The sequence below is a fragment of the Quercus lobata genome, chromosome 5, assembly GCF_001633185.2.
Source record: "Quercus lobata isolate SW786 chromosome 5, ValleyOak3.0 Primary Assembly, whole genome shotgun sequence".
Taxonomy (NCBI): Eukaryota; Viridiplantae; Streptophyta; class Magnoliopsida; order Fagales; family Fagaceae; genus Quercus; species Quercus lobata.
In genome coordinates this window covers 15,813,798-15,957,976 of record NC_044908.1, presented here as the reverse complement: position 1 = coordinate 15,957,976, position 144,179 = coordinate 15,813,798, and the positions used below count along the sequence as shown (strand labels likewise).

Here is a 144,179-nt window from a genome sequence, read left to right as displayed (position 1 = left end):
TGGCACGTTGAGACCCCATATCCCCTTCCACAGTGGCTTGAGCATCAAAGGATCAGACTGACCCGGTTGTTGATTCTGAAATTCCGTCTGCAGAAACTTATAACCCGACTTGACTGTGTATGCTCCATTAGCACTGTGAGGCCAAATTAGTTCATCCGATTGCTCAGTGAGGCAAAGGGGAATGCTTTTCACCAATGTTGCCTCAAATTCCAGCAAGGTTTCATCAATTAACTCAGTCTTCCAGCATCTTCGTTCTTCATCAATCAAGCTTTGGACTTTTGCTTCAGCCAAAACATCTATCCGTGGAGATAAAACTAGTGCTGAATGTTTTTGTGGCAGCCACCTATCCCCCCAAATATGAGCTGACTTCCCATCTCCAATTCTCCAAATAGCCCCATGTTTAATCACATCTCTCCCTTTAATAATGCTCTTCCATGCATAGGATGCCGAGCTTGGACAAGTGGCCTCCATGACTGAACAATTTGGGAAAAACCTCGCTTTAAAAATCCGATAAAACAGTGAGGATTTATCATGTAGAAGTCTCCAAGTTTGTTTAGCGAGCAAAGCATCATTAAAACGGGACAAGTCCTTGAATCCCATCCCTCCTTGCTCCTTTGGCTTACATAACTCTTCCCACCTTACCCAATGCACCTTTCGACTATCTCCTCGCTGCCCCCAAAAAAATTTCCGAATAAGAGCTTCAATGTCATGGCACAGAGTAACCAGTAGTTTGAAACATGACATAGTGTAGGTAGGTAAAGCTTGAGCCACTGCTTTAATTAAAATTTCTCTCCCCGCTTGTGATAAGAGCTTGCCTTCCCACCCTTGGAGCCTTTTCCAAACTCTTTGCTTAATGTTAGCAAAGCTATCCTTCTTTTTTCGCCCTATGAAACTTGGCAATCCCAAATACTTCTCATATCGCTTGACCACGGGTACTCCAAGGGCTACTTGAATTGAAGCTTGCATTTGATGGGAAGTGGACCTGCTAAAAAATAGAGTAGTTTTATCTCTATTTATTTGTTGCCCCGATGCTTGCTCATAAGTGGCTAGGATCTCCAAAAGCTTCGCACACTCATTAATTTTTGCCCTGCAAAAAATAAGGCTGTCATCTGCAAAAAGAAGGTGTGTTGGCTTCGGTGCACTTCTACAAATAGAAACACCCCTTATATCTCTAGTCTCCTCTACTTTTCTCAACAAACCATGAAACCCTTCTGTGCATAACAAGAATAAGTAAGGAGACAAAGGATCTCCTAGGCGCAGCCCCTGTGAAGGTGTGATGTGACCATGTGGCTCTCCATTAATTAAAACGGAATAAGTAGCCCTTGAAATACATTGCATCATCAAATTTACCCAAGTGTCTCCAAAACCCATCTTCTTCATCAATTTCTCCATATACAGCCACTCCACCCTATCATACGCCTTGCTCATGTCCAGTTTAAGTGTCATATACCCCATCTCCCCCGAACTATGGTTCCTCATATAATGGAGGGTTTCGAAAGCCACCATAATATTGTCAAAAATCAATCTATCCTTCACAAAAGCACTTTGTTGTTCCGACACTAGGTTGGGAAGAATTTTCTTCAACCTGTTTGCCAAAACTTTTGAAAAAATTTTGTACAAAACGTTGCTGAGACTTATAGGGCGATATTGTGAAATATATTCAGGACTATGAACTTTAGGGATTAAAGTTATGAAAGAATGACATAAAGATGGAGGGAGATTACCCAAATTAAGGAGATACAGAATATCATCAACCACATCATTACCCACCAAAGACCAATAATGTTGGTAGAAAATGGGTGGCATTCCATCCGGTCCAGGTGATTTCAGGGGAGCCATCTGCTTAAGAGCTGTCTCTACTTCTTCTTTTTGGAACTCTGCCATCAAATCATTGTTCATATCATTTGTTACCACCCGGGGTATTTGAGCCAAAATCTCATCAAAATTCTCCGGGTTTTGGGAAGTGAAAAGAGCCTAGTAAAACTCCAACACAATCTCCTCCATTCGGCTAGGATTAGTGCACCATTGGCCTTCATTATCATACAGCCCCTTGATGTAGTTTTTCCTTCTTCGTTGTGAGGCTTTGCTATGAAAAAACCTCGTATTCCTGTCCCCATCTTTTAACCATTGCACCTTAGCCCGTTGCCCCCACATCTGTGCCTCTTTATCTAGGAGTACATTTATTTCTTACTCTAATTTCTTCATCAGTAACACCGAACCCCCACTGCAAGCTACTCTCTCGGCCTGAGCTAGTTTTTTCCTCTTTTGTTCCAACTCCCGTCTCACATTCCGGAAACAAGTCTTACTCCATTTGGTTAGGCTTTTCCCGCATTTATCCACTTTTTTTAATCACTCTCTCTCCCCTGTGACTGTCTCCTCCCTGCTGCCATACCGCCTCAATTGTTGCCCCACACCCCGGTTCACTCATCCACATCTGCTCAAAACGAAAAGGCCTTTGTTGCTTACAGTCCATTCCATCCGGATTGATTAACAAGGGCTTATGATCTGAAGTGGTAACATCAAGATGATGAACTTGTGTATCTGGAAACAAAGAAAACCACTCATTGTTAGCCACTGCCCTATCTAATCTCTCCCATACTGTGAAATTTTCATAATGCTTATGTCATGTGAACTTTGATCCCACAAACCCAAGGTCCATAAAACCACACTCATCCAATACATCTCTAAAAGCTTGCATCTGACTATGAGGCCGAGTCCTACCACCCAATTTTTCAGATTGCTTTGTAACTTCATTAAAATCTCCCGCACATAGCCAAGGTGCATGACTTCGTGTTTTCAGATTTCTCAAACGTGCCCAAGCTTCATGTCTGAGTTGTGTATCCGGTTCTCCATAAAAACCTGTGAATCTCCACTCCCCTTCCTTATTTTTGCAAATTGTGACATCGATATAGTTCTTTGAAAAAGTCTCTATATTTAAATCAACCTCCTCCTTCCAGTACATCACTAAACCTCCTGATTTATTTCTCCTAGGTGCAATAAATCTATGCTTAAACTTCAAATGATCTTGAATGAAAATTAGCCTAGCTTCATCCATCCATGTCTCAGCTAAAAACACAACGGAGGGATCTTTTGCCCACACTATTTCTGCAAGATGATTTTCTGTACGTTGGTTCCCAAGCCCCCGACAGTTCCAACATAAAAGACTCATTGGTTTTGGCAAGGCTGGGAACCAGCCTCCACCAATCTCTCTTTGTCACCTTTACCAACCCGAGAAACAATTTTCTTTTTTTTTTGTAACTCCGGCTGACCCCCAGTAGGATGAGCACTCCGCTTTGAACCCACTGCATCTTCCATGATAACATCTGTGCCTGTGGTATACCTCAGCTGACATTTCCATGTAGCTATATTCCCTGTGTTAAGTTGTGAAGTATCGGATAGAGCAGATAATGTTGCACGGTTACTGCATGATAGTGTTGCATGTGCTTGAGTGGCCTTCATGTAAATTTCATTAATTGTCATCGATTCCAAAATATTTTCCTTACCCGTTGGAGAGTTTGATTTGGACTGAAATTCAGTTGTCGTGTCAAATTTGCTCAATTCCCGATTAATCTCCTCTAATTTCTCTTCAAACAACTCAGCAGATAGGCTCCCTTTAATCTGATCCGTATTACCAGCATTGACTTCAATATCCACGTGGGAGTTTGTATGGAAAGGCATGGATTCTACCGGATTTGTCTCCTGAAAATCAGGAGATTTATTTCCTTCCTGATTTGGCGTCTCCTTCTCTTTACCGGACCTGATAATTTCCGACACCGGACCCCCTCGCCGAATCATCACCCTTGGTTTTTCATGCTGCTTTGCTGTAGTCGGTGTACTTGAACTTGTAGCCGTTTGCTTGTAGAAACCCGAAACAGAGACGGAGCTTCTTTTTGATCGCACAAATGGTAAAGCTCTGATCCATGCACCATATTGTTGGGCTTCAGATGGTAACGTGCCACCACTCTCAATCCACACCTCGCAATCCCGGTCATCGTGTGTGAGATTGCCGCACCAGTAGCACAAGTTTGACAGCCTCTCATATTTAAAAGAAACCCAGATTTCCTTCCCATTTTCCAAAGAAACCACACGACCCCTGCATAAAGGTTTTGAAATATCCACCTTGACTCTTACTCGAACAAAACCATCTCCCATACTGTCACATTCCTCCGTGTTTCTGTCTACCACACCAGCAGCGCCACAGATCTTTTCTGCCACAGCCCTTGTTCGAAACCGAACTGGTAGTTCGTGTACCTGTATCCAGAAAGTCACCGTATTAAAATCAATCTCTGATACCTCAACCTCTTTGTCGTACCTATGCAGAACCATAAGGTGCTTATCAAAGCTCCATGGTTCTGTATTAAGAACTTGTCCAGATCAGTTTTGTTATCGAAAGTAGAGAGCACCACGTGGTCACTCTCCTTTGTCACCCTAAACCCGTTTTTCATCCTCCATATGGGTGTAAAAGTTTTGGCAATAGCCTCCACATTCAAAGCCCTCTTAGTGAGAAACTTTGCTGCAAGTACGAACTCTAGTATTGCTTCTTCCTCTGTGATACTAACTTTCGAAACCTCCACGTCCGAGAGAGTAAGACAACTACAAGACTTAGCTAACTCCTCCATCAATCTGAAAAAGCTAGAAACAGCCGATAGCGAATACAGAACTTAAGAATAGAGCACAGAAAAAAAGGTGTTTCCCCACCCCCGAAAGAAAGGAAAAAACCACTAAACCTTGAAGGTAAACCTGTTACCTCAAGGTACAAAGACGCCTTCCAAGGAAGGGACGGCTATTCTACGACCTAGGAGAAGATGGAGAGAACCACCTTTCGCTAGCGAAGAGAAACTCCTTAATGTTTTCTCTTCAGTTACAGGATGCTTTCTCTTCTCAAAAAAAAAAAAAAAAAAAAAAGTTAATTACAGGATTCTTTCTTTTTATTAAACCTTTATAATTATCACCTTAAAATGATCTATGGAATTGTATAAGTAAATCCAGTGAAAACTTCAAATTCCCAAACAAGCTTATAAATTTTGCTGTAAATCTAGAGGGAGAGAGAGAGAGAGAGAGAGAAAAAAAAAAAAAAAAACTCCGCGGCTTTATCTTCAGGCCTTGTCTTAAAATAGAAAATTCTTTGATTATAAAATTCCGAGTGTCTTTTAATAATAATTTGAATCCTAATTTTGAAATCGAAACCTTGTAAATTAGAAAAGTTCCATTAGACTAGTTGCTGTCGAACTCTAGGCCCTCACGTCCTCAGCAATCTCATTTATAACATATCTTGAAACTAGTATGAATCAAAGTTAAACTCCAAGAAGTCTAAGTCAATCACACCTATGCCCTTTGATTCAAGAATGGTTATTCTTAAGCCCCATTTTAAATTCTGATCCCATCCATGTTTAATTCATGCTTTGGTTTGATACTTAAGTCAAAAGTGAGGTCTTACCTCAAGGGGGGAAAAATTGACTCATGTCACTTTGGCTTACTTTGCTTGGTTCCAATGCCTTTTCTATAAAGTTATGAATTTGTTCTGTATTGTGAGGTCAATCTCGTTTATCACATAGTTATGTATTGTCTATATCGTAGGGTATGTTCATGTCAAGAAGTGTTAAAAGTATATAGTTAAATTATTAAAATAAATATACTATTTCTTAACAATTTAATCTTTTGAGAGAATTAATAATTTAACAAGGAGAAGCCGAAATACATGCTTTTCAGAGGGATTTTTATAAGGCAGCATTGAAAATCATTAAATCAACCCAGACTCCAATTCTCTTCTGTTCTGCTTAAAATTTGCCATTACCCAGAATTAAATCAAAGAGGAAAGTTTTCTACGCCATAAATTTGGCATAACTGAACCAAACTGTTGACAGAATCTACAAGTACTAACAATTTGTGAGAAGTTGATACAAGTTACCATGTTTGAAGAAAATAACCCAAACAACCTAAGAAAAAAATAATAATAATAATAACCCCCCCCCCCCCCCCCCCCCAAAAAAAAAAAGCCCAAAAAAAAAGTCCCAAAGACCAAAGCTATATGGGAAAGGCCCAAACATCCCAAAAAACTAGTTGAAAGCCCAAAACATCCCAAAATAAAAAAACAGCCTAAAACAACTTAGGAGTAAAAAAAAGTCCCAAAGCCCAAGCCCGTTTGGTAACGTTATTTGTATTTTTTGAAAATACATGTGGGTGAAAAAGTATATGAAAATATGTGTAATATTGTTTAAAAACTAAAAAATATTGCTCAAATAACCATACCAAACAGCCCCCAAAACATCCCCAAAAAGGGGTACGTTAGTCTTAACCTTTTCACTATGTATCAATTTAGTATCTAATCTTTTAGTATTGTGTCAAAATAGTCTGGTAGATGAAAAATGTTTACGTGACTAACAGTTGAAACAGAATTTTATTTTCATACCACATGGACTAGCACATCAGCATAACCTTTAAAAAAAATTAATAAGTAACCTCCTTGCAAAAACACATGAGGCTAAATTTGGGATCAAAATTCAAAATCCTAACACTGTCACACGATTTGGGATCACTGCTGGGCTGCACAAATTGTATGAACACCATAGGGATTCAGTGTGGTATACTGGATTTGTGGTTGTTGATGAGGTTTTTAATTAGAGATTATTGCCTTCATGTGTTTAGTTTATGCTTTTGGGAGTGAATAACCATTTTGAATTTGTGATATTAATCTTTTTCTTTTTCTTTTTTTTTTTGTCGTGGTTGATTGATTTATTTTGTGATTCTTGTCGAAATTTGTTTCTTGTGGAACTGTTTTGAAATTTGTTTGTTTTGGAACTGTTTGGGAGTATTAATTAATTTGTGTGGATCTATCTAATGAGGTTTCTAATTTCAGATGTTGTAGCTGTGTCCTGGTAGTTAATTGCTTTGGTAAAATTCAAGAAATCACACTGTTTATTTATACAAAGAGATTGGTAATTTTTGGATAATGGTTCCGCTGATAAGAAATCCCAAATTGTGGGACTGTGTTAAGGGATTTTGATCCAAACCCGTAAAGTTACTTACTTTTATCCCCCCCCCCTTCTTTTTTTTCTTTTTTTTTAAGGTTATGCTGACATGATAGTCTATGTATCATGAAAATAATATTTGAGATAATTACACTCCACTTTTTTGAGATTTAGGATAATGACACTGCACCTTAAATTTGAAAAGAAAAAACATTTTCCTTTCTTGACATCCATCCAATTGACCAACCTTCATTAAATTAATAGTATTAAAAATATTATGTGCTAACTTGCCCTTTGTTTACGAGTAGATTTCAAAAATTATCCTCCATTTTAGAATTAAAATTTATTGTTTTAAATTTTTAATTAAAGTGTATTTAAAAATATTAAGTATGAATTTTACTTTTTTTTCTTTTCTTTTTTCAATGGGTTATAGAGAGATTTGTCATTGCAAGTGTTTTGGTACTTAATAAATTTTACATTTTTATTCTAAATTTATCATTTTTTTTAATTAACCATCGTTAAACTTTTGTTAGTAGATTTTTATAGAAATTTAGAATTTTTGGCTACTAATATAAAGAAAAGGGGAAAGTGTTAATTTGTTTAAACCTCAAGGGTTATGAGTGTTTTTTCTCTTCACATTTAATGTGAAGTGTCATTCCCCCAAATCTTAATGGACGAAAGTATAATTATCTCACAATATTTTATTTTGACTATTAGTCATATTATCATTTTCTATGAATCACTTAACAACACGGATCATTTTGACACAATAATAAAATATTAGAGACTAAATTAACATATTTGAAAAGTCAAAAACCAAATTGCAAAATAGTGTAAAAATAATGCACCAAATACGTAATTTACCACCCAAAAAAAATCCCCAAAACAAGTTGGAAGTGAAAAAAATGAAAATAAACCCAAGGACCTGATAACCAAATAAAGTTATAGACTTTACAGGCAGGTCAACTCAAATTTTCAGTTTATCAAAAAAAAAAAAATCGAATTTTCAGGCAAGTTCGGACTCCTCATTAGCCAACCCGATTTTATCAGGTCCGGTGGGCTTTGAACCCAACCCGACCCGTTCTTAGTCTAAATTACATAAAGTGAGAACTGTGGAGTGTTCATGGATAAGGTTCATATTGCTATATTGGGTTTTGGTTCTGTTGGGCTTTTTCTTTAATTTTCCTTTTAGGTGTGGGCTTTTATTATTGTTCACTTTATCCATATTTTTCAGCCATGCTCCAAGAGAGTCGCTCAGGTTCCTATTTCACTAAACTAGCCACCTAATTGTGTTTTAATTGAGTTGAATTGTTTTTCTTTCCCTATTGCTATTTACCCTCACAACCCAAAACCCATTTCAACCTTAATTACTTCCCCCAACCCAAATCAAGAAAGTTTCTCCAAACCAGAACCCAAAAATCAACAAAAAAATCTCTCAATTTCCCTCCAAAATGGAAGGCTTGACTTTGACTCCATCACCACCCTAGACCGATGTCAACAACAATGGTACATGCAGGGGCGACTCAACCATTAGAACATTTAGGCAATGATCTAAGACCCTCAAATTGAAGAAGGTGTTCTATAGAGTATATTTAATTTATTTTTCTTAGAGTATTGCACAAAAATAATAATAAAAGGAAGACCTCTCACTTTTTTTCTTTTTTAAATCCTCTCTTGGCTAATAGAATATCTTGTCTATCTATCCTATGATGTAAAGATCTTAATTAAGGCCTAAGAATTTAATAAATAAAAATTATTTTTAAAATATTATACTCTTTTCGAATGTTCAACACTTTACCAATATGTTTTACTATGTTGGCAGTAGTTTAAGAGTGTAAAAAATTGTAATGCTCCAAAAAATTTACTCTTCCCTTCTCTTTCTATCAAAATTAAAATTAGAATTAATATTTTTCGAGACAAATTAATTACTCAAAATCTATTATTCTATAACTAAAGTCTAACATTGCCAAGAGAGGTGGTGATAATTTAAAAAATTGTATTTATTATGATACTAATTATTTCGATATTTTAGAATTAAAAGTTTTAAAATACGCTTTATAAATATATGAAAATAACTCAATTAATGTATTAAATTATATAAATTTCTAATTCATATTTCACTTATAAAATATTAAGTAACAATACATTTTATATTTGCACCTGGCACAAAAATTTGTTAAGGCTTTAGGGTGTCGTGTAGCAACAAGTTTTAAGTTGTCGTGTAGCAACAGGCTTTAGAGGTGCCGTGTAGCAATGGGCTTTAGAAGAGAGTTTTCTTGGGCCTTATGAGTTTTGTCCAAAAGGTAAATGATTTTAGGCTTTTTTGTGGTGATAGTATAATTTTATGGCCCAATTTTGGTAGCAACGTGATAAGTGTTTTTTGTGGAAGACCCAAATTGGATATAATGGATAATATTTGTGAGAGAACCCAAAGTAATTTATGGGGCTTATATAGGTAATATTTGTGGGAGTCCAATAACATGGAGAATATTTGGGTAATATGTGGGAAATATTTATTTGGGCTCAAAATAGTTTATGGGCTTGTGTAGGTATTTTTTAGTGAGTGGGCTAATGAAATTAAGGCCCGAAAATTTGTACCTCAACAACTAAAATGAAAAAAAAAAAAAAAAAAAAAGTAGTACTAAAAAAGAATAAACGTTTTAGAAAACAAGTAGTGTTTGAAAACAATTTCATTAGCTTTTCCCAATCCAAACTCTTGAACAATTTTATTAGCATTTGTAAAAACGTTAGTATTAATAAGGGTTTTTTTTTACCGTTGGATCTACTTAAATCCAATGGCTTAAAAAATGTGTAACTCTTTAGAGTTACACCAGGTATAACTTGAACCCATCTCATCTTCTATGTATAAATATGTAAGCAGTTCCAAAGTCTCTCACTTCTCTCTGTCGCCAACCCTAAACAGAAAAGAGATAATTCAAGAGTAGTTTATGGTGTCATGGATCCTTGTACTTGTATGGATTCGGAGGAAGAATTTGCTTCCATAGATTCTCATTTTATGAATAATCGCAGCAGCCCAAGCACCATGGACGACCTTCCGGATTGGGTATTGATGGAAATTTTGGTTTTACTGCCATTATGCACGGTTGTGTTGACTTGCAAGTGGGTATCAAAGCGCTGGTTTACTCTTATCTCTTCTCCTTATTTTGCTCGCCGCTTTGTTGCACAGCACTCACAGCAGCCACAGCCCTTTACCTTGCTCTACCAGTACGGTGATATCGACAATGTCGAGCGACGTCTTCCCATAACACCGGCAAATTCTGAGTCTGAATGTGAATTGAAACCTGTCGCTGCTTATCTACGCGATCGTCACAGGGGTTGGATTCGAGCTTCGTGTAATGACTTGCTGTTATGGATCGAAAGTAGTAAGTGGGTGGTGGAGCAGCAGCAGCCTGGTGATTGGAAAAACGTAGTCGTTTACACTGTCATCAATCCAATAACTAGGCAATGGCTCAAGCTCCCTCCACGTCCACTTCCTCTTCCTCAACCTTTATTGCCGCTACGGGCTGGGATCATCAGCGGCTATGACGACAGTAATGATACACAAATCAGTTCTAGTTTCAGGGTGGTGCTCATTCTTAGCACACGCACCAACTTAAGCCAATTCATCATTCACGTTTTCTCGTCTGACACCGGTGAATGGGGCGATTCCGTGGTTTTGTGTCCACCCAACCTGGGTGAATTTCGATGGTCTCTAACTTCTATTCACACTGTACCCTGTAAAGGTTTGCTTTTTTGGCCCATTGGTGGTGGCCGTCTTCTCGGGTTCGACCCGTTCCACATCAACAACAGCAACAGCAGCACATGTTGTGTGATTGAGCAGCCTGTAGAATTTGAGCCATTCCATGAAATCAATTGCCTTGGACTGTGTCACGGCTGCCTGAGGACATGTCAGGTCTCAGGTAATGCGCATACCGGTTTACGCGTTTGGGAGCTCAAGGACTTTGATAATGAAAATAATGGAAGCGGAGCAGGAGGTAAATGGTGTTTGAAGCACGAGCTGTGTTTCAGCCAAATGGTTTCAGAAAAATCTCCTTCGCTCACAGAATATATAAACGACCGGATTTGGATTATCCCTCTTGATATCTCGGTGCTAGCTTTTCATCCCAATGATGGGGATATCATGTATTTGTTGATTCAATCGGAGGTTGTCATATGCAACTTGCAGAGTAGAACCCTCGAAGTCTTTTGTGATATTAATCACAGCGAACACGGTTTTTTTACTACCCCCAATACCTTAACCTTTGTGCTACCATCTTGGCCAACTCCCATTCCTTCTTCTCCCTTAGAGAAACAGAATGTCATTTGCCGCCTACCCCAATAGTTATTAATATTCTGCTGCTTTTAGGTTTCTGTATTATGGTTTCGATTTGCCTCTCTTATATAGATAATGTTGTTATTGAAATTTTTTCTAGTTCCGGTTACTTTTTGGTTATGTTTATTTATCAAAATCATTCTTTGATGTATCTGCCAATTATCTTAGTCACTTACAATTTTCATCCACCTCCCTAGATCACTAATAAACAATTCATCTACCTACCTTAACTTCAATCTTAAATACAAAGACATAGCCAAAATGTCTCATAAGAAAATGCATACAATAAGAAGGCTTAAAGCCAGTAATATCCTCCAAATTACTTTACATAAGAATAATATGATTCAATTTTTTTTAAAATAAAAATAAAACCATTGAAATACTTTCCTAGTCCATTAGAATAATAAAACTATTGAAGTTGCTACTCTTGAATGTCTAAAACAATTATCCCTACATGTTTATACAATTAGTAGAAACTATGCCAAGACTTATTATTTAAGATTATATTAATTCTTTATCCAAACTTGATAAAATTTAACTCAACAACTATAGCCTTTCACATAAAAATTTGATCTACAATCTCGAAGATCATGAACCTAATCTAACAATAAAAGCAAACAAAAACTTAAGATTTAGTACATTTGTAATTTATTAATAATTTATAACATCTTAGAGAAGCAAAAACAGTTTAGTTTGATTTAGATTTCTATGTAGGTCATTGGTATTTGTTTTTATAATTCCTTGCAAAACAAAGCCAAGAAAATCAAAACTATTCTAAGTCTGAACTAAAAGCAATCAAATATCATAGAGAGCTCAAGTCTAGAAAGACAAATTTACAACTCACTTGACAAAGTAACCCTTCACCCAAAGTTTAGAACAATTACTTCTCAGCACAAGAGCAATCAACTAATCAAACAAACCCAAAAATTACTCATTCATCAAAGAACATAAACTACAAAGCAATGCAACTATAAGTTCATAAATTCCATCTTATTTTTTGCCAAGAATAAGATTCATTTGATAGTGCCAATCATTGCATTCCAGACATTCAAATAGAGAGAGAGAGAGAGAGAGAGAGAGAGAGAGATTTTCATTTACCAATCAAATAAATTAAAACTTTCATTTTAGGTCAAACAAAAAAGAACATTATCTCCAGAATACACTTGTACAAAATTGTGCACCAATTTAACAATGACGTTGTTCCCTAAACCTGCATTTGTTTATTCACTGAGACAATCTCTTGCTGTCAAACAATTGTTGGCACCAGAAGCCCTTTTACCAGAATATATTTAAACCATTATGGCATGAAAAATAGCCAGCAGCCATTTTACCAAAACTATATCAAAACCACTATGAAATGTAAACTACCCAGCATTATAGAAAATACGAAAATTTGAAGAAGAAAAATTGATTACTTTCGTGAAACTTGGCAAGATTATGCTCAAAACTTCCAACATACAATGTAAAGTTGCAGGTTAACCACCATAACCACATCCAATGACTAGGTTCAAGCAGTGTACCACAAGATGTGTAAACCACACTACCAGTGTGACCATGTGTGAAATATTTGGACCAAGTGAACCTTGTATCACAAAAGTACTTCTAGAACCTCTCTAGCACCCTTCACCCTGCTACACAAGCTACTTTAAAAACCTTCCCTTGGGTCCTTTTAGAAATGACCAGAACTATAAACTTTTTCTTTTTTCTTTTTTTGAGGGAAACCAGCACTACAAATAATAAATAAACTTGATTCATTACTGGAATGAAAAATGTTATGATATGGAAATGAAGCATTTTCCAAACCTTTAGCTCCAAACCTACTTCTATTTTTCATTGAAATAAAGCGTTGTCCGAAGCTCTAAAATCCCATATATTTACTATCAGAATGAAATGAGGATTGAATTTAAAAATGTTTTGATATAGAAAGTTACAATCTGAGTGACTAATATCAAAATTATTTGACTCAGCCAAAAGTTTTATGATTCAGTGACTTCAAATGTCCAATTAGTCTCACAACAACAGGAAACCGAAGTAATTCAAGTACGATGGGTTTAAAAAGAAACTACCAATTAGTAGTTAAATTAAGATTAGAATTTAGTAAAAATATATCCATTCAACTCTATACTAAATCAATCTTGTAACAAACTTACCAAAATGTGTTGCAAGTAAATCAATGCTGTTGCGATTAAGCAGGATCTATATTTTCAACTTTCCACATACAATATCAATTCCATAAAGTTCAGGCTTTGACATTCATGACCTTCCTTTCTAAATACAATGTTTTGTTCATTTCATAATAATAAATAAAGAGATGGTGAAACTACACGTACATTGCAATGAAAACTAATAGCAGATCTGGTAAATCACTGATCTGACTTGTACAATCAATGGTTTGAAGCTAGTATAATCCATAGTAATTAAGCGTACTGTACACATTATCTGATAGTGATATTGTTCACCCGCTTCATATATTATCTGATAGTGATATTGTTCACCCGCTTCATATGGCCTACTGGAAGATATCCGCAAGGTGGTCAGTAGTTTTCGTTGAGTCTGACAATCTTCTTGGGATATCTTGGGCATGTGAACGTGCAAGCAGTGGTTAAGATCTGTACCACTGGTTACACGCTCCCACCTCATATGGCTGCATCCATGAATGTTCTAGGAACTGCATCCAAAGTTACAAAGCACATACCATCAGAAAATTATAGCGACATGCATGTACATATATGATATATCATATCCCATCACTAATATGAAACCATTTGTGTGTATAAAGATATGTGTTTGTGATAAGAAGAAAGAGATTGCTTACTTTGAAGGTGGGTCATACTGTGAAAATCTGGTAATTCGCTGATTCGCTGTGAGCACAAACTTTTCTGTTCGTGCTGCTGTTTGATTCTCTTCTTTTTTGAGAATATGAGAATTTCTCTATTCTCCTCCATACCTACAGATATCTATATTGCTCACTCTCTCTTTGATCACATTCACAAGGGTTTCTATGAGAATTGAGAAGTGAAGAAGACTGAGGCATGGTGAGGCTATTTATGGCGTGTTTGGTTTGTAACGTATAAGCTATGTAACGTATACTTCTCATACTTCGAGAACGTACGCTAATTTCTAGGCCAACCAACCACCAATTGTACTTATCTTTTTGAGGGTTCTTTTTTTTTTTTTTTGACAAAATCATTTTGAGGTTTCGATAGTACGATAGTACAAGAGAAAATTTTGAACCCTCTTGAGACCAATAGTATACTAATCTTACCCCTTTAAAAAATAAAAATTATTTTACCTTTTTTTTTTGAAAATTTTTTAAGAATACATTTTCTAACCTTTAAATGTGCTGGATACTTGAAATAATCATAACATGTAGTAAATCTGAATCAAGCATTTTTTACATATGTTACTACAATTAAAATTTTAAATGATACATGAACATTGTTCTTTTTTTTTTTTTTTTGGTAAGATGTAAATTTTACGTTTTTAGTATTAAGTTGGCAAATTGTGAGCAAACTTGTGTCACTTGTGCCTTGAAGTTGACTTGAAGTCCAAGACATGTACCTATGACTACACAAGAGGCTTCATAATTTTTGGAATCTCTACATAGTATATGGATCGAGATCTTCACACGTAGCTTACTAAATTCGATCCGTTGAGATAATAATGCCGTTATAATCTTGAAACAACCTAATCATTTGACATAACTTTTTGGGGTGGGTTTTGTGGATTCCAAGTTAAGGTATAAAAAAATACTTAGAGGATGTGATTTTAGACTTTGGAAAATGTGTATTGCACACCTAAGGTGAGGGTTAACCAAGTTCGCACAAAAACATCACCTAGTAATCATGGAATTATGCAAGATTTTATGATCAAGTTGAAACTGTTTTAATGAGTAAACAAAGAAGTTTCAAGAGGATTTCTAGGAGTGAGTTGGCGTTCACATTCGAACAAAGTCCATTGAAGAGGAGTCCTTGGTTTTGGAGTGTGTGGTCACGTCAATAAGTCTACCTGATTTAATAAGGAAAATTATTGAATGCTTTGGAAGTACTATAAATGCGTACTCTCCCCTTTCACATAAATTGTGTGTTTCATTATAAATTTAATTAGTGAGACCCACAATTATGTGAGAGGAAAAAGTACGCATTTATAGTACTTCAAGAGTACTTAATAATTACCCAGTTAACAATGTATTTAGCATTAAATATGTTGTAATCTTCCATTATTTTATAATAGATTTGTTTCCTTTTTTTTGTTTTTTGTTTTTTTTTTTTTGAGAATCTAATAGATTTGTTTCCTTGAGGTTGGTGGATAAATTTTTGGAGAATTTTTCTTATCTAAAATTTTCTTTGTCACCGTATCATATGCTTCATTTAATTTCCATTTTTTTTTAATATAATAGATTGATTCTCTCCTTGTTTGAGAATTCGAGAATTTCTCTATTCTCCTCCATTGGAGTTTACCTAAAGATTTCTATAGGACTATTGTATTTCTCACTCACTTTTTGATCACAAAGAGTTTCTATGAGAATTGAGATGTGAAGAAGACTAAATCATGGTGAGGCGACTTATAGTGTGGTAGGTTTGTAACGTATACTTTCTTTTTTTTGGCTGAATGGTTTGTAACGTATACTTTTTTTTTTTGGCTGAATGGTTTGTAACGTATACTTTTTTTTTGGCTGAATGCATGGTTTGTAACGTATACTTCGAGAACGTACGATAATTTCTAGGCCAACCCAATGGTTCTTATCTTTTTGAGAATTCGGTAGTACAAGATTTGAACCCTCTTGGGAGTTGGGACCAATAGTATTTTTAAAATATTTTTTTTAAAATTTTGTTACAATTTTTTTAAAATTATAAACAATTATCTGACTTTTTTTCTTCTCAAATAAAATATAGGATAAATCACTAAATTTCAAAATACACCCCTAAAGTTTGAGAGTGTTCGGATTTTACACCTTGAAATTTTATAATTTAGATTTTCCCTCCTGAAATTTGGAGGTATTAGGATTTTACATCATGACACTTTTAGAATTTGGATTTTACCTTCTAAAGTTTAGGAATGTTTGAATTTTTCTCCCTAAAGTTTGGGGTGTTTGGATTTTATACTCTGAAGTTTTAGAATTTGGGGGTGCAAAATCCAAATTCTGAAACGTTAGAATGTAAAATCTAAATACTCCCATATTTCAGGGAGTAAAATCGAAACACCCCTAAACTTACCAAAGTTGATAAAAGAAAAAATGATCTTGCATATATAGGTAAAGGAAAAAATACTTTTATGTTACTGATCTTACATTTTCAAAAAAATGTTACTGATCTTACCAACTCTTTTCCCCCCCAATTATCTTACCTTTTAGAGAAAATGAGTCATGTCACTCGTGACATAAGCAAAACATGTGTTACAAATGCATCAATCCTAAATCCATATGCTTGATGCATTTGCAACGCATGTTTTGCTTAAATCTAAAAGGTAAGATAATTGGGGGAAAAGAACTTAGTAAGATCAATACCATTGTCTTGGCCTTGGCCTCATGGTTATCAAGCATATGTATTTCAAACATATCCTAAATCTTTCTCCAAAAAAAAGAAAAAAAGAAAATACATATCCTAAATCAAATTTATGATACTGTGAACCCTACAAAGATTTTTTTTTTGGGTGAGCAACAAAGTTGGTTTAGCGGTTTAAGTTTCTAATTAAGGCCTCCTCATATTCATAAGATCATGAGTATCTCTAACCAAGATTTTGGGACGACTAAGTATTTAGTATTCGAAAAACTCTAGATACTTTTGTAACTAAGAATTTTTTAACACTTCTCTAAGATGGTTAAGATTTCATTTCTTGAATCTAATAATGTATATGTTAGGTTTAGCATTGGCAAATGCATAACAACGTGTTTTGAGTTGTAAGTATCAAATATCAAGTACAAGATCAATGTCCAAGAAGCTGCTCAATAAAAGGAAGATTTTGTAATCTAGACTTGCTCTCAATTGAGTGTCAATTGATCAAGAATGGGGAAATTAGTTTTTTTTTCCTAATATGTTTTATTCTCAGCTAACTGATGATATCGATTATTGTAACCCTAATTAGAGAACATATTTAAAGACCCATTAAGTACGACTTTCAAGAGGTTGTAGAGACAAAAAAAAAAAAAAAAAAAAAAAAAAAAAAAAAAAAAAAAAAAAATTATATACAAAGAGAGAACTCGAACCTCCAACTATCAACGCTTGAGTACATAAGCAAATAGAGAAGATATTCTCATGTGTTGTTGTTGCCATATTGTAGATCAAGGTTGAAGCCGCAGAGTCATCCCAAGGTAATTGTGGAAATCAAATCGTCAAGAAATTCTTGAAGACTCGGGCATAAATTCATATTTGAAAAGTTCAAGAGGCTTGGAATAATTTGATGGGACAAGACCGTTTACAATAGATTACAATTAGTGATAAGGGTCTATTTCAATCTTACACTTCGACTTTAATAGTGAATTTTTCTTGGGGTGAGGGTTAACTCTCGTAGTGGTTTTTCTCGTGGATGTATCCATACATTTTCCGCTTCATCAATATATGGTTATTTTCTTGCTTTATTATTTATTTGGTGACATATTTAAACCATGCAAATTAACTAGTAATCAAAATTAATGGCATAATTGGTTAATTTAATCAAGTAGAGTTAATTCCCCTAAAATCAACCTATTGGGTCTAATTTTATTTCAATATAGCGTGTCATATCATTGAACATTTTATATGATGCGTAAATATCTTTTTTTTTTTTTTGTCAAAATGATGCGTAAATATCTTATTTTGCAAAAGGTAAACTTTCAATTTTCTGATTGCAACTCCCAAGGTAGGTGCAAAAGTCATTTTAAACCTTCTCTCACAAACTTTGTGAACTTTTTTCTAGAATATAAAAGCTTAATTCAAATTGGTTGAAAATTACTATTGAAATAGAATCGATCCTTGAATAAAACTTTGGTACAATTTACTTAGGTGTCATACATTAAGTTTCAGAATTAAATTAAAACATATAACTACATTGAAAAATATTATATTGTTTATAATTTGGGTCCTGTTAACAGATGTCTTAGGGGCAATTGTTAATAAACTATTTAAAGAAAGCTTTGACACAATTTTCATGAGAAATATATAAAAAGCCATCGAAAAAATTATTGATTTTTTATTTTCCTATAAAAATTTCTTCAAATAATTCTTAAACCAATGTCCTTCGAGCATCCATTAACATTTTCCATAAAATTAATGCAACCATGTGTTTGTCTTTAATTGGAAAACTTAATATGCAACACATAAAGATCTGTACTTAAAATTTCGTCTTGAAACATGTATAAAAAAGGTTCATCGATTTAATGTGTCATTGAATGAGTATGTTAATGTACTTTTAATGAGATTGATTGATTTAATGTGTCATTGAATGAGATTGATTTAATGTATCATTGAATGAGTATATTAATGTGCCTTTAATGAGATTGATTGATTTAATGTATCATTGAATGAGATTCATTGATTCAATTATTCTCATTTAATGTACCTTTAATGTGTCATTATTCTCATTAAAGATACATTAATTATTCTCATTCAATGACACATTAAATCAATGATATATTATAAATTTTGGGGATGTTTGGATTTTACTCCCTAAAGTTTGTGAATGAGATTGATTTAATGTATCATTGAATGAGTATATTAATGTGTCTTTAATGAGATTGATTGATTTAATGTATCATTGAATGAGATTCATTGATTTAATTATTCTCATTTACTGTACTTTTAATGTGTCATTATTCTGATTAAAGATACATTAATTATTCTCATTCAATGACACATTAAATCAATAATATATTATAAATTTTGGGAGTGTTTGGATTTTACTCCCTAAAGTTTGTGAGTGTTCTAATTTTATACTTTAAAGTTTCAGAATTTGGGGATAAAATCCAAATACCTCCAAACTTTAGGAGATAAAATCTAAATTCTGAAATGTCATGGTATAAAATCCATTTAAATATATATCTTACCTCTTAGATGCATGATTCATGTGCTGTTAGACATATGATTAAAAAAAAAAGCAAAAATAATTACAGTACGTTTTATACATATATCATGTAATTTAAGATTTTAAATGATACTAAATTTAAAACAATATGTAATCTTTGTATTTTGTAAAAGGTAAATGTTAGGTTCATAATATTAGGTTGGCAAACTTGTACCTTGTAAGTTTATTTGACGTGCAAGACATGTGCCCATGATTGCACAAGAGTTTACAAGTTATGAAATCTTGAGACGTAGTAGATCGATTGAGATCTAGACACGTAATTTGCTATAGTTGATCCATCAAGAATCATGCAGTCAAATCCTAATTTAGTCTTCAAAACTTCTAATGTTTCTCAAATTCCGAGTTAATGTATAAAAAGAGACCGAGAGGATGTGATTTGATAATTTTGAGAGTTGTGTATTGCACACTAAAGGTGTGGTTTAACCAATTTCTCACAAAAGCATGATCAAGGTTTAAAATTATTCAAGATTTGATGATTTAAAAAAGTCATTTCACAAGTCTAGGATTAAAAAGTCATATTACTTTTCCTTTTTTCTTTTTTTGTAATATGACTTTTTTAATCCTAGACTTTTGAAATGACTTTTTTTAATCATCAAATCTTGAATAATCTTAAAATCTTGATCATGCTTTTGTGAGACTTGACATAACACAAAGTTAAAGTTGAATTGAACTTTCAAGCACAAAATTGTTATTTTTTGCATAAAATTTGGAAACTTTATTCTATAAATATCAATGCTTAATTCTCATTGCTGAAAAATACTCATAAAGTAGTATTGAGCATAAAATAAAATTTAGGTACAATTCCGATGTGCCATACATTAAATGTTTAGAAGACTTAAACTAAAGCACTACTTCATTACAAAGAAGTTCCTAAGTTTATACGCAAAGATTATTTTTCTGAATTCACTGTGTGAATTAATTAATTAATATGACAACACAATAAAACATAATTTGGTTATGTCTTCCAATTTCCTTCTACTATTTGAACAAGTTCCTCACTCTCAATCTGTTCAACCTGTCATCTAGTCTCCTTCCATTTCAAGATAAAAGCTTCAAATTCATAACTTTGACCTGACCTTCCCACTATTTTCCCCCCTTCTTTTAAAGCTCCTTACATCATATAGTTTAAACAAACAAAAAAGTAGGGATATTGTAAAGGAAAACTGTTAAAGAAATGTGAAATTTTTTTTTCTTTTTTTTTTTTTTAAGAAGAAGAATCCACTCTAATTAGTGTAATCGTGACTAAAATATACAGAGAAATAAAAAATTTAAGTCGGGATTCATGATGTACGAGGTGAATTGAAAGATTTGAAAGTGGATTTGAATTTTGGATGCAATATTTGAATTTCCAGTGTATGGTAGTATGTAATTAACTACTTTGTTTAAACAATGTAATTGACCACTTTGTTTAAAGTAATTGAGTTGTTGACATCACTGTAAAAACGTCAATCTGTCTCTTTGATTCCAGTACCCAATGGCCATTCTTAAATTTATCAGGCCATTATTAGTAGAATAGTACAATAGAACTATTCCGGGCTAATCACTTAGCCTCTATTCTGTTTTAAGAACTAGTGCACAATCCTCATGACTTACTTGTTTTCGATTATAAATTTAACAAATATTTGTACATATGAAGATGAAAAATACATTTAAGATGGTTGGATTCTGGATTTGATTTTGACATATACTATTCATATTCAGCAATTAATCTCCATGAACAAGTTTGGAGCAAAACTTAGGTACAGTACTTAACTATTGTTCCTTAGGTTCTCCTCTTAAGATTCAGTTATCTAATTTTTTCCTAATAGGATGAAAATGTATTTTTAGTTAAGTACAGTCATATGGCTAAATTTTAAAAGGGAAACCTAAGAAACGACACTTAAGTTTTGCCCATAAATTTGTGCTAAGTTATGGTTTTTCACATAATATTTATGTTGGCTTTATTCCATGACAAAAAGTATTGTAATTGGATTAATTTATTTTTTTGTATTTTGTGGGATTTAATTGTAATAGGTTTAATCTTAAGTGGTGAAGATTTGCTCAAGAAATTGATCTCGCGACTTGGCTTGTGAGTGGTGCGAAAGCTCACATGAGGAGCACATGTCAGAAGCTGAAGAGTCAGTGTGTTTCGCGACTCATCTCGCAACTTGGCTAAATCACAAGATGACCCATGAAATGCACTGGTTAAGTGTGGCTCTTATACCCTTCACTCATACTATATATACCATCATTACCCACAAAATTGTAAAGAGACTATTCCTACAAAGGTTTCTACAATGCTCATCTTGTTAGAGAGAGCTACACATCCTCAAGAGAGAAATCATTGTAGTTTCTGCTCCTCCCCTATCACATTGTTATATCTTGAGAGGAGATTTGTATCCAAACACAACCCACACATATTCAAAGTGTAACGAATTTTGGAGCTTGGGAAGTATTGAGTATTTGCCAAAATAAGCCGATGGAGCTTGGCGAATGCAATCGGGCAGTATTGCGGGATCTTGGAAGCTAGTGAAGACAAGACTTTAAGAAGTCCGTTGGTAGCTGGAACTTGGAGGGCTCAAGTACTTTGAGTAGATTAGATTTGGAAAGTCTTTTTGTTATCCTTGTACTCCAACTTATTCGTTAGTAGATTGGGCTCAAGCCACTTGAAAAGTACATGCCAAAAGTTGAAGAGTCAGTGTGTTTTGCAAATCATCTCGCCACTTAGCCAACTTGCAAGATGATCTGCAAAATGCAATGTTTAAGTATGGCTCTTATACTCTTCACTCATACTATATATACCACCATTACCTACAAAATTGTAAAAAAGGCTATTCAGAAGAAAACCTACAACGGTTTCTACAATACCTATCTTCTTAGAGAAAACTACACATTCTCAAGAGAGAAATCATTGTAGTATCTTCTCCTCCCCCGTCCCATTGTTATATCTTGAGAGGAGTTTTGTACCCAAACACAACCCATACATATTCAGAATGTAGAGAGTTTTGGAGCTTGGGAAGCATTGGGTATTTGCCAAAATAAGCTAGTGAGGCTTGGCAAATGCAATCGGGCAGTATTGCGGGATCCTAGAACCTAGTGAAGATAAACTCCAAGAAGTCCGTTGGTAGCTGGGGCTTGGAGGGTCTTTTTGGTATCCTTGTACTCCAACTTATTCACTAATGGATCATTTCAGCTTAAAGTGCTGAGAAGAGGTTTTTCGTCGAGTTCTTCAGTTTCCTCTTTGATAACACATCGTCGTGTTATCTTGGGTTTGCTATTCTTTTACCCACTGCCCTTTCCATTTTAGCATTGCACTTATTTGTTCATCCATGCAATTGTTGAATGCTTAGATTAATTAATTTGCTAATCATGTATATTCCGCATTAAGTGTGTTAAGCATAAAATTAATCAAGTCATAATTAAGAATTGGAGGTCTAAACAAGCTATAATGTTCTCCACAATTTTAGCTTTCAGTTTGGTATTGGCATATACACGCCTTTTAAGTAAGCCTTCAAGTTTGAGGTGTGTTGTGCGCACCATGTAAAAGTTAACTCTATAAGAGCATTCTCATCAAGAATGCTAAATGTTATTTTTTAACATCAAATTTTTAAAAAGCACACTCCATCAAGAATGCTAAACGCTATTAATTTTGACATCTTGCTACAGTGCGCTCTCAAAAATGAAAGCACACTTTAGCAAGATGTTATAATTTTTTAATATTTTCTCTTTCCTTTGATCTCTCATTCTCTCTACCTTCTCTCTCTCTCTCTCTCTCTCTCTCTCTCTCTCTCTCTCTCTCTCTCATCAAGCTCTGCTCCAAATCAACACCGGTGTGGACATCGGCATGCAGATCCTGCTCTCCGTCTCCCTCTTTCTCACATCAAGCTTCTTCTTCTTCTTTCTGCTCCAAATCAACACCGGTGTGGAGATTGGCATGCAGATCCCGCTCTTGGGTTGACTCCGTTCGAAGATTTTTCCTCCGTGTGTTGATCGTCGCTGTGGGTTTGGGTTTGGGTTTGGGTTGAATGTTGGTTTTGTCCTTCTATTTCCTCTTGCCCTCTAGTACTGATTTAAATTCCAATGGTCTTGCATATAACTGGTGTTTTTGTTTGGTGTTTTTGTTTTTGTTTTTCTGATTGGTGGATGCTATTGTGGTTTTGGGCTTGCAATTTTGGTGGTTGTGGTTGTGGGTGATGGTGATGGTGATGGTGGTAGTGGTTGTGGGTGTGGCCGGTGGTGACTAGTGGCAGTGGGTATGGGTGTGATTTGCTAGGTTGAGATGGTCTGTGTGAGTTTGTTGGGTTCAAAGAGACCGGAAGAGAGAGAAAGAAATATATATTGAAGAATAAAGAAATAATAAAAAAAGAATATTTAAATTAAGTGGTAAAAAATATAGACTTTTTGATGTTAGGTGTATTGTAAAATAAGTTGTTAAAATTAATAAAATGACTTTTTAAAATGCTAAATACTAAAATTTTTACAATATTTAATGAGAATGCTCTAAGTAACTGTGAGGCAATTTTCCTTACCAGCTCATAATCATGTCCTAAGGAATGCTGTCTAGCAAGTAGCAAGTTGGTGAATGCTTGTATATTTTATTATCCGGCTAAAACCTCTGTTTAGTTTCTATTTCTGGTTCCAAGTATAGCATGTTGCATCAAATGCATATTTGCATCCTTTCAAACTAGAGTAGTTGCTGGAGAGGTGAGAGTTGAGACCTCAAGTTGTGAAAGAATTGGAGGGACAACATCAACGTCATTATCACATGTTCCTATTACCAACATCATTTTTATTAGTATCAATGAAAAGGATAAGAAACCCTTTAAATTGTGAAAAGTATCGTAAAAAAACCAATATCTTGTTAACCAAATATAAAAATTACTCAGAGTCCAATTGTCTTCTTTTCATAGATGGGGAAAGTGGCCGGGTCACGTTGCTCCTAAGCCTTCCTCAACAACCGAGTTAAGTTTGACAAAAACAAAAAAAAAAAAAAGGGGGGGGGGGGGGGGGTAGATTAAGTAGAAAGTGAAACATGGTTTAAAAATATAAGGTCAAGAGTAGACGTAAAAACTTTTACGTATAGAATTTTTAGCAAAAGTTACTGCATAAATTATTTCACTGGTTATCCGTTTCCTCTCAAAATAATAATAATAAAGCAGGCCACACTATAATAATTTTTAAATTGAACAACTACTGAGGAAAGGAATATCAACAAAATAAGGCAGTATGTTTGTTTCTCAACCAAAAAAACAAAACAAAACTTTAAGCCTGGAGCTAAGCCATGTACCACTTCACTCTTTTTCAAGAACGTGGAAAGTGGGCTAGGCTTGAAGACTAAATTCTTCGATAAAGGTACTGAGTAAAAGAAAAAAAAAAGATTATAAATGGATAGATAGTTTTTTTTTTTTTTTTTTCCAACTTACTGCGTGTCAATTATATTATTTTATATAACTATATTTATTTGTGCACTCAATTTCATGTCTTATTAAAATCGTATCAACTTAATCAGGAATCATTCTGTCTTTGTCCAACACACAACCATTGAACATATGAAGGGCACAACTAACATATCCACAACTATCCAAAACCCATGATTAGTCTAAAAACTTCTGACAAAGTCATAATATTTAAAAAATGATTATGATCAGCACATTTAACAAAATATAATTTAATTAAAAAAATAATGATTAATTCATAATTTTCTAATAGCTTAAACTTTTGAGATAATTAGTAATTTAACACAAAATATACTCTAATGATTCTAAAAATAAATAAATAAAGTATACTCTAGATTACTAGTGCTCATAAACTATTGTTTCTCAAGGCAAGAGAAAATCTGTTAGACCAAGATAGTGATAGAATTTACATTAAAAAAAAAAAAAATTTTATTTGATTGTCTGTAATACTTATTTAGAAAATTCAAATTATAAAACAATCTTGTGTCTGTATTTCATTTGATTGTCTAATTACAAGCCTCTCTCTCTCTCTCAAAAAATAATGGCTAAGGTTCAATGTCATAATTTTGGGAGAAATATTAATAAAATAATAATAATAATAATGTGTAAAATAGAAAAAATAGGTTCTTATGCTAAAATAAACGAAAAATTTTAGTCGAATTGATGCTAATGGTTATGCTTGCAAAACAATGAAGAAAACGTTTTTACATTCTAAAGATTTCTTGTTGTACAAATGCTTTGAGGCAAAATACTTCTGGAATTATTACTTCCTTGAAGCTACGGATTGACCAGGGAGCTCATTTTTTTGGAGAGGTATTTTAGCTGCCAAGCCACTACTTCTAATAAGGGGCACCTGTTGGAGAGTGGGATATTGTCAAGAAATTACAGTAACAAAGGATAAAATGTTCGCTGTATTTTACAGCCAAGCCCTCTTATATATTGAAGATGATGTTAGACTTTGTGACTTGATTGATCTGAATACTAGCAATGTTTATAACACACACCTTGTTACATGTTTATAACTCACGATTTCAATTCAAAAAATGTGTGTATATCGTTATCCAAACTAAAAAACAGTCATAGGTTGATAACGGCCTTTTTTATCTTAACACTTATTGTCCATTAATTAGTTTTTTTTTTTTTTCATTGACTAAAAATTCAGTCACAGATGTATTATGAATAGGTAATTATTATTCATGTGCATTAGGCAAGACGATAGTATAAATTGTTTTGATTTCTTCCTATTAATTGTTTCTTCATTATCTTATTGTCTCTTAATTAGTTTATTTTGTTTTCATGACTAAATATTCAGTTACAGGATGCTTTCTCTTCTCAAAAAAAAAAAAAAAAAGTTAATTACAGGATGCTTTCTTTTTATTAAACCTTTATAATTATCACCTTAAAATGATCTATGGAATTGTATAAGTAAATCCAGTGAAAACTTCAAATTCCCAAACAAGCTTATAAATTTTGCTGTAAATCTAGAGGGGGAGAGAGAACAAAAAAAAAAAACTCCGGCTTTATCTTCAGGCCTTGTCTTAAAATAGAAAATTCTTTGATTATAAAATTCCGAGTGTCTTTTAATAATAATTTGAATCCTAATTTTGAAATCGAAACCTTGTAAATTAGAAAAGTTCCATTAGACTAGTTGCTGTCGAACTCTAGGCCCAGCTTTCACGTCCTCAGCAATCTCATTTATAACATATCTTGAAACTAGTATGAATCAAAGTTAAACTCCAAGAAGTCTAAGTCAATCACACCTATGCCCTTTGATTCAAGAATGGTTATTCTTAAGCCCCATTTTAAATTCTGATCCCATCCATGTTTAATTCATGCTTTGGTTTGATACTTAAGTCAAAAGTGAGGTCTTACCTCAAGGGGGGAAAAATTGACTCATGTCACTTTGGCTTACTTTGCTTGGTTCCAATGCCTTTTCTATAAAGTTATGAATGTGTTCTGTATTGTGAGGTCAATCTCGTTTATCACATAGTTATGTATTGTCTATATTGTAGGGTATGTTCATGTCAAGAAGTGTTAGAAGTATATAGTTAAATTATTAAAATAAATATACTATTTCTTAACAATTTAATCTTTTGAGAGAATTAATAATTTAACAAGGAGAAGCCAAAGTACATGCTTTTCAGAGGGATTTTTATAAAGCAGCATTGAAAATCATTAAATCAACCCAGACCCCAATTCTCTTCTGTTCTGCTTAAAATTTGCCATTACCCAGAATTAAATCAAAGAGGAAAGTTTTTTACGCCATAAATTTGGCATAACTGAACCAAACTGTTGACAGAATCTACAAGTACTAACAGTTTGTGAGAAGTTGATACAAGTTACCATGTTTGAAGAGAATAACCCAAACAACCTAAGAAAAAAATAATAATAATAAACCCCCCCCCCCCCCCCCCCCCAAAAAAAAAAAGCCCAAAAAAAAAGTCCCAAAGACCAAAGCTATATGGGAAAGGCTCAAACATCCCAAAAAACTAGCTGAAAGCCCAAAACATCCCAAAATAAAAAAACAGCCTAAAACAACTTAGGAGTAAAAAAAAAGTCCCAAAGCCCAAGTCCGTTTGGTAACGTTATTTGTATTTTTTGAAAATACGTGTGGGTGAAAAAGTGTATGAAAATACGTATAATATTGTTTAAAAACTAAAAAATATTGCTCAAATAACCATACCAAACAGCCCCCAAAACATCCCAAAAAAAGGGTACGTTAGTCTTAACATTTTCACCATGTATCAATTTAGTATCTAATCTTTTAGTATTGTGTCAAAATAGTCTGGTAGATGAAAAATGTTTACGTGACTAACAGTTGAAATAGAATTTTATTTTCATACCACATGGACTAGCACATCAGCATAACCTTTAAAAAAAATTAATAAGTAACCTCCTTGCAAAAACACATGAGGCTCAATTTGGGATCAAAATTCAAAATCCTAACACAGTCACACGATTTGGGATCACTGCTGGGCTGCACAAATTGTATGAACACCATAGGGACTCAGTGTGGTATACTGGATTTGTGGTTGTTGATGAGGTTTTTAATTAGAGATTATTGCCTTCATGTGTTTAGTTTATGATTTTGGGAGTGAATAACCATTTTGAATTTGTGATATTAATCTTTTTTTTTTTTTTTGTCGTGGTTGATTGATTTATTTTGTGATTCTTGTCGAAATTTGTTTCTTGTGGAACTGTTTTGAAATTTGTTTGTTTTGGAACTGTTTGGGAGTATTAATTAATTTGTGTGGATCTATCTAATGAGGTTTCTAATTTCAGATGTTGTAGCTGTGTCCTGGTAGTTAATTGCTTTGGTAAAATTCAAGAAATCACTCTGTTTATTTATACAAAGAGATTGGTAATTTTTGGATAATGGTTCCGCTGATAAGAAATCCCAAATTGTGGGACTGTGTTAAGGGATTTTGATCAAAACCCGTAAAGTTACTTACTTTTATCCCCCCATCTTTTTTTTCTTTTTTTTTAAGGTTATGCTGACATGATAGTCTATGTATCATGAAAATAATATTTGAGATAATTACACTCCACTTTTTTGAGATTTAGGATAATGACACTGCACCTTAAATTTGAAAAGAAAAAACATTTTCCTTTCTTGACATCCATCCAATTGACCAACCTTCGTTAAATTAATAGTATTAAAAATATTATGTGCTAACTTGCCCTTTGTTTACGAGCAGATTTCAAAAATTATCCTCCATTTTAGAATTAAAATTTATTAATTAAAATTTTTAATTAAAGTGTATTTAAAAATATTAAGTATGAATTTTGCTTTTTTTTTCTTTTCTTTTTTCAATGGGTTATAGAGAGATTTGTCATTGCAAGTGTTTTGGTACTTAATAAATTTTACATTTTTATTCTAAATTTATCATTTTTTTTTAATTAACCATCGTTAAACTTTTGTTAGTAGATTTTTATAGAAATTTAGAATTTTTGGCTACTAATATAAAGAAAAGGGGAAAGTGTTAATTTGTTTAAACCTCAAGGGTTATGAGTGTTTTTTCTCTTCACATTTAATGTGAAGTGTCATTCCCCCAAACCTTAAAGGACGGAAGTGTAATTATCTCACAATATTTTATTTTGACTATTAGTCATATTATCATTTTCTATGCATCACTTAACAGCACGGACCATTTTGACACAATAATAAAATATTAGAGACTAAATTAACATATTTGAAAAGTCAAAAACCAAATTGCAAAATAGTGTAAAAATAATGCACCAAATACGTAATTTACCACCCAAAAAAAATCCCCAAAACAAGTTGGAAGTGAAAAAATGAAAATAAACACAAGGACCTGATAACCAAATAAAGTAATAGACTTTACAGGCAGGTCAACTCAAATTTTCAGTTTATCAAAAAAAAAAAAAAAATCGAATTTTCAGGCAAGTTCGGACTCCTCATCAGCCAACCCGATTTTATCAGGTCCGGTGGGCTTTGAACCCAACCCGACCCGTTCTCAGTCTAAATTACATAAAGTGAGAACTGTGGGGTGTTCATGGATAAGGTTCATATTGCTATATTGGGTTTTGGTTCTATTGGGCTTTTTCTTTAATTTTCCTTTTAGGTGTGGGCTTTTATTATTGTTCACTTTATCCATATTTTTCAGCCATGCTCCAAGAGAGTCGCTCAGGTTCCTATTTCACTAAACTAGCCACCTAATTGTGTTTTAATTGAGTTGAATTGTTTTTCTTTCCCTATTGCTATTTACCCTCACAACCCAAAACCCATTTCAACCTTAATTACTTCCCCCAACCCAAATCAAGAAAGTTTCTCCAAACCAGAACCCAAAAATCAACAAAAAAATCTCTCAATTTCCCTCCAAAATGGAAGGCTTGACTTTGACTCCATCACCACCCTAGACTGATGTCAACAACAATGGTACATGCAGGGGCGACTCAACCATTAGAACATTTTGGCAATGACCTAAGACCCTCAAATTGAAGAAGGTGTTCTATAGAGTATATTTAATTTATTTTTCTTAGAGTATTGCACAAAAATAATAATAAAAGGAAGACCTCTCACTTTTTTTCTTTTTTAAATCCTCTCTTGGCTAATAGAATATCTTGTCTATCTATCCTATGATGTAAAGATTTTAATTAAGGCCTAAGAATTTAAAAAATAAAAATTATTTTTAAAATATTATACTCTTTTCAAATGTTCAACACTTTACCAATATGTTTTACTATGTTGGCAGTAGTTTATGAGTGTAAAAAATTGTAATGCTCCAAAAAATTTACTCTTCCCTTCTCTTTCTATCAAAATTAAAATTAGAATTAATATTTTTCAAGACAAATTAATTACTGAAAATCTATTGTTCTATAACTAAAGTCTAACATTGCCAAGAGAGGTGGTGATAATTTAAAAAATTGTATTTATTATGATACTAATTATTTCGATATTTTAGAATTAAAAGTTTTAAAATACACTTTATAAATATATGAAAATAACTCAATTAATGTATGAAATTATATAAATTTCTAATTCATATTTCACTTATAAAATATTAAGTAACAATACATTTTATATTTGCACCTGGCACAAAAATTTATTGAGGCTTTAGGGTGTCGTGTAGCAACAAGTTTTAAGTTGCTGTGTAGCAACGGGCTACACCTGGCACAAAAATTTGTTGAGGCTTTAGGGTGTCGTGCAGCAACAAGTTTTAAGTTGCCGTGTAGCAACGGGTTTTAGAGGTGCCGTGTAACAATGGGCTTTAGAAGAGAGTTTTGTTGGGCCTTATGAGTTTTGTCCAAAAGGTAAATGATTTTAGGCTTTTTTGTGGTGATAGTATAATTTTGTGGCCCAATTTTGGTAGCAACGTGATAAGTGTTTTTTGTGGAAGACCCAAATTGGATATAATGGATAATATTTGTGAGAGGACCCAAAGTAATTTATGGGGCTTATAAAGGTAATATTTGTGGGAGTCCAATAACATGGAGAATATTTGGGTAATATGTGGAAAATATTTATTTGGGCTCAAAATAATTTATGGGCTTGTGTGGGTATTTTTTAGTGAGTGGGCTAATGAAATTAAGGCCCGAAAATTTGTACCTCAACAACTAAAATGAGGAAGAAAAAAAAAAAACAAAACAAAACAAAACAAAACAAAACAGAATTTCATTAGTTAACAAATATCAGGAAAAAAAAAAAAAGTAGTACTAAAAAAGAATAAACATTTTAGAAAACAAGTAGTGTTTGAAAACAAATTCATTAGCTTTTCCCAATCCAAACTCTTGAACAATTTTATTAGCATTTGTAAGAATGTTAGCATTAATAAGGGTTTTTTTTTTTACCGTTGGATCTACTTAAATCCAATGGCTTAAAAAATGTGTAACTCTTTAGAGGTGGTGTAACTTGAACCCATCTTATCTTCTATATATAAATATTTAAGCAGTTCCAAAGTCTCTCACTTCTCTCTGTCGCCAACCCTAAACAGAAAAGAGATAATTCAAGAGTAGTTTATGGTGTCATGGATCCTTGTACTTGTATGGATTCGGAAGAAGAATTTGCTTCCATAGATTCTCATTTTATGAATAATCGCAACAGCCCAAGCACCATGGACGACCTTCCGGATTGGGTATTGATGGAAATTTTGGTTTTACTGCCATTATGCACGGTTGTGTTGACTTGCAAGTGGGTATCAAAGCGCTGGTTTACTCTTATCTCTTCTCCTTATTTTGCTCGCCGCTTTGTTGCACAGCACTCACAGCAGCCACAGCCCTTTACCTTGCTCTACCAGTACGGTGATATCGACGATGTCGAGCGACGTCTTCCCATAACACCGGCAAATTCTGAGTCTGAATGTGAATTGAAACCTGTCGCTGCTTATCTACGCGATCGTCACAGGGGTTGGATTCGAGCTTCGTGTAATGACTTGCTGTTATGGATCGAAAGTAGTAAGTGGGTGGTGGAGCAGCAGCAGCCTGGTGATTTGAAAAACGTAGTCGTTTACACTGTCATCAATCCAATAACTAGGCAATGTCTCAAGCTCCCTCCACGTCCACTTCCTCTTCCTCAACCTATATTGCCGCTACGGGCTGGGATCATCAGCGGCTATGACGACAGTAATGATACACAAATCAGTTCTAGTTTCAGGGTGGTGCTCATTCTTAGCACACGCACCAACTTAAGCCAATTTAACATTCACGTTTTCTCGTCTGACACCGGTGAATGGGGCGACTCCGTGGTTTTGTGTCCACCCAACCTGGGTGAATTTCGATGGTCTCTAACTTCTATTCACACTGTACCCTATAAAGGTTTGCTTTTTTGGCCAATTAGTGGTGGCCGTCTTCTCGGGTTCGACCCGTTCAACATCAACAACAGCAACAGCAGCACATGTGTGATTGAGCAGCCTGTAGAATTTGAGCCATTCCATGAAATCGATTGCCTTGGACTGTGTCACGGCTGCCTGAGGACATGTCAGGTCTCAGGTAATGCGCATACCGGTTTACGCGTTTGGGAGCTCAAGGACTTTGATAATGAAAATAATGGAAGCGGAGCAGGAGGTAAATGGTGTTTGAAGCACGAGCTGTGTTTCAGCCAAATGGTTTCAGAAAAATCTCCTTCGCTCACAGAATATATAAACGACCGGATTTGGATTATCCCTCTTGATATCTCGGTGCTAGCTTTTCATCCCAATGATGGGGATATCATGTATTTGTTGATTCAATCGAAGGTTGTCATATGCAACTTGCAGAGTAGAACCCTCGAAGTCTTTTGTGATATTAATCACAGCGAACACGGTTTTTTTACTATCCCCAATACCTTAACCTTTGTGCTACCATCTTGGCCAACTCCCATTCCTTCTTCTCCCTTAGAGAAACAGAATGTCATTTGCCGCCTACCCCAATAGTTATTAATATTCTGCTGCTTTTAGGTTTCTGTATTATGGTTTCGATTTGCCTCTCTCTTATATAGACAATGTTGTTATTGAAATTTTTTCTGATTCCGGTTACTTTTTGGTTATGTTTATTTATCTAAATCGTCCTTTGATGTATCTGCCAATTATCTTAGTCACTTACAATTTTCATCCACCTCCCTAGATCACTAATAAACAATTCATCTACCTACCATAACTTCAATCTTAAATACAAAGACATAGCCAAAATGTCTCATAAGAAAATGCATACAATAAGAAGACTTAAAGCCAGTAATATCCTCCAAATTACTTTACATAAGAATAATATGATTCAATTTTTTTTAAAATAAAAATAAAACCATGGAATATACTTTCCTAGTCCATTAGAATAATAAAACTATTGAAGCTGTTACTCTTGAATGTCTAAAACAATTATCCCTACATGTTTATACAATTTTATACAATTAGTAGAAACTATGCCAAGACTAATTATTTAAGATTATATTAATTCTTTATCCAACCTTGATAAAATTTAACTCAACAACTATAGCCTTTCACATAAAAATTTGATCTACAATCTCGAAGATCATGAACCTAATCTAACAATAAAAGCAAACAAAAACTTAAGATGTACTACATTTGTAATTTATTAATAATTTATAACATCTTAGAGAAGCAAAAACAGTTTAGTTTGATTTAGATTTCTATGTAGGTCATTGGTATTTGTTTTTATAATTCCTTGCAAAACAAAGCCAAGAAAATCAAAACTATTCTAAGTCTGAACTAAAAGCAATCAAATATCATAGAGAGCTCAAGTCTAGAAAGACAAATTTACAACTCACTTGACAAAGTAACCCTTCACCCAAAGTTCAGAACAATTACTTCTCAGCACAAGAGCAATCAACTAATCAAACAAACCCAAAAATTACTCATTCATCAAAGAACATAAACTACAAAGCAATGCAACTATAAGTTCATTGATGCAACTTTGATACCTATAGATTTACAACTTTTGTTATGTTAGAGAAAGAACGAAGAATCAAACATATATACAAAATTGTAGTCAACGAAGTTTGACTCCATAACATCCAAATTTTAATCAAATAGCACTATAAAGAATTGAATACAAAACAGTATCTTAAGCAACATCAGTAGCAGAAGCAAATTTGGAGTCCTATTTGGAGTTGATAAATATTGGAGGACCTGGTTTGGACCAACAGAAGTTTGGTTGAGTTGAGTTGTGAGCTAGAAAGCATGGGTGCGGGTGCAGTGCGGCGAGACAGTAATTTTTGAAAAAGTAGGATACGGGTGCGGCGAGATATGTTTCTTTATTAATTATTAAATATATTTTTATTTATGTTTTCTATATATTGCTAAGCATTTTTTTATATAATGGTAAACATATAGTAATTTAAGAGTAAAAAATTGTCGATTGTAGCGTCACCTCCCAACTAATGGCACAACCAGATAATGTGAAGACATAACCTGTCAAAAATCTCTTCTTTTCCAAATCACCAGTAAAATTAGAATTCACAAATCCAACAATGCTACTACTCTATGTAGAAGCCCTATAATATACCAAGTCAATATTTGCAGTACCTTTCAAATATTGAAGAGACACAATTTCTTCACCCAAAGCAACAATCCACAAGGCCTCAACCTCAAGCTCCACTTGCTCACCAACACCATGGTCTCTAACAGTCCCAATACTCTCTTTTGACTGGTCAACAATAGCAGACTTATCAAATTGCACATCTCCACTGATAATTAACCATGGGGATCTTGAATCCATACACCACAACCTATATCCTTTTATCCCCAATGCATAGCCTAGGAATATGCACCTATTTGCCTACCACTCAAGTTTATCATCATTCGCATGAGCATAAATAGGACAACCAAATACTCTCAAAATAGAGTAATCAGTAAGAGTACCAAATTATACCTCAAAAGGAGTCTTAAATTCAATGATAGTTGATGGAGACCTATTTACCAAATAGCAGGCCATATTTATTGCTTCAGCCTAAAAGTCCTTAGACAAACCAAATTTTGAGAGCATACAACGAGTCCTCTCCAAAAGAGTTTTGTTTATACATTCTGCAACCCCAATCTATTGTGGTTTTCTTCCAATAGTGCAATGTCTCACTATACCTTCATTCTTGCAGAACTCATCAAATTCACCTAAGCAATAATCCAAACCATTAGCTATCTAGAGACGCTTAATCCTTTTACAAGTCTGCTTCTTAATAAGCGTCTTATATTGCTTCAAGGTGACAAAAACATCACTCTTGTATGTCAGAAAATACACCAAAAATTCTACATTGAACTTGACTCTACACTGCTTACCAAAGACGCAATGTTCACAAAAGTCCAGCTTCTCAATTTTTAGGCCATTGAACAAATCTTGTTTGCTTAATATTGACATGCCAACCTTATTCATATGCCCTAATTGCATATGCCACAAACAATTATTGTTTGAATTTGGATCTGCTGATGAAGATATTGTTGTGGCACCAACAATTGTGCTTCCCTGTAGCATATAGAGATCGTTCACCAATTTTCCCTTGATGAAAACTAAACCACCCTTACTAATTCTCAAAACTCCACCTTCACTGATGTATTTGTACCCTTGAGAATCGAATATACCCAAAGGTAGAAGAATTTTCCTCAAATCTGGCACGTGACAAAAATTAGACAAAGTCCTAACAACACCATCATACATCTTAATTCTCACAGTTCCTATCCCCAAGACCTTACAGATCATATTATTTCCCATCAGAACTTCACCACCACTAATTAACTGAAAGGTAGTAAACCAATCTCTTCTAGGAGTCATATGATAGGAGCAAGCCGAATCAAGGACCCAAGCGTCACCGGAGCAACTAGTAGATACTGATAGAACTATGTCATCACCCACAGAATTAACCCCCGCAACACTAGCTACATTACTAGCATTTCAAGTACCATCGTTCTCCTTTTTCTCTTTGAGTAGCGTGCACTCATTTTTCCAATGTCCTTCCTTTTTACAATAGTGACACTTACCAGATTTGGATTTTGATCTAGATTTTTCTCTATTACTACTAGACCCATTTTCATTGGATCTACTCCTAGCAACAAGATCACCAGCATAATTATCGCCCCAATTTTCAGAAACCTTCTTCTTCAATTCCTTAGAATTCATGCATCTTTGACATCATTGATTGAGATAGAATCTCTTCTAGAACCATACAACATGGTGTTGACAAAGTGCTCAAAAGAAGGAGGCAATGAACATCACAAAATTAGAGCATGATCCTCATCTTCTACTTTGCATTCAATATTTTCAAATCAAGATCAATTTTATTAAATTCATCAAGATGGTCAGAAACAAGTGTACCTTCTTTCATCCGAATGGTGTATAGCCGCTACTTCATGTACAAGCGATTTGTAAGAGACTTAGTCATGTACCGACTCTCCAACTTAAGCCTCAATCCTGCAGCTATTTCTTCGTCTACAATCTCTCTTAGAACCTCATCTCCAAGAGACAACAAAATTGCACTATGTGCCCGTTCGATCTTCTTTTTCCTCATCTGATAGCGTTGTTGGCAAAGCATTCTTGCCCTTTAGTGCTTTCCACAATCCTTGCTACACTAATAAAGCACGCATCTTGACACGCCATAAACTGAAATCGTTCTTCCTGTTAAATTTTTCGATCTCAAATCTTGCTGTCAACAAAGCCTTTGTCGCCATACCAAAAAACCCAGTGAACCAATAAGAACACAACCAAATAGATCTAATGATACCAAAACAAAGAACCCAAGGCTCTGATACCAGTTTGTTGTAAAAGTAGAAGCTTTAATACCAATTTGTTGAGAATAACAGAAGCGTAAATATCTATTTGTTGTGTATGTATCCAAATAACAGTGGGTTTATGCAAAATAGAAATAGAAAGACAAAAGAAACAATCACATGGGAACACAAAGATTTACGTGGTTCGGCTTTTGGCTTACATCCACGAGCAGCGTCGAAGAGAAAGTTTCACTAACAAAAGAAAGAGATTAAAAATGCGGTACCAAAACACTCTCACAAAACCCAAACCCCAAATCATAGTTTTTAAACCTGAACCGGACTCGAAAAACCGTTTGAACCGTAGGCCAGTTCATGGAATAGAACTTATTTGGAAAAATTAAAGGAAAACGCGCTTACCAAGATCTGAACCTGAGCTTTCTCAGATTGTAAGCACCAAGACTAAAGCCTAGAATGAACCAAGTGCTCTTCTTGGGAGCTAATATGCAGTATTATTAAATTTATATTAAATTTACATGATTTATAGTTTCTAAACTTCTATGTCATCGATCTTTCTCAACATATTAAATATTACTATTTTTTTTTTCATTGCTAAATTAACTTTTTATTTAAGAATAATACCTATGCAATTTATGAATTTATTTTAAAAGTCGTTTTTAGTTAATTGAAATGACTTCTCTTAAAGGATTATTATAAAATTTCTTTTTATGCTTATTGTGTTGTACTATTTTTTATTAACCTTATGTTAGCCTTATAATATCATGAAAATTTCATTGAAATTTTGTTTCAGTTTTTAAGATATTTTTAGTAAATTTTGCTAATATTTACAAATTTAATATATTTATTTATATTTAAATAATTATTAAATTAATTATGACGTCATCATGGTTCGACTCCGGTTCAATCTTGGTTCGACCTTAAAAATCTTGAAGGTCTCCTTTTTACAGTTCAATGAACGGTCTAGGTAGCACGTGACTAGAAAAACCTGAAAATCTCTGGAACAAAGTCACGCCTTACAACTCTATACGATTACAGAGAATAGAGAAACCTATTCTAATATTGCGGCACTGATACACACAATTGCCGTATAACATATATATTTATATTGGGCAAAGTCGGCAAGGATACTAGATAGAGATCAATACCAAAGTTACTTGGGTTTGTACGTAGATAATATTACACAGTCCTAGTAGGACTTGTAATCTCAAGTGAGCTTCCAAAAGTGTGTCCAACACTAATGCGAGATAATCCCATGTGGTGCGCTTACATGCATGCACCATAATTCAAGCCACCAATCATAACACTTCATCTGTCTATGTTTTGGCAATGAACACAATAGAGAGATTTTTTGCCCCCACTAATTCTGCAAACTTGTTTTCCCAAGCTCACAACAATTTCAAACTAATAGTTTGCTAAATGGTTTAATTCTTGTGATTTTTGCTAGGTGGAGATGGGGCTTAAATTTGGCATATCAATTTTAACAAAATTCTAACTTTTAAATCTTGTTTTCTTTTTTTTAAACGGTGAAAGTAATGAAATGGGTAACGACTGTATAATACTAGAGCAAACCTTGGGTAGGTAAAATAACACTTTCAAACTATGAGTAGCTAATATGAAATTTGGGCCTAATTTCAGGTGGGGTAATTTATAATTATCCCCTTTTAAAAATTTATTTGTTACATTGTTACATTATTAGTTTATAAACAATTTATAGTAAAATTGCTAGTAATTTTAGTATTCTCTTTCAAAAAAAATTTTAGTTGGAAGCCATGACCTGTCTAATTCTCATGAAGAGGCAAAGGGTGGATGACCCATTTTACCTTCTTCCTAGTAATAATCACTATTGTTGACCAGACTCTATAATGCACATAAGATGTTAAGAACTGCTTTGATAACTAGATGGAAACAAGACATAGCCGAAAAAAGAAAATAAGGGAAAGAGTGAGAGATAAATTAAGCATGGTCAGCATGGCTCAGACTCTCGGAGATTATAGCTATTTGGGCCCTGCTGCCCAAAATGCAGCCTTGTTAGAGTTTCTTATAAGATACTGAAAGGGACATGGCGAGGCACATAGAAATCATAGATGACACTGATCATTAATAGCTCGTGTGGTGGGTGTGGCTTAAGTGTTACTACTAGCTTCTCAAACCATCTCATAAATTTATAAATTTATGAGATGGTTTGAGAAAGTTATATAGTCTTGTGGTGATGCTTAAGTTCATGCTTCTATATGCTCTTAATTTCTTAATTAATGCAGCACATCATTTTAGTTCTATAATTTTGCTTTTGTTAATTTCAATATTTTAAGTTTCAGATTTATTCAATTAAGGCCTCTTCGTCAACTTTTGTTAAAAATTTTTGAAAAAAATAATTCCAAAAAATACTTTTCAATCATTAATTAAATTTTTTTTAATTAAAAAAATTGAAGAAAAATTTAAAGAATTGGAAAATTAACCACAACATATAACAAAAGTTGATGGAAAAGCCTTAATTGAATAAACTTGAAAGTTAGAGGATTAAAATAAAAGCAAAATTAGAAGATTGAAATGAATTTTGGTGAAACATAGAAGAAGTGTTTTGCATTTTAGCCTAAAGTTTTTATTGAAGTATTCAGTATTTTTTCTTTTTCTTTTTCAAAAAGCCAACTTGATGTTATTGTTCGCAATTAATGTTCATTTATAACTTTGTAATGAAGAGGATAACATTATTTTTTATTTTTTTATTTTTTTGCTGAATAAGAGGATAACATTAGTACGTAGTTAATTTGACACGTGAAGGTTCAAAAGTTGTCCAGCCTTGTCCTATCTCCAAGAGTTATAAGTGGCAAATTAAAATGTTCATTTCAAGTCATGATCTTCATTTTGTTATAATTTCTTCATGAATTATTTTGCCTCAATGACGTTCAACTCTACAGAGTAAAGACAATAAGAGACAACTTTTGAGCCTTGAACGGTAATGGAAATGTCCATGGAATCCTTTATAACTCAAATTTGCCACACACCAAAAAAAAAAAAAAATGGAAAAGAAAATAGCTCTAAAATTTAAACTAGAGGTAAAAAAATACAAAAAGTTGGATTTCATATTAAACTAAAGAGAAAAAGATACAAAAAAAAAAAAGTTATGGATTTCATATTAAACTTACATATTACAAATAAAAAGAATTATTTTCTCATGTCCAAGTCAAGAAAAACAAAAAAAAAACCCACCCAATTCTTCGTAGTAAACTATTTTAAAATTCAAGTCCACCTCACAAGTCACAAAAAGCCACTTCAACCAACAACGAAACCCGATCGAGCTCATCACAAGCTAAGCCAAATCTACTATACAAAGGCTACGTGAAATTCCCAAAATACATAGTAGTAACCAGTAATGCCCAACTAAATGCAATTCAAAGCTTTCGACTTAAATTTAAAATAAAATAAAATAAAAAAAGACCTTTTAATTAATTTTCCAAAATCGCAATTGGTTAGCTATTGTCATTGAAACTTATTAATGCGTAAAAGTAAAACGTTATTCTCCAATATCATTCGAAAACCTAAATGAAACTAGTAGTTAAGACTTAAGACTTTTAAAGACCATAATTACATGTTATTTAATTTAGTGAAGCTGTCATCTACGATGGCATGCGGTGTCAGTGAAGGCCGAAACAACATCACTAACAACCAAATCGTACCTTTTGTATACCCAATGAAACCCTCTCTCTCTCTCTCTCTCTCTCTCATAAAATTTAGGTAGCAGTTAGTTTAATAACTTTTTTTTTTCTGTGTTTGTATTTTGTAAAGAAAGGTTTATTGGACATTCCCATTGTTTTAGTTTAAAAAGTTTTAGAATACAATTTTACAATATTTTACACATATTACCATATTTGTTTCACGATAAAATATTGGCAAACTGTAAAATATTTTCAATCAAACAACAAAGGCTATGCAAAATCTTGTAAAATGTTTTTACACTTAAAAAATGGGTAAAACATTTTACATTTTTCTATAATGACCCTTTCTAACAAGTCCACTAATTGAATCGAAGTTTTACAACCTAAATAATCATATTCTTAGTAAAACTTACTATTGTTCCCCAACCTAACTCCAAAATCCACTGACTTTTTTAGGTATGAAGATGTTACACGTGAACCTAATGATCACATCCATAAGTTCAAGTATCCACTTGAAGATTCTGCTCCAGCACTTGTAATCCGAAATTGGCAGCATCTTCAAACACTCTAAATCTAGATGTACGTCAAGTGTGATCATTAGTAGTGGACATAGAGAGTAAGTGGTACAACAACCTTGAGATGTACTCTCCACCTATTTTCTAAAGCTCCTCAAAAATCTTAGGCACGTCCTTCAGGGTTTTCTTTTATATCACAGGTTTAGTAAAAAATGAAACCCTAGTGACAAAATGGGATGAATGGGGTTGAATCAACAAATCCAATCAATTGTAGTTCGGTCAATCCAACTTAAGCTTGATTTATAGAAAAACAGCATGTTTGGTTGATGGAACAATTTTTGAAAGCTATCGGAACGCGAAATCTTGAAAACTGAGTTGCAGCACCTAGGCAAGCAATCTTGACCATTCAAGAAGGTTCTAAAACCACACATAAATTTTGTTTTGCTCACGGTTTGCCAACTTAATGACTAGACTCAATAATATATGTAGCACACCTAAATATATAGTCTATCGATATTTGTTAGAATATCAAAGTTTATTTACTAAATTAGCAAAAGGAAAAATTAAGGGGTTCTATTTGTTGTAGTGACAAACTTTACGTATTAAATTAGCCAAAATAAAAAATTTAGGGGTATAAGTGCAACTACTCCAAAGTTGGTATCAGGTGGCCCTAACAAATATGTGATATTTTCTTTCAAACGTGATATTCTTAAGCTATATATATATATATATATATATTAGAAAGAAATATATTTTATCAATAACTAAAAACTACTTTAGGGGGAAAGAAGAAAAAGTTTTAATTGAAGAGGCAAACAAATTATTGTTTCCTTCCAAATAAATATAAAAAATGATAATAGGATCTTAAATTTTATTTTTTTATAATAATTCATTCTCCTTCATAAAAATTTTTCTATAAAGAGTAAAGTATCTTCATAAAAATTTGTCTATAAAGAGTAAAGTATGAAGAGAATCACATAATAATGTTTATAGTATAGTTTTACATTATTACAACTAACTTGTAACTCCATGCATATGCATGGATACACTTAAAGATATACAATATGATGCATAATATAATTCCTATATATATAATTTAAATACTATTGATAGTCATTTTTATATTTTGTTATCTCTTTAAAAAAATTTGTAAGGATATTATTAGGTATAAAATGTAAATTATCCATGTTTTTTTTTTTTTTAATTATTGTGAAGCACTTTTTTTTTACGATTCATTTATTCTAGATTCTTTGGTTTCTGTACTTAATAACTCACTTGAATGAATATTTATAATATGGTACCACGTTTGATTCTAAAATTAAGAAATAAAACTCTTTAAGAATAAATAATTTAGGACACATGGCGCAAAATTGGAACTTTAATTTAGAATTCTAATTTGAGTTTCTCTTAGCTTCAACTATTATTATTATTATTATTATTATAACATTTTATGAGTCTATATTAATCAAAATAATATGAATTTACATAAAATGCACTTGATAATTATCTAAATGCTCAAAATCATTCCATTCATAAATAGATTTTTTACATTGAAAAAATGGATTATTCATGTGATAAAACCCTAATAGATAAATAAAAAATAAAAAAGTTAAATGAATATCTTACATTAATTAAAGATCAATTATATTCGGATGAATAGCTTTTAATGATTCAAATCAATTTAAATACTATAATTAATATATATTTATATATATATATATAGCTCCTATAAAAAAAACAAATAAAAAAAATAAAAATAAAAACTCCTCAGCAAATAAAAATCCTGTGTACGTAAAACTTACACAAAACTTATATGGGCACCACCGCATACCCTTGGTGCGATGGTCACTCCACAAGTATAAGTGCTTGTGAGGTGTGGGGGGCAAGGGCCGGGGTTTTAAATCTCCAGGAATGAGCTTCACACACATATACACTTAGATTAGGCTAGAGTAAAAATTCTATCTTGCATCAAAAAAAAACTTATATGGGTAGTTATTTCGAGTTTGGCTTGAAGCATTCAATAACATTTATGCGTCCCAATTTCAGTTTAAACCTTTGTAAAAATGAGGCCTCTTTCCATAACTATAGCTTCCACAGAAGAGGGGGGAAAAAAGGCCTCTATCGTCTTACACATAGTAGCCACTATTTCCCCCTTTGAATTCCTAATAATGATACATTATTTCAGTTCTAACCAACTAAATTGAATGCCATATATCTACTAAAGTTCATTTTGGGTCTTGTGTGGTAGGTTCAGACTTACAATTAATTGCTCTCTCTTCTTTGCAGGTCTAAGGCAGAATTAATTCAAGACATTGTGAAAGTGATATTAAATAATCTAAGTTATACATTCTCAGTCGATACCAAGGGACTAGTAGGAATAAATTCCCAAGTTGAGAAATTGAAGTCATTATTAGCTATAACGTCAGACAATGTTCGCATTATAGGAATTTGGGGGATAGGAGGAATGGGTAAAACAACTCTTGCTAGAGTTGTTTATAGAATGGTTTCCAATCAGTTTGAAGCTTGTAGTTTTATTGCTAACATCAGGGAAGTTTCTAAAATACATGGTTTACATCAAGTACAACAAACACTTTTGAATGAATTATTAATGCACAAAGATATCAAGGTACAAGATGTTGATAATGGAGCTCTCATGATCAAGACTAGGTTACGTCACAAAAAGATTCTTCTTGTTCTTGATGATGTAAATGATTTAGACCAACTAAACAAATTAGTTGGGGAGCATGATTGGTTTGGCCTAGGTAGTAGAATTATAATTACAACAAGAGATGAGGATTTGCTAAAACATAAAGTAGATGAAAAATATGAGGTTGAACGATTGGATTATAATGATGCTTTTCATCTTTTTAATGTGCAAGCTTTTAGAAAAGAACATCCTAATGAAGATTTTCTAGAGTTGTCCCAAGCCTATGTAGATTATGCTAATGGCCTTCCTTTAGCCATTGATATTTTGGGTTCCTTTTTGTTAGGGAGAAGTAAAAATGATTGGAAAAGTGAATTAAATAGGCTTCAAGCATTTCCTAAAAGAAAAAATCTCAATATACTTCAAATAAGTTTTTATGGACTATCAGAAACAGAGAAAGAAATTTTCTTGTATATTGCATGTTTCTTTAATCACGAGGATCAAGATACCATCATAGAAATATTAGATTATCTTGAGCTTTATCCTAAAATTGGATAAAGTGTTCTTAAAGAAAAATCTCTCATCAAATGGCATTACAAGCAATTGTGGATGCATGATTTAGTCCAACAAATGGGTCAAGATATAGTTCGTCAAGAGTCCCCTAACGATCCTGGGGAGCGTAGCAGATTGTGGTTGTATAAAGATATTGACAATGTGCTAACAAAAAATACGGTAAGAGGTTATTAATAAAACCCAAGCATATATCTTATTATATTATTCAATAACATTGTTTAACTTAGAGTAGTTTTGCAATTCACTAATCCCTTTTGTTCATGATTACAAGGGTAAAAAAAAAATTCAAGGCATATTCTTACGGTTACCCTATAGTTCTTATTCAAATGAGGTAGATTGAAATCCTGAATCCTTTTCAAAGATGTCTTGCTTGAAATTGCTCAAAACTGATAGCATTCACCTAATGCATGATCTCAAACTTCTTCCTAAGAGCTTAAGATTTCTTGATTGGAGTGAGTACCCTTTGAAATATTTGCCATCAAATTTCCAGTCAAATGAGCTTGTCAAACTGATAGGCCAAAAATTTATTGACCCCTTATGATTAATTAATTGATTTATTAATCAAGTTTATTAATTAATCAAATTAACATGCACTGCGCGTGGTAACACAAACAAATCACCAATTAAACTAAGTATGTAGCAGAAATTAAGTTGACACGGTGATTTGATTTCAAATGGGGAAAACCTACACGACAAAAATCCCACCGGGTGATTTTAAAGTCACCACTCCTGAGAATCCACTATTATCAAAACAAGTGGTTACAAGTAAAGGAATCTCAATACCTTATACCACTTACAGTTGAACCCTTACCCCAATACCCAATTGGACTTGTTCTATAGTGACAATCTCTCCTTGTAATGCACGACTCCCAGTACGTGACTAACAAATTACACAGATCCTAGTACGCGACTTTAATCACCAAGTAGAGAAGGTTGTTGACTACAAAGTTCTTCAGTTCATCCATACAATGAAAATCAAGAAGATGCTCGGTTACACCCTACGATGCACAAACACAGCAGCTTCTTCACAAGAGAGATGAACTAGGGCAAACTTTGTCTCCAGTCACAATTTATATGAACAAACTTCACTTAACACTTGTGCAACTTGTGTTCCCTTTGACGGATCTTAAAATAATCATTTTATATGTCTAGGGTTGAGAGAAAAAAAAGCTCAAACACATAATCACGGATTGGAAGAAAACAGAACAAAAAAATCTGTTTTTCTTAAACCTCGACAAATACCTATCTATCGAGCTACTGTCGAGCCACGGACTTAGACAGCTCTTTGAGCTCAATAGATGCTAGCTATCAAACTTTAATGACAGACACTTTTTTCAGCTTGAATCTTGGATAGACTTGCATGGCTTTAACACTTAATCTTGAAACCTTGTTTCTTGAAGTATTAAACACATCCTAAATCTACCCAAATACAAGTAAAATGTATTTTGTCAAAGGATTAGCCAATTACATAAAATAGTGACATATGTTCCTAAACATGTGAAACACATATGTCCTAACAATCTCCCCCTTTGGCAATCCATGACAAAACCACAATAAACAAATGAACATATGAGAGAAGTCATAAAGCACTCAACTCATATTCACTTGTTGAATATAATAAAATCTATCCTAACACAAAATCTTGAAAAACTTTGCAAAAAGAAAGTTTATGGCAAGTAGACTTTGACAACCTGTATTTCTGAAACACTTTAAACAAAACTCATCAAGACATCTTTATGTGAAACAGAAATAATAGATTGCATACAAGTAATAAGAAGCATGTGCATAAAGAGAGAAAATAAACAACACATGTAAGGGTAGGTGAAAAGAAACATACATCAACATATAAAGAAAATAAATACAATGTATGTCAATAATGGTCACAAGACCCATGTACAAGAATAATGTATCTCCAATAGAAAGAAAGGAAAAAGATACATCAAATCCTCACTACATCCCTCATATAAACACTCCCCCTCACAAAATGGTCTTATACTAACTCTCCCCTTAAGTATGACTACTCTCATATCCAAAACTACTCCCCCTTTTTTGTCACAAGTGACAAAGGGTAAGAGTGTCAAGTAGACATCTCATCAGCGCTGGAGGAGCTAACATCTTCATCCTTATCATCATCATCGTCATCGGAGTCGTAGTCCTCAGATACCTCAAGAGGAGGAGAGGGAGACTCCACAAAGCCACCAAGGCGAGCCTACCGTCTAGCAATACGGCTAACACGGGTGTTCACCTGACACAACTCATCAGTGAAAGTGTCAAGGCGAGCATCCATGCGTTGAAGCTGGGCCATAATCGCATCCAGAGTCACTCCACCCACAGAGGAAGAGGGAGCAGAGGTGGATGGAGTAGAAAGAGCCGGAGTGGCAGTCGATCTGGACCATCGAGAATGTAGATGTGCCTCACTGCGTTTAACGATACCAGCATCTATAGCACCCATGACATGAAAGGGATCGGAAGAGGGAAAAGGAACATCAAAATGGCGTAGAAGCCTCGTGATAACTAAAGGGAAGATGAGCTTATCACAGGTCGCCAAATCCCTATACACATCAAGAATAGAAAGAATGAAGTGGGAGGGAAAGTCTATACTAAGGTTCTCTAAAAGAGAGAGCAAAAATCGAGCACGGAGCTCAATGATAGAGTTATAGTGAGAGAAAGGATAAAGTACAAAAGTCATGACCATCTTAAGGAAACAAGGGCCTTTTGCAAAGCCCAAACATGAAGTGAACTAATGCTCACCCCAATCAAATGGTCGCTCACAAAAAGAAGAGATAAGCTTGTCTTTAGACACTGTCTTAAGACGATCATAACCAGGGTAGTCAAGAAACTCCACCCTGGGGACACGGAGCACATCAGAGACAATCTCTGGTGTGACAACAATGCACGTACCTCGAACGCGAGAAATGAAATTAGGTACTAAAAAATCAAATTCATGCATGTTGAAGTAGAACTCCTAAATCAGCACGGACGGACAAGTGACTGAGGCATCACATAGTGGCCCCCATCCCCTACTATAGATGACAGTGGGAAGGTTAGTGTCGGAGAAATCCAACAAGATGACTTCGCTTTCAAAATAAATGCCTCGTCAAGAAAAGTTCTCAAAGAAGTCCGATTTGGCCTTCTTATCACGGAACCGAACATGAGATGGAGTAGTTTCAGCAGAAGTGGATACCCCAAAATGAAGAGGGTTTCGGGACAAAGTGGATTTATGTTTGAGTGCCATAGAAGCAGACTAACGTAAACGGAGGAAGAGAGAGAGAGAGAGTAAACAATCAGAAAAGTCCCAAATACACTTCAAATATAGCAAGTATATTGAAAAGAAGGAACATATGCATGGGAATGCATGAACATGTGACATGTAAAAGAAATTGCATCATAGGCTCAACCCAATCCAAACCTAACAGTACATAATCAATTGCACACATCTAAATGCATGACAATACTGTTATAATGCTCATGAGATGCAATGTATGAAGTTTTTAAGATCAAATCTTCAAAACCCATCCCAAAAATTTCACAAAAACCTCAACAATTTTAAAAACCCCAAAATTTTTCAAAAATCCCAAAACTTAGGTTTTAAAACATGAAATGCATTAAAATGAGGGATTAGAGACTTACCAAGTGAGGAAAAAATTGATTAAGCTCGAAGAAACCTTGAGGAAGAGGTTTAAGGTAAGTGAGAGAGGTTTTGGGAGGTGAAAAGGCTAAAGAGATCGAGAGAAAATGAGAGAAATGAGATCTAAATCGCGAGCGCCCCTTATATACCCTTTCAGTAATTCTCGACAGATCGAGAGGTATCGAGGATCTATCAAGCTTTAAAGGCTTTGATAGATGCTGCTATCGAGCATATGTCCAAGGCAACAAGAATCTCGATAGATCGAGGGTGCTGTCGAGGATCTATCGAGGGGTCAGAAAGTTGCTCGTTGGATCGAGGTTGCTGTCGAGAGGTGTCGAGGTTGCTAAAAACCAGTTTTTCAAGAAGGGAAAAATACAAATATGATTTTAATCTCTCAAAATCATCTCTCAACAAAAATTTTAAGCACATAGATCCCAAAAACACACACACACACACTAAACAAAACTAACCAATTTTATATTTCAAAAATAAGTCAAGACAGTTTAGTGAGCATACATTAACACATGTAAACCTTGTGATGGTCAAATCACATTGTACCTGCACATGTATCAAAAGTAGTAAAGAATATTACGTGTTGTGTGTGAACATATAACTCCCACATCTAACTGTTTGATGGGGACTATCACCTTCGAGGTACATCCTATAACTCCCACATCTCCTAGAATACACGCTTGCAATAATATTTAAAAGCATTTTGATCTTTTTGCTTTTTATTTTTCCTTGCATATTTTTCTTTTGAGGAAACCATGCATGGGCATATAAAAGATAGAAAAGAAATACCTAATTATGTTAAGCATTTGACATTCCAATTTTGCTATGCCGAAGCACACAAATGTCATTCATGATTGGCGAGCAACAGTGGTGAGATGGTTATTTATGCCTTTCTCTTAGGATTTTTTTAGTCCTTCTCATCAAAAATAGTGATACGAGTGTTAAGTACAAGAGATAATTTAATCTTACTCATCACAAACAAGAGCCACAAAGCTCACTTGCTTAGTTGTGCATAGAGATGCTCATCTAAGTTACAAAAGATACAAAATTTAGAAAACTCTATTTCAATGGTCATCCAAGGTACACAAGTACCAATGTACACAAAACACACACTATTTTTTTATTTTTCTGATTTTTCAAAAAAATTTTATGAAAAACAAAAATAAACAAAACTGAAAACAAAAAAAACAAAAAAAAAAAAACAAAAAACATGTTAAACAAAGCAAAGCATAAAACTAGATGCAAATGCATGAGGAAGAAGGAGGAGAGAAAAGGATCAATCCATAAAGATAACACCAATGTTTTGACAAAGGAATTCAAACCATTTGCTATCAAGAGGTTTGGTAAACAAATCAGCCTTTTAATCATCAATGTGAATAAACTCAAGATTAAGTGTACCATCTTCGACAAGCTCCCTAATGAAGTGATGTCGAATCTCTATGAGTTTGGTTCGAGAATGTTGAACCGGATTCTTAGAGATGTTTATGACACTGGTATTGTCACAGTAGATGTTGAGATGTTCTTGACAAATACCATAATCATGGACATCCATAGAAGTTGGATGCAACAGCTACCGGTAACGATGTACTCAGCTTCTGTAGTGGATAAAGAGATGGAATTCTGCTTTTTGCTCATCCAGGAGACAAGGTTATTACCCACATAAAAATAACCCCCCGATGTACTCTTTCTTTCATTAGCATTCACAGCCCAATCAACGTCAGAATACCCAGCTAAGACATCATTTGTGTCCTTGCTGTACCACACACCAAAATCAACAGTGGTTTTAATATACTTTATGATTCTTTTTAAAGCAATTATATGAGACTCTTTGAGATTAGCCTGATATCTAGCACACACTCCTACACTGTAACTAATGTCAAGTCTACTAGTAGTAAGGTAATGAAGACTACCTATCATGCTTCTATATAGAGATGAATCTACACTTTTACCTAACAAGTCAACAGTGAATTTAACATTTGGGCTCATAGTGGTTCTGACAGAACTAGCAGATTCCAAACCAAACTTTTTCACAAGATTCTTAGCATATTTAGATTGAGATAAGAATATACATGAATCTTGTTGACGAATCTGTAATCCAAGGAAGTGAGTCAGCTCTCCAATCATGCTCATCTCGAACTCAGCCTGCATGAGTTTTGAGAAGCTATAAGCAAGCTCGTCCTTAGTCGACCCAAAGATGATATCATCAACATAGACTTGCACAACTATCAACTCGCTATCTTTCCTTTTGATGAAAAGAGTCTGATTAGTTTTTCCTCTTGTGAACCCATGTGACACCAAGTATTGTGTGAGTCGATCATACTAAGCTCTAAGGGCTTGCTTTAACCCATAAAGTGCCTTCTTGAGGTACAACACATGATAGGTAGTGGGCATGAAATTGGAAAATTGAATTGGACGGAAAGCTTTGCAGAGTTGGTTTGCTATAGAATGTGCAGGCCACCATGCTTTGTACCCAAACCAATCGTCTTCCACTAGAGTAAGTCCTGTATAAAACAGAATTGAGATAGAAAAATGCAGCAACACCTTAGATAATGTGTTAACTTCCCAATGGAGATAAGATTGAATGAAAAGGAAGGAACATACAACACATTGTCAAGAATCAAATCACATGATAACTGCACTTGACCAACATGAATGGCTAAAACAAATTCACAATTAGGAAGTTTTACAGAGATGTGAGCTACAAAAGTGATTTTGGTAAGATATGAAATGGAATGAACCATGTGGTCAGTAGCACCACTATCAATAATCCATTCATTAGGTAAAAAGGCAGGTGGAATGACAAGATTAGAAGAAAAAACTAAGTGATCTAAGTTGGTGGAGGAATGCAAGCAAAGAGGCATGGAAGTAATAGAGTCTAGGCATTCAGGTTCATCTAAACTGTCAATATTAGATATAGGTAAAGTACCTACAGTGTGAAAAATACCAGATGGCAAGGGTTTGGTGACAGGAGCAGTTTGACTGATGAGTGCGGCAGCTTGGTGAGTTCCAAGAGGAGAATCTTGATTGCCTTGTGATCCCAAGGTATGGGCCTACAATATGGACATGAGTTGGTGACACTGAGAAGAAGTAAGAGCCACTGTAGTCAATTCCTCCATACTATCTGCATTATCTAGATTGGAACCCAGTGAAACCTAATTGGCTGAGTGCCCTTTTCCTTTGTTCTTATACCCAGGATGGTAACCATAAATCTTATAGCATTTGTCCACCACATGCCCAAGTATTCCACAGTGTGAACAAACTGGCCTTTCCTTTTTACCATTAAACTTGTTGGATAGTTACCCTTGTTAGATGAGGTATTAGAACCTCTAGAGAAGAGAGCAGCAAATTCAACTGCAATGGCATTAGAACCAACTCTTTTTTGCTTCTCTTCTTGAGTGATGAGAGAGAAGACTTGATTTAGTGAAGGCAAGGGCTTCATCAGTAGGATCTGTCCCCTAACAGTTGCAAAAGATTCACTAAGCCCTATCAAGAAGTTCATAGTACACTCTTCTTCTTGATATTTAACCCGAGCAGCCATTGAACCACAGGTGCAAATACCACAAGAACATGAGGGAATTGGCTTATAATTGACCAATTCATCCCAGATTACCTTGAACCTTGTGTAATAACTACTCACAGAGAGATTATCCAGAGAGAGAGTACTCACCATTCTTTAAAGTTCAAAAACCCTAAGGCCATTGCTCTGAGAGAATCGATTCTTGAGGTCTATCCAATCTTCTTGTGCAATATTCAAGTAAATCACACTTGAAATCAGATCCTTGGACATCGAATTGATCAACCAAGAGAGAACCATTATGTTGCATTTCTTCCAAGTAGGGAAAATTGGATCTGAAGAACTTGTTAGAGCTTTAATGGTGCCATCAATGAAATCTATCTTGTTCTTGGAATCAAGAGCATAAATGATAGCTCGGCTCCAAGTAGCATAGTTCTCTTCAGTAAGAGGCCAATTAACCAGAATCAAGCCAAGATTCTCGCTACTATGCAAAAATTAGGGACTGGATGGTTTTTCCCAAACAGGTACAGAGGATTGAGAAGTAGATGATACGGAATCTGTATTGGCAGCTGTGGAAGCCATTGGAGAAGCTTGAACTAGGTTTTGCAGTGAACTTAGTTTCAAGAATCAAAGAAAAGCGTGAGCAAAGAATTAAAGAAACTTTGCAAGAGGGATCAACGAAAGAAAAAGAACTGCAGAGTGAAAAGAAAGCTTCAAGAAAACTCAACAATGGAGGATGAGTTAGGAATCGATGGAATACACCGAGCCAACTTGCTCTAATACCATATTGAAATTAGAAGAGAGAAAACAGAATGAATAAATGCTCTGCTTGATTATTATTGAAAACCTAATTAGCTTATATACATTGAGTCACTAACACATTAACAAACTTAACAAACTAGTCTACTAATAACTAACTCAAATATCACATGATCAGCACGTGATGACTTAAACAGCAATAACAGTAAACATAAAACTACATGTAGTACAGCAGTGGTATTTAAACAACTTGACTTGCAGCTTTCACCATTCTTCAATAATGTTCTTGGTATACATTTAACGGTTTAAAAATATCATCTTGTTGTTTAATTGTTTTCTTCGTTTTACAATTATGCTTCTGGGTTGTCCTTATTTTAGAAATCCATAAGCACAAAGCTCAATTTGTTTGCATGACAGGTAGTTCAAATGTATAAACTAGAATTCTAATTCTTATATTTTTCCTTGTAGTCCTTCCAATATAATTTGGTTTGGTTTTATTTAAAGTATGCAAAGGGGTTTTATTTGTTTGGAACTATTAAAAAGCTTCCTCATTTTTTCTTGTCATCTAGAATCTAGTTTGGTGTCATCTGTCCATTAGAACTGATTTCCTTCAGCGCATTCAATTCAGGCATGGATCAAGAGATGGCTGAAGGGCATCAGGGGAAATTCAGAGAACTTAAATGTACATTTCGGTGTTGTTTGTCTCTATTTTACGCTCTATTGGACTTATAGGAACATGGCAACTGCTAAAGGAGATCCTTTCCCTACACTAATGTGGTCAAGTATAGTAAAAGTTTGATTTCAATGTGCAGGGTAGCTAAAGTTCAGAAACAAAGGAAAGCCTCAACAGCAGCAAAATAAGCAAGGCCAGACCTTTATAGAGTCTTTCAACTGGCAACCAATCCTACTGGAGGAGAGCAGCAAGGATAGAAGAGCGAAATGGAGGGGATACTTTCAGTTTTGTTTGTAAAAATAGAGATGGGTCCATGTCTGAAGGGAACAACTAACATATTCACAATTATCCAAAACCCATGATTAGTCTAAAAACTTCTGACAAAGACATAATATTTAAAAAAATGATCGTGATCAACACATTAAAAAACTATAATTTAATTAAAAAAAATTATGATTAATTCATTATTTTCTAATAGCTTAAACTTTTAGAATAATTACTAATTTACCACAAAATATACTCTAATGATTCTATAAATAAAGTATACTCTAGATTACTAGTGCTCATAAGCTATAGTTTCACAAAGCAAGTGAAAATCCGCTTGACCAAGATAGTGATAGAATTCATATAAAAAAAAAAAATCTCTCTCTCTCTCTCTAAAATAATGGCTAAGGCTCAATGTTATAATTTTGGGAGAGATATTAATAAAATAATTTAAAAATATTATTTAAATAAATAAAGTGTATATTAGATAGTGGGTGTTTTTAAAAAATAATTGTGTCAAATAGAAAAATTAAGTTTTTATATTAAAATAGACAGAAAAGGTTAGACAAACTAATGTGAATGACTATGCTTGCAAAACAATGATGAAAACTTTTTTACATGCTAAAGATTCCTTGTTGTACAAATGCTTTAAGCCAAAACACTTTGAGAATTGTTACTTCCTTGAAGCTACGGATTGACCACGGAGCTCATTTGCTTGGAGAAATATTTTAGCTGCCAAGCCACTACTTCTAAGGGGCACCTGTTGGAGAGTGGGGTATTGTCAAGAAATTATAGTGACAAGGGATAAAAGGCTCACTGTATTTTACAGCCAAGACCTCTTATATATTGAAAATGATGCTAGAGTTTGTGACTTGATTGATCCGAATACTGCAATGTTTATTACACACCTCTTGTTACACATCTATTTTTTTTGAACTAAAATTATGAATTAAAGATAAGATTTCAATTTTGAAATCGTGTCTTTAACTCATAATTTCAATTCAAAAAATGTGTGTATAATGAAGTGTGTGTAACAATTTTTAACCAAACTAAAAAAAAAGTTGATAACTACCTTTTTTTTTATCTTAACACTTATTGTCCATTAATTTTTTTTTTTTTTCATTGACTAAAAATTCAGTCACAAATGTATTATGAATAGGTAATTATTTTCCATGTGAATTAGGCTGTGTTTGGTTCGCGTAAAATCATTTCCGGAAAATATGCTATTTTTCGGAAATGCTATTTTTCGGAAATGCTATTTTCCGGAAAGGAAAACGTTTTCATGTGTTTGGCTGTCACAAAATTCATTTTACGGAAAATTAATTTTGGTGTTTGGTTCGTTTAATCAGTTTACCAGAAAATACATCAAATCCGGCGAAACGCTCGTCCGACGAGCGTCCGACGAGCGGCGCTCGTCGATCGACGATCGCGATGGACGAGCGCGCTCGTCGATCGTGATCGTCGATCGCGTCGCTCGATCGACGATCGCGATCGTGCACCGCGCCGCTCGTCGGCGCGGTGCGATCGTCGGACGAGCGGCGCGATCGTCCCTCTCTCTCTCTGATCTGGGCTCTCTCTTCTCTCTCTCTCTCTCTCTCTCTTTTTCCGGAAGTCAATTGAAGTGAAAATGAAGACAGAAATCATTTTCCGTGGTCAAGGCTGAAAATTTTGGTCAACAGGAAATCAATTTCCGGAAAATAATATTTTCCGTGACAGCCAAACACATAATTTTCCGGAAATTGATTTCCGGAATTGGTTTGAAGTCGATTCAAACGCACCCTTAGGCAAGAAGATAGTGCATGTAAATTGTTTTGATTTCTTCTTATTAAATGTTTGTTTATTATCTTAACACACACACATAGAAAGATGAGAGAAGGTCTTAAAGAAACTGAGAGTATGTATATCCAAAAGGGCCTATTTGTTCATTATCTTATTGTCTCTTAATTAGTTTATTTTGTTTTCATGACTAAATATTCAGTTACAGGATGCTTTCTCTTTTCTAAAAAAAAAATTACAAGATACTTTCTCTTCTTGTTATTAAACCTTTATAATTATCACCTTAAAAAGCTAACTACATGGCATACAAAGAGCCATTGTTGTCCGGAAAGAATGGTGATACTTATAAGCAACTTCAAATAATTTCTACTTAAAAATTGCCATTATCCAGAATTAAATCATTTGAGAGGAAAGTTTACAAAAAGCCAGAAATTTGGCATAACTAAACCAACTGTTCACATAATCTACAAATAATGCTCTCTTAGACAGTTTGTGAGAAGTTGCCATGTCAGAAGAAAATAACCCCAAACAACCTTGAAAAAAAAAAAAAATTGTCCCAAAGCCCAAAACAACCTGGGAAAGGCCCCAAACAGCCTAAAACGACTTAGGAATAAAAATAAATAAATAAAAGTCACAAAACAACATAGGAAAAAAAAAAGGGCTCAAAGCCCAAAACATCCACACAAAGAAAATTACGTATTTGGTTTTTAATATTTTCACCATATATTAATTTCATCTTACCTTTTGGTTGATTGACTTTTATTTTGTGATTCTTGTCGTAATTTGCTTGTTGTGGAACTGTTTTGGAATTGTGATTCTTCCTAACTATGAGTTAATTTGTGTGGATCTATCTAATGAGATTTCTAATTGCAGATGTTGTAGCTGTGTCCTGCTAGTTAATTGCTTTGGTAAAATTCAAGGAATCACACTCTTTATTTATACAAGAGATTTTGGCAATTGTTTGATAATGGTTCTGCTCATAAGAAATCCCAAATTGTGCGCTGTGTTAGGGATTTTGATCCAAACCCATATAGTTACTTACTTTTTTTATCATTTTTTTTTTTAAAGGTTATTCTAACATGACAGTGCATGTAACATGAAAATAATATTTAGGGTAATTACACTTCTCTTTCTTGAGATTTGAAAAAATGACACTTCACCTTAAACTTAAAAGGAAAAACACCTAAAAATATTTTATTCCCTCAAACCTAAGGGAAGGAAGTGTAATTCTCTCACAATATTTTATTTTGACTGTTAGTCACATTAGCATTTTCTATGCATTACTTAACAACACGTACCATTTTTGACACAATACTAAAAAATTAGGGACTAAATTGACATATTTGAAAAGTTAAAAACCAAATTGTAAAATAATGTAAAAATAATGGACCAAATACGTAATTTAACACCCAAAAAAATATCCCAAAATGAGTTGGAAGTGAAAAAATAAAAATAAACACAAGGACCTGATAACCAAATAAAGTAATAGACTTTGCAGGCAGGTCAACTCAAATTTTCAGTTAAAAAAAAAAAAAAAAACTTGAATTTTCAGGCTAGTTCGGATTCCTCATCACCCAACCCGATTTTATCAAGTCCGGTGGGCTTTGAACCCAACCCAACCCGTACTCGGTCTAAATTACATAAAGTGAGAACTGTGGAGTGTTCATGGATAAGGTTCATATTGCTATATTGGGTTTTGGTTCTGTTGGGCTTTTTCTTTAATTTTCCTTTTAGGTGTGGGCTTTTATTATTGTTCACTTTACCCATATTTTTCAGCCATGCTCCAAGAGAGTTGCTCAGGTTCCTATTTCACTAAACTAGCCACCTAATTGTGTTTTAATTGAGTTGAATTGTTTTTCTTTCCCTATTGCTATTTACCCTCACAACCCAAAACCCATTTCAACCTTAATACTTCCCCCAACCCAAATCAAGAAAGTTTCTCCAAATCAGAACCCAAAAATCAACAAAAAAATTCTCTCAATTTCCCTCCAAAATGGAAGGCCTGACTTTGACTCCATCACCGCCCTAGACCGATATCAACAACAATGGTACATGCAGGGGCAACTCAACCATCAGAACTTTTAGGCAATGACCTAAGACCCTCAAATTGAAGAAGGTGTTTTGTAGAGTATATTTAATTTATTTGTCTTAGAGTATTGCACAAAAATAATAATAAAAGGAAGACCTCCCACTTTTTTTCTTTTTTCTTTTTTAAATCCTCTCTTGGCTGATAGAATATCTTGTCTATCTATCCTATGATGTGAAGATTTTAATTAAGGCCTAAGAATTTAATAAATAAAAATTATTTTTAAAATATTATACTCTTTTTGAATGTTCAACATTTTACCAATATGTTTTACTACGTTGGCAATGGTTTAAGAATGTAAAAAATTTTAATGCTCCAAAAAATTTACTCTTCCCTTCTCTTTCTATCAAAATTAAAATTAGCATTAATTACTGAAAATCTATTGTTCTATAACTAAAGTCCAACATTGCCAAGAGAGGCCATGATAATTTAAAATATGGTATTTATTATTGTAGGGCTGGGAAACTTATGATCCGGCCCACGCACTATCCGGGCTCAGGGCCCGTGCCGAGGAGGTAGTGTGCCGAGGACGAGTGATCAAAGGCTGAGGGGTTAAGGGGAACAGCTGAGGACGACCCTGTCCTCGGCACTCCAGGGCTCTGATGAGAAGAGCAACGTCTTAGTGAAGGCCGCCCCCGAATAATCCCCTGAAGGGGATGTGAGTGGAATAGGGCCCACATGGAGGGGCGGTGCAAAATAGGTTCGAGGAAAATACGTCCCCTCCACATTAAATGCACTGGCCAATGTTCTGATCATATTAATGAGAAAGGACGCTTGGACGGTGTAACCTTGATCCTCACGACTAAACAGAAAAGTAAGAGGGGACAGCTGATGGGACAGGTACAGGACTAAGTACCTGCCTAACCTACAAGTGGATGGCTAGGATCAACCAAGAAGGGCTATATAATGTAAAAGTGAGTGTGCAAAGAGGGGGCTGGGAAAAATGGCCAAAAACCAGAGCCTCCCAGCCCGCCTCCAGGAGAAAAACTCCTAAGGCGAAGACGACTTAACCATATATGCATATCACGTAAACCCACCTTTTGGCGACCAAGGCCTATCCTTTCAAACCCATGCTCTACAAATGATATTATTTGGGCCTTTTTACGTGCGAACCCAACATTGTTACGGTCTGCCACGAACCGTGTCCTTACAATTATGATACTGATTATTTTGATATTTTTAGAATTAAAAGTTTAAAATTCGCTATATAAATATATGAAATAACTCAATTAATGTATTAAATTATATAAATTTCTAATTCATGTTTCACTTATAAAATATTAAGTAACAATACATTTTATATTTGCACCCAGTACAAAAATTTGTTGAGTCGATCCTAGACTAGGTATTATTTTTGTGAACCATGAATTTGAGGCTTTTGAGCATGGTATGAAAAGAATCTATTTGAAATTGAATTGATTTATGTAATGAAAACAACATCATTTAGCATTTACAAGTTTTTAAAACTTTTTATTTTATATTCAAAATACTCTACACATATGAAAAAATTTCATAAAAATGTGACAATATTTTCCATGAATAAAATTTAACATGCAAATAACATAGTTAATATTGCATAGTTTTGGCATGATCATAGTGGTATTAGTACAAAGAAACCAATTCAATCAAGACTAAAGTTGATATTGCAAAGAGGTGTTCAAAGAGTACTACAATTGAGATATTGGAAGAAACTAATAGTTCTTCATAACATGTCTCACTTAGGCCACAAAATGTGATGAAAATGTGATGAGTTGGCACAAGGTACATACACCATCTACAAGTACTGTAATAAAGCGCTTGATCTTTTTCTTGATGACCAAAACATAAGGAGTTCTTGACTTTATAAAACTCCTTATGTCCGCCATATCTTGGTAGTAGTCAAACACTTCCTTTGCATACCTTATGCTCGTTGCTATTCATACCTTACGCTCGTTGCTATTCACATTAAGACGGCATCTACCATTATTAGTCCCAGTGAGCATAAACTCAACACCTTGAGAGTTTCATTGAGTTTCATTGAGCCTAAGGAAGGGTGTACTACACATGATTGGTACACCCTTCCTTAGGCTCAATGCTTATAAGGCAAGGGTGAAAGGCATCTCTCCCCAATGTGGGATTGAGCAAATCCACGAGGTTGGCATCAGCCCTATGCCCATTCCCGAAGTGGACAATACCTGATTGGAGAAAGATTTATTCCTCCCACAATTTGTATGGAAGAGAATTTGAGTGGTTGTGTATCAATCTTCTTGGTTAAGTTTTCATCAAATCTGATAAGTATTAGACTATACTTATCAACGACAATGAATCTAATCGCAAACCAATTATCAACACGATCCCATTGCGGTAAAAAATGCTAATGTACAGCAAATATCTCAGTACAAGTCTTGTCAAGATGGTGATGAAATTGAGCAAGGAAATAAGTGACTCAAAAACAAAAATAAATGAGTACCAAAACTTTTTCTTATTATGACTTTTAAGTAAGGAGAAACTTCAAATGATTTCAGACTTCGTCAACAATATCAAAAGTTCTTTTGGCTTACTCTGTGTCCACCATAGTCTTGTGATTCATAAGGTAAAATATGAGTCACATATTGATTTTGGTGTTGTTTGTATGAAAGAGAATTTTAGTTGATTAGTTGTTAAAATTAATGCCGATGTAGTTGGTTGGTTGTATACCAATTTTCTTATAGATGAGGATTGGTTAAGTTTTCATTAAACTAACCGATATATGGTAAAGGAATTATTCAATCTCCATCAATGTGAAATTTGCATACTATATATTATGTCTAACACCAAGTGTAGGAACATGATATGCAACCAACGGGTGCATAATTTGATGAACTTATGTATAAAGGAAGACCATAAAAGAGAAATGACCGAGTATGATCTACAAAATTATGAATCACTCTTCTTAAGAAGGCAAGGAAATATTTCGCAAATAGAAGGAGATGATTTTGAGCTGGGTGTCATATCGACTATTTTGAAAGGTTCACAAACAGACACCAACATAAGAATTGCAATAAATAAGCATAAAGATCATTTTTATCGTGATGTATAATCCCAAATTTAGCCTTTTAGAATAAACAATTCTCAAATAAAAAACGAATTTTATTGATTTGGGTTGTTGCTTGCATATTTGCAAATTTGACGCTATAATCTTCGCCACTAATGCTCACATTAGGCAGACCATGTTAAAACTTGACATGATGATTGCTTATGATTGTTGTTCTATTATGATGCCCTTTCTAAAATCACTTATACGGATTTGTGGTGAATTTTTTGTGATTCTCTTTAATTGTTTTTTAGTTTCCTGCCTTAATAAACTATGATTGGAGGTTTTTGGACTAATTTTCTCTCATGAACGTTTGTTACACTTGACTAAAACAAAAGTGGTAGAGAGCTATAAAGGTGGTGTTGAAGAGAGAAATTTGATGTGGTAGGGAGGAACTTGAACAAACATACAAAAGTAGTTGAATCTAACTTGCACAGTGGTACAAAGAAAAGTCTATTGTCTCATTAGCAAATTAGAGTTTGTCTTCCTAATAATTAGGCACATATGCCTCTCACATATGAGCATCTTTCTTGTAAATAATGGTATTTTTTGTGCCATGTGCTAGAATAGTCATTTTTGGGTATCTAGTAAAGTTGAATATATCAAGACCCATGCGGTTTCATTTCAAATGTGTTGTTGGATTTTGTTAAGTCCTTTTTTTTTTTTTTTGGCTTGATTCCATGCCAAATTTGCTTGTAATAGTTTTTTTCTTTTTTGATGTGTTTTTATGAGGAAAATGTATTTTTGGTAGAATGTACTTAAGCCTAGTCAAAGTTTGGTCGAAACTGCATTCTGAGACTTGCCAGCCTGCAATTGACATAAGGTAACTAGATAAAGAATGAAGATTGTCTGGTATGGCTATTGCAAACTCTTCGCGACTTGCCAAGTCGCAACCAAGTTGCAACCAAGTAAACCGAAACAACATATTCCTTCTAGGTTACCATTTAGATTAATGTTTGCATCATAAACTGCATTTTCTTCATATTTGTATTGTTCAAACTCTTTAAACATATGAATACCTTCTTAAACTACATTTTCTTCCTATTTGTATTTGTTCATTCTCTCTAAACACATGAATTGATGTACACAAACAAATTCTTTCATTAATTTCTCCATCACTAACCCTCATTGTTTGTATATATCACTGTGAAGTCAGTAACATATGCCAAATGATAAGACAACAATGTACTATACATTACATCTTCAAATCTCTTTTTTTACCTTATTTTTTAAATTTCTTCTAATATTGTTACTTACATATGTCTATTACCCTTTTTTTTAATTGAGTTTAAATTATATAAGTATTCCCTAAAATAATGTTTTTTTACATTTTTTTTTTTTTACTTACATATATTACCATCTTACTGCCTCCACAATTTGTTTTGGGGTAGAGTTTCTATAGATGGCCATGGTATTTGATGAGTATTAATTTATCAAGATCGTCCATCTCTCGACAAAAGAAATAAATGTTATTCAATGCAAAGCGTAACGGCCGGACATCAATGATGGACGAAACAATAAAAGACATTAAATGCACAAGACAGCTAAGGAGTAACGTACGAGCATCGACAGACGAATAGTCATTGACAGACAATAAAAGCCAACCATTATTGCCAACAGCTCCATATCCCATAAATGCATATGCTCATCCAGACAATGAACACAAGGGCTATAAAACCCACACAAACCAAAGAGAGAGAGGTACACAATTTCATACTCACAACTCTTAGCCATATTTGTTCTCTGATTTAACCAAGTGAATCATTTCACCTTGAACTGACTTTATCATCGGAGGGCCCTTTTCCAACACCAGTATTATTATCTCGCAATTATATACTCAATCATCAAAAGGATTTACATTGCCCAATAAATGCTAAATGAATATTGATGTCGAACCCTGCAAGTGACACTAGAGTTTTCTCAAATTATTTTTAAAAAGGCAAACCTAAGAGTTTTAAAGAGAACGTCTCCTTCCTTCCCTAAGTCCGCTAGTCTAGATCGTTCATCGCTTTGTTCGTCCCTCTCAGTATCTCATCTGCCAATAACTATTGCAACTCTCTCTCTCTCTCTCTCTCTCTCTCTCTCTCTCTCTCTCTCTCTCTCTCTCTCTCTCTCTCTCTCTCTCTCTCTCTCTCTCTCTCTCTCGAACTTTTTTGAGTGTCTAACTCTTTGGATTGTGATAGACTAGTGTGAATTCATTATTTATGATAGTAATAGTGTTATAAGTGTTTGACATTTTTATGTCAGTGTTTAGTGTTATGAATTATGGGTTGTAAAATGCTGAAGGGTAAAGACAAATATAAGTGCATGGACTATAGTTTGCATTTTAATAAATAATAAATAAACTATGTGAGGAAGTGGGCCAAGTGGTAGTGGGGACTAGGGTTCGGGATAGTGAGTAGTGAAAGACCAAATTTTTTATTGAATTGTTGAGTTGAATTCTTAATAAACTAATGTTATAGACACAACAAAAGTTCTTCTTAATACAATTACATAGTCCACTAAGTTGAGTTAAATTGTTGAATAAAATAATTGTATTTTTTTATTGAATCGTTGAGTTGAATTCTTAATAGAGTATAAAAAAAAAAAAAAAAAAAAAAAAAAAAATTCTTCTTAATACAATTACAATAACCAATAAGTTGGTTGAAGTGTTAAATAAAAAAGACTACAATCGAATGAGAGATCAGTGAATGAATGATTGTTTGGTTGTGTACATTAAAAAAGATGTAGCTCGCAATATTAATAATGAGATATCATACAACAATTTCAAATTTGAAAACTCATAAAAGGAAATTATAAAATTTTATATGCGTTTTTTCTTGTCTATATATGAGGTTTCCCTTTTATTAGGTTTTGTATAATTTTCGGCACCTCTTGTCCGTTGTCTGTCAGTAAGTAATTTCTCTAAGTTATTTATTGACCACCCCAAAAAAGAATTTTTGGAACTGCCAGTGCACACTATTATTTATGCATGGCAATGAGCGTGAGTCCCATTTGACCCCATTATTTGCCGCATGAACCCGATCTCCCATCTTGCATTCTCTTGCTCTATCCAAGCAATCCCACACTAGCTAACTTTTTGTTTTTTAATCCCCCTAGTTTGCTTGCAAATCGATGATCTAAGTTCATAATCATAAACCTTACACAACACCTCATTTCTATTCTTTATAATACACTGAAAACTTGGATCTCATTGGCATGGGGTCATTTTAATTTTTATGGATCTTCTTACTCCAAGATCGAGCTTAAAATAATCGACAGAAAATGGGTGCAGGACAAATAGAGGCAAGACATGGTAGATTTATTTGTCATCTTTAATACGGTGGTATAGGTGTTGATTAGAGTATGAAAGACGAGAAAAAAAGGTAGAGGATGGAGAGAGAGAGAATGAGTGTTTTTAGGATGGCCACACACGTGCACACATAGACATGATATGCACACACAAAAAACAAGGCTGAGCAGATATGAAAAAAAAAAAAAAAAAAAAAACCATCTCTACAACATTTTAGGCATAAAACAGAACTTATTAATTTTCTATGTGCATTTTGCACTTTTTTATTTAATGAATGTGATCAATAGAAAATTACATAAATTAATATTATAAAATAACGATGTTAAAGTGATAGTTTAGTAGTAATGACATACTTTCTTACATGTTATATTTGTGGTTCAAACCCTTCTTCACTACCTACTTATCTAAAATCAAAATCAAAAACAAATAAATAAAAATATTATTGTATGTTTGAAAACTATTTTGTCTTGTGATTTTTGAATTTATTCGCTCATGTATACTTTTTAAGGCAAAATGCTAAAAGTTTTGCATATTTTACCATAAAAAAATTACCTTACCAATTGTAGTAGAAATGATATAATTGATACCACTTCAACAATAAAAATAATAAATATATAAATGACATTTTTTGTGATTATTGACACATCACATCAAGTCAAGTTTTGTACGGCAGTTTGTATATCTTAAGATCTCGTATTTTAAACACAATTATATTTTCTTCAACTTCAATAAATAAACCAATAAATTTTCAATGAAAAGCTTTTTTTTTTTTTTTTTCAAGAGATAGTGTCCATTTGGCATAATTAATTTTGTCAATTTATTTTACTATTTAACTTATTTTTGTTACTATTTATGGGTCTCACTGCACTTTTTGGTACTATTCGTGGGTTCCATTATACTATTTCAACTAACTTTTACTTTTATCTACAGTACTTTCATCAAAAAAATTTCAGTTTCAATAAAATAAACTGATCTTAAACAAACCCCGTATAAAAGCTACTTCTATTATTGCACCAACAAATATATTACCTTTTTACCGGCGTGTCAACCAATAAGTCCTAAAATTCGAGAGCCAACAAAGGAGAGAATTCATTACAATCTCAGGTTACCATGTCTGAGTGGATGCTTTAGGAATAGACATCATAGTGTCGTCGTGATTATGAAAATGTCTTACATGCGATTTGAGTCATCAATCTTTTTTAACATGCAAAATTTTGTTTTCTGTAAAATTAAAAAATGAGTCAGAATAGCACAAGAAGCTAGAATTTGATGAAATTTCACTTTTTCCCCAAGCAAATTGAGCATTTGGGAATAGAATTCTGTCTTCCTTTCCTGTTGCACGGCCGCTGTTGATGTCCATGAACACTCTCATTGAAAGCCAGATGAGACCATATATCTTCTGACGTTTGTTTTGATAGAGAAAGAGGTTCTTGAGAAGTTTTATGGAGGAGCACTTGGGATTTCTATACTCGGTTCAGTTTAGGCTGTTGTCAATTCCAGTACAATAAGTAATAAGAATATATATATATATATATATATATATATATATAAGCTCGACTCTAACTAATCTGTTGATGATTCATAACCAATTTCAAAACTTTGGAACTAGTTTGGTAATAGTGTGTGTTGATGTCCATGAACTAGTTCATAGTGCAAATTTTACGGTGTATTCCTTATTCCCTCCCCAATGCGAAACAGTGTATAGAATCTCCTCCAATGCATCGCAATGAGTTATCAATGTGAATGCATTGACTTAGTTATAATAAATAATTAATTACTGTAGAGTGTAGAGAATAAAATTTGCAATAAGAATTAAGAATATGTTTGATGTTGAATACACGGAAAAAGGACAAGAATAAGCACCTCTCATGGTATATATATCACATTCACTTGGGTCATCATCAATTTTAAGCATGATACCAGGGAAGAATCAAAATCTCTTACCTTTTTTTGATTCCCTTAGTTAGACAAGCCATTACAGAATTTCAAATACAAAATGACCGGTGCCTCCGGGAGAATCAATCCAAACTTAATATCAACTTTTTGAGAGGTCACGAATGTGTCAACTCCTGTGAATCAAACTAATAAAAGCAAATTGGTTTTAGAAATATTATATGTATATACATTTTTAGTTTACATCATACCATCAATGTAAAATTTACATTGTCTTTAAACAAATGTGTACAATATTGTACATATTTCTTTAATTAACAATATAAATCTTATATTAATAGTACAATATATAACATAAAATTGTCCGCCCATATATTTCTTAGGTTAATATTAGTTTATTGATTCTGCTCACAAAATAATTGAATATTTTTTTGAAAAATAGATATTATATGCGCCATACCAAAAATTGAAAAAATATATTTAGAAATGCTACTAAACACTAATTAAAAAATAAAATGTTTTCTCTTTTCATTCTAAGAGCATTTCAAGCTAAAACAAATGTAGCCTCAATCAAGGTAGTCTTGGTAAGTCATGGTCTACTTAGACAGATGTAAGATATACCAATCAAATTCTTTTTGCTACAAAGCCAACATTAGAAGATGAAAATAAATGGGATAGCACATGTAGGGACACGATTTTTAACGACCCAAGGATGACGTTGGGCTCGTATGTAAAGGGCCCGAACAATACGATTTGTAGAGAGTGGGTTTGGAAAGGCCTGCCCTTGGGCGCTGGGTAGGGGTCTAGTCCTGGTTTCATGAGAACTCATACAAAGGTAGGTTTGGACTTTATAGCTGAGCCTTACATCGATGTGGTTTGGAAGGTTTGGCTCCTCGGAATTAGTCTGAGGAGCATTACATTCTCACCATTCTTCCTCCTTTCTTTTGTCCTCCTCCCTCTTTTTAGCTTTCCTTCCCTTTTATACTAGTATTCGCTTCCCGTTCTTCATCTACGTGTCAGTTTTTCCTTTTTTGGGGCAATTACTTGTCCTATCAATCCTTACGTCAGAGTGGTTGGGAAAAGCTGGATAGCATGGTATGTAGTATGGGTCTGCCAGGCGCTGGACTCCACGTTATGGTGTTGGCAGCTTTCTCGCTTGTACTACTCTTGTACTGAGTTTATCCTTTTCTTCAGGCGTTTTGTGAGGTGTTGAGCGTGAGATCGTCATCGGCCACATTCTTGGGCCATTAAGGGGCTCTCATCATACATCCTCGGCAGTAGGGCTCCTCGGCTTGGGCTTTGGGCCCTTAATGTGAGTGGGCTGGGATTCCAAATTTCAGGCCCCACAGCACAAAACCCTTTTTCCCCTTAAAAAATAGTTCATATAAATGAGTCATTTCATGGTTGCAATTGTGCACTATTTCTCTCAGCCTAATATAGTTTGTACAAGTTTTCTAGGGATATTGGGCTTTTGCCCTTATTTTGTAAAAAATCTAGCACAATGTCCTTATTTTGAACCTATTTAGGTCTATGTCCTTGTTTTAGTAATCGATTTTAAAAAAAAAAACAAATTTTGAGTTACAAGTGGAACTCAACATTAGCAATGTCTAATTTTATGCATATTTTGCCACTTAATTTTTAAAAAAATTTTAAGTGAAACTCGACTTTGCTAAAGTCGAGTTTCGATTAAAAATTTATATATAACTCGATTTTGAGGATATCGAATTTGATATCGAAGTCGATTTTCTTAAAATTGAGTTTCAAAAATAGGGACACAGATCTAAATAGTTTCAAAACGGTAACATATTACTGTTATTTTTGCAAAATAAGGGCAAAAGGCCAATATCCCCCCAAGTTTTCCTTGTCAGTAGAAAAAGGAGGTATTGTAATTTCTATGTACGTACTCAAATTGAAATGTTTTACCAATTAAGAGCAGTTTGAAAATTGGGTCCTATAATCAAAATGAGTAAAAGAATAGTGATGTGCTCGAAGGGTCATGAATACCTTTATTAGAAACAAAGAAGAATGATAAGTCAATATGATTAAATGAACATTTGAGTGTGAAACTAAACACATTGATAAAAGGTAGCATGATATTACCTTTTTTTTTCCCTCTTGAATGATAAAAGTGTCATAGAGAGACTAGGCCAAAAAGGGGTTATTGGGGTTCCATGTGTGAGCTAAAATCTTATCTCATTTTCACTCAAAACATCTGTAAATTCAAGAGATATAACAATAAGATTTAAAGGGTGAGAGTTGGGTGCACTGAACTTATTGAAATATGTATACGTGACAATTATTAAACAAATATCTAAATCTCAATAGTCAATACATAAGAGTACTTAACCCAAGCTGGCCTTAATTCCAAATTTAAATAGCGTTCTTACATGATAGTGCACATGTCCTATATCAAGCTCATAATAAACGTATATTGAATATATGTATTGGATTTGAATCTTGTATAATAGCTAGATTATCGTACGGAATACAATACTTTATAGACTGTTGAGAGGAAAAAAAATTATAAAGTTAATTTTTTAATAGGAAAAAAAACTTTTTTTTAAATCAACTTTTTAACTTTTGATAAATCAAAGGAAAATCTTTAACTTTTGCTCTCTACCATCTCGTACATGCAATAGTTACAAGATCTGAATCCATGATTCCATATCTATATAATTGTATATGACTCACACACACACACACACAATGACACAATAGTTACAAATGTTGAATGCATGTGATGACAAGATATTAATTGCATAGTATTCTACTATTTTTTCGTACTTGTACGTTTTGGACTCAAGCACCTCCTGATTGTTAAATTTCAGAAGAAACCATGCTGACACTCAAAACAAAGAGGCAAATTGGCAGTCAATAGATTAGTGTGTCTCACGTATAGGTTAGGGGCACCCTATTTGAGCCGTTTTGCACGCACAATAAGTACACATACAAAACATTTCCTTTTTTTCTTCGCTGAATGACAAAACATTATTCATGCATGGCAGTGAGTGTGAGACCCACTTGACCCCCACCATTTGTCACACGAACCCGACCTCTCCACTATATAATTACTTTCTCTTTTTAGCCCCCTGATTTGCGTGCATATCCAAGATTTAAGTTGATATATATATATATATATATATATATATATATTTTGGATATGCAAGCAAAGGTATAACGCTACATTTACAGTAATTTTATCAAAAATTTTAGATAGATAGACCGTTGTTACTGTTGTATAAAAAAATAACGTTAGTATTAGATCTAGACTAAAACCGGTAACAACCACTTATGTAAAATTTATTGTAAAAATATTATAAACGTAACAAGAGCTATACACAATCTATCTTTGTAGCATTTTCTACAATATATCTACTATAATGGATGTTATTAATATCCTCAAAAAATGTATCAAATGATAATTAATTATATACGTACATAACAAATAAAATATTACGTGTTTCTTTTTTTTCTTTTTAAATATATATATATATATATGTATTATGTGTTTAACATTTTGTTATCAATGATACATAAACATATGCGTTTTTATGGTGTGTCATGTTTGTAGTTTAAATTTTACTTTCCTCCCTTCTCTATTATCTATATATCTAAAAAAATTAAAATTAAAAAGTATTACTGCTTTGACAACCATTTTTTCTTGACTTTAGAAATTATTTGCTCATATATACTTTTTTAATGAAAAAGACTAAAAATATTACGTATTTTACTAAAAAAAAACTTACAAATTGATATGGTAAAAATATAATTAAAGTCACTTCAACAACACAAATAATAAATGTTTGAATTATTTTTTTGTAATTAACGATACGTCAATTTATTTTTTTAGAGGTAATTACAATATACTGTTAATTCTACAATCTTTTTTTCCTAGACTCTAAATATTTTATGGTCCTTAGCCAATTTATAAGATAACTTGTAATATCACTAACGTCTCTTTTTATCTAAAACCTCTTTTTTTAATAAAAAATTATATTTCAATCAAATTTGAATATATGAAAAAATAAATTTTTAATAAAAAGCTATTTCAAAATGCACCATAAATCCTATAATAATATTTTTACCGGTGTGTCAACCAACAAGTCCTCAAATTCGAGAGCCACAAAAGGAGGGTATTATAGATTAAGATAAAATGAGTGATAATATATAATATATGGTATATTAATAGCTGATAATTCATTGCATTATAATTTATTAAATGTAGAAAATAATAATATGGGAAGGAATGGTATTGATTTGCTAAAAGGTTGGGCGTAAATTGTTGTGCAACACATAAAACAAAGTTAAAAGTGTAGCCGTCCACGTGTTCTCTTTTGCCAATCAAATCCATAGAACAGTAAGGTGGACCGACCTAGTGCTTGAAATTTGCCCACGAGGACGGTGGCTATCTTGAATTTTGAACCATCTGTGTAAAATCCTGCTTATAGTGACGGATATGCTTTGACAATTTAAGAGAATTGTTACACAAATGTGGGCCACTCTTAGTCTCTTGCTGGGTACCCCACATTCATGATCAAATCAAATAATCTTGACTAGATTTTTTAACATGGGGAGCAATGATAGAAATTCAACTAATTTTACGCCCTTTTTTATAACTATCTATATCTATTTTGTGCGAAAGATTATGAAAAGTGGGCTCTCCGATATGGGTTGCAGCTGTGTTTACAAATCAATGCTCAATTTGTTGTTATTGAGTTTGATGCTAAAGCTATTTTGGATGCTTTTAACTCTCCTTCCTCTTTCAATTCTATTGTCTCCTCTTTAATGGATGACTGCAGGTGCTTGGCTACCCGTTTTCCCTAGAAGAGGTTTAGACATATCTATAGAAAGGCTAACAAGTGTGCCGACTGCTTGGCTAGAATAGGCTCTTTGCTTGATAGTGACTTTGCTGTATTTTCTAGTCTGCCTATGGACTTACTTAATATTTTGGAGGCTAATGCCACTGGTCTGTTTGTTCATAGACTTTGTCCTAAATCTCTGTTGGTTGTTTAGTGTTTAATGTTAATTCCCTTTTACCCAAAAAAAAAAAAATTATGAAAAGTGAAGAGGAAAGAAAAAGTATTCGATTCAACGTGAACCTAACATGTAAAATTATTATTATTTTAAGCTTTAATGTTTGATTTTATTTTCATATTAATCATATCATTCATTTCTATCAATAACCTTATTATCAATAATTTTTTTTTTTTTTTACCTACAACAATTAAAGGTATACATTCAACTTCATTTTTGAGGTAGTATTTAATGAAGGACTTAGTTTTAGTTTAATGCTCTAATGCACTAGCCCCGTTGTAATAGTGCTATGTATTCATTTTAGTCCAAGTGTCATCATCAGGTTAAGTGTAATTATCGCAACGAATCCAGTGCACCAAAAACATTGGCCCCAAATTTGGCACTTTCATAAAATATTAAACATTAAGAATACTTAGAGTCCATTTGGAAATAGTTTATTTAGTTGAAATTGAAAAAATTTTGCTGAAAGTGTTTTAGATAAACTAAAAACTAACTGAAATAGTATAGTAAAACTCAGTAATAGAACCAAAAAGTGCAATAGGACTCATAAATAGTAGTAAAAATAAGTTAAATGGTAAAAACAAACTAGTTTTTTCAACTAATGTCAAACACAACCTTAATGTCAAATTACTAATAAAAATCGATTTCATCGCCAATATGAAATCAAATTAAACATAAAAATAAAAATAAAAATTTTAAAATGTAAATTGTAAGGACCTGATTTGAGTTCCTAGCCCGACACATGGATGGACTTAGACCCAAGAAGCCCAAAATAATGAATTTGTAGAGGAATGGGTTGGAAAACTAGGCTTTAGTTGGTCAAATAACGAGCTAGATAGGCTTTTGAAGATAAAAATTGACAACTATAAAATGAAGAAACAACGTCCTCGGCGAAATCCGAGAACAATGGTTCTTATATAATGCTCTTAGATAAAGTTACAAGTTTGATTGTAGATTACTACAGTATTTCTTTTTTCAGTCTTTCCATCCCCCCATCTTGTTTCCTCATTCCTCTTTTATACTCTCACTCCTTTTCATCTCTACCTTTCACCTGTATGCTAGATGATTAGGGTTGATACTTGTCCCATCCACACTTCCCATAAGTCCTCATGTAGTAGCTATAAGGCTGAAATACAATGTTCAGGTATCACTTCTACATTAATGTGGCCAGGAGATTAGCTGCAGTACATTTAATGCGAAGATAGTAACTTTCTCCCCAAATATTTTAGGGCTCATCCTTATCTTATATCTTTGCAATGCTTGTCCGCTCCAACTAAATTTCAGGGATTGTCATCCTTGTTGTCAAACCATCTTTCAGGACCTTGGCCAAGTCCGGCTGAGGAGGTTTTCATCCTTGACACACTCTCCGGAGTTATTATGACCAAACCCCACATTTTATTTGTTTGTGCAATCTCCTTTGACAAAGACTTCTCCTCCTCGGATAGATCCTCGTTCTCGGCTTAAGCCACAGGCCCAATATATGAATAAATAATAAACTTCTAGACCCAAGGGCCCTACATAAATCTTCATAAAAACGAAATGAAAATTAAATCTTAAAGGATAAAAGTGTATTTAAATAAATAAATAAATTAACGGAATTTATTTAAAAACTTTTTATGAAAATTGAAAAAAATAGGTAACTTTTATTTACACCTTTTTACGTATCCTATAAAAATAGTATTTAAATTTATTAAAAATAGTACATTACCAAATGTACTAGTGGCACCTGTAACACTTATATCTATAGTCTTCATTCTCATCCCAAGATCTTACCCGTCCACTTCGACCTACAATTCTGTGGGACCCTCTAATCACTGTGGTCAGTCAAAAATTGCTAAGTGCATATGAATGACACCAAAATCCGAGAAAGACATACAAATCTGCGGGACCCACGTCTCCTAAATGACACGTTACTTTCAGCCTATCTAAAAAATTTAGGCTGTCACTCTAGTACACACACACAGTAGTGTTTAAAAACTCTATAGTCTATGCCAGTAAAGCACATCATGGGGGGTTCTGCCACGTGTTGCGGGTGACACAGGTACTGTGATGACGGCAACTCAAAGCTAATCCCTATTCTGATCACATCAACTCAAAGGCTTTGACGGGCCTGATTTTTCCACAGTAGAATTCAACGGTCTTGATTTGCTGCTGAAAACGAAATGATGCTTTCGTTGGTGGTACTTGCTTTGTTTGCACGCAAGCTTTGTTATCGGCTTAGCAGCTTAGGAATATGGCTTGGCTTGGTAAGACACTCATGGCTTAATAAGGCAATATTAGATAGAAGTTTTAATCATCGGGAATTAAGCTATGGCTCAGTCCGCAAGGCTTTTACCATATTTTGCATCTCTAGTGTGAACTCATCGTCACACTTGCTATACGATAGTAATAGGAAGTATCATATGTACTATCGGGAATTTTGATAGGGCTCATTATGGAAATGATACATTCGTTGAAATATTGCTATTCAAATAACTCGACCTCTGCCAAGTATTATGTGAGTCAAGATCATACCATGTGGTTTTTTTTTTTTTTTTTTTGGGATGAACTGAAAGGATTTATAAACAAAAGGGATTACAAAGGAGAGCCGCAAGCCTCAACCTTGATTACAGTAACAAAACAGAGAGGGCCACATCCTAAATCAAAATTACCAAATACGTTATTAGTGACAAATATATTACTTTATTTCATCCGCAGATAAACGTGGTGTGACTTAAAATAGTATTGTTATTATTTGAGATATTAACAGACTAACTACAACTATTATAAATTTATAATTTAAGAACCAGGTAATGGTATATAATAATAAATTTTTATATTTTTTACCTAACCTTTTTGCCACATTTTTTTAGTTTGTATTTTAAGATTACTTAGGCACAAAACCAACTCACTACTCACTATTGAGTAGTGACAAAAAATATTTAAATAATATAAAAAAAAATTAATTAAATTTTAATTTAAAATGCATCACATACCCGACACCTTCTTTTTTTTTTTTGGAGAAGGAACATACACTGCACCTGATTAAACTTTCTAACCAACTCAAGTAACTGAAGGTAAAAGAATAATTGATTGGGAATTTTGTCAAAATTTAAAGACTTTTGTTCTTAAATTAACTGTGTATTTTGTAAAAAAAAAAAAAAATTATGAGAAGTATTTCTGAACAACCCCACAATCCCTTGTAATGGACAAGATAGATGTGCCTTTCAGGTTTGAATAATATCCAAACGAATAAAATCGTCCACATTGTGAACATATAATATACTTTGAGAATGTCAACTTTATACTTGCTTAATGTGCACTCTTGTAGCTTCCCCATGAAGCTAGTCATGTCTTTTTGTTTTATAGTTACTCTTAGTAATTCTTTATTATATCATAATTAATAAAGAATTCCAAAAAGCAAATTGTAGATGCTTAATCATATTCATTTGTTAAATTAATCATATGTTTAAGGTTAATGACAACATCTCATCATGCTAGTTGACAATTGTTCTCTTTGTCACCCATTAAAATATTTGGTCATTCTCATTGACAACATAAAACAAAGCTAGGCTAATAAAGAGTTCTCTAGTGTTCCCTTGATTAATTTAATTGAAAAGAGAATTACTTTTTGGTTAAATAAAAGTTTTAGTGGAACTAGTGGGACTTTCTAGAAGAAGCTTTAGCCAATCCCAAAATCCACTTGGGTGTGAGAGAGAGAGAGAGAGAAGTGTGATCTCTTTTCTATATGAAGCCTGGTCGTCACTCTCACGCGGACACACAGATAGATAGTTGATATCCATCAAGATTTTTCAGGCTCCAAAATGTCTTTTTCCTTCTTCTACTAGATCTTTCACAATTGAATTCCTCATCTCCCTTTCATACATACACCAGATCCACTAAAAATTTGAGTTCTCTTTTAGGCTCCTCTGCACAAATACACAGGCTCTCTCAAAGTCCAAAAAAAAAAAAAGAACTCAAATCTTGTACTTTTGCTCATGGTTTATTTACACTTTTCCTCTAAGAACTAACAACTTTACTCCTTTTGCAGCTACAAACTTTTGTGTCTGTTTTTGGCCATCCAGACTTGTGGTCGTGTGTGTGTGCGTGTGTTTTTTTCTCTCTTCTATGAAAACCCACATCTGAGTCTGAAAAAATATCCCACCTTTTTGTCATCTTTCCTATGCTTTACTTAGCCCTTTTGCCACTTCACAGCTTCAAAGGCCAAAAGCTTATCCGACCCTCTAAATAAATAAATAAAAACAAATTCAGTTCGAGTCTCAAAACCACAATTCACCAATTCCACATAAAGGTCCTAACTTGGGTCTCAATCAGTCTCTTGTTTTCATTCTATTGTACTTTCAAAACTAGTCAAAAATCCATATTTCCACTCCCCAACTCAACCAAATCCTCAACAAACCCAATACTTGGTCCTCAAAGTTGGTCTCTTTTTTATACATTAAAAAAAGTAGTAAAAGGTTGTGAGAGATTCAAAAAGTGAAAATGCAAGACCCAGCATCAACATTCCAACCTATGAAACCCCAGTTCCCAGAGCAAGAACAGCTCAAGTGCCCAAGGTGTGAGTCCACAAACACCAAGTTCTGCTACTACAACAACTACAACCTTTCACAGCCACGCCATTTTTGCAAGAACTGTAGGAGGTATTGGACCAAAGGTGGTGCTCTAAGAAACATCCCAGTTGGTGGTGGGAGCCGCAAGAACACAAAGAGAGCATCATCAAACACAAAACGTTCTTCTTCTTCTACTTCTTCAGCATCAGCATCAGCATCAGCCCCAGCCTCGTCTTCTTCTTCAGCATCAAATTCTATGGTGCAGAATCCGGGTTCTGAACATGACCCGACCCGGATTTTTGGTGATCAGGACCGTCGGATGCTGGACATCACTGGCAGCTTTAGTTCACTTCTGGCATCAAATGCGCAGTTTGGAAGCCTTCTGGAGGGCATGAATCCAAATGGGTCGGGTTTGAAAATGGTTCAAATGGGTGAATTTGCAGAGAATTTGGATTCGGGTAATGTGTTGGATGCGGGTTCGGGTCGAAACCCGGAAATGGAGATGCAGAGTAACAATGGCAATTCAGAGAGTTTTTTGGGTTTGCAAAATGATGATTCAAGCTGTTGGAATGGTGCCAATGGATGGCCTGATCTTGCTATTTACACACCAGGTTCAAATTTTCAGTAGAGAGAGAGAGTGAGAGAGAGAGTTTAGAGAGTTTGTTTTGTTTAATCTATTTTTCTAATTGTGCTCATGATAAAAACACTGATAATTTCTATACTTTAGAAACTATGTTGGTGAAGACTGAAGAGAGCATGAATAACTCAAAGTTTTGCATGTCCTAAATGCTATAGAGGCAAATGCTATAGAGGGTGACAAACCACAAGGCCAAAACACTAGCCATTCTAAAGGTAAATGGTCTTTTTTTTATTTTGTTGTTTTTGTGTGGGTGACTGTTTGTTTGTATGTGTTTTATATGGTAATTGGAAAGGAGGAAAAAAGTTGATATCCCATATGGTATTATTATTTGTTTGGGTGGTCTGGACTCTGGAGAGATAAGGCATTAGTATTTGATATTTTATCATCATCAACAACATCATATTATGCTAATGCAAGAAGTGTTACCAGATCTATGCATATTGTATAGTTTTGTAAGTATTTGTGTATGTTTAGCATTCTTGAATGTGATGGATTTGACATTTGACATTTTCCCTTTCTAAAAATAAAATAATTTGAGGAGTGGAGGAAAGATATGGGGGGAAAATCCAAAAGTCTATAGTGTTGTGTTGTTTGTACTTTCCTTCAAGGGCCAGACAAAGTTCAACTTCCCTTCCACTTAGATACCATATTTTATTTTCAAGTTTCTTCTTTGGTCTAATTCTACAAAACTTGCTTATATTTTTTATTTTTTGTTGACCATTAATATTTTCCACTACCAGAAAAGAATGTATATATTTGTGATTAAACAATGAACAACAAATCAATGTTATATCATTTTTGTCAACCAAAAAAAAAAAAAAAATCAAATCAAATCAATTTTAAATTAGTTGTATCATGTATAAGCTACCTTCTAGAGACTCTCTAGTAGAGACTAGTCCTCCAAAGTGAGATATATTTTGTTATCTCTGTTTTTAGCTGAGTTTAATTTTAATTTTTATGCTGGTGGAGTATAAATAATTAAAAAAAGGCATTATACATATTGAACTGTTTTAATATCCTTCTCGTGGGTTTTTTTTTTTTTTTAGTAGAATAATTAGGGATATGGAATTATGTTCATTCCAAGTATCACCTCCTTTGGGGCCACAAACCAAGACTCTCCACTAGGTATTGGAATAATTGGCTGGGTACAAATGGCAACAAATTCGAGTGTAGTTCAAGTTTTTGCCAAGTCATGCAATGAAACAGCCTTTGCTCTGGAAATTCAAACCTAGTGATGCTTCTTATACCTAATTAATACCCTACAAACAGTTGAAAATTTAAATTTGGTAAGGTTTGATGAATTCAAATTGAGTTGGTAGGTTGTGGGAATCAATTATTTTCTTTTTAATTGATGTGATCATTTTCTACCAAATAAGTTGAATCACCAATTGCTCTCTCTCTCACATGGGCCACACCCCCATGATGTGCTTAAATGGACCACCTTGTGGTGCCCCATTTAATCTAGAAACAACCACATGCTAGAGGTGTTTAGTCAATTCGGCAAAATGGAGAGAAGTAAAGCCCATAAAGAAATTATTGTTGTTTTTCTCCCCAAAAAAAATGTTGTAATATTGATTTGGACCCACCCTGGGAAATCAATGATTGAAAACAACCCTCAAGAAATAAACGGTGGCTGATGAACTTGAACAAAATATATAAGGATCAAAGCCATTTTGTGTAAAACTATATACTTGCTGGGCCTCAATGTTGGGCAGGAAATGGAAAATTCTTAAATGAAGTTTGGCTGTGCATCATTCCAACTTCCAAGGATATAACTGCTGTATATGCTATTTGTATGCCAACTAAAATGGAAGAGGAGTATGACTTTGCTTCCTTGTACGGTTGTACCCCATTGAATGTGGCCTATATCAATTATCAAGCAAGAGGAAGAGTGGAACTTAAGCTTTGTGCATTGATCATGGTGATCCTACACATGCTCTATGTTGTCCACGTGATTGCTTAGTCATAGAAGTGAAAATTTATGACTTGGGAACATCATTAAGGGGATATTCAAAAACTTATGCATTAACGAAGCTTTCTCAAATTTTGGTACAAGTAGGATGGCAATTTCTCTCTAACTCGTCCTCCACACAAAGGAGGTGATAGGGACGGGAAAAGGACAAAGGGGAATCTTTATCTCGGCTATTAGGATAGGGTAGGACGGGGCGGGGCCGGTTGCTACCCGACCTATGAGGTAGGGTAGGTATGGTGCAAGGACAAGGAATCCGAGATCCAAGATCTGGTTTTACTTGTCCTGCTCTATCTATTACCATCGTATTTTTAAAATGACTATAGCTAAATTATGAGAAATGTTATGTTAACAATATTTTTATAACGTTTTTACAATAAATTCTCTAAATTTATATCTATTGACATTTTCTTTTTCTTTTTCTTTCTTCTATTCCATTTTATTCAAACCAATAGGGTAATCGTTAATTCTTAGGTACCATTTGTGAAATCGAAAGTAATTGGGATCGAGGGCTCTAGCCTCTAGCGAGTACACACACATATATGGCAGTGTCAACTGCAACTTTGTCTTCCCTTCAAAGTAAAAACTCTGGATCTCATTCGTGCATTATTTGTGTTCTTAAAAAGTTAGGAGCAAAATTTGAAGTAACTTCTAAAATTGGAGGTGGGGATAAGACTAGAGAATGGGTATAAATAATAATTTTTTGCAAAGCGTTTGGTTGGGATTCATTAATAGTCAAGATTTAACATCTCGCAACTTTTTCTTGCTATGATTTTTATATATCTTTACCTATGTATTGTCTCGTAGTGAATACCTTGATTATTGATTGGAAATTCCAGATGAGAGCTAAACTCTCTATGAAAAGACGTGATTATCTATGTTTCTAGTAGGTGAAGAAACATGGTTTTTAAAAAAATATGCATAGCATGGCAAGTTGTGGTAAGAACAAAGATCTGTAAAAAGAATTAGAAATTGCACGAAATTGTTAGACGGCATGATTGTAAAGTTATTGATTAGAACACAAAATTCACTCAAAAAAAAAAAAATAAAAACAATAAATAACACAAAAAAATGATTCTCTCTATCTTGGTCAAAGTTCACGGGAATTTCAAGTTAGTTGGGCCAATCCGAGAATATAGATAAGATGAAGATAAATTTTGACTTGGAACGCCCAGAGCTAATGGAATAAATAAAAATAAAAATAAAATAAAATAAAAGAAGAAGGGCCTTAAAAGAAAAAGAAAAAGAATATTAATATATATATATATATATATATATAAACAATAACAATTAGAAAGGTGTGACAAAGCCCAGGCCACAAAGGCAGGCTTAATAAAAGCTAGTTTTTTTTTTTTTTTTTTTAAGTTGAAAGAAAACTAGTGATCAAAAGAGAAGAACATTACATATCCTTATGATAATTCAATTCATTTAGTAGTTTCTAATCAAATTATAGTCAAATTATAATATTTAAAATAATTTCCTTTTTCCTTTTGTTGAATGAGGAAAAAACACACACACAAACAGAGATGTAGAGAGAAAAGAAGTGCTTACTGCTTACAGCTAACCTTCCAACACTGTTTTTTTGTTCGGGTTAAGTAGAGACCCATTGGCATGAACTACATGGCTATTTACTAGACCTAAGAGTCCCAATCTCAATAATATTTCAGGGACATGATGTTGCCTATTGAATATTCATAGCCATGCTCTGTCTCACTCACTTTCATAATAATTACTTGCTACTGGGACAGTATTATGTTGAAGGTAGGGAAAAGAAATCAAAGGTTTGAGTGTTGCCCCTGGTGTGGCTCTCAACTGCTATTATGAACACATGGACATGGACCATCATAATACTCTAGCCATTGAACCTTTGTCATTTTTCACACTCATACTCATCACTGCTTTACTTCTCCAAAAATAAAAAATAAAAAATAACTCATCACTACTTTTAGTCTCTCTCTTTTTTTCCCCCTTGGCCTCCTAGTGATAGTACTCATTCACCATATCCGAGGTAAGAGAGAAGGAGAATTTGAACCGTGAAAATTAGAAATGTCATGAAGTGCCTATTTAAATACAAGGCTCTTGGCAATGATAATTTGATAGTACTCATTCGTTGGGATTAATTGATTGTGTGGTTCTAATAATAAGTAATTGACCCACAAAATATGGTAATGATAGTCGTTGATGGGTGGTAAGAGCATCAGTATCAATTGTTGTAAAAAAAATCTATTTTTAAACATTAAAAAACTACTTTATCTATTTAAACACATCACTTTACAATTCACCCTACATCAGATCTTTTATCTCAAGATTCATCACATTAAAATAACCTTTAAAAAAACCTCATACGATATAATAATAATAATTTAAAAATTGTAAGTTTAGTGTGCGTTTGGCATTAGTTTAAAAAACTAGTTTTTTTTACTATTCAGCTTATTTTTGCTACTATTCTTGGGTCTCATTGTACTTTTGATACTATTCATGGGTCTCACTGTACTATTTCAGCTATCTTTTAGTTTTATCTACAGTACTTTCAACAAAAAGTTTTCATTTTCAACTAAATAAGTTGTTCTCAAATAGACACTTAAAGTCCACCACCACCTCAATTGCAAACCTACCACCATCAACAACCACTAAAACTACCAAAAAATACCAAAATCAACCAGCCACCAACCTACCTCCATCGACCACCACCCAAAACCACCAACCTCCACCATCACCCACATTAAAAATAAAATAAAATAACTAAAGCACATAATCACCCATAGCCCACCACCATCAGATCTAAACCCCCTACCACCACAAGCCACCACTGCTGCAAATCAATCACCACAAGCCACCACTACCACAAAATAACTAACCACCACTAAACACCCCAACCACCACCAGCCACCTTACTCATAACCACCAAATTTAGCCCACAACCACCGCCCAACGCATCAAAATAAGCCCACAACCACCCAAAAAAAAAACCCCCATATCAATAACCAAAATAAACCACCCCACAACCACACAAAAAAAGGGGCACAACCTAGAACTATCGCTCGGTATTGACCCAAACTACCACACCGATCAAGAGAGAGAGATCCGAAGCTTAGAGATCCAAATGACGTGCGAGTCAGTAGCGTGGTATGGTGGACAAAGTGGGAAGGTCGGCGGTGTGGAAAGGCTAGAGGCATGGCTGAAAGTGAGAGTGAGAGGAAGAGAAGAGAACCACACACACACACAGATCTGTTGAGATGAGAGAGAAAAGTTTAAAAAAAAACATTAAAAGTTTTAGCATTTGGTGTTTGTACCATTCCGAAAGTAGAACAATACTGTAGCAAATGCCAAAGTTATTTGGCATTTGAAACATCTAGTGCTAGTGAATTTTTGCTGTGCCAAATTCTAAACATTTCGCATTTTTTTTTTTTTTTTGGTAAACTGGAATTGAATAAAAAAAACTAAACAGCAAATTAAGGGTCAGGACAGAGCCTGTTTACATGCAACCCGTTGGCATCAGCCTCCAAAATACTAAGTCCACAGGCGGACTGTGAAAAACAATAAAATCACCCTCAATAGAGGTGCCTACTTTAGCTAAATAATCTGCACATTTATTAGCGTCTTTGTAAATATGTCTAAAACGTGTTTGGGGAATCTGGGTAATCATGTGCTTGCAATCTTCCATAATAGAAGAGACAATAGTGTTTGAGTAGCCTTGTGAATTAAAGGCATCCACAATGGTTTTCGAATCCAGTTCAATAAGCACAGCTTGGGCTTGGATTTGTAAGCAAAGTTAAAGCCCATCACGGAGAGCCCATAGTTCTGCCAAGAAGCTAGAAGTTTTCCCAATCCTTCTTGCAAAGCCCGTGACCCACTCACCATTGGTATCTCTAATCAAACCTCCTCCTCCAGCTACCCCAAAATTTCCTACAACCGAACCATCTATGTTCAAAGTTAACCAGCCATACCTCGGTTTTTCCCATTTGACACTCTTCAAAACCAAACTTTTTTTTTTCTAAAGAATTATTTGCACAAAAATGGTACTCTGAAGCACGGTCAGCAATTTCATTTGCCAAGTTTGGATTCTGGTTCTTGTTGTTAAAAATGAGCTAATTCCTACCTTTCCAGAGTAGCCAAATTCCAAAGAGAAAGACAAGGTTCCAAGGAATCTGACCTGATGTGTGTTGTTGACCTGAGGTAGCATTGGTATTCAACCAGTCATGCAAATTCTGGGTAAAGAAAATGGAATCTGATGTTTGCCTCCCTAGCTGATACCAAACACTTTTACTTAAGGGACAGTCACGCAAAGCATGTAAAATAGACTCCACTTCACTGTGACAACGGGAACAATTAGTCTCAATTTGCATTCCTCTTGCCAAAAGGCATTGATTGATCCCTATGCTGTGATGCATACACTTCCACACAAAAGCTTGAATTCTTGGCAAGATTTTCAACTTCCAAATCCAGCTCCCTTTAAAAGGAATAACCCTCATGGGCTCAGTGGCTAACCCATAAGCGCTTTTAAGATCAAGGGCACCTTTGGGAGAACACTTCCAGACCAATCTATCTTCCAACCTACTAGAGAGAGGGATGGGAGTGGCTTTAAGCTCACTAATGATTTCCTCCAGGAGTTCCATTTGAATTATAGACCAATTCCAACTACCTGTGTAATCCGCCACATCCTTGATTTTCAGCTTGGATGATTCCAGAGTCAAAGGACCATGAATGATGTTTCTTAAGGGACCAAGATTAGACCAATTATCATACCAAAAAGCCATTTTGTTTTCGAATCCCGACAGCCATTTGGTCCCTTTCCTAAAGGTTTCTTCCCCTTTCAACAACCCTTTCCACATTCTTGAGCTAGGAAGCTTATCCACATTTCTCGAATTTAGCCTCTGGTGATTGCAGTATTTCGACCTTAACACCTTCGCCCAAGGAGCCTTGTCCTCCGTATGGAATCTCCAACTTAGCTTGGCCAGGAGTGCTGTATTCCTACCTTTAGTTGTTTGAAGCCCCAAACCCCCTTCTTCTTTGGGTCTAGTTACCTTATTCCAGCCCACCCAATGCATTTTCCTCTTGTTTTCAACTGAACCCCACAAGAAATTCCTATTCACCCTATCAATACCATCCAAAACCTTGTTAGGCAGCAAGTTGCTTTGCATGACATATGTTGGAATTACTGATGAAGAAGCTTGAATCAACACTTTCCTCCCTGCCATGGATAAGAGGCTAGCTTTCCAACCCGCAAGCTTGTTCTTCACTCTATCCAACACAAACCCAAAATCCTGATTGTTGTCTCCACAGTGCTTAATGGGAAAACCTAAGTACTTCCCCAAGCACTCCATCTAATGGGAAACCAAGAATGTCACTAAAGGCTTCCTTATCATCTTGGTCTACATTCGAGGAGAAATAGACCCTAGATTTAGCTTCACTCACTGTTTGCCCGAAGAGATTGCAAAAAGTATCGAGAACCTCCCTTACAGCAATACAATTCTTTGCGTTGGCTTTAGCAAAGAGAACTAAATCATCGGCGAAGAAAAGGTGGGAAAAAGCTGGGCCACTCCTCGAGGCTTTAACCGGACACCAAACTTTAGCCTCGCATTTTTCTTGAATGAGTTGACCCAATAAATCCATACATAAGATAAAATTGTATGGGGATTGAGGGTCTCCATGCCTTATGCCTCTCGAAGGCCGAAAAGATTCGAGACTCCCCCCATTAAACAACAGAGAGGTCGACACTGATGATATGCAGCTCATAATGAGCTCAGAGAGATTTTCAGGAAAATTATACCTACTCAACATACCCTTAATGAAGCTCCATTCTAGTTTGTCGTATGCCTTCTCTAAATCGATCTTTAGGGCCATATAACCACAATTTCCCCTAGCTTTCCCCATAGTGTGAATTATCTCCTGAACAATGATCGCATCATCCACCCCCTTTCGCCCTGGAACAAGGGCTGCCTGACAAGGAGAGATGAGCTGGTCTAAAAAAGGTCTGATTCTGCCAACTATGATCTTGGAAACTGTCTTGTACACAGCATTACAAAGACTTATGGGCCGGTAGTTACCAATAGTTTCTGGCCCCTAAATTTTCAGAATGAGAACAATGCTGGTTCTGTTAAGATAATCTGGAATTTTTTTTCTCCCTGAAAACCGAATGCACCTCTTCTCTGACCGATCCCCCCACAGTGAGCCAAAACCTCTGAAAGAAACCAGCGTGTAGGCCATCAGGACCAGGAGCTTTAAAGGCTTTTAGAGACCAGAGGGCAGTTCTAATTTCCTCATCTGATACCATATGACTTATACTATCCCTCTCTTCGTTAGATAGCTTGGTTTGCCAGTGTTGGTTGTGATTTATTTCCCAGGTTGCTGCCTCCTAGGAAGTAATATAAAGCTTCAAAAACCCTTCTCTGATGTGGTTGGCCACTTCCCTTTCCTTGGTCAGCCATTCCCCCACCTCATTCTTAATTACAGTAATATTGTTTCTTTTCCTACGAGCAAGTGTTAAAACATGATAAAAAGAGGTGTTTCTATCCCCTAAAATCATCTAGTTAATTCTGGATTTAAGGGCCCACAGATCCTTTTCTTGCTCTAGGACAACCTCCAACTCCTTCAAAAGTTGATTTTCCAGCAAAACTAACGAGGATGATGGCTGATTGGCCATAGCCCTCTGCACCCCATTAAGTCGAGCCATGATTCTCTTTTTTTTGTGAAAGATATTGCCAAAGTGATTCTTGTTCCACATGTTGGCTTGAGTTGCAAAATTATCAATAGCTTCCCTAAGGTTTCTTGGTTGTCTCCATGCCTGATTTATAACAGATGGAAAGGAGGGGTTGGACAGCCAAAAGGATTGGAATTTGAAAGGCCTATTCATCTGCATAAGCCTACAGGGGTTGGTTTCCATCAGCACGGGTGGGCTGGAATTCAAGTTTGCTAATGCAGATGACACCATAAATTCAAGTTTGCATTCCAGTGCTCTAACAAATCTTTATTCAACATTTTTGAACTTTGCATTAACGGCAAATCGTCAACTCCAACAGGAAGAGCAACTTTTTGTATCATGCTCCAGCTACAAGTCGTTTATCCTCCTAATTCAGTAAGCTACAGGCATAATTAATAACCCTGAGTCGAAGCCAAATTGCTAATTTATTAAACGGCACATTTTTTTTCTTTTTCTTTTTCTTTTTCTTTTTCTTTTGGGGTAAAAACATCATCAAATATTAATATATTATCCAACTAAACAATAAAAAGGGAAAATGAGGGAATTTCTCTGTAGATGTCCCTGCAAGAGCGTAGTTTACTCTATTACAAATTTTTGGAACACAATAAAATTTGAATTTATGGTGTCAATTTTATGATAATTACTTCTTATTGTCAATCAAATCAAACACCAATGAATTTGTTCTTGTTAATAAGTTTCACACTTATATCCCTTATTTACTGCAAAAAAATTTACCAATTAAACTATTTTTTTAAAACCCACTAATACCCACAATTCCTTTCGTCATGTTGAAATGATTCAAACCCAAAATTGCATATAGATAATATTCTGGCCCCATTTACTTGTGGCTAAAAAATATAAGAGCAAACGTTGCTTCATTTTCCTTTCCTTGTTTTTTATCCTTTTTTTTGGGGGGGGGGGGGGTAGAAAGAGCAAATGTTGCTTCACATATCCGGCTTCAAGTTTTGTGTTTCCCAATTATCGGCGCCCCAAGATACCTTCAACATCCACCGTGGGCTTTTAACCCATTAAAGGAAAAAAATTTCTTCTTTTGTCCCCTCCCAGAAAAAGAATTGAACTAACAAGCTACTTTAGCTGATGACCTCAAAAACATTCATCTGACCAAAACTATAAAGCTATTGGCACGCTAGTAATCGAAGTTCCACATTGATCAAATATGAGCTTGGTTATAGGTATGAGTCAGATACTCTCAAAATAAGAAAATCTTAAAGATTTGCTTGAACCTTTTTGAACTCTAGGTGCTAAGTAGGGGCTAACGCCCAGGAGATTTTTAGAGAATGCTACACCTTAGGTTCTCTAATAGTATTGACAAATATAATAAAAACAATGTTCTCTTTTTTAATAACAATAAAATTCAACCATGTTGGTCAAATGAAACCACATGGTTGAATTTAACTGGGCAACCTAAGGTATAGCACTAAGGGAACTGTACTTAAATTTTACTCTTTAGAGAAAGTCTCATATATTTAAACCATATTTTTTTGCAGAATGAACAACACTGCATCTCTTAGGTCACACTATTTTGAGTGAAACATGATAACTTGAAACTTTTTTTCTTTGGTCTAAAATTCAATTATAAAAAAAATAATAATTTAAATCACACCCTCACATTGAAGGTCGGTAACACACATTTTTTAACCAACACCAATGATACAACACAGAAATCTGTAATTCCTATTCATTTCACAATCCTTGATCTAATAAAATAATCCCTCTGAAATTTAAATTAAAAGGTACCTCATCAATGAGGCTAAAAGACAGAGAAAGATTACTTAGGGAGAACGCGGGCCTTGTACATGCATATATAAGCCATATGCCAATCACCTGTAACAAAAATAAAAATTAGAATTTCAGCATTGGTAAAGGACTATAATGATGGGGTGGCTGGTAAGTTTATGGCAACAGTAGCATGATTTTCATAGGGGCACTTGTATAGCAAAACCATTAAAAAAAAAAAAAAAATGGACATTAGACAATCAAAGGGTAAATAAAATAAAAGCTGCAGGGATAGGTCAGTTATATTGTCATTCTGCACTTGTCTTAAGGCAAGCTAAAATCAAGCAATCATAAAAGTTCAAATTTGACTGCAACTTACCTCCTCCAGACAGTTTTGTGATGTCTTCCTCCCGCTGTGCGATTGGACTGTCATCATCAAACTCAATCCATTTGCCTGCGACCAACAACAGTTGCTCATCAGTTGAAAACTTGTATTGAGACATTGAAAAAGCCTATGACCAAGTGAATTGGGAATGTTTATTTAATAATTGTTTTTATTAGTAACAAAAATTTATTGATCAAAAAGAAAATGCCCACGTACACCGGAGGGGTGAAATGTTTATTTAATAAGTAGAATGGATTTGGGGGAAAAAATGAAGGTCTTGAATTCAAACATGCATAACCACAGTGAACTTTTTTGTGATGGTCAATGGCACTCCTTTGGGTTTCTATAGCACCACCGGAGGATTTAGACAAGGTGATCCCCTTTCACTATTGCTTTTAGTTTTATTCTTGTTATAGAGATTTTGAGCAGAATGTAGGTGAGAGGTCTAGGGTAAGGCTATGTATCAAGCTTTTGAGTAGGAAATGAGTCAACTAAGAGCTCATTAATCTCCCATCTTCTGTTTGCTGATGATATAATATCTTTTTCTGAAGCAAATGTTTTAACATTTTCTTTATATATATATAAAGAAAATGGCAAATGGCAATGGTAGGTTTGACGTTCACTCATATTATGTGGCTTTGAAAGGCCTGGGTGATGCATGCTTCCCTTTAGAAAAGCATCTGGTGTTTGAAGCTTTTAAAAAGGGTTGCATTCTCTGTATAGACAACAGCTTGGAGAAAGATTCTTACATGTGATAATCTCATTAAGAGAGGAATTATCTAGTACATTGGTATTGCATTTGTAGATGCAGTGGGGGGGAGACAGGATTATTTTTTGTTGCCTTGCAACATTGCATGTTTCATGCACCTATATTTTGTGTGTTTTCAGTTCAGTGGGCTTTGCTGAGCAGGGCTCTTGATCATTTGTCTACTTGGAGAGATTAGTTTGATAAATAGTCTTATTGTATTTGGAATCGAGCCTGCTTATGCATGTCGTGGACATTGTGAAGAAAGAAGAATCATCATACTTCTGAAGATATGGAAGGCTTAGTGGTTTGTATGAAGTAGTTTTCACTATATCATTGTTTTTTTAATAGTTAGACATGCAACCAGTGGCGTTTTGAACCTACAACCTAACTTCCACCTTGATTTTACAAGAGGAAGTGCCATTTGAGGTAGGAGCTCATAGGTATTTTCACTAGATCATTGTTTGAATGGTCTAGTGTTCTAGATCCTAATAATATATTTTCTATGTTCTAGACCCTAATAATTCTTTTTCTATTGTAGATTTCAGTGAATCTCTTTCGTTTCAATTGATGTTCACATTTTTTGTAGTTCTTTAAGTTGTCATATGTATACATCCTAACAGCCTATGTTCACTCTTTCTATGTTCTAGATCCTTAATACTCTTTCTATTGTAGATTTCATCGATTCTCTTTCGTTTCGATTGTAGTTCACATTTTTGTAATTCTTTAGGTTATCTTATGTAGACATCCTAACATCCTATGCACATGAGGTAGTAAGTACATGGAAGTAAGTACTAAATAGTCAAGTCTAGAGAACTGACCACTTTCTTGCTTGACCCAAGCAACATAATGTCCTGAATCAGCACTCCTACCCTTGTGGGTCAGCACAGCAACCAAATCATAAATTCCAGTCATTTGTGTTCCGCTATCGGATGGAACACCTGCATTATAGTATCAGTCAAACAGTGAAAAGGAGGGACCACATGCACTGGACTTCCAAAAACTCACATGAAATCTACAGTAGACTCCCTAATTTCAGCTAACATGGACATTTTAGGTTGATACCTTCTTCAGACGTAGCTATAGATGGTTCACCACTTCTATTTGATGATCCCTGTGTGCAAAGAAGAGGCATGAGATAATTTTGTAACGAGAAAGAGATACATGTTTGTGTGTTTGTATGGATAGGTTGTGTAGTCACCTCTGCATCAGACATCTTGACATCATTGTCTTTAGAACCAGAGCTCTTTTCGCTAGCTTTCAAACCAAGCTTTTTACCTTCCTCGTCCCTTAGGATCTAAATTTTAAAAAATATACATGAAAATGTCCAACACAACAAAGCAATCAAATATTTTTGAAATGGAGATGTAACTTTAAAGTTCATCAAAGCCAAAGGCAAGCAAAAACCTTGCGAGGAGCTTCCAATTTTTTGCGGAGATCATCCGAACACAGATCATAAATATCCAACTCCAAAGGATAATCCACTTTCTGAAATAAGTGAACAAATTTTAAGAAACATTAACACTGTAAAAACTTCTCACAAAGATAAAGAGCGGTGAATGCTAATGAAAGAAGGCAAGACACAGCATGTACTGTGTACTCTCATATTTGAGCCCCACAAGGTAATCATCTCAAAGAATGTTTTGTTAAATTTCCACAATGATATGAAAGTGACAAATTCAACTTCTGTAGTGCAACATATAATGAAAGAAGGAAACTGCAATTACCCGCAAAATTTTGGCCTTCTGATTTGACTCCCTCTTCCAGAAAAAACGCACAAACTGAACAGTCAGGTACCTTGGGAAAAAATCAAAGTTACATCAGCAGCATGAATTTAGATAAACCAACACCAAAAAAAAAAAAAAAAAGGTAGAGAAACACCCTACAGCTTAAGTCATCCATTAAATGGGAAGATCCTTAAGGTTGGATCCTATGAGGCCACATGGTGGAACTTTTCATGCTATAAAGGGCAAAAAAAGAATAATTCATAAAAATCAGAAGAAGCAAGTTGTACCTTGGCAGGCCATTGATATGAGACTCTTTCAAGTAAATTGCACTACGCCCCAAGGAAGGGGAAGCCTTTTCCAATTCTGATTTTAAAGCCTACACAAGCAAGTGAAATCATAAGCTTATCCAATGCTGTAGTTTTGAAAGGACATTTTCATTGTTAGAATAACCAATTGAGAAACTCTTTTTTTTCCCTTTGAAAATCTATAAAAGAAATATGAAAATGTCAGATTTGAATAACATGGTGTAAGTTTAATATTACAAACTTCACAGCTAGAAAATTATTCTTGTCATAGAAAAGCAGATGCAAACAAAATACTAGAGATTAATTGGTTAAGTTAGTAACACGCAAATAGGTACCATGACATGTTACAAATTCAGGGATTATAAACCATCACCTGAACCACCCATCGCCTCAAACTTATGAGAGCTGAAAATGCCAATTGGTACAAAGGCCATTGTTATTAGGAAATGCTAGTCAAAATGCACAAACAATAACAACATTGATGTTGAAAGAAAACATAAGAAGCTTGTAATCCTTAATCAGATATTTGTTCTGCCCTTACACCCCAAAAGAGAGAGAGAGAGAGAGAACAAAACGTCTTCACAACTGGATGATACTACTTACATGCTTTAGTCCTTCATGCAAATGGTTCACCTCTTGTGATATGTGGCATTTAAGTGAATAAACCGATTCTGTCTCTGAGCTTTCTTCACCACTTTCTTGACAATGCACCCTGGCCCCACCAGCACAAATTACATATTCATACAAAATAATAATCAAACTTTTCAAGCTTACTAAAACTGAACAGAAGAACAACACAAAGTCCATGGATCATAAAATGATGCCTATACCATTAATGTATTTACTAGCTATGGTCGTCAATAAGCCAATCATGCATCAAGCAAGCAAGAATCTTGATTTACATGCAAACAACAACATACAAAAATCTTCACTTACATGCAAACAAACAACAACATACAAAACCTTAGTACCAAAATTTTGGGATTGGTTATGAATTCTCGATAGAATAGTTAGGGTCAGCCATATGTATTCTTTTCCTCCATTCTATTCTATCTCAAAGTCATGCTCTTTGTTAATCCCTTAATTGACATGTCACTTTTTAATACTTCTACTAATGTGATTTTTGGTCTTTCTCTACCTTTTTCGTTCACTCAACTTGGACCAACTCACTCTTTCATACTAGCGTTAGTCATCTCCTCTGAACCATCTTAAGCGACACTCCCTCATATTTTCATCAATAGGGGCTACCCCTATCTTGAAGTGAATTTCATCATTTCGAATCCTATTTTTCCAATGTATTTCCACTAGCACAACACTCCTCCTGATGTGCTTCTCCACTTCATCCACCATGCTTTTATCATATGATTCACATCCTCTTCGATCTCTCTATATTTTATGAATTATTTATCCAAGATATCAAAAATTGTCACTCTTTGGCATCTCCTGACCATCAAGTCTTACCACCCTTCCAATTGCTACGGATCTGTGGTCTATGGTTTTGGTTTATTTGGAGTAAGTTGGGTTATGCCAAAGTCTATTGTTGAGCTTAGCATGCTGGCAAGGTCCTCATCATCAAAATGGCCATATATGGATTGTTGTTCTCCATTGTTTGATGTGGTATCTTTGGAGGGAAAGATATAGCAAGTGCTTTGAAGATAATGAGAGAACCATGCCAGATCTCAAGTTATTCTTTTTAAGAACCTTATTGGACTAGTTAGCATTGAGAAACCAATCTTTCTTTCCAATTCTTGATTTACTTGATTTACGTAACTTTTGTATTTGATTGTATATCCCTGTATTCTCCCTGTGTATTTAAGTGTCTCTTTCTTTGATATCAATAAATCCTTATTACTTATCAAAAGTATTACCGCCCCTTTGTTTTTTTTTTTTTTTCTACTTTTACTAAACTTACATTTCATGCACTCCGTTTTAGTCCTACTTAATCAAAAGCCTTTAGAATCTAATGCTTCTCGCCAAATTTCTAACTTCGCATTAGCACCACTTCTAATTTCATCCACTAAAACTATATCATCTACAAAAAAATACAGGACTTCCTCTTGGATCGATTTAGTGAACTCATCCATCATTAGTACAAAGAAATATGGACTTAATGCTGATCCTTGATACAAACCTATAGTGATAGGAAACTTGCTTGTGATTCCTCCACTTGCTCTCACACTAGTTACAACTTTGTCCTACATATCCAAAATCAACTTTATATACTTTAGGAGAACTCCTTTCTTTTCCAAAACCCATCAAATAACCTCTCTAGGGACCCTATCATATGCTTTCTCTAGATCATGAAGATCTTTACGAGCCTCTCTATATTTCCATCAAACGTCTAAGTAAGAAAACAACTTCCATGATAGATCGTCCTAGCATGAACCAAAATGATTCTTTGATATTGTTGTTTCACGTCTTAACCTATTTTCAATCACTCTTTCCAAAGTGTCATAGTGCTGCTCGTATGTGGACAACAGTAATCTCCACCCACTAGGAATTTTGTTAGCACTTAAGATCTTATTGAAAAAGTTTTTCAACCAGCATACACCCACCTCGCCAAAGCACTTCCAAACTTCATTGGGAATTTCATCTGGTCCTAGGGCTTTTCCCATTTTCATCCTCCTTAATGCATCCTTTACCTCCGTCATCCTAATTCTTCGAACAAATCTACAGTCTCTATCCTCCATTGGGTTACCCAAATCGCTCCAATCTTCATATCATTTCCATTAAAAACTTTATGAAAAGAATTTTTCCATCTCTCCTTAATCTGCTTTCTTTGACTAACACTCTTTGATCTTCATCTTTACTCTAATGCAAACAAAGTACAGAATTAAAACAATAGACAAAATGATCACAAGATGACGGATATTCTCTTTTACTGGCAGAAGCACCACATAAGACTCTGAATTAACCAGAAAAAGATCCAAATCAAATCTGAATTTGAGCTGGTTGAGATTCAGTCACCATCCTGAATACACCAGATAGATAAAACTCAAATCCAACTATTAAGATTTGACTATAGTCAGAGAGTTGCTAAATACACAGGCCTTCACCAATATGAAACGTGTTTTCCAAGGGAAAATTCACAAAATTGAAGCAGGTCTGTAATGGTATGTCAAAAAGGAAGTGCCAATAAGGAATGAAAACAGGAAAAGATGAGATGTATAAAATGAAGCACATCTTGACTTTACACACATCCAAACACTCAGTGTCTTCTCTAATTAATTAGCAACAATGGAAGGACAAACCATGTAATTCCACATATAAAATTAATAATAATTAAAATAAGACTACTACTTCAAACCAGTGTTAATTATGAAATAATGAAAAACATAACTACCTGCTAACAAGCTCGATGCCAAAGAGAGCCTTCATGGCGTCAGGATTTTCACTGCAAGTGAATGTCATATATGATGACGTTAAACTACTGAAAAATAAAACAGAAATAAGCAAGGAAATAAATGCTCATGAAACAGAAGAGGATCAGAGTGCTAAGGAAGAAACTGCTCAGTGGTAGTTCTAACTGAAAATAACTATAAAATAATTTTAGAGGAGGGTGTGCACTGGAAGTTTGTATACATAATAATCTATAGTAGACTTTTTTGTAGGTAATATCAGTTCTGAGACATACCCACGGGCCTACATAGTAGTACTTACATGCTACCAGGTAAAAAGAAGAATACCTAGAACCAGTTGAACTAAGAGATTGAGAGAGTGTATATAAAAGTTGAGTCCAACATTCTTCAGCATCCTGTTACATGTTTAAAATTTAAAAGATCAACTTACTAACAGATCAAATCAGTAACACAGTTTTACAATTAGATGAAAGTAATTCAAGACCTGTTGCATGAAGACACCATTATGCAGCTGGCCAAATTGAGGATATTTTTTACGCAAAACCTGCAAACATAAGAAACAAACGAACATGATATGTCTCCCTCCAGTACCAGTATAAAATATGCTGTAGCAAACCAATCATTGAGATTTAGTTTGCCAAAAGTAGTTTTTGTGAAGAAGCCCAGCTTTGCTGATTTTGGTGAACATCAAAAACCACCAAAGTAAACCTAAATGGTCATTTAAGTAATTCATGAACTCGTAAATCTCAGATGGAAGACAAATTCAATACAAATTTACTATTATTGTTAAATGAGCAATGGTTTAGACTATAGCAATAGAATAGTACAAAGCAAGCATGGACTGAGACAATTTTAGAACCTATAGAACAAGAATTTATATCACATGAAAAATCAAGGAAATCATCCTTCTTCATTTTGAATCCAAGCATTAACTAAATTTTTCGGTGGACAAAGTGCCATCTTCTCAAGGATGAAGCCTTGGGCTCAGATATATAGCAGTGAATGTATGTGCTACCTTTATGTTTTTAATAAAAATATGCCATTCAAAATATTTCTGATTAATGCTAAAGATTTTTCTGCAAAATCCCATGACACTACACCTGGATTATTGTATTCTAACAAGTAACCTCAATTTGTAAAGGAGATAAAACAGGTGCAACATTAAATGGAAGAGTTAAATCAGAGAACAAACCATCCAAAATTGCATTGGAGCCACAGGCTTGACACTTTTATCAAGCTCGTTAAATAAATCACGTGTCGCTATGGTCAACATATGAGAAGTCTGATCCACATCGTTGCTTCTTCCAGAATGTGAATACCTAATGAAAGTTTACAAACTGATACATCTTAGTAGCAAAAGAGGGCATGCACACTAACCATAAAAACAACAATCACAAAACAAATTCTGAAACAATTAAAGTTGATTAACTGAAGAAGAGAACTCACTGGATCAAAGCTGACTTCAACTCTGGAACAGAATGCAGACATTGTACTGTGGAGTTCATGTAACAGGTGTTTCCCAAATTAAATAGACCAGCACTGTGACCCTGGAAACAGAAACGACATGGGCTGAGGATCAAACCATAAGACACAGGAAAATAATATCTTGATTTTAAAACTAAAGAACAAAAAAAAAATTCATAGGTAAATACACGACTCACAGAGTCACACTCACACAGGATTGAACCCGAGACCTCACCATAAAATGTGAGTGGGCCAGAGGATGTGCCATAATAGGCACCGTGTGTAATGATTTTTAAGCTGAATAGGACAAGCCCAGCCTAAATTAAGCATCACTATATCCTTCTATATTATGTAGGGACTTTTTTTTTTTTTTTAATAGGTAACGAAAAATTTTACTAAGAAAAAAAATAGCCAACCCGATTTCATTGGGATGTACTATGGGGGCAAAAATCAAGAAAGAAAATTACAATGATCAAGTAAAATAGGAAGGGAAAAACAAGAAAAATGCGATAGAGCCACACTCCGTACAAGGAGAGTATGTAAGAAAAATGACTTAATCTCTAGCAAGGACCACTCACATCCCTCAAAGCATCTAGCATTTATTTCACTCCAAGTACACCACATCAAGTAATGCGGCACAAGTCTCCAAAAATCTATATTATGATGCCTCCCAAACAACTCAATTACCTTATGAGGCATAACCCAATGAAGTCCAAACAAACAAAACACCAAAGAACACAGCTCAAATGCTACGGGGCAATGAAGCAGAAGATGATCCACCGACTCCCCACACCTCTTAAACATGAAACACCAATCAAGAACAATAATACGCCTTTTGCGAAGGTTATCAATTGTAAGAACCTTACCTAAAGAAGCTGACCGTGAAAAGAAAGCCACCCTTGGAGGCACCTTCAATTGCCACACCAACCTCCAAGGGAAAGAAAGAGTAGGAGGGTAAAAAGAGAGCTAAAAACCTTTAACCTCAAAAGCTCTACTTCTTGCTGGCTTCCAACAAACCTTGTCAGGGCCAACCCCCCGCACTTAAGAAGGGTAAACAATGACCATAAAATGATCAAAGGAGTCTTCCTCCCAATCCCGCGGTGAACAACGAAACTAAAAATTCCAATGAATACTCCCACCAAACCAACACATAACCTCCGCCACTAAAGAGTCCTTTGCCCTACTCAGACAGTAAAGTTCTGGAAAAGCCTCTTTGAGAGTACAATCTCCACACCACACATGCTTCCAAAACTTCACTCTAGTACCATCACCCACATCATACTATAGTAGTTTAGAGAAGTTCAACCAGCCACTTCTAATAAACCTCCAAAGGCTAACACCATACGCACTGGTCACCTTTTTTGTGCACCAACCACCCCAAACATTCCCATATTTCGCCTCAATAACCCTCCTCCATAACTCATTTGTCTCTAAAACATACCTCCACAACCACTTGCCCAACAAGGCAGAGTTAAAACTCCTCAATCATCTAATACCTAGCCCCCCAACCTGCATTGGCTTGCAAACCTTAGCCCATTTCACCAGGTGAAATTTAGAATCACCACTAATACCACTCCAAAGAAAATCTCTCTGTAAGTTCTCCATGTAGGGACATTATCAAAGGGAAAAAACACCTTAATACTCTATTTTGTTTGATCCCATGAATTCAATTCATTTCTTGAGTCAGAACACTCCATGCTGGACTTCGATGTGTATTTTCTTAGGTTCCTTGTATGTTTGGATGTCCATGATGAGTGGTCTTTCTTTTTCTTTGATGGTATAGTTCTTAGATACGTGTTCCTTTTGTTGAGGGCACTAGCCTCATGTAGTACACTGCCTATGTACTTGGGTGTCAGCTTGTAATTTATATTTTCATATAAAGACTAAGTTTTCATTACTTATCAAAATTTTGAAGAGAAGATCACCTAAAATAATTAACTAAAAATTAATATTAGATTTCAATTAACCTTTTTTCCCTTTGGTCACAGATCCACAATATTCATGATTTTTTTTTTTTTTTGATAAGTAAAAAAGATTCATTGATATCAAAGAGAGAGAGACACCCAAGTACACAGGGAGATCCACAATATTCATGATTGAAAGCTATCATTAACAATACAAATAAATTTTACAATTTAAAATCATGTTTAATTTGCTTTTCCTGACTGATGTACAAAAGGAATGCAATGGTATATTATTCTGAAGTCCTAACTAGCATGAGGCTGAAGCATATGGTGATTATAGAATGAGATCAAACAACAAAAAACTTATCCATTTACACAATGGCACTGCTGTAACAGCTCAAATATATTTAAATATTCAACTTCTTAATAATACATGTGCAGACTTTCTATTACTTATTGAAAAAAAACATGCAGAATTTAGAACCGTAGAGTCATGAACTGTACCAAAGCAACCACTTGCTCATCCTCTGGAAGATCTTCCATAAAAACAGGGCCCTTCTCTGGAGCTTTAATGATCTCATCTGCAGTTCCCATCATCATTAATTTTTGGCCCTAGAAAAAATAAATGCAGCGCACCACATAAGAACAAAATATAGATGTAGAATTAAAATCTGTAACAAAGTCACCATGAAAGTAAAAGCACCTGTTTTACTCCTAATGTCGACCAATCTGCATCATCCTGCATTATCCAAATAAGAAACTTAGATTGAGAATTTAAAAGCTGCTTTTATTAGGTTGCTAATGAGCTCTAGCTTAACATCGCCTCCTCCTTTTATAAGAACAAGGCTGAACAGGTCATGCGTTCAAGTCTCAGCAGGTGTGTGTCTGACTTACAAATAAATAAAATAAAAAACTATTTTACTGAAAATTTCAATCATGCGTGAAAAGCAATTTATTGCAGATTTACCGTATGATGCATTATATTTGAACAAATCAAGATATGGATCAATTTTAAGCAACATCTACAAAGGCATCTACTTACCTTCAGTAAACCACCCTTAACCATAATCTTCTGCCTTTCAGGAGGAACCCCAGTTAGATCATACAACTGGCACTTGAAGACATAGGCAGGCTGGCTAGTATCAATTTCCACAGCTTGAAATAGCTCTTTTTGCCATTTTACACTCACTATAAAGAGAAACGTTGCAATTGTCAAAAATGTTGGAAAAAAAGAAGAAGCAAAAATTAAATCAAACTTCAACCCTCGACTTCCTAATCCAAGTGATCAATACTTATTCACTATTTAGAAAACAAGGTGTTAGGCTAACAACTATAGTTGTCCAAATATGAATCATATCATGAATCGATTTTTCATTTTGTTGTGTTGTGTATTGTAATATAGACAAACGCATCATAAAATTTATTATACAAAATTAGATGTACATATACAAAAGGTAAATTTATTATAAATTAGGAACACATTCATCTAATGACTAATTTAATTATCAAGTTACGCAATAATATTTAACAAGGCTAACTAAATAAATCAAATTAAGATATATTTATTGATAATTCAATAGTTACAATGGGGGTGGAAAAATTTGAACCCTAGATGTCCCAGTTAAAAACACCATGAGGTACCAGTTTGGCTACAAAGCTCTTGGCAAATTAAAATATATTTATAACATAATAACATCCACATTAAAATTGGTCAAACTCAAAAGTGATGATCCATGATATATAAGCTAAAATAATTTTTTTCTCATCATTTTGCCTAAACAATTTCATCTCCATGCTTAAAGTCAATGCTATCATCATCTTGCAAAATCATTCATCATTGAAATCTTCTTCTTGTCCATCTTTGTCATCTCCGACATTTACTATCTTGGCTTATTCTTTTATTTCAATAACTTTTTTTTATATCTCTTCTTGGCATTCAAGATTCTTGGACTTATATCAATAATAACAAAAACGAAAAGAATTCATATTGTCATTTATAGAAAAGAAGTTTCAGAAATGTGAAATTGAAGTGTCAAGTGTGCCGGTCCAAGATTTGTAAAAGAGAGAGAGGGGAAAACAAATTAAGGATATATTATTTTATTGTTTTCATTCAAGCAGCCCAGTAATTTTGTGTTTCAAAAACTTGTTGGACTTGAGTTGAAACACATTTAACAAAAAACCCAATTTAAACCCACATGTATGTGTATTGTTGGATACATATAATTCATACGATACACATCTATGTATCATTTGATATATGAGCATGGTGAATACGTACCTACAATATGATACATATATTGTACAATACTAACTAACAACTACAAATATGGTAGTCCTAAAAGCATTTCAACACCAACTAGTTGCTTAGAGCACACAAACTAATGCTACCCCTATACGTGAACTTTTGAACCCAACCACCTAAACAAGTGAGTTGGGGCCTTTACAGTTAATACGGAAAGAATTTTCCATTGTAGTCTAGTTGATTTCAGTTGCTTTGCCTCCATAACAACCCCAGATTAAGTTCATTGTTAGAACTTCTGACTACCTTGGAATTCGAACCCGGCGCAAATAATGAGCTTACTAAAACTGGTTTCTTCTCACTACTAGACAACAGTTCAAATCTTCAACAAGTATATATCATCTATATCTCAAAAACCCCACTGTCATAAACATTCACCAAAGCACCGAGGTGCCACAAACACGTTTATTACCCAAATCCTAAACGACACACATAACAAATCAACAAGTTGCTACAAACCCAAATCTTAAAATCCAAAAATCTCCACAAATGAAGCTCAAACTATTTCCACACAAAAAATCAACATCAACAAACAAAATGCTCAAAACCCATGTCATAAATCTACAATTCGAAGAATACCCAAATCGCAAAACTCAATAAAAACCCATTAATCAATCTCTATTTGTACCATGAACATAACATTAGCGAGCAAAAAAAGCTTCAAAAACTGTAGTGGTAAATTCAAATGAAAGCAGATTGAGAATCGAGCTCGAGAGAGAGTCACTGACCTGTAATCATGGCTGAGAAGCTTCGAGTCTTGAAAAGATCGAGAGATTGAGAGGGCTCGGATTTTCTGAAGTGCTTAGCTTGATGGAGGGGCAAGTAACAACATGTTTCTGTGGCTTTCTACTTTGTGTTTTTATAGAGGACAAGCCGACCCGACCCCTTTTTTTATCTTGGTGCTATTGCGGTTCGAAATCGGGTTTATGGGCCGATTTCTGTGCCCCGAAAACTTATCCAATTTATTGCTGTTTGTATTTTGGCACGTTACAAATTATATTTCTAGATTTTTGGATTTGGATTTTATACCTGAAGTTTTAAAATTTTGATTTTACTTTAAAGTTTTGGGGTTTTTTGATATTACATCCTAACATTTCAGATTTTGAATTTTACCTCCTAAAATTTTGGATATTTGGATTTTTAGACTTCGAAGTTTCGAACTGTTTGGATTTTATACCCCAAATTCTAAAACTTCAAGGTTTAAAATCCAAAAACACTCCCAAAATTTAGGGAGTAAAATTCAAACACCCCTAAAATTTAAGAGGTAAAATTCAAATTATGAAACGATGGGGTGTAAAATTCAAACACCCCAAAACTTGAAGAAATAAAATCTAAATTCTAAAACCCCAATATGTAAAATCCAAACAACTCTAAACTTTAAGGGTGAAATTTGTAATTTACTCTTTATATTTTGTAAACATTCTCTTCTATTCAAAATTTAGTTTTGGAATTTAAAATATGACAAATTATTTAAGCCTATGTTAATTCACAAGATTCAAAACCATAATTTCATTCAAAATTTTTAAATCTTGTGGTTTTTTTTTAAAAAAACTTTAAGATTTAATTTGAACTTTTGAAACTATAGGGTTCTATATTTGTTACTTTTTTATAAAACCCCATAATTTAAGTGTTACTCTTTTTGTGACTAATGTGTTACTTTTTGAAATTAAAAGATTTAATTTGTTATACCCCTAAAATATAAGGTTTAAAATGTAATCCCTCGTTTTTTTTTTTTTTCCTCTATTAATATAAAAATCAAAATTTTTAACTTACGATTTATGAATTTAGGTTGTAAGGGCTGAATTTGGATTGGACCCAGTATAGGATTGGGTTTTAGCCCAACAAGCCCAAACAATGAATTTGTAGAGCGTGGGTAAAAGAACTAGTTTTACTCCAGAAGAAAGACAATAAAAGTTGCTAATTTAAGATTATTAAACACAAATAAGGTAAGAAAGTCTGTCCTCGGCACGACCTAAGGAGCTTATGTTATAATATCTTGTTTATGAACAAAGTTCCAAAAGTTCACAGTATTATTACAAAGATTTTTTTATTTCTTTTCAATCCCCACTTTTAGGCCATCTTTCCATGCTATATACTACCATCTTGGTATCATCCCTACCATACACATGTAGGTTAGATTCTAGGAACTTCTTCTTGTCCCATCCAACACCTACCAGAACCATAAACTAGTAGCTGTAAGGCTGCTTGGCCACTGTTCAGGTATCATCTCCACATTAATGAAGACAGAGAGTTAGTTGGAAGGCATTTAATGTGGATGTAGCAGCTTTTGTAGATATTTGATGCCTCCCTTTACTTATCCTTTATCCAATATCCGATTCTTAACCGTGATGCAACCTTGAAGAGTGTCCAAGATGATAAGACATTCTTACTGACCTCGGATCTCCATTTCCGATATGACTTTTCTCCTTAAATGTATTTTGGACTATCATATTCAATCTTTATTTCTTCTTCTTCTTTACCATTCCCATTATAAATTTATTTGATCATCCTTAGACTAGTTAATATCCTCGGATTAGGCCATAGACCTAATTCATACAGTTTTAATAGTACTTTCTAGATAATTGGCCCCTACATAGGTTTATAGGCGTATTTAACTAGCTTGAAAACTTGTTTAATTGACTACTATTTGTATTTTGTAAAAGTTCTTCTATTCAAAATTTATTTTAAAATTTTAAAATATGACAAATTTTTTCAATCTATGTTAAATCACAACTATAGATTCATTCATTTTTAAATCTTGTGGTTTAATTTTTTTTTATTTTTTTACTATAAGATTTAATTTGAACTTTTGAAATTAAAGAGTTTTTTTGGGGTTTTTTTTAACCACATAGTTTAATTTTGAACTTTTTGAAATTATAAGATTAGTTGGTTATACCACTAAATTACAGGGTTTAAAACGTAATTCTCCTTTATAATTTTTTCCATGTTCTCTATCAATGTAAAAATCGTAACTTTTAATTTATGAGGTATGAATATATTAATTTTACACCAAATTTTGTGTTTTAAATTAGCTACAAATTTTATTTTGACATAGTTTTGGGTTATATTTGTTAATAAAATATATGAGTTTATTCATTATTAAATAAGTACCAATCAGGGGCGGTGTTACATTATTAGTTTAAATTATATATATATATATATATATATAAAATTGTTAGTTTAATACTATAATTTTTTCTTAAAAATATTTTTGCATACTCTGACTTAAATTTTGCACACCTTTATTATAAGTATTTTTAACTCTAAAAATAAAGAATAAGTGTTTATGAATTGTAAGTGTCATTATTTTTTATAAATTTATATTATGTGTGTGAGTGTGTCTAATATTGATTGTGTGAATTACTTTTTGTTATAATGTTATTTGTGTGAATTATGATGTGTGTGGATGTTTGTGTGTACAATATAAATATAATATAAATTTATATAATTTAATAATTAGGAAATAGAGATGGTTTGTTATATGGGTGTGTATTGTTATCATGTTATAATAACTTTTTGTTATAAAGTTAGTAAAATTTAAGAAAAAAAATCATAAAATTAGTGATTGTCCAAGCATTTGATTGGTTAAGTAAACATTAGTGTATAATTTCATGTATGAATGAGTGTGGTTGTGTGCATCAATAATTAATACAAAACCAATGAGTTTAGTTTAGTCATTTAGTTTAAAATATTTTTATAAAAACAATAACAAATAGATAATAAAAACTGCATACAAATAAAAATGTTAGATAAACTTAACAAAATAAAATAATTGCAGGCTCATACCTACCCACGTTGGTAATAAATACTCATAATTCAAAATTTAAATACTTGTAAAAGGAAATTGTAAATCTTCATGTATTATTATTATTATTATTATTTTTTGTCGATAACTTGATATATTCAAGTTCTTTTTTTATTAAATTTTTTTAATGAACCCCCTAAACAAAATTCCTAGAACCACCACTGGTATCAATATGTGTATTGAAATCAATATTAAAAAATGTCTGATGTTTTAAGTTTTCAGCCCAATAGCTTCTTCCATTAGGAAGGGTATAAAACTATTGAAATTTGGAAGAACATAAAGTGAGATTCTATAAAAAGTAGTTTGGTAATTCAGTTGGAATTGGAAAATACTAGTACATGTAAATTAATAATTTATCTATTGTGTGAACAAGAGAACACCTTTGGCTATGTTTGGGGGTTTAGGGTTGTGAGTTTTTTATTTGTGAGTTTGTTATTTAGTAATGAGAGTTTGCTTTTTTGTGTAATGGGATTTGGGTTTGTTCGTGTTTGTGTTTGTGTTTGTAATAGACTTAGGAGTGCTTGTGAGTAATAGTTTGTAAAAGCATGTTAGTTTGTTTGTGATGTTTGGTTAAGAATAAAAATAATGTCAATCAAGAAATTCTTAAATTGACAATGTTTAGAATAATTGTAATTCATATTGTCATATTGTTGATACTAAATTTTGGTTGCCATTATGCATAAACAACAAACTGAAATTAGTTTAACCATATTAAGTATTTGTTATAATGTGTTAATTTTTTAATTTTTTATTCATTTGAAGTGCTTTTGTAAATTACATATTCAATATTCATAATCATGACTAAAAAATATGAAGAAAATAAAATTAAAAAAATTTCATTTGAGAGAGAGAGAGAGAGATTTTCAAATGTGATAATACAACTTAATAGCAACATATTCAAGAATGGCAACAAGGTAAATTAAAGCCCCAATAATCCTTTTTAAAATGATCAAGCAATCCAACCCACGAGAGATTGGAGCCCCATCTTTGCAAATTTCAACATTACCCATCTCCCCTTCTCCCACTATATGCATGAAAATAACATTAAAATTAATTAATGTATTCAAATTTATGTAAAATTATGATCATCCTTGATAAGTTTCATCACTCAATTTCTTTAATAAAAATTATATACCAACATGGACTGATCTACACTAGGGCAGAGAGGGGCCATTGCCCCCCACCCCCCAATTTAAAAAAAAAAAAAAAAAAAAAAATTATGATTTGCCCTTTTATATATACATTTGTCTCTCCTCCTCTAAAATATTTAGATATTGACCTACAAGAAAATAAATAAATAAATAAAATTCATGCCCCTTTAACTACAAAATATATATATATATATATATATGGACTAAACAAAAATCGTGCACAAAATAAGAATAACTTATTTTATATGTTATACTTTGTTGATGTGTTTTATAATATGAAATGTTTAAGAAATACTTTTTTGTATTTAGTATTTTGTTGAATATGAAATAGATATTAGTTTTTATTTTCATAATTTTTTTTTTTGGTTTTAAGCTTGGCCCCCCCAGGTATGAATCCTGGTTCCGTTCCTGTATACCAAATTTAATATTTTTTAACTGTTAGTTTTTGTCTGTCAATGGGGTCAAGTCAACTATCGATGCAACCAAAGAAGGTCTTTAAATCATACAAAACAACCATTTTTAACAAGGAAATATCCGATATACATTGTGTATCATGCCTCTTTCTAATTATTTTTTTCTTTCTTTCCTTTTTTGAAAAGAAACTATAGATTTTATTCCAAGAGCTCATAAGCAATAGTATACATCAACATCAATTGTTTTTTTGGACAAATGAAGAATAATTATATAATAATAAAGAGAATTTATTTGTGATATTAATAGAATAGCTTTGTCCTTACGCGTGATTCTCACACCAAAATAAAAGGTTTGTCCATATGTGAAAAGAAAATAGCAATTGAATAATTTTTGTACGATCATCACTCTTATTAACACTACTAGTTAGGGCAGCACGTGCCAGGCATGTGCTTACCGTGAAAAAAAAGAGAGTAGTGATTAAGGTCAATTCTATATTTTATTCGTATCACAAAACAAATATATAGATCATTTGATTTTTAAAGTACATAGAGATTTACATTAATCAAAAGAAACATTCATTTTAAGAATTTTGATAATTACGTCGTAAAAATTTAATCTCATTTGTATAAGAATTTTGATCAACCATAAAGTTAGGGTAGGTATTTAACATATAAATATTTATTTTACTATAATATTTTTTTAGTATTTACTTGCTAAAGGCAATATATCCGCTCACTAAAAACTTCTAAAAATGATAATGAATATCATCGTTTTCCAACAATAAACAATTGAGTCTTGCTAAGAAAATTAAATAATAAAAACAGATAACAAAAGGCATGTCATATCAAATTTTCATTAAATAAATTATAAGTTTTGAAAATTTAAACCTAGAAAATCAACATTTTTTAGATAATAAATAAAACACCTTATATCATCATTCTAACTTTCCAAAAAAATTTACCATCTAAAACTCAAAATACATGAAGAAAAATTTTAGGATGTTAAAATTTAGCATGAGTAATTTAGAAATTATACAATAAAATATTTTAAGAATCATGAGCTTTTATTAGAATTTAATTGAGAGAATAACAATATGACATATTTGCTATTTTCCAAAATATTAAGGGAAAAATTGCTTGATTTTAAAGTTTAAGGAGGAATTGTAAATTACCCCAAACATAAAGGATGAAAAGTGTTTTTTCCTAAGTTTTTGTTTTTGTTTTTGTGTGTAAAACTATGTATTTTTACTTAAAATGATGTGCAATGAAAAAAATTACAAAAATTCAACTCAAGAAAATTGTATGTGAAATAGTGAATTTTGGCTCAACAAAATTGGTTAAACCAATAACAAATTTCTAAAAACACAACAGAATGACACAACATTTTCATAATACTTTTTATAATTTTGTTATATTTTATTTTGACTTGTAAAAAATTGACATCTTAGTAGTTTTGAGAATATTGTGACGACAACAAGATATGTTAACATTTTTATACAAAAAATGTTATGTCCATGCAGGGGTGGAGCTAGGAATTTTTGTTTGGAGGGGCTAAGTTGCGGTACTAATATATTTATCAAGACAACCCTCATATACATATATATATATATATATATATATATATATACAGTGAAAATTAAACAAACCAAAATTACTATAGCGAAGTTAGTGTAACTTTTCCCATTCACTCTTCTTATATATAGAAATATACATTGTATTTACAATATAAATTTATATTGTAAACACATAAAATTGGCAAATGTTATACACATTTGCAAAATTTGTACTATATATATATTTTCAAATGTATATAATATTTGCCACTTTTTGTATATATACAATATAAGCTTACATTACAAATACAAAGTAAACATATAAAAATCTTTATAAAAAAACAAAAAACAAAAAACAAAATCAAGCTCAAACCAAATTGGTGAGCTTGAAGGAAAAAAAAAAAACTTACCAAACCAAAAACACTGTTTAAAATACTGTTTATAAGCCTATTGGCTCTTTTTATCTATAGATGGAGATAGAATTACAACACGTTATTTTAGCACTTGTATGGCAAGTGGCAAGTGGCAAGTGGCAAGTATGGATAATTGAAGTTTTCCTTTATTTGTTGTGATAGAAAAAAGTGAGAACGGGAAGGAGGGGGGAAAAGTTTTCCACAATCTGAAAAAAAATCATTTTCCCAATTTGGGAGGAAACAAGTTTATTCAATTCATATTATTGTATAAATTAAGTTTATTCATTTTCTGTCATATTATTGTATTAATTAACATTTTAATTGTTAGAGTTATTTGAAACCAATTAGAACGATTGTTTCTATTCCAACCAAAAAAAAAAAAAAAAACAGTTGTTTTATTAGAATAAAGCAATCAAATACTATAAAGATTTTTTTTTTTTTTTTTTTTGTTAGAGTTGTTTGAATCCAATCAAAAATGTTGTTTCTTTATATATAATGATTGTTTTATTGGAATAAATCAATCAAATACTATAAACAAATTTATTTTTGAGAAAATATTAAACAAATTATAATATAAGTTTGTTTAATTTTTTTTTTTTTTACCAATTCTCTTATTAATTTTTTATTTGTTAATATTTCTTAAATATTAATTTCAAGTATACAAATTATACTCATAATTCACTTTTTTTTTTTTTTATTGCTGACTTAATGTATGTACTCAATATATATAAAGCATAACACCAAAACCCCTCCATACCATTTTTGTTCCCTCAAGCCTTCCCTTCTTTGTAGGTTTTAGTTAATTCAACTAGTAAAGTCTCTGATAGTTGAATAAGAGATTTGAGATTCAATTTCTGTTTATACTAAAAACTGATTAGTGTCTTGGTCTGATAATAAAGAGTTATCATTAAAAATGGATGCCATAGGTTAGAACTCTCTTAAAAAAAAGCCTTCCTCTCTTTCAAACTTTCACTCAATTGCAACAATATAGTTTTTTCATATTTTAACTTCCATAGGCCAAGTATTGTATATATTCTTTCATATTTTATTAAGAAAAAAAAATGATGTGTAAACAACCTATGATGGTTCTTATTTTCTTTTTTTTTTTTTCTTTTTTAAATTCAGAGGATTGTCATATACTATGTGTATTGGGGTCTTTTACAAAACACTTCTCATGTTCGACTTCTTATATTTTTGTTGAATTAATACTTTATGCCTTTTATTATTCTTTTTAATAAAAGTTTTAACATGATAGTTTTCCTTATGTTCCACTATAAGTAGTTTTCCTTTATTTTATCTTATATAAAAAAAAACCCAATATGATTATTTATTCCTAATTTTTTTAGAGAGTTTTAACATATGATATCCGTCGTTGATGATAACTTTTTGTCATCAGACCAAGAAATCAATTAGTTTAACAAAAAAAAAATACACCAATAAATTTTTTGTGTAATTTAAAATTGAACCCCTAATTTCTTATACAACCGTCAATACTTTACCAAAATACATATATCTTTGTTAGTATCTTTGTTAGTGCATCACAGGTAACCTATTAGTTTGTGTAAAATAATAAAGTTTGCTAATATGAATAAAAACCTAATAGTTTTATTTTAATGGTAAAAACATCACAATTGATAAACTAAATTTTGATGAAAGTCCAATCAAAAGGGTAAATCACTAAATTATAATTTAGTTATATAAAAAAATCTATTTATTTAATGAACCTCAAATCACAATTTACAAAAGAGAAGTTAAAAAAAAAAATTTATATACCAACATTGCTTTTGAAACAAGCAAAAAAAAAAAAAAAAACACAAATATTCCATTTTTATTTTCTCCCTCTCTTTTCTCTAGAAAAACAAAAAAAACCGGTCCGATTTAGTTCAACCCACAGTTTCTATCGCGCTCCCTATCTCTCGCTTTCTCTCTCCAATTTTCAAATGTACGGAGGCTCATCAAAGCTCGGCCGTGGCGCCGGCGCCGGCGGCGTGGGCCGAGGAGCCGGAGCCAAGCGGCTTTCCTCCTCTTATCCTCTACCGCCGACTCACAGGCCCACCGGCGGCCCACCCAACTCCAGCCGCCTCTCCCTCGGCGGCCGCGGCTCTGGCTCCGCCTCCAATCACCCTCGCAGCCGCAGCGGAGCCGGCTCCTCCGTCGCCGCGCCTATGACGGAGGAGAATTTCAGCCTCGTCTCCGGAAACAACCCTCTGGCCTTCGGCATGATCATTCGGCTCGTGCCGGACTTGGTCGAGGAGATCAGGCGCGTGGAGGCACAGGGCGGCACGGCGCGCGTCAAATTCGATGCCAATGCTAATAACTCTGCTGGGAATGTGAGTTTCTTGTTCAATTTTCAATTGGGTTCTGCTTCTTTTTTTCTTGCAAAATTTGATTACTTATAGTTTTACTTTTGAATTTTTTTAGTGGGTTTTACTTAGTTTGGTTTGTGGATTCTTGGTAAATTTTCAATTGGGTGTTAGTCAAATTCAAACAATTCTGCTGGGAATGTAAATTTCTTGATGAAATTTCAACTGGGTTCTACTTCTTTTGTTGAGTTCATTTGCCAAATTTGGTTACTGTTATAACTGGCTTGTGTTTTTCTATGATAGTTTTCTATTGGGCTTGTAATTAGATTGCTTTAATTTCCTTTGGAATGTGAAATTTCCTAGTGGCAATCTTAGTTTCATTGGGAATATCAACTGCGTTTAGCTTTTGTTTATTTATTTATTGGATAATTTAGTTTGTGGATTTCTTGGTAAATTTTCAATTGGGTACTAGTAAAGTTCTTCAATTTGTGATCAAATGTAAATAATTCTGCTGGGAATGTAAGTTTCTTGATGAAATTTCAACTGGGTTCTACTTCTTTTGTTGAGTTCAATTGCCAAATTTGGCTATAGTTATACCTGGCTTGTGTTTTTCTCTGTTAATTTTCTATTGGGCTTTTAATTTGATTACTTAAATTTCCTTTGGAATGTGAAAATTCCTAGTGTCAATCTTAGTTTCATTCAGAATATCAACTGGGTTTAGCTTTTATTTATTTAATGGATAATTTAGTTTGTGGACTTCTTGGTAAATTTTCAATCAGGTGTTAGTCAAGTTCTATGATTAATTAAATGCATTTAATTGTATTCGACTTGTCGGTATTTCCTAAATAACAAAAATTTTAATCTAATCCAAGTGTTTTTATATTGAAGAGATTATCGGAACTCGTAATATTTTCCTAAGTTTGTTTGAGGTAGAAGTTGAATGGCAATAATAGGTTCAATGTGCATTCATATTAGAAGTTGAATGGTGCACTATTTTTTTACTTAATTATTTATATTTTTAACCATATTTTTGTGCTGATAGTTTGTATGTTTTCTATTTCCGACTTCTTCCTTAAAAAATAGATTTTGGCATTCACTGTTGCATTGTAACTCCCTTTGATGCTCTGCTTGTAGCTACTCTTTTAAGATGGGTTTGGTATTTAACAATATTAGTTTTGAATTGTCTATCCGTGGATTAGGTTATTGATGTGGGCGGGAAGCAGTTTAGATTTACATGGTCACGGGACGGAGACCTCTGTGACATATATGAGGAACGCCAAAGTGGTGAAGATGGAAATGGTTTGCTTGTTGAATCTGGGTGTGCCTGGCGAAAGCTGAATGTGCAACGTGTCTTGGATGAATCAACTAAGAACCATGTTAAGAAGATGTCAGAGGAAGCAGAACGCAAGCTTAAATCACGCAAGTATGTTTTCTGATTATATTAAAGAATGTTTCTTTAATTCTGGGTTCATTCTTTGCTTTAGCTTTGTTCTTCAACTTTAACTTGCAATTATCCTTTGTGTCTGTTTTGTTACTTTTTTCCTGTCTCTCTAGTCTTTACTGCATAAACTTTTCTCTGTAACTATCCACATGCCGCCAATGAGATCTATCTCAACTAGCACCTTCTTCCCTTATAAGTGCAAGAAAGAGGGTGAGGTCGTGGGTTCAAGACCCATTGAGTGCATGTGTAACTTAAAAGGCGGTGTCTAGGGCACAAAACTCCCACTTTTGTGGGTGTAACTTGCCAATCAAAAAAAAAAAAAAAAGGTTATACACATGCCTTTTATGGATTAGATATAGTGAGTGTGTGCATGCGGTGTACCTGCTATGGATTTACTCCACTTGACAATTATTATAGGTGATGATTAATTCGATTTATAGTTTTTTTTCCCTGAGCTGAAAGTATCTAGTCACATTAGACCGCACTGAGGTGCAGGAAATGTGCCAGTAATTTTCCTGCATGCACTTTTAATTAACCTGATTTTTCTTCAACATCTTTCTTATATTTTTAGATGTTCTCAATTATAAATCTTGATCTTTTTTTTTTTTTTTCCTTCCTTTTTTTCTTCTGGGATGATCTCATTGTAGACTACTTGTGTAGTGGGTTAGGCTACTAAGGTTTTGCTTCTTTTAATAGATCTCAAATTACCACTTATATATATTATTCCCAACAAACCTGTTTATACAATTTTGTTTTTCAGTATGAGTTTTTGTATTTAAAACAGTTTGACATCAGAGACCGCAACAATTTATAACTAATTGAGATGTAACTGATGAGTTGATTAATTCTTACAAATAGTGAAGACCTACGTAGGTTTTGTTCACTTCTGTCTAGAGACCTGCATTCATGTTGACTAAAGTGGCGAATGGGTGGGGTTGAAACATGGTATGTCCTGGCCTAGGTTTAAAAACAAAAGTCAAAGTTAAATAATTTGAACCTTTAAAGCCGGATATTAGTTTGATCTTTGATCATTCATTCTATGAAATTTTATGTCCTTAAAAACTTTCAATTTCTGGGATTAGGTTTGCCATAAATTGATGTGTATTTTCATAGTCAGTGTCACCATCTCCGCTATGTGGTTTTTGATAATAAAATTGTTCCTTTTTAGCATATGAAGTGTAAGGAGAAGCTTAAATAAGTTTTTGTATGATTAAACTAGATTTGTGTTTATAGAAAATAAAATTTTTTTGATAGGTAAGAAAATTGTATTAAGAGAAGACTACTTCAATAGAAAATGAAGTAGCCAAAAAAAATATGTACAAACAACAAAGAGGAAGCCAAAAAAAGTTATGTACAAGAAGAAAGGGAATCTAAAAGCTGCGGAATGGATTCCCTAGAAGTAAAACTCCACGAATGAGACAATCAAACAAGGTCCCCACAAATAAAGCTAAGAGCTGATCCACAATAAGCTCCATGTCTTTTAAAATACGACTATTTTGCTCCCGCTGAATAACCCACATGGTACCAAATTCCAAATATTCGAAGAGTACTTTCCCAACCAATTTTTCTATCCTGCCAATAAATCAATTACCTCCTTGGCGTACTTTTGAGGATAGGGACAAGTCTGATGACCAGCTGCTCGCTTACTTTAGTGGCTCTCTTTTTGATTGGTCTAGGGCTTGGGGACTCACCTCTAGTGATTCTATCCCTATGTTCCTTAGTTCTCTTCTCTGTAATTAATTTGCTTGTTGTTGTCTCCGTTTGGTTTCTTTTTCTTCTTCTCCTTTTTTTGTTTGTTTCCTTCTCTGTATTCTCTGTTCTGCCTTGTGTTTTCATGAGGTAGCTTTTAATATATTTATTTCTTACTTATCAAAAAAAAAAAGTAAAACCCAAGCAACACCAAATGATCTAAGAGCAAAACTCCATAACCGAGAAACTTCCTCACAATGCAACAGTAGGTGGTCAACATTTTCCCCACTACGTCGGCAAAAACAGCACCAATCCACAATTGGAATGCCCCTTCTCAAATAATCACATGTTAGAATCTTTCCTCATGCAGCTGTCCAAACTAAGAAAGACACTCGACGTGGGGTCTTCACACGCCATTAGAAAATAAAATTTTCATAAAAGAAAAAAGAAATATTAAAGAGAAGCCAATGGAGTATACTTTAAAGTTCAAACAGAAAATTTTTAGTCTGACAAGTTCAACTGCATTAATTTTTTCTATTGCTCTTATGTTTCATGAGAATCTTTTAATACCTACAATTAGATTATTGTGTATCCAGTTGGGAGCTTTCATGTATAATATAGTGGATTCCCTAGGAGCAACATCTGGATAGTCTTCTATTTGGTGGTTACAATCTATGACGGTGTTGCAATTGTACTTGGTGTTTTTCTATTTATAACTACCTTTTGGAAGATTATTTATTTTCAGTGGGTGGTTTAGATATTCTATTATGAAAAATTGATAACAAATTCCCTTGGTACAGCTACTTTGATAGATTCTCCCTAGTAAATGCTTGCGCATCTTTTTTTTTTTTTTTGGGGATAAGTAAAAGTAAGTGCTTGGACTTCTTTTACAATTTTTCTCAACAGTTAAAGCTAGCTTTAGTCTTGTCCAGCTAGTTACCTGTTAGTTGCAAATATTTGGTGGTAATAGAATCCTTTTATATCTACAAATACATTTCAGATTTTAGTATCATGACTTCTGTTGGAAGGTTGCATGACAGTTCTACCATTAAATGATGTTTTGAGCAGATTGGTTTGTATTTTGCTCCTATGTGGTTTAATACTGTTTCTTTTCCTCTTAACAACAGAGCTATTGTCTTAGAACATGGGAACCCATCTATGAAGAGTCAATTAAAGGCATTAGCTGCTGTTGAGGGTAAGTTCTTTATTCAGATTTTCATTTAGACATCACTACAGCAGCATTGCCTTAGACTACATTATCTCTCTCTCTCTCTTCTGGTTTCCTGACAGCATATTATTCATCTATGCTTTCTTTCTCTGTGCACTGTTTATTTTGTCCTTTCAGCATTTATAATGGTATAATTCTGTATATGAATATATCACTATTTAACTTAATTGCTTCTGATTCATATTCTGCCAAGTATTTCTTGTGTGACCAATTTAGGCTTAATGCTACAATTGGATTCTGATCTATCTGAAGTGTCAAATATTCTGTGTTACCAGCTAATCCATGGAAGCATTTCAAACAAAAGAAAGAACCTCCATTTAAAAAGCGCAAAGTTGAACCACCTCAAGGTAATCAAAGCCATCTAGAGATGGTATTTTTGTAATATCTCAGTGTTCTACATAATTTATCTACCTGTTTTATAAGCAAAAGTTTAAATATACAAGGCATTCATTTTCTACTTATTTTTTTTTTTATTTCTTTTCTCTTCGGTACCTTATTGATTTTTCCTTTTTTTTTTTTTTTTTTTTTTCCAACTATAATGTTTTGCACCATTTGCAGCTAGTGTCCCCCCTAAATCTGTCCATAAATCTGGATTATCCTCAACAGCCATTGCAAAGGGCAGACATTCATCTTCACCTCGTCCGTCTCCACCGGAGCAATCTGTTCTTCCTGTGTCTCCATTGAGGAATGTGAATATGCCTAAGCATCAAGCTGTAGAAGACCTTTTGCCCAATAAGGTGATGAATAAAGAAAATGCTGCTGATAGCTCTGAGAAAGAAATCCCGACCAGGACTACTATTGCTGTACAGGAAACATCGGGACGCAAAAGAAATGTTGGAGCTAAACCAGTGGATTTGCAAAGCATGTTGATTACTTTGCTCATGGAGAATCCAAAGGGGATGAGCTTGAAGGTAGGCATATGGATATGAGTTTGTATAAGTTTCTTGGTTTTGAACAAATGTTTTTAACCAATTACTTTCACCAACTTATGATTTGATTCGCTATCTCTCTCTCTCTCTCTCTCTCTTGTTTGTAGGCCTTGGAGAAAGCTATTGGAGATACAATTCCCAACTCTGTTAAGAAGATTGAACCCATTATAAAAAAAGTAAGTGATGGAAATCCTTGATGGTTTTTAAGTTGAGAACATTAAGTGATCTTATGTTTTCTAATTTTTTGTTGAACATCAGATTGCCACTTTTCAAGCTCCAGGGAGATATTTCTTGAAACCCGGAGTGGATCTGGAAAACATCAAAAAACCATTGTCTGAAAGTGGAAGGTACTTCCTGTTTCCTGATGATGATACTGGATTTTACTGGTCACTTTAGTGGCGAAGTTGTTTTGCAGTTGTTCCTAAGTCTGTACATTAGAAAATAAATGATATTAAACAGGATGTACAACAGAAGTACCGAATAGCACTGAGCATATCATGCACTACTAATGGCTGAGAAATTACATTGGCTGGAGGAGGCATGGATTTTATTTACAAGACACAAATTAACTAAAGTAAAGTGAATGATCCTTGGATTGTAAATGTTTCCTTTAAAGCAGCATATGTTTATCAGATTTGCTTTATCACTTCTATCATTGCATTTTTAGGTCATATATGGTGACCCATGCTTCTTTTATGACGGACTCATTTATTCAGATGTTGATTATTAAAGTTTTATGAGTCTTATGCAAATTCTTTGATATGAAACTTGTAAGTACTGGTTATTGGTTTCTATGTCATTCTGATTTTTTTTTTTTTTTTTTTAACCGTATGTTTTAGGACCATTGTGTCTTGGTCTGGAGGAAATCTATAGCTACTATGGAGTGGATACCATGGTTCAAATAATCTTTTGAAAAAGAAGGCTTTGATTATTCTTGGAAAAGCCAATGATAGTACTTCAGTTTTTATTACAAATTCAACTCAGCAAGGTCTTAATTAGATTGCATCAAGAATATATGCTCTTCAATTGATTTTTGATACTTATACCTTCTAGTAATAGGAGCCATTAATATAATTTTGTTTTATGCTCTACTTCTGGGGACTTCATGTTTCTAGAAGCTTATTATAAATGATGATTGCTCTCTGACAGAAGGCTTGATAAGCAGTCAAATAGAGAACATTTTGTCCACTCTTTTTTAAATAAATGACTTTCTTGTGTTCCTGCATGTGGTTTAATGCACTGGAATTTTTCCAGTTCTCCAGAGGACAACCGTCAGCTGACGCCTGCTGCTGAAGACAAACATGGTCAGATACCTGCTGCAGAACCAGGCTTTGAAGAGAAAGTCCCTACTGATGAATTGGAGGAACCAGCACACTTGAACTCTAAACTTGGAGAAGAATCAAATGCATTAGAAAAAATTGATATCCAACAGCATTCACCTGATCTGTTTCGTGAAAAAAAGAGCTCTGATAATAGTGAAGGGCAGGCAGGCAGCTCCAGTGATAGTGGAAGTGACAGTGATAGTGAAAGCGACAGCAGTGATAGTGCAAGTGACAGTGGAAGTCATAGTAGAAGCAGAAGCAGAAGTAGAAGCCCAGTGGGAAGTGGGAGTGGAAGTAGCAGTGACAGTGAAAGTGACGCATCTTCCAACAGCAAGGAAGCTTCTGATGTGGATGTGGATATAATGACAAGTGATGATGACAAAGAACCCCAGCGTAAAGTGCAACCCTCTGAACCTGGGTTCTCTTTGCCCAATCCGTGGATAGCTCCTGATGGCAAGCCCATGCAGAGTGGGATTGGTGAGAAGCAAGATGGTGGAGGATCTGATGCAATTGAGATTGAAAAAGACTCCCCTGATGATGAACGGGAAACTGAAATAGCTGCAGTTTCTAGCTTGGTTCCTGACAAAGAGAGCAAAAACCATGTAGAAGAAACTAAACCTTTTTCACCTGTTCAAGATGATCTCCTAGAGCGGCAACATTATATAGGAAGTTTGTTTGATGAAAGGGTAAATACAGTTAATGACAGCCTCAGACATGAACAGTCTGACAGCTCTGAGAGGACATTTAAAGGAAAATCCAGAAAGAGTTCTGATGTGAAGAAAGATGAGAAATTCGACCGCTCAAAAAGGATAAAAACAGATGCTCAACCTCCTATGTCTGGGGTTTGGAATAATCAATTCTCAGAGGGCTCTCACAATTTGTCCCCTGATAGACTTGTTGGAAACCCTTCAAAGGGCCCTACCATTCAAACAAATAGAACTGATAGGGATGGTAATACTGATATTGGCTTACAAAAGGGATACAACCAGGCATTTCCTGGAAAATTCAGTTCAGATATCCAGCAATCTGGTCGAAGGTCCTTTGATCAAAGCACAAGGGTAAAGGCTCCTGATGCAGTAGAGAGACATGACAAACGTGCTGAGAGCTTGGGACGTGGCTGTAAATACTCTGAAAAGAACTCTCATGCACATGAAAGTTTTTCCTTGCAAAAAGATAAATTTAACAGAGATACTCAGAATGAAGATGGTTATGCCAATGAGAAAAAGGGTTCAAAAAATTTGAAGGAAGTTGGTGCTGGTGGCAAACAATCAGTGCCATTTGGCTCACGTCACAGGAAGCACGGTGAAGTTGGTAAGTCCAAGGAAGGCGGACAGGTTTCAAGTCACCTCATTGGATCTTCACCAAAGGATAACGTCAGGGCTGGAGTGGAAGTATCCCCTGTGGTTAATGGGAAAGGCAGTATGCTTCAAAGAGAGCTTTCAGACTTGGAGTTGGGCGAACTCCGTGAGCCCTTGCCTGAGGAAACACCGGTTAAAAAGCAATTTGAAAAAAGTTCATTCAAACAGTCTGAGAACAAACTATGCTATTCAGATAACTGGAATTCAGATTCAATTAAAGGAAAACCTGTTGGAAAGACAACTTTAGAACCAGGAAAGCCATCCCCGCCAAACCTAAATGCTGGGCTCCATAGCAATCTAGAGGGTTCAAATAAAAAGAGGAATGTAGAAGATCATGCTGAAGATCTAACAAGGTCTCACCACAGGGTTGTGCAATCTCATCCACAATACCTTTCAAAAGTTGATCATGCTGAAGATGGGTCCCAGTATAACAAATTGGCAGATGGGAGTAATAAATCTAGACAGAATGAGGGTAACATTAGCCAAGGGATTGGTCTGGAAGGCTATAGTGAAAGCAATAAGAAAGCACTTGTAAGTGCTCTCCAACAGCATGACACTAAACAAGGACTAGTTTCTCATTCCATAAAAGAAACAAAAAAACAAACATCAAATACAATAGTAGAGTTGAATGATGGAAGAAAGGATTCAATTTGGGCTGAGGGAAATAATAGTGATCGGAAGAGGAGGGATTCTTCTTCAGATGAAAATAGTTGTTCTTATTCCAAGTATGAAAAGGATGAGCCAGAGCTGAAGGGACCAATAAAAGATCTCTCTCAGTAAGTGAACATTAGAACTTATGTTGATAAATGCCACCTATCTATTTAGGATTGTTTGTTGTAGTGTTCTTACCTGATTTTCTGGAAACTGATCCAAATTATATGCTTTTTTGTTCTATATTAGGCATAAAGAATATGTGCAGGAGTATCGTGATAAGTATGATAGTTATTGTTCCTTGAACAAGATTCTTGAGAGTTACAGGTAACATGAAGAGTCCTTTTACTTTTGTTTAAAGGTGTTACTGCTCTTTATTTATTCTTATTTGCTTGACGAGTTGCTTATATGTGCTTGTTGTTTTGAAAAATTGTGTCACATAAAAACAATATAATACCTATTATATGTAGGAATGAGTTCCAAAAACTGGGAGAGGACCTTGAAGTTGCTAAAGGAAGGGGGGATAAGGAGAGATATTTCGACATCTTGGGGCAGTTGAAGGAATCCTTTCAGCAATGTGGAACGGTATGCTTTGTTTTAGTTTCTTTGTGGTGTTTGTTTTAGTTTCTTTGTGGTGTATATTACTTTACAATATGTATTTTATACTCGAAGGATTAACCAAACCCATTAAAAAGATTGATCCAACTGTCCAATCACACTTTCTGAAGCTAGAATCTGTATCTTTGCGGTTATTGTATGAATGGTCTGCTAGTTTGGCAGTGTTCATTTCCCTTCCTGCATAGACTTTCATTATTTCAATTTTAGATTGTAATTCTTTTGAGGAATTTTTTGTATACAACGATGAATAGATTTCCCCTTCTTCTAATATTTCCATTACTTATAAAAATAAATTATCTTTTCCAGAATGCCCTTTGCCTAAGCCAGTTTATACACCTTTTTACTTTGGCTTCATTGCTGTGAAAAGCTCAAGTACTGCATAATTCAGCAATAACTCAAGGCATCCAACTAATGTTGCATGCAATCTTTGTTTTTAACAGCTTAGAAATTTTGGCATCCTGCATATGAGATTATTCTAGTACATTGCTTTACCCGATCCAAGTTTCTTTTACTCCATTGGTTCATCTACGTCTTAGTACTTTTTTTTTTTTTTTTGATAAGTAATAAAGATGTATATTCAAAAAACTACCTCATGCATAACAGCATAATGCATATCAAAGATTACAAAAAGAGAAAAGAGAAAACAAAGAGAAAACTAATTACAAAAGAGAGAACTAAGAAACATGGGGAGAGAATCACTAGAGGTGAGTCCCAAATCCCTAGACCAGTCGAAAAGGGAGCCACTGAAAGAAGCAAGTAGCTGGTCATCAGTGTTTTCCATGTCCTCAAACGTCCGCCAATTTCTCTCCCTCCTAATATACCACATTAAGCACAATGGAACCATATTCCAAATGTTAGACGAATGCTTTCCCAACCAATTCCACCAACCAAAAAGAGTATTGCAACCGATCTTGGCAAAACCCATGAAATCCCAAAAGATCTAAAAACTAAACTCCACAATTGATAAGCCTTTCCACAATGAAGTGGCAAATGATCCATCGTCTCCCCATTACAATGACACATAATGCACTAGTCAACAAAATCAAACCCTCTACCCTGTAGATTGTCACCTGTAAGAATCTTGTCCCATACGGTGGTCCAAACAAAGAAAGAAACACGCTGAGGAGCCTTAACTTTCCAAATACCTTTCCAAGGAAAGATAATAGGCAAGAGACCTCGTAGTTTATTATAAAACGAGCAGATATCAAAATCCCCATTCTTCGTTAACTTCCATCTCATACGGTCTCCATTCTCAGTTGGAGGTAAATTAGAACTCAAAGTACGAAGAAAATCATCCACAACACCCATCTCCCAATCATTCGGTCTCTGAATGAACTAAACATCCCAGCTTCTTCGTTCCTCTATCCCCAACCATTCCAGACAAGAGGCCAGGCCACAGAGGCTGCTTTATTGGAAGCAATCCCAAATACAGCCGGAAAGGTCAGTTGGAGTGGTGAATCCTCACACCACCAATCTGTCCAAAACTTCACTCTATCCCCTACCCCTACCTCAAACTGAATATTTTTGCTGAAAACCTCCCAACCCATTCGGATACTTCTCCCCAAACCACACCCATGTACATCTCTACCTAGCTTGGATGTCCATGCCCCCCACTGTTCCCCAAACTTCAAAGCTATAACCCTTCTCCAAAGCCTTGTCTCCTCAACCCCGCCATAACCATTTCCCTAGTAAGGCTTTATTAAAAGTAGTTAATTTCCTTACTCCTAACCCACCATTATCCATAGGTGCACACACCTTATCCCACCCCACCAAATGTGTCTTGGAATCCCCCCACAAAAAAATCCCTTTGCAACTTCTCAATTTTATTGGCCACATGTGTAGGGATAGTAAAAAGAGATAAAAAGTAAGTTGGAAGGCTAGATAACATACTCTTGAGCAACGTCAGTCGTCCTCCTTTAGACAAATACAACTTCTTCCACCCAACCAACTTACGTCTTAGTACTTGAAACTGTATGTAAAGCATTTCTCTGTCCTGAACTTAAGCAAGAAAATTATCTTTTTTTTTTAATGGCTGTTTATTAAATAATATTCCATGTCCTATAATAAATGAAAATTTGCAAAATTTCATGTGTTAGTGAAACAAGATAGACATAGCAATCCTCTGAAAATGCTCTAGTGTTGAACATCTTAACCATGTCATCAGACAATCTCTGTTGAGATGTTTGTATGATTGGTTGATAACTTTGGGTTGTATTCCCTCTTGCAATTTTGTAGAGTTCATAGAGCCAATAAGCTATAGCTCTAGTGGTACCTCCACTCTTTATAAGTTCTAGGTGGAGAGTGAGGTCATGGGTCCAAGACCCATTGGATACATGTAACTTACCAATCACCATAAAAAATATAGAGTTCAGAGATTGTTTGAACTTGAGATTGTAATTCTTAAGGTGCAGTTGGTACATGTGCTGTATCCAAATTGTTGCCTCTCTTTTTTTCTTTATAAGTGAAGTGTTGCCTCTTTTCTTTAATAAAAATTATTTTGCTTACATAAAAAGATTCAACTATACATACTGTGAGTCACATGGAAGTTTCAACTAAGCACTATATGTTACTCCCTTTGTCTTATATTCAATGAAATTCTGTAACATGGCATGCATTTTAATGGAGCAAAATAAATATGATATGTTTTGTAAATTACTCACAATCAAGTGATAGATGCAAGCATAGTTGAGTGGTTTACACTATTAACTGAACCGTTGTTCCTCTCCCTCCATATTGCCCACAGTAAGCATAAAGAAGCTATATTCCAAACCAAGGAGCTCTAATGTTTACCAAACCAGAGGCTTCACCCGCTGTACCCCAAACATAGTAAGAACAAAATACCAGAACTCCCAGGCCACTTCAAAATGGTGTCCTTAATTTTGCCACTGTACTTCCACATGCAACTCAAATCTACCAAAACAACTCCACTTTAATAAGATTATTACCCATTAAAAATTTCCCCATCCACACAAAGAAAGCAACGATTTTTGAAAATTTTGTGCACTAGATACTTTTCCAAGGAAAGCTCATACAATAGAGGCTGGCAGAAAGAGTAAACATTGCTTTTGCAGTAAATGTTCAAACTCCACCTTAACTGGTTAGAGCCAGCATTTTGGACTATAACATGTCAAAAATCGAGAGGTAAGACTTCAATTCCTAATCATCTCTCACAAATATTCCGTAATTGATTCACCCCTTTATTTAGAGGTCCCAAGCAAGAGTGCATTTATGGCTCCTTATCCATTGCAATTGAATATAAGTTTGAATACTGCTTGCACCACACGTCATAATTGAGTATAAGTTTGCAATTCAATGGATACTGCTTGCACCGTATGTCATATCCCTCAATCCGACTCTTCTACCGTCCCCAACAACATAGGTCATGTAGCCTGCAAATCTAAGGGGCTTCAGTTATTAAAATCATAAACAAGAATGTGAGTGCTGTGGAGCAAAATATTGGAACCTTAGATGAGAATTGTACAGGTTGCTTGGATGGCAACATGGCCACACAACCTGACCTAATTAAACACAGCACACAGGCAAAACCCTGAAAATTAGTCTAACCTCAACTTAAAAAAATTAGCATGGGCTGTGCTTGCGTTTAAGCAGTTCAGGCTGAAGGTTTGGCTTTGATTAAGAAGCAGGCCAAGGTTGTTAATCCTGAGTTGACCTTGAATCCAACTGAAATTGTTTGAGTTGCTGCTTGAAGGTTCTCTCCTATTATGTAAGGAGTATGGTGAGATGGGTAGTGATAAAAGTAGGAAAGAAGAGATAACAAATTAGCACATAAGCTGGAGATTAATCTGGTGATTTGATGAGCCTTGATATGGTAATGTTAGTGATGGTGGGGAGCAGATCTCTGAATCATGTTATTTATCATCATAAAGTTACTATTTTTCTTGAATACTTACAGTATGCCATTGCCAAGTCTGCTCTTTGTCTAAAATATTTTGTTTTTTCTTAATTTTAAAAAAACACAAAGAATGTCAATTATCATTGACATACTTGGAATAGTGGGGTTAATTGTCTAGGAGTTTGTACTTATATAAAAATAAAAATAAAAAGTCTAGGAGTGTGTAGTTTGTGTGACATGTTTGAGGATTTTGTAAACATCTCATCCAGTTGTTAAGTGCTTGATATCAGAATATCTAGGATTTTCTATTTACTATATTTTTCTTGCTGAACCTGTTTTGAACTTGCAGAGACATAAGAGGCTGAAAAAAATATTTGTGGTCCTTCATAAAGAGTTGAAGGTGATTCTTGCAAAATGCTTTCAAATTTCAGTTATTTCTGTCTTCTCTCTCTCTCTCATTAATTTTGTTTTTTTAAATCTCTTGTTGAAAAAAAAAAAAAAAACCCTCTTGTATGACTATTTATGCATATTGCAGCACCTTAAGCAAAGGATTAAAGACTTTGCACTCTCATATGCAAAAGAAGATTGAGAACAAAAATCTAATGCACCCTTTTATACAAAAAGGTGGAGCCTCTTCCTTCAGGACTTGAAAGTTACATTCGAGATGGTCAAGGAAGAACACCGGAAAGCAAGTTCTGCTTTTAACTTTCTTTCATGACCTTGAATTTCAAGGAAGCTCATCAGATGCAAAATTGCTACAAAAGTGGAGCCTTGTTAGGCCGGATGTCCACAGCCTTGGTTGACAACCTATAACCCACGTAACTGTACACTACTGCCCATTGTATATTCATTCCTCTTGTACTGAGGTCTGGCATTTTGTTTTTCTTTAGCCTGACCTCGTCTTGTCATTTGAGTTATTAAGTCAGCTTATAGATTTTGGAATTCTTTACCCACCTTTGTGGGTGTTTGTATATTTTGATTATCATCATCTAATAAAGTTCTTCAATTATTTCAGCGAAAAGAAAGGAAAATGCTACCCTAACATTTCCTTCTCACATAATAATGTGACAAAGGGTGAGGCTGTGGATTCAAGACCTACTAAGTGCTTGTGTAATCTACCAATTTTTTAAAAAAAAGTTAAATGTTTGTTTGCTCAATGAAATGTGAATATCAACTCTTGCATCTAATATGATTTGATTAATGTAATTTTATTAATTTACAATCCAATTTTTTTTTTAATTAAAAAATTTAGGAAACTAAATGACACAATTTGGAATCCTAATTGGGTAAAAAACTTAGGTATAGTTATTCAAGTAATATACCTTAGGTTCCTCACGTAATTTAAATATATGTTAAATATATGGTTGTATTGACTAATGAAATATATATACTATAAAAATAAAATAAAATAAAATCATGTGTTGGAAATTATTTAGGAAACACAAGGTACTACAATTAAGGAAGTCTCTCCTATTATACTATTTTTTTCTTTGTTTCCATCCAAAGTCCAAATAACCAGAAGAAAGGTGGTTATGGCGCAGGGTTCAATATTGAACAATTGACAATCAATCTCGGTTAGATCAATATGGATTATGGGGCATCTAGTTACTCATATAGATCCTAAAGAGAAGATCCTCTATTATGGTTGTGTAAACTGTAAAATAAGCTACTGGGGTCAACTTAAGTTTGTTCTTTTCTGTGCACTAGGAGGTGGTGTAACTATTAAGTGGTTATAATTAAATAAACCTAACTATTATCCAATCCATAATCACCAAATAAACTAATTAGTAATTATTGTACCCGAAAGTTTTGTAAAAAGTTATTTATATATAATATTTATTTATATGTTTATGAATCAAAATCAATAGCATCTTTATCATCATTAGATAAAAAATTATGTTGGAATTCTCTAAATGATTGAATAATATCCTATAAATTAATAGATGTATAAAAATAGTACTTGATGAGACTTGTAATAGAGGTTACTTTGAGCTTGCCGTTTCCGTACTTAGTGAACCTTTGGGTATTGTGGTCATCCATTAACTTTACTAGGGAGAAATTATTTTGGGTGTGTGTTTCATGTCTATTTTATGATAATTGTTGTTATATTATTATTAGACTAAGATATTACTTGGTGTTTGGTACACGCAAGATTTGAACTTAGATTCCTTACTTGATGAAAGAATATTTTATTAGTTGAGTTAATTAGAACTCATGAGTCATGACATGATATATCTAATACGGCAAATAAAAAGTCAAATAAAATAATTTATAGCAAAAGACTATACATAATTTAATTATAATTTATTCAGTATTAAGTTTCTTTAATTTGATAAAATTTCATCAAGGTAATATCTACTTGGTTTCAACTAAAATGCAAATTTTAGTTTTTTTTCCCCTGGTTTTTGAAAATTAAAATATTGATGTGAAGAAACCTGATCTAACAAATGAGAAAGAAATCTAATAATTCCATTTATTATTAGGACAAAGCTTGCCTCCAAAAATGTTTGAAGTCTTGAGATAGCTCCAATTACCAATAAAAAGAAGATATTTGTCATTAGTATGTGTAATGGACATGACTCACTTAACATAATCAACTAAGTGAGTTAAGTGCAATGCATATGACGGAACACATATCATTTTTCTATTAGTAGTTAAAGTCCAAAACTCTAAACATGTTTAGAGTCAAACATTTTCCTCCAATTACCAATAAAAAGAAGATATTTGTTATTATTATATGTAATGCACATGACTCACTTAACACAATCAACTAAGTGAGTTAAGTGCAATGCATATAACATAACACATGTCATTTTTCTATTAGTGGTTGGAGTCCAAAACTTTAAACATGTTTGGAGTCAAACATTTTCCTTATTATTATTATATACTAACCTCTGAGCACGCGCTCACGTACTTGCTCAGAGGCTCTTCTATTTATTTATTTAATTTTTGTAAAAGTTAATAGTTTTTATTCATCATAAAATGTCTCTCATTTTTTGTTTCTCTCTCACCTTTTTCTTTTTTGCATTTGTTCAACTCTATCAAAAATAAACCCAAGTTGATATTATCTCCAAAAAAAAAAAAAAAAAGTTAGAAAGTGTAAGGAGAGATGGTGCCTAATTTTATGGGATATGGAGAAATGTGGTGGAAAAATAAGACTGTTTTTATTTTATAAAAAAATTTACCCAAAATCTAGGAGTTTTGTTTAGAGTCCATAGCTTAAAGTCCATGGTTTAGAAGCCTTTTAAATAGTAGTATAGATATTATTAAACTATTTGATTAGTTTAAGGTCAACCCATGTGCACATGGAATCTCAGGATCAAATATCAATAGATAATGTCCTTGCCCTAAAAGAATGTTGTTATGACCTTGACTAGCTATGATAACTGAGAGGTTAATGTGATGGAGAAGATCAAAGATTCTTAGAAAAATAAGAGAAAAGTTAAGAGGTTTCTGCACTGCACAGGTGTTTTTAGTACGGGGTGCATAAGAAAGCATTGATAAAAATGATGTGGTTGTGGGTTTGCATCAAATTATTACAGGTTGTTATTGGGTACTCTACATAGGTGCTTTAGTACGGGGTGCATGAGAAAGGATTGATAGAACTGATATGGTTGTAGGTTTGCATCAAATTATTAGGAGTTGTTATTGGGTACTCCAGAGTACCCAATAATTTTCCAATTATTAGATGTGTGCGTAGTTTGTGACATTATATGGAGAAGAAAATTGAAGTTTGTAGTAGTAAGTGCCTATTGCTGGTGGATTGGCAAGTTGGAAGTAATGTAAGAGACTTGTAATATAAAAGTTGGAGTTGACGTTGGACTTTCCATTAGGTTGTTGATTTAAGAAATGTCTACTTAAAATAGTAAGAAGTTAACTTTTTTTTTTTTTTTGATAAGAAGTAAGAGTTTAACTTGATGGAGAAGATCAAAGACTATTGAAGAATGAAAGAGAAAAGTTGAGAGGTTTCTCTTTCTCTAGGCATGGTTGTTTCACAGTTGGTTTGATCTCTCTCTCTCTCTCTCTCAATGCTTTGGTAATTTTCTTTGTCCATGTGCATGTCACATGAGTGGGCGTTAAAGTATTCACATTAGTTTGTTTGTCTATTTTAGTATAAGAACTTATTTTTTATATTTTTTACAAACAATTTTCAAAAACACACATATCATATTATCAATTATATAGTCTGTTTCTTTAAATAATCACTATTATTTTTATTTTTATTATTTCAACCTACCCTACATCGCGTGCACACACACATTCTCTCTCTCTCTCTCTCTCTCTCAGCCTTCTTGGACGAGCACTCTCCCTCACCTTTTGCTCATCATTGCTTTTTCTCTCTCTGACCACTCAAGCCTTCTCTGTATCTTTCTTGCTTGATTGCACCCATGAGCTATCTCTCATCCTAAATCCACAGATATAGAGGTGAGCCATATTCGGCGATTACGACTCTAACAATCTTTACGAGGTGGTCGATTTGGGTTTTTAGTTAAGTTTTGTTTTGGATTGATTTTAAGTTGGGTTTGGGATGGGTACACAATTACTGTAGCAACAATGTAAACATACAATGTTATAAATTGACTAATATGAGTATTTTCTAAGTAAAAATATGTAAATTTAACACATTGTCTATTATACACCCATCAATATGAGTAGTTTTTGAGTAAAAATGTGTAAAACTTGACACATTTTATTTATTTATCATACATCCATTGATATGAGTGCTCGTTTATCTAACAGCAGACTAACAAAAGTATCAAATTGGTATGTGTGAAGTTCAGGGTATTAAATTGGCTAAACTAAGTATTTAGAAGTGTAAGTGTTATTAGTCGAAAGTTCAAATAGTGTCAGGGAATTTTTCCCATTCAAACCCTATGTAATGTTATAAATACATTATCCCGAACTTAAAAGGGTATACATTTCAATTTACCCTTATTAAAAATAAAAAAGTCCACTCATATATTTTACTTTCATTTAAAAAAAAAAAAAACCACGCAAATGGTGTAGTAATGCTATGCAGGCCTTTCCACCATATCGTAGGGAAGTGCAACACACGCGCCAAAAAGGCCAAGAAAATTCCTCAATCAAAAAATGCCACTTTTGCCCACACCACACAGATGGTTGTCTCAGCCCAAATTTTGCAACCCAAAAAAAATGGAAAATAAATAAATAAATAATTAAAAAAAAATTTGCGGTTATATTAAAAAAAAATTTAACATAAAGTTTTTCTCTATTTTTATCTTCCACTGCTAAAATCTGTGTGTTTAAGCAGTGAATATAGGAGGAACGAAATCTGATCAGAAAAGAGCACGATCTCACTCTTTTGTTCAACTTGTAAGTCCAAGGCGTTTACCAGACACTGTGAAAGAAACAAAGTTTTTATTTTTAAGTTTTTTTATAGAAGAAGAAACTGAACTCAAAGTCTGACACTTCAACTTTGGGTAGTGTCAAAGTTCACATATTTTCTGGTTGGGTTAAATTGAGGTACTTTTGATTATATCTCTTCATGTTAGCTTCTGGGTATTCCTTAATTTTGGTAAACAAGTTGTGGGTATCTTTGAAAATCAGCAATTGTTTCATGGTTCAGTTGTGGGTCTCTGTGTCCTAGAGTTTCATGGGTTTTGAATGATTTTTGGAGTTTTTGTGTGTTTTGGGTGTAACTGACTGGTGAATTGTAAAGAGGGTCTTAATTTAATTTGAGTTATGGAGTACTTTTTTAAGGAGACTAGTTTGGAAATACTGGGAAAATTGGATATGGAATTTTAGATGTTACTTTTTTTTCATTTTCTTCTTTGTCTTGTTCCTTGTTGGCTCTCGTTTTTTATACTTCCTGTGTGCTACGGTTATGCCCACCTTTTTGTGAATTTTGTTTATTTATCAATTATGAATGAGATTATAATTGTGTTTTCTGTTGGTTTGGTTTTAAAGAATTTGTCTGAAACATGTCTAATTGTTGTGCTAGGCTCACTTGTGAGTGTTTTTCTTGCCAAATAATTATAATATTTATGTAGTTTACTTATAAAGCAGAAAGATTTAGGATTTATAAGGTTCTTTTCTTAGCTTGTCTTTGAAATCAAGGGGGTTGTGTGGTAGTTTGAACTAAAAAATTGTGTGGAAATCTGGGTAGTGGAACTACAGATAACCGAGAAATTTCAAGGTTCTTGCTGTTTCATGTGAAAGCATGTACATTGAGTTTACATACAGCGGCTAGTTGACTTTGTATCTTGTGTTGCAGTTAAATATTGTGTGCTTATATTGGTTTTGGAAAAATGTAAAACTCATCCAACTAAAGACTTTTGATGTTATCAGGCATGGTTCAGTATTGATCCCCCAGTTACTGAAAATTTTATATTCAGAACTTCATTTTCTTTTTGTTTTCCGTCTTCTTCTCAGACTTGTACTTTAGTCAGTTGATTGGGACAATTTTATCCAGTGTGATGTGATGTTTTTTGGTTATCAGACAGGAGGATTTTTAGGCGTGGATGAAATTGTTATGCTGAATGTTGCTTCCGGTAAGTGGAGTAGGGATGAATTCCACAATGGATGATATGAACCTGATTCAGCAGAGGCATCACTTGGTGGTTAGGGAGCTAGGGGAAGAGATAGATTTAGAAATTGGCCCTAGTGATGATGATCCTTCATTTGCTAACACCCCACTCATTGGTGGCCCTCCTAGAGAACCTTCTGCAGAAGAGCATGATGAGACTAAGATGGTAATGGTTTCTCAGATTCCCAGTGATGATCAAGATATGTCAAAGTCGCAAGCAGTGAAAAGAAAGAAGAAGGTTGTGAAGAGATGGAGAGAGGAATGGGCTGATACTTACAAATGGGCTTATGTTGATGTGAAGGAAGGGACAGCGAGAATTTTTTGCTCTGTATGTAGAGAGTATGGTCGGAAGCATAGAAGAAATCCGTATGGGAATGAAGGCAGTCGGAATATGCAGATGAGTGCATTGGAAGAACACAACAATAGCTTGCTTCACAAAGAGGCTCTTCGTCTCCAGATGGCCTCTAAGGATAAGATTATTGTTGACAAGCCAATCTATGTTAAAGGTTAGTCATCTCATTTTGCTGATTTCTTTTGGGCTTGCATTGAGACCATTAAGTGTTCAACACAGGCCAGTCTTTGTTTTTGTTGTGGGATTGTTGCTGGGCATTATTTTTCACCTTGAGTTTAGGTCTTCTAAGTTTTGTTGAATAAGGATACATACAATAATATAGCTTTGAACTTGTTAGATCTCAATATGAGTGATGATTAGTATGATTCTTATTGTCCTTAAACATATGCCATTGAAGGAACGGACAATTTTTTGTGACTGCAGAATGGTCACTGTTATGAGAGGATCTAACTGCAAGACAACTCTCTCTCTTCAAGTAATGATTAAGTGATAGCGCTTTGTAATTGTGGTTCCGAAGGTACTGAGAGCCTTGATTGGACTGTTGTTAATACTTTTTTAGAGTGCAGTAAATTTTTGAGTGATAAAGGGCTTGAAGTTCTCTCTCTCTCTCTCTCTCACACACACACTCAGAGGGAAAAGGATTGGTGAGGGTCCATCTTTTATTTTGATAAGTAGAGAGAGTCCATTTTATTTTAAGGATTTGGTAGTTAACAAATGTAAAGGTAAATATGGTGCCACAGTATTTAAAATTAGTTATCATCCTTTAATTGATGGAATGAAATTTTAAATGACACAGTACCATGTACATAATTGGATTATGAAAACTAAATTTAAACCATGAAATGCACTCCCTCCATTTCAAGCCAAATGGACAGGATCCTGATCCTAGTCACAAGGCTCTAATACTTGATACTTCAGTTATCTTCTTCAGGAAGCTGTAATTGCTGAATGCCAAGAGCCTTGTAGCTCAGTGGCATAGCCTGCTCACCTTTATTAGGAGAACTAGGGTTCAAATCATCCCTCCCCCATTGTTGTAACTATCGAATTATTAAAAAAATTAAAAGAGTATTTTCTAAACACTGAGTTTGTCTTTTCAGTCGCTACATACCAACTCCTTCCACTACATGCATAATTGACTTTAATTTCTGTTTCTCCTTGAAACTCTAAAGATGAGCATCTTAAAAGTGCTCTCTAATGATTGGGTTGGGCCAATTAAATGAATGTATTGGATCTTTTTAATTGATCCCTTTTGTTTCTCTGCAGCTGAAACATAGATTGCAATATTTTATTCAAACTTTGCAAATTTGATGTTTGCGGAAATACATTGTACCTTCCACATTATGGCATGACATGGTTATAACTTTTCCCTTTGCCCTGTTTTGGAAATTCTTTGAAATTTAGCTCTTATGTCAAAAACTGCTGGATCAATAGTTGAAGCTGCACTGAAAAGGGATCCACACGAGGTTGAATTCATACAATCAGTGCAAGAAGTGGTGCATGCTTTAGAAAGAGTGATTGCAAAGAATTCTCAGTATGTTGCTTTAAAACGAAGTTTATTTACTGTTATGCTTCACCATTTAAGCAAAAGTCTGCAGTCAAGTTCATAACAATCTTATAAGGTGGGTCTAATGTGTTTCAGTTATGTCAACATTATGGAGCGGTTGTTAGAACCTGAGCGTATGATTATTTTCCGAGTTCCATGGGTTGATGATAGAGGTGAGACGAATGTCAACCGAGGTTTTCGGGTTCAATTTAGCCAAGCATTGGGTCCATGTAGGGGTGGTATTCGTTTTCATCCATTGATGAACTTAAGTATTGCCAAGTTCCTTGGTTTTGAACAGGTATTGCAGTATTCTGGTGTTGTTTTATTTGACTTCTCCTGTAATTCAGTGTGCAAAAGTTTTGTCAAAATTTCTTCAAGTTTCTCCATCCTTTGTTTTTCTCTTCATTCCATATGGACAGTCCTTTTGCCCAATAATTTTGCACTCTTAAGATGCTTTATCTCAAATAACAGAAGTGTCCTTAGTGCACTATAAGTACATAAAAATAATTTAATTAATTCTTATTGACAGGAAACTCTATTACCAAATATCCTAGAAGTTTAAATTAATGTTCCTGTTAAAATTTGCCAAGATCCTTGTAGCTCAACTGGTTGGCACTTGCTAGTGTTTCCAATGGAGACATCCAGGGTTCGAATCCCCCCACTCTCAACTATCGAAGGATAAAAAAAATATATTTTTATTAAAATTCTATACTAAATTTTTGAAAAAAAAAGACAGAAGAGATTGTATTATTTATTTAAAATTTCTTCGTCTACCATAATTTTTAGTTTTGATAACCTAAAAAAAATTATTCTTATAATATAGGGTAAAATTTTGTTTTATTTTACACAGTTTAGTCAAATGAATGAAACATCTTATCTTGAACAAGGAATGAAGCTTTTATATCGGTAGCAACTTAGGTCTTGTGACTGTTTTATAATGTCTTAGTTTCTCCTTGTCCACAGACTTTAAAGAATGCCTTGTCTCCATACAAATTAGGAGGTGCAGCAGGTGGAAGTGATTTTGACCCTAAAGGAAAAAGTGATAATGAGGTAAAAGCTTCTTTCTATTAATTGATGGTATGCTACTGTTAAACTTCTGACCTTTCTCAAAATGTCCAAATTTCTCTTGCAAGCTGGCAGATCATGCGTTTTTGTCAAAGTTTCATGAATGAGATATATCGTTATTTGGGTCCTGACAAGGTAACTAGAAACAAGATTCCAATGCTTTATCTGCATTGTTGTAAGAATTTTCAATGCTTTAGTATACTTGTCTGATTTAAGTTGTATACATTCAGGACCTTCCATCAGAGGAAATGGGTGTTGGCACCCGGGAAATGGGGTATCTGTTTGGACAATATAGACGTCTAGCTGGTCATTTTCAGGTACTTAAAAACACCTGTAACAAGCTATTTTGTAGAGTCTACTATATCTTCTTCCTTCTTGTTGTATTCCTTGTCTCTTGAAACAATGTGCATCATCTAACTGAATGTCTATTATGAGCATTCCTTGTCTTATATGACACTGTTACATGGCAAGTATTTTCTTCTTTATATAAATACATATTGGCACATGCATACATTTATACATGTGTGTGAATGCATGTATTTAGGTATGTAAATTTGATTATGTCACATGTCTAATTTATCATAGCCATTGAAATTTGGGTTACTGTTTATGTGTTTTTCATCATGGAAAGAAAATTAGTTGTGTTTACGTTTTCATATGTATGCCTTACTTATGCAGGGAAGTTTTACAGGGCCAAGGATATTTTGGTCTGGCTCTAGCCTTCGAACTGAAGCTACTGGTTATGGGCTGGTACTGTATATTACAACTCTCCGATGCTCTGTGTTTGGGTGGATGGTGGTGGGTAAATGTGACAATGTGTGCATGTTTGCCTGACTATGCACCTCCATCTGTGTGAAATTTCTCCCACTCTCTAGTGGGTGTAATGAGTTCCCTATCTATGTCTTGTTTTCTAAATTTTTATTAGTTAACAAAGTTCTCTTGCTTCTGCAGGTTTTCTTTGCCCAGCTCATGCTTGCAGATATGAATAAAGATCTCAAAGGATTAAGGTCTTTTACTCAACTTTGTGAGCTTTTTAGAGATAGTCACATGGTTATAGAAGTTGACAGCATGGTTTAGGAATATTTTATAACATTGACTGTAGGGTACCGCATTTTTAAGCCAATGGGAGGTTTAGCCTTGTTTTGGAGATATAGATCTTTTGGGTTTTTGATGTTTATGCAAATATGGAATGTTATGTGCCCTCTCTCTCTCTCTCTAAAGTTTTAATTTATTTGTTTTCAATTAAATAACTGTGATTTACTGAAAAGAAGCTTCTTCATATGCTGTTAGCTTAGTTACTGTTTCGAGGTTGTTATGCAACTTTGTTAATTTGAAAATACTTGTCTATGAATTTTCTCCAGATGTGTTGTAAGTGGTTCTGGAAAGATTGCAATGCATGTTTTGGAGAAGCTTATTGCATATGGCGCTCTTCCCATCACAGTATCTGGTAACTTTTTGTTTTATATTTTTTCTCTATATGTTTATACCAACTGAATTACATTATGGCATTTACACTTACTAGGGTGTCTCCAATTATCTTCCCCCTTCCCTCTCCTGTTGAGTCAAAAAAAAGAATGGCCTGAAATATTTGATCTGCACCAATAAATATCTCTAGTAAAGAAAATACATTTTACACGTAGCAGTGATTTTTCCTGCCTCTTTACTCTGTAGAAGGTTATATGACTAACCTTCTACTCATGGTTGGAAGGTTAGTCATAATAAGGTAATTAAAGGTATTCTAATTTTTTGCTTGGACAAGTAAGTTGAGTAATAGTTATTTCTTCTTACACTTGTTTGTGATATTTATTTTATTATCTGCATATTGGTTTGTCATGTTAGTCCTGGTAATAAGAAATGCATGCATGAAATTGTCAGTTTTATGTTAGTGGTTTGGTACAAATTAGTGATGCAGTACAATCATATTGAACTTTGTATTGCATTTATAAATATTATCTCTTCATGCCTTGTGTTCTTAACCTTTCACTTTGTTTTTACTTGATAAAAATAATTTTATTAAGAAAAAAGGTGGTAGTTTGAAACTTTGAATACATGACATGTGTACTGAACTACACCCAAAACCTTTCACTTGATTGGTGGTAGGTGTAGATGGTAGGAGGAATATGTTTTGCCATTTCATCTGTGGAAAGACTGAAGCAAATAATTGGTGTCTGGCTCATTGTGTGTGACTAGAATTAGAAGTGAGAGTTTGGTGTCTATAAAGTTTTGTAGATCTTTGTGATGCGTCTTCAATCAGTATAAAGTTTGAAGAACCTGATATACATTTTCTTCAATTTTATGTCATTTCTATATTTCTATTGTGTTTCAGGAATTAGGACTGTGGCTAAGGCATTATGCTTTTACAATGACCATTAATTACCGACAAGCAGTTTTATAAATCATAACTTTTCTGATAATGTACAGATTCAAAGGGGTATTTGGTGGATGAGGATGGATTCGACTACATGAAAATAGCATTTTTGAGAGATATCAAAGCTCAACAGAGAAGTTTGAGGTGTGTGTTTATAACTGTCTTTTTATTTCTGTTCACCAAATTGCTATCTTTTTACATATGGCCGACCCCGGCTAGTCTGTTGAGGGTCCATAACTGAGCCCTAGCTTTATCCTGGCTATAAAATTAAGAGCCTTAAAGGACGACTTAAAGAATTAGAATAAGGAGGAGTTTGGGCGGTGTGAAGCTTAGGAAGAAGGTTTTTGTTAACTGAGATTCATAACCTGGACATGAAGAGAGTGGGACTTATTCAACAGTGGACAGCTCAAGAAGAAATATTGTCAAAGCTGAATTGGAGAATACTTTGCTAGTGGAGGAAATCTCCTGGCAACAAAGTCTAGGGCTTTATGGTTTGGAGGGTAGCCAAAACACAAAGTTCTTTCATCCCTGCAAATTCCCATAGAAATAATTTAATTGGAAGTCTCTCGATGTGAAGCTTTGGCTAGAGCAAATATTCAAAGATGCAGTTTTCGATACAGTAAGAAATATGAAAGGTGATAAAGCCTTGGGTCCATATGGGTTTAATATTGCCTTTTCTCAGCATTTTTGGGAAGTTGTTAACAAGGATTTCATGCGTTTGTTTCACTGATTTCATGACGATGGCATGTTTGAAAGAAGCTTAAATGCTACTTTTATTGCTCTTATGCAAAAGACAGACAAGAGGCATGGGTGTAAAGGACTATAGGCCTATTAGTCTCATCGGCGATGTTTATAAAATTTTGGCCAGTGCTGACTAATAGGTTGAAGTTAGTCCTAGGGAAGCTCCTTTCTCATTCTCAATATGATTTTGTCGAGGAGAGGCAGATACTTGACCTAGTCCTCATTGCAAATGAATGTCTCGATCGTAGATTAAAGTTGGGTATCCCAGGAGTCCTTTATAATTTGGATTGGAGAAGGCCTATTATCTCTTTAATTGGACTTTCTTGATCTATTTATTGGAATGGTGTGGTTTTTGGTAAAAATGGATGGCTGGGATTCATTGTTTTATTTCTGTAGTGCAATTCTTGATTCTTATTAATGGCAGTCCTAGCGGTCTTTTCAATAGCTATAGGGGTTTATGCCAAGGTGACCCTTTATCACAGTTACTATTTGTGATAGTAATGGAAGAGCTTAACAGAAGGGCAGAGCAGTATATGGTCAGTATCTTGTTGGTTTTACAGAAGGAAACACCCTCATAATCATATGATGGTTTCCCATCTCTTGTTTGTGGATGATACGTTGATTTTTTGTGGATATGATCCGTAACAACTTCAGAATATAAAATGTGTACTGCTACGTTTGAAGTTGTTTCTGGGTCAGAAATCAATCTGGGGAAACCTGAATTTGTTCCGGTTGGTACTGTTCCAGAGGTGGAGGAATTGGCCGAGATCCTAGGATGCAAGGTATTTAGTCTGCCTATGAAATACTTGGGACTTCAGTTGGCTGCTAGATTAAAATCCAAAGTAATCTGGGATACAATTCTTGAGAAGGTGGGATGACATTCAACAGGTTGTATAAAGATTTATCTTTTCAAGGGTGGTAGGTTCACTCTGGTAAAAAGTACGTTTTAGAGTTGGACTTTGTCTCTTTTTCCTATTCTTGTTAGCATTGCTATGTGTATTAAGAAACTTCAAAGAGACTTTTTATGGGGTGGGCTAAAAGATGATCATAAGTTTTGTCTTGTAAATTGAAAGGCAGTTTGTAAACCCATTCAATTTGGAGGTTTGGGTGTAAGAAGCTTGCTGTCTTTTAATAAAGCTTTGTTGGGCAAGTGGCTCTGGAATTATGCCAAGGAGAAAGATGTGCTCTAGAGGAGAATAGTGGATGAGAAATATGGTAGTGAATGGAGTGGATGGTGTTCAAGGGAGAGATGTGGCCCCATGGAGTATGTCTTTGGAAGTGTATCAGAAGTGGTTGTGGGAATTTTTCTAGATTCATTAGGTACGAGGTTGGTAGTGGTGTTAATATTTGCTTTTGGCATGATTGGTGGTACAGGGAAGGGGTTCTTAAGGAGGCATTTACAGAGTTGTACGTACTTGCACAATTTAAGGAGGCTTCAGTTCAGCTGTAGCAGATTATATACATTGGAATGACAGAAGGATTCATTAGGATATTAAATTTATTAGAGATCCAGGATTGGGAGATGGGCTTGCTAAGAGATTTTTTAAATCTTATCGATTCTAGGAAGATATGAAGGGAAGAAGAAAATCAGATCTTCCGGACTCCAACAAAAATTAAAATTTTGAGGTGAAGTCTTTTTATAGTGTTACATATGGGAGTGCCCATATCTTTCCTTGCAAGAGTGTTTGGAGGGTTAAAGCACCTTTTTTTTTTCCTTTTTTACATAGGTTGCTGCTTTGGGGAAACTTCTTGGGATGAATAAATTTAAGATGTAGGAATATAGTAGTAGTGGGTTGGTGCTGCATGTGTAAGATGGATGGGGAATTGGTTGATCACCTACTTTTACACTGTTTTTGCTAGAGATTGTTGGTCTCTTGTTTTTTGTCTCTTTGGAGTACAGTGGGTTATGCCTCAAAAGGTGATTGAATCGTTGGCATGTTGGGAGGGGCATTTGGCAGATATCGAAATGGATATATTTGGAATGCTATCCCTTTATATGTGTTGTGGACTATTTGGAGAGAATGCAAATATTTGAAGAAGTTGAACGAACTACAATAGAACTTGAGATGATTTTTGTACAATCTTTCTATGGCTGGACGACTGCATTCACTGGCCATTTTTTCCCTAATATTTTAAAAGTTCTAGGCTGCTGTAATTTTACATGATTATTATGTTGCAATCAATTTTTACACGTTGTATACTTGGGTACATTCTTTCCATTCTCAATCAATAAAAATCTTGCTTACTTATTAAAGAAAAAAAGAAAAAAAAAAAGAGGAACAATAGCTGACCTCAAAATTTTGGGGACTAAGACTTGGTTGTTGTTTCTACCAAATTGCTATCTTTAATAACTTTATGCTGCCTGTGTTGATACATGTGACATCTGCAGAGACTATTCAAAGACTTACGCTCGATCTAAGTATTATGATGAATCAAAACCTTGGAACGAAAGGTGTGATGTTGCATTTCCTTGTGCTTGCCAAAATGAAATTGATCAAACTGATGCTATTAATCTGGTCAATTCAGGTTGTCGTGTACTAGTAGAAGGTAGTAATAAGATGCATTATGGCCTTTTGATTTCTTCTAATTTCTAACATTATAAGAATTACTGATGATAACTATGTGATAATTTTTTTGTATCCTAGGTTCAAACATGCCCTGTACCCCTGAGGCTGTTGATGTTTTGAGAAAAGCTAATATCCTTATTGCTCCTGCAATGGCTGCTGGTGCTGGGGGGGTGTGTGCTCACTTTTTCCAATCTATGCATAGTAGATATGCCTTTGTAGCATGTGCTAGAACAATGCTATGATGAAATCTATTTGCATACTTAGAAATGTGCTTTGATTATCATGCTTTCAGTTCACTGAATTTTTAACTAAATAAAAAAGGAAAACTTGTTTGTATGGAGTTCAGGCATTCATAATTTAAATTGGAATAAGGGGATTCAAAGGCTAAAACTTCAGTTTCTATGAAATTGGATTTATGTTGGGGAAGTTTCGGGGGAATTTAAAATTGCTCACTGTTGTGCAGCCATTTGATGATATGGAAGAGTAACTGACTTGTCAGTTGAGTTTCTTGTCATATTAACCTAGTGCCTTTTGAAGTTGATGTTTTTAAATATGTAAATGTATTTTTAACTTGGAGCTGTTTTATTCTTCTCTTTCCTTTTAGTACTTAATGTCAGTGCATATTTTCTTTCTTTTTCCTATCTTTGATTTGGAAATGGCACTGGGAATTGCACTTTATATAGTAGAGAACTAGAGATGCAGTAGGAAAGGAATTGCAAGAAAATAGATTACTGAGTTTCTTATGGGAGTACTTTCTGGACAATAAATGAGTCAATTTTCTAGGACATAAGCAGCAACTATTTGTGTCAATCTTGAAATATGGTTGCACAAGGTAGGATGAGTAGTTGTATTCAGATTGAGACTTAGGTGCCGTTTGGATTCGGCTGAAAGTTGCGTCTGCGTCCGCGTTTCAGCTTTTTTTTTTTTTTTTTCATTTCACGCGTTTTGCAGAAAGGCAGGGACAATTAACACTGTAGAAGTACTGTTCATGGGACCCACAGTCACTTTATTCATAAAAAAATATTAAATATGGGTCCCACGGTACTATTTACATATTTAAAAATTATTTTACTACAGTGTTTTCAGTTTTTAGTTTTCAGTTTCAGCAACAATAAGTTCAATCCAAACAGATCCTTAGTAGAGTACTGAATAACTCTTTTAAGAATGGCCAATTCCTCTAGGAGGTGCAGGAGATTATTGGCAACCATGTCGCTCTCGTGATTGTGAGATTAATGTATTAGAATAGGTGGTCATGAGTTTGAACATTGTCTCCACTCTACTTCCCATTTAAGAAGTTAAAAAGTCCCACGTGTAGGGTCCCATTTATTAAAGGGGAGTCTGGGCCCACACGTAAGGAGTGTTAAAATTATGGTTAAATGATTTAATTCACTATCTCCTAATAACTTAAGCTTTTGAGAGAATTGGTAATTTGTCAGTATTCAACTATAAGACTTTGGTTTGCTTAGTAAGAGTTGTATGGCCAAAGATATTCTTTTTGAGTTTGATCATCTGTTGGTAGTATTGGTCCTATTGGATTCATGGTATCAAAAAGGATCATTGAATTAGTTTTTGATACTGTGTGTTTATGTTTTGAACTGATGTGTAACCAAATGATTTGAGCGCTCAATTGTAGAACTTTCTATGATTCAGCTCGTCAATTTTTTTTTTTTGAAAATCATTAGGTTGATGCTCAAAATAGAAAAATAAGTTTTTTGAAGTATTTGGTGTACCTTATATGAATCTAAGCTCAATTCAACCTCAAACTGCTGGAGATGTGCATGATTGGGTATATGATTAAGATAATATTAGGGCTAAAGCAGTAATATATGTGCATCCTTTGACCATTTTGATTTAATTTTGCTTTTAGAGTAATGCTGCTTTAAACATAGTTGCATTGAATGTTTGCAAGTTGATAATGGATGATTGAGCTGATTATTCAGTTGCAATTCCATGTCAATGGGGTCTTGTTTTTCACTTATTATATTCAGCTTTTTATCTGCTAATTTTTTTTAATGTACTTGGTTTCAGGTTGTTGCTGGAGAACTCGAATTAAATCATGAGTGTAATCTGATCCATTGGTCACCAGAGGACTTTGAGTCAAAATTGCAGGTGAGGCTCTACATATTTTTATCCTTGGTGGTATGGTTTATTTCGTAGTTTGAAATAGATGCAAGAGTTCATAACTTTTAAACAGCAATGCCCATTTCTCATGGGTTGGAGCAATTTGACCAAACCAAAAACTCTATTTAGTTAACTTGTTCATATGACAATTATTTACATGGTTACAGAAGACATTTCAACAAAACCTTACAACAAAAAGTCAATCAATATCAGGTCCTGTTTGTCAATGTTGCAGCTCATTTAGACTTTTAGCTTGAAAGTACCCTCTAAATCAGCTCCTTGAAGTGGCTCTGTTGAATCACACTGTTTCAGGCTGGCAGCCTTCCATTCAGCTGTAGGTGGCCCAACCATTGAATGCCAACTTGGGTTCAGTAGATTCACTGTCACATTTCCTGGATTGTTGCTTTTAGTTTGTCATTGTAAATTTCCTTTTTTGGTCAGAATTTCGTTACGAACCTATATTTTTAGTTAATGGGAAGTATATGACCATGTTTAAGCCTTAAGACCCCTTGTTATGACTTATTCTGTAAAATGAATGTAAGGTTATCAGCTCATCTTTGCATGCACCAACAGATGCATGTAAACGAAAAAGATTGTTATTTAGAAAATGTAACTGAATGGGATCAAGTACCCTTTGGTAATCAACTATGTCAGTGGAGATTGTTTTCAATAATGTCCATGTTATTGCAGCATAAACTCATTAAAACCAGCACAAGATTTTCTAGAGTATCATTGCTGATTCTATACTGGTTACTCTGAGAGTTAATCTGTTTCTTTTTCCCTGGGGTGGGGTGGTGGGACCAGGGGTGAGTGGGAGAGAGAGAGAGAGAGAGAAAGGTATGTTGTTCATTTAGTTCCACAGGGATAAAATTAGTTGCTTTGTTCTTTTCAATTTAGTAAAAACTTTTTGTTAGCTCTATTTGTGAAGATTGTCACCTTTTTTTTAACTTGAGCTGATGTAGCCATTTTCTTCCCCCACCCGCCCCCCCACCACAGCCAGCGCACCCACCCCCCACCTTTTTTTTCAACTTGAGCTAATCTCCTTTTTGCATTTTACTGGCAGGAAGCAATAAAACAGACTTACCAGAGAGCCCTCAAAGCAGCTACTGATTTTGGTTATCAAAAGGAGAGTCCTGAGTAAGTATTTTCTTTTTCTTTTTCTATGCCCAATTTCTTAAATTTGATTCATTCACCATAGTATGATGTTTTATAGATCAAACTAATCTATGTAGCGTATAGCACTTCTTCTGTTAATCAGCTCAAATGTTTGCAAGGTTTCAACAATAATGGCTGATGAGTGATCATTGTATTGTGTAATTGCCCAAAAAGAAATATGGTTAGATCCATTTTCATATTCTCTTCTTTTACTTGTCCAACAGAGCTCTGGTACATGGAGCAGTCATCTCTGCCTTTTTGACTATTGCTCAAGCTATGACTGATCAAGGATGTGTATAGAACCAAAGAATTAGGCACAATTACTATTGTGTTCTCCCTGAATCTGATTTCTGTCGTCTGCACATGTGAATGTTATGAAGATATGCATCTCATGATAGTTGGCAAGCTGAAAAAAATCATACCAATGATGTCAAATGGATTTTGATATCCATACTTCTTGTTGATGACAGAACATTGAAATTATAGAAGATTTCTTTGTAACATAATTATAATGTAATGGTTGAGACTTTGCAAAAGGGTAATTGTGGAGAACAATTGGGATGCACCTGATGGAAGAAAAATGTGTAGTAGATCTAGTGGTAGAATAGGAAGGGCTTCCAATTATATGGCAAAGTAATTATTCTTGGCTCACTTGAGATGCCTAAATAATTGTTACGATCTTGTGAAATATTTTAGTTAGATTTGAAATAAAATTTAATTATAAATTGTAATTGATATCTAGGCCTAAACCTGTTTTTTCCCCTATTGTATGATTTTTTTTATTTTTTAAAATGGCCTTTCATAAGAGCTATTCATGCAAAAACTGTGGATTGGTTTTAGAGTGAGGAAATTTGCAAGCAAGCATAACTTGTAGCCTATCAACTTTGATGTGGTAATGGAAAAATCAATGCAAGGTAGTGCTTCTAGTCCTGTAAAATAAAATCAGGATACCAAAGGATTTATAACTACTGATCTTTTGTTTGTTTATTTATTTATTTATTTTTTAAAATCCTAGATTCCAACATGGTTCTTAATCCTAGCCATTAATGGGCTGTAGGTGCTCCCTCATGGAGATTGAGCTATAATAACATGACCTCAATTCCACCTGGAGCCAGGGTTTCTGACACTGACCAAACGTCTACTAATACATCCAAATTTTACTACATAAACAAATATTTAACTAACGCAGGACATTTTTGTAGGCCATTTTATCCCATATTTTAGCTTAAAATTTTGGCTAGACATCCAAGCAACCCTTTTCAACTGAATTAAAAAAAAAAAAAAAATCTTCTTAGGCATCACCGACTGAACCCCAATGCAATACAAAAAAAAGAACCACAACTCCCTTGCAATAGAGCGATAGACAGATCAACAAATTCACCGCTACATTTACATATACAACACCAATGCATTAGTCCTAATATTGCTATCTGTAAAAACAGCTGAGCTGGGGACCTTTACTGTATCAGATACTCTTCCAAGGAAAATGGCCCCAATTAGATCCTCCCAATGCCTCATACATAGAGAGATTGTATCAGGTGATGCATAGACAACATACTAGAGGTCTTGTCAACTTATTTCCAACTAGAACAAAGACACAATTTTTCTTTCCAGGATGAAACTTCCTACTGGCATGGATTCACCGGAATTCTTAACTTCTTTACAATTATCCTGCTCCATCACATCATAGAAGCATTTTTCATATCCAGGCATAAAGCAATATAAGGAAATCAAGAGGCAAGTTGCAACTCCATGCAAATCAACTCGACAAGTTCTTATCAAATTGATTAGGGACAGTTTCATTAGCTTTTTTTCACCAACACAATTACTTTCTTCGTTAGATTTCTGGTTAAGTTGTGATGCTATATACAGTATGAGATAAAAGGTGCAGGCATAAAGCAATATAAGGAAATCAACAGGCAAGATGCTACTCAATGCAAATCAACTTAACAGAGTCTTTCAAATTGATTAGGGGCTGCTTCATAACTCTTTTTCACTAAAACGATAACTCCTTAATAAGAGTTCTGTTTAAGACCTTGAATTTGTTGGTGTTGTCATCCAATAAATAATATTTTCTTTACTAGGAATCGTCATGTTTCACAACCTCCACCAAAATCTTTTTGGCCTTCCTATCGATTTTGTTAGAGCACTAGAACCAAGTGTGCTAAATGCTAACATGAAGCTACAGTTATGTCTTCATATTGAAACATAGAAACTCAATTAGTTACCTATCATTGGTTCTTGTCACTAAAGACCAAGCCCTCTGGCCTAGAGTCTACTCTTGTTTCCAAAAAAAGGAAAATGAGACATCCAAAGGCTCAAATTTTTAAATAATGCATAATTTATTCTTGAGTTGCCAATTGACATCCCAATATCCTGATTAAAATTACAGTGGTCTTTGTCACGTTTCTTCTTTAGTCCTTTGATTCTATTAAGAAACTGTACCGTTTTGCCCAATTTTCTAAAAATATTCTTTTTGTAGTACACACACATGCATGCATACATATAGAGACAGACACACACTATTGTGCTAGTACCTATGCATATTGCAGTGAGAGCTTTGCTACCCACCCTATTATTCCCTCTTTTTAATGTATTTGTCTTTGCAATATTAGCTCTACCTACAGGATTTTTTGCTCCTAGTATTGCCCTGATTTATATTATGATAAAACCTCATCTTCAGCATAAGCCATTTCCTTCCCCACTTTTAAACTTATCTTTCCAATCCTGTCACTAGAATTCTTAGCTTGGGCTTCATTGCTCACCTTTTTTGCATCTTCCAGCACCTCTCTTGCTTCAAAATCACTTGACATGCGTGCCACTTGAAAGTTTAAACTTGAAGGCATGATGTGATTTAGAACAATGAAATGTTCAAGAAGTATCATCTGCAACCATCTCTGATTATGTACAGACAAAATTCCTCTTTTCTTTTTAAAATTATTATAACAAATAGAGGTTGAGTCTTAGTGTAATGGCAAGTGTCTTTTTTAAATTGTTATAAAGAATGACAGGTAGCGGGATTGAGAATCAGCTTGTCCAAAAAATTTAGGGATAAAATTGCCAACCAAACACCTCTCCTAAACCCCACAAAAGTGAGAGTTATGTGAATTACAAGTACAATTCAACATTTTTTCAGTCAGCGGATTTGCCACCACTTTGAGATCTCTAAAGATGCCATCTTCTCAAATTCTCGATCTGGACACTTATCAAGCAATTCCACCAACATGGAACTGGAAGTCCTCCAAGATTATTGCATTCTCAAAAAAATACTTGTATAGAATCTCTCTATCTGCATAATGTCCTTTAAGGCTGTCAATCTTTACAGTCTTCAAGCAATGCCTCCAACATGGAAATGGTAGGAATTTGCAACAACTAGTATCATCCCCTTTACAAATAGATTTTTTATACGAGAACTGAAATATAAGCAACTAGTTAGCGACATGGAACTTTCACTAAACACACCATCTTAGTCTCTGAATTATCCAATAAAAAAAAAAAATATGACAAAAGATAAGGGTCTCACTAACATTGAATCAGTCTACTTTAGGCCCAAAAGAGAGAAATGTGGAATCAAAATCAAATAATGACGCAGTGCCAATCATTGTGTTCTTGTGGTTTTTTCCCATTAATGCACTAGTATTTTTTGGCTAAAATGCAAATTACATCCTCTAAGTTTGACTGAAATTCATTTTAGTTCTCTAACTTTACTTTCATTCAATTGAGTCTCTTAAGTTTCAAATTTATCCAATTCAAGCATTTCATCCAATTCCATTAAAAATTGTTATTAAGTTTGCAATTAACTAATGAAAAAAAAAAAAAAATCTCACATAAAAAAACCTATAAAATATTTTTATTAATTTTATAGATTTTTTTTCATTTGAGAAAAATGTTTTTAAAGAAATTGGACGAAATGTCTGAATTGAATAAATTTTAATCAAATTTAGAGGGTGCAATTTGCATTTAAAATTTTTTTTAGTAGGGCTAGTATTGTAATATGCACTATAATCGTAACTTTGATCATTTCTGTGTGTGCAAGTTACACGTTACTTTAGTACATGTTGAATCAAGAATCTCATGTCACCCTATGCACACAAGGAAATGAGGTATCTTTTGATCTAGAGGTCATTGGCATGAACTCACAAAGGATCAATAACACAAGTTATAAATCAGATATAATTGAAATACTAGAATTCACATCGTCGACCAAAGTAGTTGCATAATAGGAGATAAAATGCAAAATGTAAAGCCACCCAAGAAAGTAAAGAAACCAATTGAATTCACATTCCTCTAATCTTATTTTACGAGCATATTAATTTTAGTTGTTTAAGATAATGAAATGGTGAATGCTGATTACTTGGTTAAACAAAGAAATGGCACACAAAAAATATTAGATTACTCACGTTGATAAATTTCTCTAGGTAAATAACAAGTATTGGACAAAAAACCAAACTTTCCTTTTCTTTTAATATCATTATGAACACTAAACTTTTATGATTCTCCTCTAGTAGTGCAATTATGTTTCTAGTGTTTTTTTTTTAATCAAGATCCATCATTTTTGCTCTCTGTACAATCCAGCAATGGGAGATTTAGCAAGGGCACAACTCTCTTGAAAACATTACTCAATGGCTGAACAGTGGGTTTTACTCCTATGTTGCTACAGGAAGATTATGAGAACTCCATTGGTGGAAATGGAGTTTAAGTGTTTTACTCAATTGACTCCATTGAGAACTCAATTGAGTTTTACTCTCCCCTCTTCACAACAAAGGTGGAGATGGAGAAGTTTCCTAATTTTAAAGTTTGATTTGAGATTACAGAAATCTATTGGAATATTACCAATTCTTCCCTTCTGTACAAACTGTTAACAGTGAATCCAACTATTAAAAAAACTCAATTGAGGATGTCATTCAGCTACTAAGGGAGGGTATGAAAAAAGATTACTCGACTGGTTAGTCCTCTCCCCTTTCCACCAAAAGAGGTGGAGATAACGAGCTCACTGATTCTAAGCCTATCAATTTCGAAGGTGGTTATAGGGAGGCAATTACTTTCACAAAGTCAGCCCGGTTGGCTTGGGGATCATGAAGAATTCATGATCAAGGCAGGTAGACAGTTAGTTGATGTTAAATGGACAAACCTTTTCCTTAACACTATTGTCCATGCCATCGCAGCAATAGCATCTGATTCTACCATAGAATGGACATCACAATGATATACAGGATAGGAAATGGTACATGATATAACAAATAGCCTAGAAAGTGGAAAGATTGGGTAAGCTTATACACAACTTTTTGAAAATTTTCAATTTCAATTAGAATGCAATCAGAAAGGTACAAGTTAAAATCTTCAATTTTGAACCACCGATTTACTGGGGACATTATAATCCATAT

At 34.1% G+C, this 144,179-nt stretch overlaps 7 protein-coding genes across 12 annotated transcripts; 6 read left to right on the top strand and 1 right to left on the bottom strand.

Moving 5' to 3' along the window:
• Positions 1 to 9,924: 9,924 nt before the first annotated feature.
• LOC115990056 (putative F-box/kelch-repeat protein At1g15680) lies at positions 9,925 to 11,310 on the top strand. Its single transcript, XM_031113916.1, has one exon. The coding sequence runs from the start codon at positions 9,925 to 9,927 to the stop codon at positions 11,308 to 11,310; it is 1,386 nt and encodes a 461-aa protein (XP_030969776.1).
• A 19,972-nt stretch (positions 11,311 to 31,282) lies between these two features.
• LOC115990055 lies at positions 31,283 to 32,665 on the top strand. Its single transcript, XM_031113915.1, has one exon. It carries the CDS (start codon positions 31,283 to 31,285, stop codon positions 32,663 to 32,665), a length of 1,383 nt encoding a protein of 460 aa, XP_030969775.1.
• Positions 32,666 to 43,089: 10,424 nt separating this feature from the next.
• LOC115990053 (TMV resistance protein N-like) lies at positions 43,090 to 43,827 on the top strand. The gene has a single exon (XM_031113914.1). The coding sequence runs from the start codon at positions 43,090 to 43,092 to the stop codon at positions 43,825 to 43,827; it is 738 nt and encodes a 245-aa protein (XP_030969774.1).
• A 29,727-nt stretch (positions 43,828 to 73,554) lies between these two features.
• On the top strand, positions 73,555 to 75,449 carry LOC115988940 (dof zinc finger protein DOF3.1-like). Of its 2 annotated transcripts, none has more exons than XM_031112577.1 (2): positions 73,555 to 74,986; positions 75,103 to 75,449. In XM_031112577.1, the coding sequence occupies exons 1-2, from the start codon at positions 74,308 to 74,310 to the stop codon at positions 75,159 to 75,161; spliced, it is 738 nt and encodes a 245-aa protein (XP_030968437.1). In that variant the 5' UTR covers positions 73,555 to 74,307; the 3' UTR covers positions 75,162 to 75,449. The 2 variants fall into 2 exon arrangements, with proteins under 2 accessions (XP_030968437.1, XP_030968438.1); XM_031112578.1 differs by having other exon boundaries at positions 73,556 to 75,012; positions 75,103 to 75,158.
• A 9,761-nt stretch (positions 75,450 to 85,210) lies between these two features.
• LOC115991831 (ubiquitin carboxyl-terminal hydrolase 7-like) lies at positions 85,211 to 98,453 on the bottom strand. The gene is made up of 18 exons (XM_031115775.1): positions 98,338 to 98,453; positions 96,353 to 96,498; positions 96,014 to 96,049; positions 95,815 to 95,922; positions 93,389 to 93,489; positions 93,135 to 93,261; positions 92,427 to 92,486; positions 92,270 to 92,337; positions 91,927 to 91,977; positions 89,187 to 89,295; positions 88,566 to 88,654; positions 88,279 to 88,348; positions 87,959 to 88,039; positions 87,753 to 87,848; positions 87,617 to 87,665; positions 87,373 to 87,492; positions 85,801 to 85,875; positions 85,211 to 85,529 (listed from the first exon to the last, which is right to left on the bottom strand). The coding sequence occupies exons 1-18, from the start codon at positions 98,345 to 98,347 to the stop codon at positions 85,474 to 85,476; spliced, it is 1,452 nt and encodes a 483-aa protein (XP_030971635.1). The 5' UTR covers positions 98,348 to 98,453; the 3' UTR covers positions 85,211 to 85,473.
• Positions 98,454 to 106,807: 8,354 nt separating this feature from the next.
• LOC115991830 (dentin sialophosphoprotein) lies at positions 106,808 to 120,951 on the top strand. Its single transcript, XM_031115774.1, has 12 exons — positions 106,808 to 107,274; positions 108,447 to 108,670; positions 111,505 to 111,572; positions 111,881 to 111,952; positions 112,164 to 112,516; positions 112,642 to 112,710; positions 112,793 to 112,881; positions 113,789 to 115,990; positions 116,115 to 116,192; positions 116,336 to 116,450; positions 120,686 to 120,736; positions 120,872 to 120,951. Exons 1-12 carry the CDS (start codon positions 106,885 to 106,887, stop codon positions 120,923 to 120,925), a joined length of 3,765 nt encoding a protein of 1,254 aa, XP_030971634.1. The 5' UTR covers positions 106,808 to 106,884; the 3' UTR covers positions 120,926 to 120,951.
• A 4,611-nt stretch (positions 120,952 to 125,562) lies between these two features.
• Positions 125,563 to 139,532, top strand: LOC115989447 (NADP-specific glutamate dehydrogenase). 5 transcript variants are annotated; one of them, XM_031113127.1, is made up of 16 exons: positions 125,563 to 125,670; positions 126,797 to 127,389; positions 128,637 to 128,766; positions 128,875 to 129,076; positions 129,742 to 129,828; positions 129,919 to 129,978; positions 130,074 to 130,160; positions 130,522 to 130,593; positions 130,795 to 130,850; positions 131,205 to 131,290; positions 132,265 to 132,355; positions 135,342 to 135,499; positions 135,598 to 135,689; positions 137,548 to 137,628; positions 138,704 to 138,777; positions 139,020 to 139,532. In XM_031113127.1, exons 2-16 carry the CDS (start codon positions 126,837 to 126,839, stop codon positions 139,093 to 139,095), a joined length of 1,905 nt encoding a protein of 634 aa, XP_030968987.1. In that variant the 5' UTR covers positions 125,563 to 125,670; positions 126,797 to 126,836; the 3' UTR covers positions 139,096 to 139,532. The 5 variants fall into 5 exon arrangements, with proteins under 5 accessions (XP_030968987.1, XP_030968991.1, XP_030968989.1 ...); XM_031113129.1 differs by having other exon boundaries at positions 125,564 to 125,820; positions 126,801 to 127,389; XM_031113128.1 differs by having other exon boundaries at positions 125,565 to 125,820.
• Positions 139,533 to 144,179: the final 4,647 nt, after the last annotated feature.

Bases quoted from the DNA above. Each gene is read 5' to 3' on its own strand.
- LOC115990053 (XM_031113914.1), top strand. From the start codon at position 43,090: ATGGGTAAAACAACTCTTGCTAGAGTTGTTTATAGAATGGTTTCCAAT.
- LOC115991831 (XM_031115775.1), bottom strand. The intron at 88,655-89,186 runs GTAAGTAGTATC...TTGCTTGTGTAG, and splicing joins TGCATGAAGGACTAAAGCAT to GCTTTAAAATCAGAATTGGA. The intron at 85,876-87,372 runs GTCAGTTCTCTA...TGTTGGTCGCAG, and splicing joins TTGGGTCAAGCAAGAAAGTG to GCAAATGGATTGAGTTTGAT.
- LOC115990055 (XM_031113915.1), top strand. From the start codon at position 31,283: ATGGATCCTTGTACTTGTATGGATTCGGAAGAAGAATTTGCTTCCATA.
- LOC115991830 (XM_031115774.1), top strand. From the start codon at position 106,885: ATGTACGGAGGCTCATCAAAGCTCGGCCGTGGCGCCGGCGCCGGCGGC. The intron at 112,517-112,641 runs GTAGGCATATGG...TCTTGTTTGTAG, and splicing joins CAAAGGGGATGAGCTTGAAG to GCCTTGGAGAAAGCTATTGG. The intron at 116,193-116,335 runs GTAACATGAAGA...TATTATATGTAG, and splicing joins AAGATTCTTGAGAGTTACAG to GAATGAGTTCCAAAAACTGG.
- LOC115989447 (XM_031113127.1), top strand. From the start codon at position 126,837: ATGTTGCTTCCGGTAAGTGGAGTAGGGATGAATTCCACAATGGATGAT. The intron at 128,767-128,874 runs GTATGTTGCTTT...AATGTGTTTCAG, and splicing joins GTGATTGCAAAGAATTCTCA to TTATGTCAACATTATGGAGC. The intron at 130,851-131,204 runs GTCTTTTACTCA...AATTTTCTCCAG, and splicing joins AAAGATCTCAAAGGATTAAG to ATGTGTTGTAAGTGGTTCTG.
- LOC115988940 (XM_031112577.1), top strand. From the start codon at position 74,308: ATGCAAGACCCAGCATCAACATTCCAACCTATGAAACCCCAGTTCCCA. The intron at 74,987-75,102 runs GTTCAAATTTTC...TCTATACTTTAG, and splicing joins TCTTGCTATTTACACACCAG to AAACTATGTTGGTGAAGACT.
- LOC115990056 (XM_031113916.1), top strand. From the start codon at position 9,925: ATGGATCCTTGTACTTGTATGGATTCGGAGGAAGAATTTGCTTCCATA.